General features: G+C 34.4%; 1 pseudogene; it reads right to left on the bottom strand.

Annotated features, from left to right (window-relative positions):
• Positions 1-31,216: 31,216 nt before the first annotated feature.
• Positions 31,217-109,297, bottom strand: LOC149577097 (UDP-galactose/UDP-glucose transporter 4-like; annotated as a pseudogene).
• Between the last annotated feature and the right edge of the window lie 24,036 nt (positions 109,298-133,333).

Here is a 133,333-nt window from a genome sequence, read left to right as displayed (position 1 = left end):
AGATACCCCTTGATGGAATATTTTCTAAATATTCCTTTGAATATGATGTGATGTTACATTGTAAGGTGTGCATCTATGTAGCCTCTAGAAGTAATTTGTATGAGTTCATTATTCTAGAGGCCCATAAAGTACCCTATGTGGCACATCTAGGAGTCAAGAAGTTAAATGTTGACTTGAGATAGTTATGTCATTGGCTAAGCATGAGGTTACATATTGCCAATGTGGTTGCCAAGGGCTTAGTGTTAGATGGTGAAGGTAGAACACAACCATCTAGGTCCAGACTCTTGCAACCACATGAGATACCTGAGTGGAAGTGGGATCTTATCTCCATGGACTTCATTATTAGTCTCCTAATGTTTCCTCACCCCCATGATGCTATCATGGTGATAGTTGACACATTGACCAAGGTTTTCTTATGAGACATTATCAAACTATAAGGCCTCTTCCCTAGTACACTATTATAAATCTTAATAAGACATATATGATTAGTTCTAGGAAGAGTAAGGAGATGATATGCCACATTTTGATCTCTTATAAATAGAATGTGAATTACATACTATTATGATACACCTTATTATAGAATGATGATAAGAAGGTTTTGGGATCTAAGTATGTAATAATTGGAATTTTATTTAGCAATTCTGAATCTAAGATCTTATTGAGAATGATATATGTATTAGTTATTTTTGTTCTAATTATCTTATTCAAAATAAGATTAGGTTGATAAGCTTAGACCCTATGGAATAAAGGCTCAAGATGTCATAACTTAGAAACTATGTTGATGGGTTCTTGATATTTCATGATCTATGAGGATAGTTGATTTAGTTGGTCACTATGCAAAGATGAATCAACACCCACTCTTGTGAGTACTACTAATAATTATAGACAAATTTTTTTTTATCAAAATTAGATTAGGCCCTACTGATGATAATTAAGATGGGGATATAATATATTGACTAACAAGATGCATTGGATTTATAATGACTAATTTTGAACCTATGTAGATATGATTATGCAAGCATTCTGATTACCTAAAGTAAGTGATTTTAAAGAAATATACCTCATGATTTGTTATCTTATAATGATAATAGGATACTGTTAGAAATTTCACTATTCTTAATTGAATAAAAGATACCAGTCTAGATGTTTACATTTTGGTGGATTTTACTTATGATATGTACTACAACCTAATTTATATGCCTAATGATTTAATAGTTATGGATGAAATATTTCATCGCCATGATAGAAAATGGAATATGATGTGACTCATGATATAAATTTGATCATGCTATGGAAAGATTAATGTTGGTATGAAAATTTTGATGTCTTAATATTTTGAATGCTTTTTATATGAAAATAATTAGAAAAAGGAATTTAATTATAAAAATTTAAATATGTTAATTTTTGTGAATCATGAAATATTAAAATTGTCATGCACCTATATACATGTATTTTTATATTATTTTCATTGGACTACTGATGCTCGAGTTTAGCATGCAAGGAATTGAACCATGGAAATTAATCAGGAAAACAATGTCCAAACTTATGTGGACATAGTATAGCAAAGGTGAATCTTTGGAAGATTCAAAGTCTCATTGTGATGTGTTTATTTCATAAATGTGAGTTTTCATGTGTGTAATAAATTTAAATTCATGAGTAAAATAGGGACATGTCATTGTGATGTGTAATCTATTTTATTTTGTCATTTGACACTTGTAATTTTTTGTGTTTATGACATGTCACATAGGGTTTTGGTCATGGTTACACTTAACCTTAAACTAATTTCCTTTCAAAAGATTAAGTAAACACACTTGGAGAAAGGATAGGATGGGTCATCATCAAGGGAAATTCGAATTAAATCTTGACAAGGATTTTTAAGGGTCAATAAGTGGTCCCAAATTGCCATTTTTGTAAAAATAAGCCACCTATATTTTAGCATAACATTTTAGGGGCCTAAATTTGACCATTTTAGTGCTTAGCTAGCCTAGGGGACCCCCTAGCCAATGCATTCTTCTACAATTTCGAAATTTAAGTTGCCCCATGAGTTTCTCCCCATCTTTCAACTTTGTTAAAAGTAGTAGATTTTGTAGGGACAAAGGTGTAAAAGATAGTGGCTTGATATTTTTTCCAAAATGAGTTAGTGGGAGATTCTTTTTAGTGAACTTGGACAAACTAGTGGGGTGTTCACCCACTCTCTAAGTTTAGAGATAATTAGGGTTTTGGAAATAGGAAGGACCAAGGAGAAGGGAGCTCTTCAAGAACTCTCATTTCCTTAACTTGGACCAAGGTTGGTCCCCATGCCATGACTTGCATTTCACTTGCTTCATGATATTGTTCTTTCTCATTGTGTGTTAAATTTTATGTATTGTGCTATAATGAGATTGTGTCATTGTTGTGATGGATTCTTTTGAAAATTTTCTTTGATTTTGTGTGTTTGAATGTTAATGGGTGTGAATGATTCACTCACCCTTGGGAGGGAATAGAAGCCTTGGGTGAAGGGGTTAGTTGGGATCAACAATAAAGTCAAAAAATTCTCCTCTTGGAGAGAGTTTAGTTTTTCATGGAGTACAGGCTCCATTGAAGCCATATGTCTTATTTTGTGATATGGGATGTATAAGTGTATTGGTATATTGAGGAGGATGAATTTGATAGCCTTGAAAGGAAATGATGCAATTGAAAATATGTATACTTATATGGATATGAAATTCTCCTCTTTAGAGAGCCCACCTTCACCCATGTTGCATGATTCCAATGGAGAATATATTGTATTAAGCCTTGGGAGGTAGTTTATATGATATGTTGTAGGCATTATTGGTGCTTGAGTGTAACCCAGTTTAGACTTGTTTCCCCTAGGAAAGTGGGTGGCTTCTTAGAAGCCTAGGATGGGAGGTTATCCTCCATGGTTCTTGTGTAAATTTTTGCAAGTTTCATTCTTTTGGATCCATGAAAGAAATTAGCAACTTTCCCTTGCATTGGTGAAACAAAAGATGTGACAATATGCAATGTATTTGGAAGGAGCTCTCTTCCTTCAAGCTATTATGTATTGAGTTGTGATAACAAGACCCTCATTGTTGTTTTGTATAATGTGTTGTAAAGGATGATCTTCATTTAAATGTATATTATTGTGAATATAGTCTTGTGCAAGGAGTGAAGAAATTGGAATATGGACCTTTGTAGTTACATTGTAAGAATCCATTTTTATGCATTTATTTTGTATTGGAATAGAAATTTTTTTCCATCATCATAGTCATATATGAAAGAAAATATAGAGTTTTATGTAAAGAAATAGTCATGATTATTATTGAACCATAGATAGAAAATATAATTAATCATGATTTCTCATGTAAAGAGTTCCATAGTGTAATTATTTTGATAAGCAATTTCACCTAAAGTTTCATTATAAAGATCTAACTAGTAGATATTATAATGGTTCTTGTCCAAATGTCAGCTAAAAAAATTATGTATTATATCAAGTAATTAGTACAAAAAAGTCCTCAAGTTTCAAGTTTATTTACCTTGTTGGAATTAACAATGAGAAAGTAAATTCTGAGGGGAGGGGAGGTGAATTTGTACTTCAAAAGTTTAACCATAAAACATTCGCCACACATCCAACTCACAATTTATCATGTAAACTAAAATAGCTAGCTACACATGTTCATCTATAGCATGAAACAAATAGCACACAACACAATAAATATGCTACCTAGAAAACCTCCAATGAGAAGGTAAAACTGGAGTGGGGATGACACCCACATTTCTTCACTACTGTCATTGTAAAGTGTATCCAATGAAGGTTACAATTGTTTTATCATAAACTATGATGTACCTTCTGAAAGGTATGCCCTATTAAAGGCTTACAAAGACTGTTAAATTTTACCATATTAATGGATTTCAACACCTTGCTAAAAGTGTGCCTTATTAGAGGACTTCAACTTACAATAAATTAAGTACCATGTTAAAGGATTTACAAAAGCTTGCTAGGACTACTTAGTCAAGAGATTTTCACCGATTCACCTATTAGAATATTTCATCCTTGATTCTTTAGTTAGCACCTCTCTATTAGATATTATATCTCCTCTTTCCTATTGTGTACTTTCTCCTCATAATTAGATGTATCTCTTCTATCTTTTAACTACACTACTTTGTTCTCTCTAATTGATTCTATAATTCATTCCTCTCTAACAACCTCCTTAGTCACCAGGAATTATCTCTTTGTACTTAGCATTCTCCCATATCTTCTCATACACACATGCATACTCTTTAGGTTTTTCCCTCCTTAATAAGACTTAGGTGAGCTAGGGTTAGGTAGGAATCAATGATTGTGATTCACTCATTTTGTTGCTTAGAACATCACTTAATCTGATTGGTTGCATGCACTGCATAGGGATTCTCAATATACCTTTCTATATATCTTCTAGAAACATAAAAAATCCTTAAGTCAGCCCAAAAATGGTTTACATAGGAGTTTGTGTCATTACAAAGAACTATGACCAAAACTATTTACTCGGCACTTGAAAGCTCTAATGCTCAGCGTTCACTATTTCTTTAATATTGTAGCCCAATTCCTACATAACTTGACATACACTATTTTACTTAGTGCATACAAAGTTTTGTTAAGTAAAGACTTAGATGTTTTGTCACTACCTTGTCAAAACCAAAATGAGATCAACAATCTCCCCCTTTGACATAAGTGAAAAAAACACTTTTTCATCCTTATACAACCTATGTGCATAATTCAGATAATATCTATCTCATACAAAATTTCAAAATTTCAAAAAATTTTACAATTGATGACTTAAATTGTTATATCTCTCCACAATTTTATAACTACCTTTGAGTTTAGTGTTCCTTATTGTTTTGTTACTGAATTCTATATAACTCAAGTTGAGTAAATGTGTTGCACTACTGTGGTCTCATGTTTCTATCTCAAAACTATGTTCCCCATTTATTCACTATCCTCCTCATAGCTACTATACTATGCCCCTTTTCTGACACTTATGTCATGGGTGGTACACTTATAGAATGTTTTTCCAAAAATGATTTGTGGACCTCCATAATTATTTTCAATCTTACATCCTAGTTATTGCATGCTACCTCTAGATATTGATATTGTATATCTAGCTTGATAGCAAGGTTAACTAAGCCATCATGAGCAAAAATATGAGAATATTTATTCATCAAGGCTCTATAAAAGGCTAGTTCCTTTTGTAAAAATTCTATGTGTAGGGTCAACATGGATTGGATGATAATCAAGGTAACATGAATCTTAGCATCTTGTGCTTTTAGCTGGGAAAGCCTAGCTTGAGTGGATAGCAGTCTCTAAAAATGTGACTAACTTTGACCAAAAGATAGTTTTAAGATATTACCTATAGACTTTAGATCTCCCTCCAGTTGGTCAACATATGTCTATACTTCATGTGTGAAAAGATTAACATTGCACAACTTGGTGTAAAGAGAGAAAATATTCTCCAACATCTTCTTCACATTCTTTATCTTGGTTGCAATATCAACCTATCATAGTGCAATGGCACTAGATATCTCTTCAAGAAATTTTCTCTAAAACTTCTTTTCCAACCACTCTAATAGTTTATTATTTGAGTCTAGGTCATCATCATTCATCTTTTCAACAATATTTACCAGTTTCTCAAGAATAGTTTTTTGTTCATTAGGGGTTGGGAGACTAAAAGCATCAACTAATATATCTTTGATGTCATGAAGCACTTGCTTCTTTTTATGCTCACTTCTCAAGAACTCTTGGTGATTCTTCCAATGCAAAGCTTCATTTAGAATACTCATATGCTCAATGATGAATTTGGTTAGATCAAACTTGGGTAGTTCAATCACCTCATCCAGGCTCACATCTCCATAAGCTATCTCTTCTAAGCTCCTTGACATTTCTACACTTGGCCTGGTTATCTACAATGTTGTGGCTTGAGTGCTCATCCTTTGAAGAACTTGACTACAAGTAGGAGTTACAGAAACTAGTAAGGTAATTAGAGTCTAGACAACAATTTCTTCCTCTAGAGTAGTAGTTGATAGGCCAACAGTAGGGTAAATAATAACAAAAGAATCAATGATTTATGATAGAATTCAGCTAGTCTATACATGTCAATCCAAGAGGCATAAGTTTGCGAAAGGTGTCTAAGCAATATGTTATCAAGGGATGATAGTTGTGATTTAAGTGATTATGGATGTAGGTAAAACACACAAAAATGAACCTATGAAAAAGTGAAATAAGACTACGATAGGAACTGTCACTTCCTATGATAGGAGTTTTATTAAAACCTACTAAAATGATTTGGACAATAAAAACATCAGAAATGAAAACGTCTTTCTATTAGCAATAATCGTATAATTATTTATATTCACAAAAACTATGATAAAATATTAGTAATTCAAATTATAAGGAAACAATAATCATATTATACCAATGCAAATCTTATTACAAATTGCTACATAAACAACAAGCATATTATATCAATGAACATCTAATTACAAACTGTTACAAGAATAACAAGCATATAATATCAATGCAAATAAGATTACCAACTGATATAGAAACACCAATGAAATCAATTACTAATTCAAACTAAGATTTATATTAATGAAATATAGACATACCACACTAAAATAAAAACCAAAAAATACACTAGATGTTCCAAGAAGTGGGCCCCCTCCTTAGTCTGTTAGGTGGTGAGATAGAAAACATTTCTTCCTTAAGAAATTTTGATCATGTCAGGTCTATATTATTGTTTAGAATGTTTTTCATATACAAATGTTGTTCTTGAGCTGATATATAAAGCTTCAATATAATTAAAAACTCCAACTAACGAGGCATAAATTAGCATGGTTGGGTTCTAACTAATGACTAATAAGCCCACATAATTATAGACCATTTATCATAAGGTAGATTTGCTTGCTGTTATAATAGTATTTAGATATGAGGAAAATCTTAACCCATGGATTTCTCATTTGGTGGATGAAAAAAAAATTTTTTATTGAGGAGACAATAATTCACACCCATGCTATAACATTCAACATTTTGTAGCAATAATATTGTTTTCAGCCAAAATGATTTGCAACAATATGGAAAAATAGTTTGGAGTTTAATGGTCTTGATTTTCACGTGAGACTATACTATCTCATCTCCTTGGCAGAAATAACCTTTTATGCTTGGTTGGATTCTTTTATGTCCATGTAAGAATTGAGTTGAGCTAAAGGAGTTCTATGTTGAGCTGCTAATATGGTCGTAATAGAAACAAAAGATAGAATAAACTTTTAAAATTGAAATCCAAACCCGTAATAGTAAACCAGAAAAATTATGTTTTGAAAATAGCCTCTAACTTTTCTATCATTCACATTCTAAATATTCTGTCATGTAGGATTGTAATTGGGCATGTTCTAGAAAATACCCACATCTCAAACTTTTGAGATTCATATGTATCCATTCATGAAAAGAAATGCAAAATTGCTTGTCCTTATTTTTAGTTGCTAATTATTCTAGTCAGGTTCTTTCTCAACATACTCCTTGGTCAATATTCTTGGAAGGAATAATGCTTTAAATTGTTGAGGAAATAATGAATTCCAATAAGATTATTACATAGAAGGTGATAGGAAGGATCGTAACATATTATCAACTTGTTAGATAAATACAATTTCATCTATTTATTCACATGTTCTATCTAATAACTATATTAAATATTACTCATAAATATTAGATCATATGCAACATAGAAGGAGAAAATGGAAATTGAAATGAATATGAAGGTTCATACAAAGGTTAAAATATGGCATAATCTGGGACATAAATTGCTCTCATGATTTCCCCCAACTTAGCTTATTGCATGTCCTAGTGCAATCATTATGATTAGGCAACCTTTAGTTTTAACTGGAAGAAATTTAGGTTTATGTATTTTGACTTTGATTCCACCTCGAACCATGATAGCACATAAATAAAAATCCCTTTTCTTTGCTTCATGTGACAAGCTTTTTTTTTTCTTCTTTAATAGGGATATCTCTTTGAAATTTTCATCAGTTATTTCTCTTCTCTTCTCTTTTCTTTTCTTTTATTTGCATTTGTGATAGCATAATGGTTCAAAAGGTTTCATATAGTAGAAATTTATCTTAATTTTCATAAGGGGAGTTTAAATGGGCGAGATGGATATAATGGATATAGTGGATAGTGTGAGGGAATTATAAAGGGTGATAGATGGAAGATAATAGGATGACATTCCTCCCCCCAACTTAAAGGTTGACCATCCATGGGAAAAAAGGAGAGGCTAGGAAGGGTGTTGCATAATGATCAAATATAATAAGAAATACAAAAAATTTAAGAGATTAAATAAGGAAAAACAAAAATCAATTGTTTTACCAACATACATGTGTAGAGAGACCAAGGCTAGAACATAGAGTAGCTAAGCAACCAGGACCACCAAAATGGAGTGAGCATCAATAATGAAGGAAGAGAGGCATCCAAAATTATAACACAAAAAAATACCACCATTTGACTAAAAGCATTGAAGAGAAGACTAATTGAAGGAACTAGAAAACTAGGAGAGTGAATGCAATTCGAGGGGCTTCATCATCAACTAAACTAGTATAGATAATATAGGAAGTAGCACATTCCATTCAAAACACCTCAACTGAGCAGGAAACTTAGATTGGGTGATCAAATATTTGAGGATTGCACTGAGGTAGAAGAGTGAGCAATAGGAGGTGCCAAGAATGAAAGAACCACTGAAGCCAATGAGTGTTCCTAAAAAGAATGATTAGTAGAGAAACCAAGAACACCAATTATTGCATTTTTCAACTTTGCTATTTTTTTTTCTTTTTTTTTTTTTTTCACATTTTGATAATGACCAGTGACCATTGGCAAGCCAATTTTGAATCACTCACTGCTTAATGGAGTTGTGTAGAAGGCACTATTAAGACTTGATTGCATAAGGAACTTGAAATTATCACCAAGAATAACCCCATCAGAACTAGAACCACAAACCTATACACTATAAACATTTTTTATCTATGTATCTCTCACCATTGAATTTAAAAACTGATTGTAGAGCTTTAGAACATACTAGGACACTTGGGTAAGAGTATTACTCACAAGGATGATGATTCTCATATTTCTCTATGCTGAAAGAATAAGAAGACATCTCCTAAAGATATGAAACACTATTTGTGTGAAGCTTGTGGAATATTCATTATATGAAAATTTCATGTTTCAAGTAACACATCTTCGTTACCAAATATATGATTATGGAGTGAAAACCAATAGTAGTCACCAATGTGCCCATAGAACTCTAGAGAGACACAACTCAAGGAAGGAGTGTAGTAGTTGGCACTGTATTCAAAGTATCATTAGATGTGTTCTTGAATAATCATGAATCTCATCGACCATGTTGCATATTTTCCTCCATGTGAAAAAGAAAATTTCATCTTAAGATGGTAAACACCTTATGCCACAATCTTCTTGTGATCTCCAATAGTAAAGCATAAGCAAAATTGATATGCACTAGATAGCTAGCAAGCCCACACAATGTGAACAAAACCAACATAGTATGTTATGCAATGCTTTTGTAGAAAAGAATCATTAACTGGTATTGGTTCTAAGATCATCACACCATAACAAGCGACCTTGAATTGTAGAGATGTCACATGTTGGGGTTCACTAAAAAAATTGATGAAGTTGTATTTGTTATCATCCAAGAACCACAAGATTGGAGGGATTTCCCCCAACTTAACTTTAGGCTATAAGGTCACAAAATCATTAGGATAACCAAAGAAATCAAGTAACCCAAAGAGAGTAACACATATTTTACAATTTTCTGAGCCTCCTTTTTTTAATAATAGGTAAATCAAATATTTCAATAATTTAATGAATGTACCCCCAAATTAATTGTTTGTTATAAAAGCATAGGGAATTTGAATCATCCAAGGAATCAAGAAATCAACATGTGTAATTAATGAATGATAATCTAGATATAAGAACCAAGAATGAAAAATATATGGATAGTAATACATCAGTCCTTTTTAAATAAATGAATCATCCAAAGTGTATTTGGTCATCTTAGGAAAATGAGAAATAAAGATCATCTAGTTGTAACATATTGGCCATGAATGCATATAATCCCTTATGATTGTGCTTAATCAATTATTGGTGCCAAATCAAAAAGTATGTGAGGGATGCACATTTTAACCAGAGTCCTCAAATATCAATATGTATAAGTACAAGAGTGATAAAATATAGATATTGAAGGATTTGGTAGCATGTTTGTGGAGTATGGAATGCATATGCCTTATAATTACTTAGTGCATAATTAATATTAACATACATACTTATGAGTGCAATAATTAAAATTGACACAATTTGAAGCATGGGCTCATTTGTAGGTATTTGGAATTCACTAAGTAGGAAAGAAGAAAACAATGGATTATAATTCAATAAGTAATATTGTTCTTCTAATTTAATGAAACCAAAATTACATTCCTTAAGTGCATCAACATATTACAATGTCAATTTACCAAATTCAAGCACATAAGTAGATGGTAAAGGGATTTGTGAAAGTTCATTAACCACCTTATTATGAAGTGTTGTATGAGGCAATATAGTTGCCTTTGGTGGATATGGCAGAGTGGGTAGAATATGATGTGAATGAGATAATGAATATGGTAAGAAGTGTGAAGGAGATAAAGTAGATGGGATTAAGGAGGATGAGTGGAATGAAGATGGTAAGGAGGAATATAGTGGTTGTTATGAGTATTCTTGATTCTATTTATCATGCATATTATATAAAGAAGTGTGTTTTTAAGAAACATGTTGGCTTTGTAATGAAATGGAGTGATAATACATGTTACCAACATAATTCATACCTTGATCTTCTTGGGTTGGTGCTTGAGATTGTTCATCTATTATAAGGAATACTTGGTCACTGCCACCCTTATCATGGTAAGGATTAGAAATAGCTTGCACCTCATTCACCATGTGCTTATGGTTGTTTGGGCATATAAATTGGTCATCTTCTCTATAGTAATTAGAGCAACAAGTGATTAGATTTTCATCATCAAAATCACATTGTTCTAAGAATTCATCAATGATATTTTCTTGGTCAAACATAAAGATACCATTTGTACATATGATGGGAACACAACCCAAGAACAAAATGGACACAACAGAAAAGGGAAATTATATTAACTGAGAAAATAAGCTAGTACAAATAGTATAGAAAAAATAAACTTCAGAACATGTCATAAGGGCTTACAATAGCATAAATCTGGAGAATATTTCTCCTTTTAGCACCTCCTCTCAAACTCCACTCCGAACTGCCTTTTACAATGCTAGAAATCTCCTTAAATAGACCCCGAAGGGTTAAGGACTAGGAGTACATTCTAGAAAGTTCTAGTAGGCATCCACCAACAAAATAGAAGGTTCTAGAAGCTACGTTAGAAGTCGGTGCAAATCTAGAAGAATCCAGAAATGGTAGCCGAACTTCCGGGAGGCATAACTTTTGAACCGTAGCTCCGATTGATGAACCGTTTACATTTTTGGAAAGATCTCAAAGCGCTCTATAGCTCTATGGAAAATCTTTGCTCGTCCCCCACTTTTTGACCCTTTTTGAGGTCATTTAATGCCCCAAACCTGACTTTGAAGCATTCTTAGGAGGTCTCCAAAACTCAAAAAATTGCAATAACTTTCAAACCGTGGGGCCTATTGACCTGATTCTTTTTTTGGAATGCTCTAAATCATGATTACATTCATCTGGCCAATTCACACCTTCTAGTTTACCGAAATGATGGCCAAATTGCATGCTCCTATTTTTTTGAGATTTTCAAACACACTGATAGTGGAACTGTGAGAGTTGGAACCTTTATTTGACCCAAATGGGTATCCAAAAATGTAAAGACATGAAACAGAAACTAAGTCTAAGTACATTTTTTTTTGGGTGACACAGGATTGCCCTTATACCTCTGGATGCTCCTGCATCAACATACCTGTGATGGTGGAAGATTAATCTCTTTTAAAATGCATTCATTAGGTTGAGAGGGTAAAAGAACATCACTTTTTGTTAGTGTGATCTCACCAACAATTTCTTCTTTTGTTTTTAAATATGAAGGCGAGGGCTTTGGGGCAACAACCTTTAGTGGGTTCAATGGGTAATGCCCCTTGTCAGTGCACATTTTGCCTCTTGTATTCCCTTCAAGTTTTGCATTTTTTAACAATATTCAACCAAAATTGATATACTTGAACAATATTGAAAAGGCATCATTTTTAACATTTTTCTTCAAAATTTGCTTGTCTTTATCAATAACTCACAAAAACTTATGATAAAGTAAAATTTAATTAACTTCTAAAGCAACTAATGAATCTAATTTCTAAGGCCTACTTGCAAACTCTAAAGAAATGCATCTATATAATTTAGCCAACACAAATAAAGATTAATTACTTAAGCAAGGCCAGTAGTTGTAAAAGATTTCATCCTAATACATTGTTCCTAACTCAAATCATCAAACTAACACGCCTTTGACACCTTTCCCTAGAAATGGTGCCAAAATGATAGGCCAACACTAGGTAAATAATAACAAAAGAAATAACAATTTATGATAGAATTTGACTAGTCTATACGTGTCAATCTAAGAGTGTAAGCTTACGAAAGGTGTCCGAGTAATATGCCATCAAGGGATGATAATTGTGATTTGAGTGATTATGGATGAAGGTAAAACACACAAAAATGAACCTATGGAAAAGTGAAATAAGACTGTGATAGGAACTGTCACTTCCTGTGACAGGAGCTTGACTGAAACCTACTAAAATAATTTGGACAATAAAAACATCAAAAATGAAAATGTCTTTCTACTAGCAATAACTATATAATTATTTACATTCACAAAAACTATGATAAAAAGTTAGTAATTCAAATTATAAGGAAATAATAATCATATTATACCAATGCAAATCTTATTACAAATTGCTACAGGAACAAGAAGCATATTATATCAATGCAAATATTATTACAAACTGCTACAGGAACAACAAGCATATTATATCAATGTAAATAAGATTACCAATTGATATAGAATCAACAATCAAATCAATTACTAATTCAAACTAAGATTTATATTAATGAAATAAAGACATACCACACTGAAATGAAAACCAAAAAATACACCAAATATTCCAAGCAGTGGGCCCCTCCTTAGTCCATCAGGTGGTGAGATAGAAAATGTTTCTTTCTTAAGAAATTTTGTTCATGCCAGGTCTATATTATTGTTTAGAATGTTTTTCATATAAAAATGCTCTTCTTGAGCTGATATATAAAGCTTCAATATAATAACAAACTCCAACTAATAGGGCATAAATTAGCATGGTTGGGTTCTAACTAATGACTAATAAGCCCATGTAATTATAGACCATACATCATAAGATGGATTCGTTTGCTATTATAATAGTATTTAGATATGAGGAAAATCTTAGCCCATGGGTTTCTTCTTTGTTGGATAAAAAAAATTTGTTATTGAGGAGATAGTAACTCATGCCCATGCCATAATATTCAATGTTTTGTAGCAAGAATATTATCTTCAGCCAAAACGATTTGCAACAATATGGAAAAATAGTTTGGAGTTTAGTGGTCTTGATTTTCATGTGAGACTATGATATCTCATCTCCTTGGTAGTAATAACCTTTTATCCTTGGTTGGATTCTTTTTTGTGCATGTAAGATTTCAGCTGAGCTAGAGGAGTTCTATGTTGAGTTGGTAATATGCTTATAACAGCAACAAAAGATAGAACAAACTTTGAAAATTGAAGTCCAAACCCATAATAATAAACCAAAAAAATCATGTTTTGAAAACAACCTATAACTTTTCCATCATTCACTTTTGAAAGATTCTACCAAGCGAGATTGTAATTGGATATGTTTTGGACAATACCCATGTCTTAGATTTTTGAGATTCATCTATATTTGTTCATGAAAGGAAATACAAAATTGCCTATCCTTATTTTTAGTTGCTAATTATTCTAGTCAAGTTCTTTGTCAACATACTCCATGGTCAATATTCTTGGAAGGAATAATGCTTTAAATTGTTGAGGAAATAATGAATCCCAATAAGATTCTTACATAGAAGGTGACAGGAAGAATCATAACATATTATCAACTTGTTAGATAAATATAATTTCATCTATTTATTCACATATTCTATCTAATAACTATATTAAATATTACTCATAAATATTAGATCATGTGCAAATAGAAGGAGAAAATGGAATAGAAAATGGAAATTGAAATGAATATGAAGGTTAAAATATGGCATAATCTAGGACATAAATTTCTCTCATCAATAGTCACCTTTAATTCTTCAAGCTTATCTATCTAATTATCCTCTTTCTTCTCTTCACCTTGTTTCTATGGTGTAGGTGAAGGACTTGCTTCTTGACCTAATCTAACTTCTATTACATCCTTCTCAACTGTAAGTAAGGCTTTCTTGTGAGAAATGAATGGCACTAAAGATAATGCAACTAGTGTTGTAATAACATTTTGTTGTCTAGTGATTGTACTCTATTTTTTTTACAATTTTTACCTCTAGGGGCACATTAGACGTATCAATTTGCTTCTCCCCTGCTTCCATATATACCTTTTCAAGTTCATCAGTTCTTACCAATACATGATTTGTGCATAACTATGTTGTCATGGTGGTACTCTTCAATATATTCTTTAAATAATCCTTAGTCAAAGGATTGATGTTCTAAGTAGAATTGTTAGTAATATCCTTTATTTGTATTAAATCCTACTTACTCACTTGGTCTACATGTGGAGGATTTTTTCATGGAACTTGTACCTCAAGTACACTTTGATCATCTTGTTGCTCTTCTTCAGTTGTAGCCTCTTCTTCTATTATTTCTTTCTCAGTGCCTCCCCCACTACCATCTTTGACTTAGTCATCTTTTGTAGTCTCTATCACTTGTTCTATTGTCTCTTACTCTAATTTCTTAGGGTCTTGCAATGTGTTCTCATCTTTCTCTATTACTATAGGAGTGGGTAACTTATAAATAGATCTCCAAATAGTTGTTCTTTTGGTTACCACATCCTTAATCTTCTTATTTAGTATATGGAAAGATCTATATTTGGGGAGAAACTTTGTTTTATGCTTTTTCATAGCCCTGGTAATCTATCATTTTGTCCAATTCTAGCATTACTTGGGCTAAAGTTGATTCCTTGCTTCATCTCTCTATTTTTAGGTTGTATTTCCATTTTTTCTCAACTCATTCATAAAGACTCTTATGTAATGAGTTAGAAATCTCTATATTTTTTGATTTGATTGTAGCCATTATTAAATATATGGCTTCCCCTATAGTATTATGTTCAACTTTTCCTATCTTATCAAAATATATGTGTGAAAAACTAGACAAATCTAGATTTAATTTTATAATTTCATAAAATTATCTAAATCAGAGGAGGAATTGTTTTTTACCACCTTGAATTGACTCATGTCATCAGATTTTGTCTTCTCCTCATTTGACTTAGGTGGAGCTATGTATTTTCTCCTTTCATATGTCTTCTTGACTAGTTGGCTTGGCTTTGTTGAAGCAATACTCCTCTTACCTTAAGGTATCTCAGAAACCTTGAATTTCTTAGTGGCTACCCTTGGGCTATCCCTAGTAATAAGAGCTTCTTGCTTCTATTGTGATAGTTTCACATTCTTCTTGGGTTTCTCCACTTTAGGTTCCTTAGCCTTTATTCTCTTTTTCATGGGCTTAGGTGCTTTCTCGACTTCTTCTCCCTTGGAACCTTCTTCATGAGATCACACATCTTCTCCTTGACCTTGAGTAATTTCCAAAGTATCGTAGACTTGTTCTTCCTCTTCTTCATCTTCATCTTCTATTTCATCTCCCCCTTCACCAAATATTTCTTTCAACTTCTTGACTATTTTTTTTCTTCTTCCTAAGAACAATAGTTGTTTTCAAATCCATGGTGATCCTAGACTTGGCTACCTCATTGTTTCCAAATGAGGTGGTACTTTTATATATTTCCTTTACTAGTAAATTTGTGATAGTTGCAAATGCCTTATTAATATTTATTGCATATGGTAAGGGCTTAAGCCATCTAACCCTAGGTAGGATTTCTTACACATATGTATAGTCAACATTAATTAGAAATAAAAATATCATCATAATGTTTCTCAACTAGTGACACTAGAATCCCTGGTCTCTACTTCAAAAACTTCTTAAATTATTCAAAATAAGTTGTCATCATTGACTCAAAGTCATCTCCAAGTTATTCTATGTATTCTACAATCTAAACTATGATAGACCTGTTGGTCTTCCATGAAATTTTACCAAATGAAGGAAATGTGTTGTATACATAAAAGAATGTAAAAACTAATAAATATCCAAATTTGTAAGATGCACTCTTTGTTTTCATTATGGCCTACAAGTTTTTAGATAGTTTCTGAAGTTGTAACTTGGCAAGGTCATAGGTGTGGTCTCTCTTTACTATTTTGTATCCTAAATCTACAGCCATGTAGGACCCACTATTCAATGTGCTAGATTGAAAGAACTTGTGAGCTATCACTCTCATAGAAAAAGAAATTAGGGGGTCTAAGATAGAATCTATAGACATTCCCTTATTATTCCATACTACATGTTGGGACTCAAAATTGAAGCCCTAATTTTGAGTACCATCCTAAAAATCAAGCCCTATAAGTGCTTTTTAATGCATGTGTACCCAACTGTCCTTTTAAGGTCTAAGAGGTGTTTAATATTTCTAATACCTTACATTCAACATATGCTTGCATCCCATAATTGTAAGTCTCTTCTAGCTATCCCCCCCATTCAACCCATTATTGATAACTAATCCAAGAAAAATTCAATGAGCTAAATTATTTGATGTGGGTTAACACTTTTAGTTGGGGTGAACATCTTGTGTTAACTTGATCTCTTCACCTGCTAAGTTGGCTTCATTCCTTCATGTGCTAAGTAAACTCAATTTTTCCTTTGCCTAAGTTGGCTGATTTTCCTTCATGTTCCAAGTTGTGGGTTAACACATGCATCTACAGGGGTTAACATTTCATGTTAACCATTTTTGCTATTTTGGGGAGTGACTTTTCTTGCTTTTGCAAAATGTTGAAATTGCATGCTGCCTACTCCACCATGCATTTGGGAATGTACTAACCAAAATATTCATGCCACATAGTATATCCTTCTTGTGTTGGGTTTTTTGAATCAAACGGTGTTCATATTTTCGCATCATTGCTTGGGCCTCTTCGAAGATATGATGGCTATTAGATTTTGGAGCATCTTTAGATATTTTAAATTGCATCTTAACTATATATTTGACATAAAGAGATATTGGATCTATGGTTTTTTTTTATTCTTCTACTAAGGAGATTTCTTGCAACATTTGGGCCGTCTATTTCAAAATAAAGATCTACATCAGTGGCTCATCTTATTGAGGGCAAATAAAATTTATTCCACATGAGTTAACTCTGCATTTTTGTGATGGGTTAACATTTTTTGCTATCCCATCCTACATTTTTTAGTAGGGACCTTTTTATCCCACATAGAAAACTGATAAGTGGCATCTAGCAATTGGTGAGAAATAAGGTAAAGTGATAAAATCAAATATTGATATATCTCCAGCTTACATGCATTCTGAAGATTTGAATTTTTTTAAAATAAGTTTGCGATATAATTAAGGTTTAGACTTTATTAAAAAGTTAAATACTTTCAACATTTAAATGGTTTCTTCATGGCCTAGAGAAAGAATTTTCAAATGCACACCAAAGGATCAATTTTTATCAGAAATGCATAGTGCAATATAATATTGGAATTAGGAGGATATGAGCTTTCCAAATCTATAGTTAGAGAACACACAAGTTTTTAGTGATAAGAGCTATAGATAGATTTGTAAAATGGGAATGTTCTTAGTAGAATGAGAAATTTTCATGATTGAGGATTAGATTTAGTTGGAAAGCAAACATAGAAGTGTGTTGACTTTAGATTTGGGGGAAATATTCTTGAGAGTGTTGTTTTTCTTTTAAAACCATTTGGCATGGGTTTTGGCATGAGTTTTATTGATAGTTTTGTGTCTTCTTGCAAATCATTTGTGTTCTCCATCATTTTGAAGATATTTTGATCACATTGAAGAAGAAGAATAAGATATGATTTTCAGTTATAAGAAGAAGGTAAAGTGACGTTTTTCATCTACAAGTGGAAGAGTTTCAAGTGGAAAAATGGTAGCATCTGATCTGATCTAGGATTTCTTAATTTCTATTTAGTCTCTTCTTCCTTCTTTCTCAAGGGCTCCAACCTTAAGATTTTTCTTAGATTTTTGAGACCAAGGTTCCAATTTGTTTGGATATTTTTGACAACTATGATACCACAAAGATGGTTCCAATTTGTGTTAAAAATTGTTTCAACTACTGTGATAACATTTTCTTCAATATTTCTCTTTTTTATGAGTAGCAATTGTAGTTTCTATTGAAGCATCTATATTATACAGTCATTTGTTGTGTATATTCTAAGTTTTGGCATATACCATGATGTCTTAGTTTCAAGTAGATTAATACAAAGCTTCATTTTCTTAGTTTCATTCTAATTCTCATCTCCTTCCTATGTTGTCTATAATGTTTTGTGTTTAAGAATAAAGAGCTTAAACTCATTTACAATCCCTTAAGGTTGTATGTCTGGATTGGTTTTCTATTGGAACAAAAAGCCAAATAAATTCTTATTTACCTTGATAGTGTTGCAGGTTTTACTAGGAGAATATTACAGTAAGTATGAGAGTTTTTATGAAGATAGATGTTTATTTACAAGGTTAATGGATAGATCAAATACCTAAATATATGAGTATATCTTAGGTATGCATGTGTATGTTTTGACTTACCTTATGCCCAATGGATAACTGACTAATCTACTAGGAGATTACATGTGTTTTTTGTTGTATACTAGGGTTGACAGTGTTAATGGATAGATCAAATACCTAAATATATGAGTATATCTTAGGTATGCATGTGTATGTTTTGACTTACCTTATGCCCAATGGATAAGGGACTAATCTACTAGGGGATTACATGTGTTTTTTTTTGCATACTTGGGTTACCTTGACAATGTTGCCAGTTTTACTAGGAGAATATTATAGTAAGTATGAGAGTTTTTATGAAGATAGATTTTTATTTACAAGGTTAATGGATAGATCAAATACCTAAATATATGAGTATATCTTAGGTATGCATGTGTATGTTTTGACTTACCTTATGCCCAATGGATAAGGGACTAATCTACTAGAAGATTACATGTGTTTTTTTTTGCATACTTGGGTTGTGCTAATTCTCAACATCATTAATCAAAATCTTTTCCCTTTCATGTTGAAGAGCTAAAAAGTGTTACCCTCACTTAGCTTGTGGATTTCATAGAGTTGCAATTTTCTACTGCATATCTTTGTCATTACATAAGTATAGGAGAAATAAGGGTTTTATCTACTTTATTTAGATTCAATGTATGCTTTTGAACAACTAGTACCATATAAAGAATCTATAGGTACACTTGCCTAGGTTTTGCGGAGCCTGAAGTAGAAGAAGGGTCTAGCCTTACAGTTGGCCCAGTGTCTAAAAGGATATGTTGTAGATGGGAAGTAGCTACCCCTAGACGTATCTCATTCTCATCGGGGTAATTTAAAACTGAGATGTTTCAAAACACAAACACTACACATGTGTTCTTTTAATTATCTCTTTTGAATCACTTCACATGCTCTTGGGTCGATCTAGTGTAGAATACCCTGACACTCGACTAATGATCCTTCTAGTGAACTTAATGGGTCCATTTTCTAGCCAAATAAAGTTTTCATGTATTCTACTAAGAACAATATTGATCCATTCAGTCTTGAATACATTAGGGAAATCTAGGGAATGGGTCAACCCTTTCCTTTCTACAATTTTATTCTTTTCCCTAAAGACTCCATCATCACAAAGTTGACTATACAATTTCCTGATCTCCATGTCACCTATACTTCCAACTTTTCATGTATAACAACACCTGACATCCTGGATCATTAAGACTTTTGATGGCATCATTGGTAGCACACTAGATAGGTCTCCTTTATATGCAATTTTAGGTATTTGTCTAACTACATTACTAATTAATTTCACATTCAACACTTCATTTCCCTCTTTCCCAAAACTTATAGAAGATCTTATTGTCATATTTAATACTTAGGGTTTATGAAAACTCAAATAGTGAAACTCAACACCAATAAAATACCTTTCTAATCTAATGAATATGTTAGGCTCTAGTTGAATCTGATTCACAAATGCAAGAATCTCATGTTTCAATTTTCCTTCATTCTCTTTGTTTTGTCTTTGATCTCAAATGAATGAAAATGAGTCAAGAAATGACTATGTATCCCCTAAAATTTACAATGAATTCTTAATGCTTACACAATTATAAGCTTGATTAATATAGGGTTTCCAAATCACTTAGCTTACACATGAATGTCACTTGACTTGGTTCACATAGCATGCTCGGCCAATACTACCATACCTTCATAGCTTGGCATCAACTAAAATTCCATTCATGCTCAGCAATAACTATAAAATCTTTCATGCTTAGTAACAACATGAAAAATAACAAAACTAAAGATTTCTTCCACATTCTAACTATTCCATTACATCTTAATTCATGCATATATAATCTTTTTATAACTCAGATTCTTGTAACAAATGTAAAATATATCATTGACATATTAGTTCCACTCATACCTTTTGATTTCCTAGTTAAGGGTGATGTGATCACTTGATCCATTGGATGAAATGATCTCACCTAAGCTTGACTTTCTCAACATTAACCTTTTCTTTTCCTTTATTAAATTCATTTCTTGGTACTTTTGACCTTGTTGTACAGTTTTTGCTAGTACAACTAAAGCATGTAGTTTGACTCAACCATCTACTATAATCACTTCTAAAGTGTGTTCTAATGCAATTCTTAAGAATATGTCCACACTCTTGATAATAGTGACAACTGTGCCTTGTATTGTAATCCTAATTTTAGGATTTTCGATTGTGTTGTACTTTTTTCTTCTTGTTTGATGTAAACTTAGTACTAGATCTGCATTCATATGATTTATGTCCATACTTATGATAATTGTGGAAATATCCTTCAAATATTTGCATGCTTAAGGTCTTGGTCCTACACTCATGTGGCTGATGTCCTTGCTTGTTGTACTTATGATAGTCCTAGAATTTTTTCTTAGGGTTCTTATTTGCATTGTTTCTTCTACAAACATTTGATGTATGACCTAACTTTCCATAATTATGACAAGTGGGTTTATAGTTCTTACCTTTTTTGTTTCTTTATTCACCATTTTTAGATTATTCTCCTTCCTTAATATTGGTGTATCCCATTCTAGTGGTATCATTGTTAGATCTAGGAGATCTAATCAATTTCTCAAAGTATTTGATGGTTTTATTAGGTTTATTAAAACTTTCATAAAATTCCTTTCCTCTTCTTAGTTTATTTCTCATGTTGTTCATTCTATAACTTCAGGGTTGTGATCTTAATGTCCTTTCCATTTAGTTCATGATTTGAAATCATTAATTGATTCATTGTATCTAGTTGCATCTTATAAATCCTTTGTACCTTTGTGGTCTTCTATTCTAGTTTTTTTGGTTAGTGTTCTTTTGCCATCTTCAATCATGATGTTGTCTTCCCTAGATTTTTTTTTCTACCTAGTCACCTCACACAAAAATACTAATTGGACTTGTTATTTTATCTTAAGATTTCTGACCACTTTAGTTAGTGCACCATTCTTTTTCATTAGATCTATAATTGCTACATCAAACTCACTTGAGTTTCCATCTGCAAACAATTCAATAGTGTCTTCCTCTTTGTAATGTGTGTCATTTTACTCAATAGCTATCTCATTTCTTCTCTTTAATGAGCACTTCAACTCATCTCTTACTTCAATCAACTAATGTAAGATAATTTTAATTTCAAACTTTTGGTTATCAATAACCTTTCCCAACTCGTAGACTTCCATCTTTAATATCTCTCCTCAAAGCTACAAAGCTTTCCTTTCTAGAGAACAAGGCTTTGATACTAGTTATTACAATTAACAATGGGAAAATAAACTCTAAGAGTGGGTGTGCGTGAATTGGTACTTCAAAACTTTAACCATAAAACATTTAGCACATAGCCATCTCATAATTTATCATGTTAGTTAAAATAGATAGCTACACATGTTCATCCATAGCATGAAACAAATAACACAATAAATTTATTACCTAGAAACCCTTCAATGAGAAGGTAAAACTAGAGTGGGGATGACACCCACAAATCTTCACTACTATAGTTATACTGTGTATCCAATGAAGGTTATAATTGTTTGATCATAAATTATGATGTACCCTCTAAAAGGTTAGGCCTATTAAAGGATTATAAAGACTATTAAATCTTATTGTGTTAATGGATTTCAACACCCTACTAAAAGTATGCATTTTCAAAGGACTTCAACTTATAGTAATGTAAACACCCTATTAAAGGATTTACAAAAGCCTGCTAGGACTACTTGATTAAGATATTTTCACTAATTCACCTATTAGAATGTTTCAACCTTGATCCTTTGATTAACACCTCTCTGCTAGATATCATATCTCCTCTTTCCTAATGTGTACTTGGTCCTCTTTATCAGATGTATCTCTTCTTTCCTTTAATGACTTTGCTCTGTTCTCTCTAAATGATTATGGAATTCATTCCTCACTCACAACCTCCTTAGTCACATGAAGGCTCTATTTTTACTTAGCATTTTCCCTTCTCTTCTCGTCTACCCATGCATACTCTTTAGGTTTCTCCCTCCTTAAGAAGACTTAGGTGAGCTAGGGTTTGTTAGGAATCAATGATTATGACTCATCGATTTTACCACTTAGAACATCTCTTAATCTGGTTGGTTGCATGCACTACATAGGGAATCTTAATATGCCTTCATATATATCTTCTAGAATTGTAAAACAATCCTTAAGTCATCCCAATAATAGTTTACATAAGAGTTTGTGTCATTACAAACAACTATGGCCAATACTATTTACTCGACACTTGAAAGCTCTGATGCTTGGCATTCACAATTTCCTTAATGTTGTAACTCAGCTCCTGAATGACTTAGCATTCACTATTTTACTCCACATATGTTTTGCTTGGCACTTGAGTGACTTGGCACATACTAGTGCTCGGTACTAACTACATATATTGTGTGACATACACTACTTACTCAACACATACAAAGTTCTATTAAGTAATAGCTTAAGTGTATTTTCACTACTTTTCAAAACCAAAATGAGATCAACATACCTATGATGTCAAGTGGCTTTAATAAAACTAAAAATTGAATATAATAGGGTGGCCAAATTAAGTCACCCATAAACCCATATCTTATCCTATCAAATGGAATATAGGAGAAACCACACTAAAACTCTTAGGGTATGTTTGGTTTGTGGAACTATAGAAATAAAGTTTCCTACAAATCTTGATTTAGCCAAATCAAGATTTTGCAAATCTTGATTCTTACTTTTGAGATTTTACTTGAATCATTAATTTCACATGGAAGATGAGTAGGAAGAGACATTTTAAGCATTTAATTATTCAAATTAGAATTGGAAGATGAGTAGGAAGATACATTTTATGACATTCCTCATAAGATCATCTTAGATAGAGACTCCCTATTTACATCATATTTTTGGAGAGAAATTCAAACAACATTAGATACTAGGCTCAATTTTTGTACAGTGTATCACCTGCAGATAGATGGATAAATAGAGAGGGTTAATCAAGTATTGGAGGATATGTTATAGATGTATGTGATGAATCATCAAGTTAAGTGGGAGGAGTACCTACATATTGTCAATTTTTCCTATAATAATGGGAATCATTCATCCAATAGCATGCTACCCTATTAGTACTTGTATGGTAGACCTTGTAGGACATCACTGAGTTGCAAAAGGATCGAGGATATGGTATAAATTGGACCTCAATTAGTTAGGGATATGGAGCAGTAAGGGGTACTAATTAGGCAGTGCCTTAGAGATGCTAAGGATAGATATAAGAAATATTCATATATAAAGAGGTTTAATAGAATATAAGGTTGGAGATAGAGTCTTCTTGAAGTGTGACCACTCAAGAGTTTAATCCATTACAGAAAAGGCTCTAAGTTAGGACTTCATTTTGTTAGAACTTTTGAGATTTTTGAGTGGATAGGACCAATTTATTTTCATCTAGCATTTCCACTAGCCTATTATGCATCCACTATGTATTTCATGTTTTTATATTGTGAAATTATATTTATGAGGAGTCTGGCATCATAGATTGGAATGCATTGCAAGTGGAGTCATATGGTTAGCTACCGTTGGAGACCATTCACATTTTGGCCAAATAGACCTTGGCACTTTGAGGCAGAGATGTAGACTAAGTTAGGGTCTAGTGGGATTTTGATGATAAGGCCACAACTTCATGAGAGGATGCATTGCAAATGTGATCACATTATCCATAACTTTTTGATGAATTCTAGGAGGAAGTTCATGCCTAGGGGGAAGGATGCGAGGCCTCACCCTGATCCATCACATCATAGTGATATATTCATGTGTTGATACCTTATAATTCAATATTTGATAAACTTTGGATTCAATTAGATAGTGATTCATGTTATTGATGATGTATGATGTTTTCATTTTGATGATCCTTACTTACATCGTAGAGTAGGACCTATCTTATATGTTATGATGATTTAATACATATGTTTCAATGGTTCAATTGTTATGATATAAATAAAACCATAGTGATATTCAAATTAATAAACTAGTTAGGTTTAGAGTAATAATTTATTTTGATGTATATATCATGATGTTTTAATATTACTATTTTGTACAACATTAATTACAAAAAAAAACGGGTGATTAAACTTAGGAATTTTACAAATGGATATTGTTAAGTTAGAAAAAGTAATTAGATCATAGGGTTTTAGAGTTTAGACATGTATGACTTGTTAGTTATATTAGATACTTATTTTAATACTTGTGAAATAAATTTAGAAAATGTGCAATTAAGGAGGCCTTAAGATAATGGGTATAGAATTACTAGGATGTCTCTTAAGGTAAATGTTGGAAAGGTCAGTAATGTTTAGATTTTCTTAACATTTATTTATGTCATTTTAGATTTGAACTATATAGGTAATTTGGGATTTGATAATTATGTTTAGTGTTAGTGAAAATTATTTACTTTAACATTTTAAATAACTATGGGATGAACTCAATGTACTATAACCTTGTAAGATTTTAATAGTTACAAATTCCCTAGGTAGTAAGCTTTCTTTGAATGTTAACAATGGAATGCATAAACTCAATCTTTTAAATAATAACCTAACTAGTTCAAACTCAATATATGGAATTGAAAACCAAAATTATCTCTTTGGCTCAATGATGTGCCTATATTTCATGACCTAATAGTTTAATCAATCAAACTTGATTAACCTGTACTAAGTGTTCTTGTATCACAATGACATTATGGTTTCGAACTAGTAAAGTATGTTTTCAAAACTGACTCTACCCCATAGTGAAATGTTAATAAAAAATAATTTTTATTTCTAAATCCTATAAGCTATAATGATATAATATCAGTATACCTAACTGTACCTTATTTCTGTTACCTTGAACAATTATTTAATCCTAAAACTAAAACCTTGGGACACTAGTAAACTAATCATGCTACCTCAAGATTGGAACTCAACTTTACCATGTCATTATTTTTGGAAGCATAAATGCTGATGATATCATTGACATTATAGTCATGTTTATTATTAGTGACACACATTTATTTAGATTATAAGTATCTACTAAGAATATTTTTTAATTAGTAGAGTTAACCAAGCATTTCAGTCTCTACCGAGTTCTACAACTGCTACCAAATCAAAAATATAGTATTCAATTTGTACCGAGTAGTTTCTAGCATAATGGTGATCACTAGTGTAAACCAAGCTTCATAAGGTTTACCAAGTTCCTTAGTGAAAACTAAGTTATGTAGAGCTTACCAAGTTCATAGTATTAATAATGAGAATCTAGTGTTGACTTAGCCACTTAGTGTTAACCAAATGATTCAGTTTCTATTGAACCATGTAGTATGAATCAAGTGATTTAGTTTATATGCCAAGTTTCATAGTATTCACCAAGTCACTAGTGTAGTTTGAGATCAAACTACTTTGAAAGTAATCAATATAGATCAAGCTTCTATGTCTACCAAATGCATGACGATGTTGAGCATTGACTATGGATGCCAAGTACCATAATCTCACAAAGCTAGTCTTTAGAACTAGAGTTCTTGTAGTTTGGCCGACTTTGTGTATTTTTTGTAAACTTATATTGTAGCTTCACTAGTATATTTGGGCTCATTTTTTACCTTTATTGGTAAAAATTTTGACCTAGGTTGGTAAAAAATTTCTTGTCAAAATCTTGACCAACTTACTGGTTCATCAACATTTTGACCAATACATTGGTTGAAAACTTTCAAAATTGTTGGCACAATTTCTACCAAGAATTGGTTGAAATTTTGACCAATGCTGGTAGAAAAGTAAACATCATTGGTCAAAATTTTGACCAATGTTTGGTGGAAAACACATAGCATTGGTCAAAATTTTGACCAATGCTTGGTAGAAAATTACCAAGTATTGGTCAAAATTTTGACCAATGCTTGGTCAAAATTTTTTTGAGGCTCACACTTGTTGTGGTCCACTTCAACAATGGCCCTTCTTGTGAAATTGCTATCTAAAAAATTTCTAATGAGATAATATGTTATGAGCTCTTCATCAGTGGGATGGAAAGTGAATCCAAGACGTAGTTGTGCATCACCCATATCATGATTGTAACTAAAGTTAAGAGTGTCTATTATTAAATTCTATTCCCTATCACCCATATTAATTTCCTTTACTATTCATAATTCACATGATGCATTTATTCTATTTATTTTGATTTTCTCAATATAGGTTATGACTATTATATAGAATTCACTCTTATTATAGTCATAAACTATATTGAGAAAATCAAAATAAATAGAATAAATACATCATGTGAATTATGAATAGAAAAGGAAATGAATATGTGTGATAGGGAAGAGAATTCAATAATAGAGGCTTTTAACTTTAGTTATAGTCATGATATGGGTGATGCACAACTGCCTCTTGGATTCAAATTCCATCCCATTGATGAAGAGCTCATAACACATTATCTCATTAGAAAGGTTTTAGAATTTCACAAGAAGGGCCATTGCTGAAGTGGACCTCAAGAAGTGTGAGCCTTAGGGAGCACTCAATTCCCTCCTTTATTATTCACTATGTGTATAATCCCACACACCCATTTGATCTCAAATGATGATATGTATTGAATTCTAAGTGTCTATGCTGAGTTCTCTAAAACCATCCATTTCATGCCTTCATCTGTACACAATGTCTTTCTAGTTTCTTTCTACTTGCATGCCCATTTCATTTCATATGATCATCTAACAATTGTGTCACTCTTAGCTTTCAATTATTTCCTCTTGATTGATCATCTCATAACTGTTGAATGAGAGCTTTGGGATAAGCTATAGGCATTCATCAAAGCATAAAGGATTTTTTCAAACGGTGTAGATGAAGTAGTGGCATTTGCCTTGGGAGACATGCTTGCAAAATGGAAGCATAGATAAGTCATGTGATCTATTTGACAAGATGCCTAAATGTAATGTGGTCATCAAAAGCCATAGTTGTTGGATATGCACAAAATAGATATATTGAGAGAATATATTTGTTTAAGTTGCAACTGCCTTGCTAGACATGCATACAAAATGTGGAATCATAGGTAAGGCATTTGAACTATTTTATTGACGACCTCCATGAAATGTCATCTAATGGCAAGCTAATATTGCGGGATATGCATATTGTCAAAGTAAGAACCAGTAGCAATATCACATTCAAAAATCCAAGGAAATCCATAATGCATACTAGTTCTATTTCACTTTTAGGAGTACACAACTAAAAATCCTTATATAAAAGGAAAACTATTTAGATATGATTATATACTCTATTGAAGCATTGAGAATTTGGCATATTGTATAACCCAAGGTGAGGACAAACAACAATCTAATTTTCATCTTCCATCAAAGCCCCACCTAAAAACTATGATGTTAGAAAATTTATTGTACACAACCTAAGTAGGTGAATTAAAACCCAGGTTATAGGTTAGAATTGTTCTTAAAGGAAGCAAAAGAATTTTCCAAAAAGCCTTTGGTATATATCCTTTACTTCTTGTTGGTAATGTCTACACCAATTAGCATGATTGATGACATTTGGAAAAGGCTTATGCTGCATTAAATGAATGAGCATCTAGGGGTAACACTAGTTGGAAAAAGAGCACCTTGTGAGTGATACAAGCTTCAATATCCCACAAAGCATTAAATTAGCATGACTAATGAAATTTGGAAATGGATTATGTTGTATTAAATGAACAAGCATCCATGGGTAATGCTAGTTGAAGCAAGAGTACCTTGTGAGTGGTACAAGCTTCAATATCCCACAAAGCATTAAATTAGTCCATTGGCAAAGGTATGTTCAATCAAAGTTCATGTTGAGCATTAATGGGCAAAGCATCATCATACAGAACAAAGAGTTAATCTAAATGAGAAAAGAGAAAAATGTAGAGTCAATCCAAAATGTGAATAGTCAAGAAACAAAATGTTGGAAAATCAATTTCAATTAATTTTTCATAATGAAAAAGATGAACTACTAAAGGGGCCAACTCTTGGTGAGGAAAATGGAGGCATTCTATTCTTTTTAGTAGACCATGACCATTGAACAAGAAGGAAATACTAAGCAGTTTGGAAAGAGAGATCAATTAATTGCATACAAGGTTAATAGGACCTGCAATATTTTTTTTAATCTATATCATTGCTACTCATTGTTTTTTCATATTTAAATTGGACATAGAACTATGGTATTTCACTATTTTTCATCTTTATAGTGCATCAGGGCTATGTGCATTAAATATGCATGTAGGTTGCAAGGACAAAGGGTACCATTAATTTGGTATAATATCCTTGATTGCATCATCTATTCATCAGTGTAGCTAATGACCTAAAGAGGTATATTATTTCACATTCAAAATATGTTCTCAATTTCCAAAAACATGATAAATGTCAAAGATAGTACTAGTTAGCATGTTTAACTAGAAATAAAGATACTCCAGAAATAACTAAATTTAAAAACTCCAATGCACATTATGGTTCAAGTCCAAAACTATACCATAAAGCTATGCAAATGAGACACAAGATTCATGATAGTATTTTGGTGTCACCGTGTGTTGTGTACTATAGTAAAGACCAATTTTCCAATTCCATCTCTTTAGATGGGCAAAGAATATCAAATTATCACAATATAGTTGTACTAGTTTCAATATTATAGAAAAGATTGGCACTACCCTGCAATCTAATTTCAAATTTATCTACTGCTAGAATAATCAAATGTCCATTTCATGGCTATTGTGAAAGAGAGTACATTAATATTCTATAAACTTAAATCTCCAGGAAAGGAAATTTTAATCCTACATCATCAAGATGTTGAACTAAACTTTAACAAGAATTGACCCCACAACTTAACCTACCAACATACATAAAGGTAAGTTTGTTGAAAAATTAGGTAGTTGAAACATCTCAAGATCTATTAGTGACATCATCTATAAGATATTATGTATTTGAATTGATGTTCTCAAATAGGCTATTAGTTATTATATATTGATCTTTTCTTCATAAGATAAAGCCATCTAGTAGTTATTAGTTCAAAATGCCCATCCATGACTTTCATAGTACTTAATGTTTAAGAAGTATCAGAAATCATGAAAATGACAACATTCTACATTTTTTATTTGGTGTAAAAGGACAATTCCCTCATAAAACTAATGGTAGAAATTGGATGTCAAGGATCACCCAACTTCATAAGACAAAAAATAAAACATCCCACCTTAGAAGTGGGCATACAAACCTATTTATTGATCTTTGATCTTTCCATAAGATATCAACAAAAGAGTGGTAGGCTATGGAAAGAAAAATGTAATCTACATGAAACAAGTTCAATCAACTAGTCTACATTTTATCTACCATGTAAGGGATGATTAAGATTTTATACATTCCAAGGATATTCAAAAATACATAAGTTAATAAACCATTATATGGTAACAACATATATATGCATTTGATATAAGAAAAAGGTAAGAAATCTTGGATGTCTCACCTCAATTGGTGTCAATAATTCTAAAGGCTTCTCCCAACTAGACTGCCTTGTCCTTTTATTGTAATAGTATCTACATGAAAAAATAAATCTTAAGTTCACTAGTATGATCTACAGATATCTAAAACATGCATGAACAAAATTTAACTTGATCCTATAAAGGAATACTACATATAGACTAAGCCAATAAGGATGGCTAAAAAAAAACATCCCCCATTGTTAAAAATGACTATCAAAACCTTAAAACAAATTTTTTTGCCTTTTTTGAAAGGTCAAATAAATAGATATGTAAATAACTGCCAAACACATATCTCAAAATAAGACCATGTCAAACCCAGCTTGACTCAGTAATGTTGTTTATTAAAATAATAAAATCTGATCCAATTCAAATGTATCAACTTAGTACCTCCTTCCATCTCTAGAAGTATGCTCTTGCCACTCTAAAGAACTTTGTGAATTAGAATTCAAAGGTCATACAAGAGGTCCCTAAGGAAATCCAAAAGAACTATTAATTTCATGGAAATTTTCAAGTTGAGGTGACATATTCATAGGCTATTATAATTGCTGAGATTCTTGGGATTGAGAAGGCCTAGTTACCATTGGCCTTGGTTGCTAAAGATATGACATAGATGGTTCCTATGATAATGGTGGTGCCTGATGCTACTACCATGGGTGTAGAGGCATGTGTTGCATCTATGGTGGGTATTGAATAGGTTGTGGTTGGACAGACATGTTTGGTGGTGGCATGTCTTGTGCTACAGGCCAAAACTGTTGTTAGCTAGATTCATAAATTGCTAATTTGTCTATGGAGCTACTCCTAGTCTAAACCATTGTCAATCATTAGACTTCTTTATTAAAAACTTTAGGGAGAATAAATCCAAATGCTAATGTTTTTGTGCAAACTTCCAAACTAGAACTAACAAAATAGTTATGATTAAAAAATTTTCATAGATGAGACAACATACTTGGACTAGCATTGGAGGTCCAAAGTTCTAAGGCCCTGAAGATATCATACCAGGGGGTTAAGGTGGCTAACAAGAGATAAAAGTAGAGATAATTGGGGGGGTAGAGAAGAAAAGAAAGAACAAATAAATTTTAGATCATTAGATCTCTATAAATGTTAAGGAATATTTATTTCAAATTTTTCACAAATACTTACCAGTGGTCTAGAAGATGGAGGGAGGACTAGAAGGATGCCCAAAGAGTTATTGAGTAGTTAATGAGCTTAGCCCTAAATTTTTGATTAGATAATAGATATAATTTATATTCTTCGAAATAGTTAAAACAACACCTCAAGACTACATAAAAGGAACTAAATGCTTAAAACATTTTTTTGTGAAATGTGTGATTATGTACATTGTCACAACTAACTACTCAAACCCCACTAAACATCACCAAAACATCAGCAACATAGCACTAATAATAATAGCATAACAAATCAAGACATGCCCCACACATCACTTCAAACTATTATGTTCCAAAGAAGAGGTGCCTATTGTCAAATATTCTGGGTAGCCATCGCAAATAGAAAACAAAGCACTAAGGAAATTAGAAACACTGCTATATATGGTAAGCATGATCTTCACAAATGGATTTTGGCACCTTCTACATTAATCATCAAGCTGGTTAGTGAACAAAATGACAATTGTGGGACTGAGAAACTAGGGTTGGATTAGACCAAATTTTAATCATATACATCTTCCTTCTATCAGATACAATATCATTTTACCCTTATTCATATACCAACAACCTAGAAATGGCATCCTACCCAACATAGAAAGTGACAGTTACCATGTATCAAAAAGAAAATATCAATCTTAAAATCCACCAATTTAACAAGTGGGTAGGATGGACCCAAATATCTCCCTAGTAGTCAACACTAGCCACTGCACAAAAAACTTTAGTTGAAAGACAATAATCTATCCCCATGCTCATGCCCATGTTTCCAATTAAACTTCATTACATGCAATAATGATAATAGTGTGCAAGCAATTGGCATCCAAATAAAGTGGGTGAAAGAAATAGTGTGCATTATTCAAGCACATGATTCTTTTCTTTGGAGTGTTATGATTTCAAGATATGTAGATGATGAACTGATTAGGCTTTTGACCCTTCCAAATAAAAGTGGTAGAAAAAATTAGTTATTGGGATAAGAAGATGAGAGGTAGATGGATTTGGGTTTTGCGATTCCTTGGAATGTTAGTTTGAACTTCACTTGGTTTCAAGAATACTACAATATTCTCTACTTCACAAGACCAACCACATGAAGGTGGAAACTCATCTAGCCTCACCCCCCTCCCCCTAACATCAATCTAAATTCCCCATTAACATCTAATTACATATTTAATTCATTTGATTCATCCATTTATGAACTATAACATTTAATCAATGCAATCACATAAAATTCATTGATATGATATAAAATTCATTAACACACAATAGTAATGAAGACTTTATATTATATTATTAGAAGATTTTACAAAATTTTACCCTTGTTCAACTATAGGCATCAGGGGAAAAAGAATAGGGCAAAGAAAACTCCCAATATACCTCATGACCAAAGTCCTATATACATTATAGATGCCCTTTATAAGGGTCTTTAAGAAGGGATACATCCTTTTATACAAGGGGGGGATTTTTTATAAAAGAACCTCTAAAAACAAATAAAAGGTTGGATCAAAATCTGTTGAGCCAGATTCCCTTCCCAACATATTAGGGATTAAAAATAAAAAAAACTAAGAGGGTTACAAACATTAATGTTGGAGGAAATTGGAGCAACAAAATTTTGATGAGATCTCTGGTCTGGTTAAAGAAATGGTGGACACTAGAGGTAAATGTTGCAATCCTTGAATAACCTGCAATAAAAAACAATATTCTATGGTAATGAAAAGAAGGGAGGTAAGGGGTTAATAGGTCTTATCCCCCTAAAACAAATATTTGACAAGTCACCTATTCTCAAAATAGGAATCTATAAAACTATTTAGCACCTTACACTTCTAGCTTTGGTCACAAATAGAAATATACATATACAGAGGAGAGCATATGAATGATTCAGATCTAGATATGTATACATATACATGTATATATAGTTATGGGAGATTGTTTGTATATATATAGACATACATACATATATATTTAAACACATATATCTACATAAATACAATTGTAAATATATATATATATATATATATATATATATATATATATATATATATATATATATATATATATATATATATGTATGTATATATATATGCATATATATATAAATATATATATATATATATGTATGTATATATATATGCATACATATATATATATATATATATATATATATATATATATATATATATATGTATGTATGTATGTATGTATGTATGTATGTATGTATATACATATATATGTATATATATACATTTATATATACATATATAAATCTCTATACATATATATATTATTCTAGAGGACAAACAAAAATTTATACTAAGGAGAATAATAAATTATTGTCTATCTCTATATTATATAAATTTAATCTAGCGCCCATAGAAGAGGACAAACAAATTGGCTTCAAGCAAAGCTATAAATTAGTGGTTGCTTGCCATGACACATATTCCAATGGCCAAATAAATGTAGAATATTTTGGTGCATTGGTTCACAAAAAAGTAAATAGGCCTAATCAATAATAACTAAAATTGAGAACTTCATTAAAAATAATCTATTTGATGTTAATTTCAAACAATGATAACAATGTGAATGACATTTCACTACATCCTTCTACTCTCGGCACAGATCCGACTCATGATTATGAAGGCTAATAGGTACATCATGACTATCTTTGACATAAAGGCTAATAGGCACATCATGACTATCTTATACATTCTCCTATGTCTCTTGTGGTTCTAATCTTATAACATGAGACTTCCTTTTCTTTTTTTGAGCATAAGGCTGATGTGCCCTTGTAATAAGAAATAAATGGGTTTAATTCTAAACATTTTTTTAATGTTATAAGTATTTCATTAATCTAAAGTACATAACAGGGATTTTTCTTCACTTGATAGTGCCACATCATCTACCACATTTTATTCAGCCCCAACCTCAACATGCTCAACACTAACATCATGCTCAACTCCATTACCATGATGTTCTCCATACTCAAAAATTATCACATAAAGGTTACACCAATTGCAATTTAAGATGCCAAATTTTATTAATAATTACATAATTGATTTTCAATAAAAATTGAATGTGTATCTCTATCACTATGATGCACATCAAGGCCTTCATTATGTGTAGGATATGTGCCTTCATAATCATGAGTAGGATCTATGCTAGGAGATTTGCATATTGGGCATGCCTTGAACAAGATACTAAAAGATTTTATCAATAGATATATGTTTCTTGAAGGGTATAAGGTGCACTATGTGACTAGTTGGGATTACTATGTGTTGCACATTGAGCTCAAAGTTCTGTAGTTCATAGACCAAGAGGCAAAGAAAGAGCTCACACAATTGAAACTAAGAAAGAAAGCTATTCAATTTGCCAAGAAAACTATATGTGTATGTATGTTTAAACACATATATAACATGTGTGTTTATATTCAAGAAAATGTAATTGGTAGGTATAAAGCTAAATCACACAACCTTTGCCAGCATTATTGATGTCTGTGACAAAACAAGAGCTTTAGAATAAGCTATGGACATGCATTAAAGCATAAAGAATGTTTGTCAGATGTTGTAGTCACAATTGCCATGGTAGACATGTTTGAAAAATGGAAGCATAGACAAGGCATGTGAATTTTTTGATAGAATTCATGAACAAGAAGAGCCTCAAAAAGAAGAGTGTCCATTAATATGTTAGTGATTTTGCATAATGAACATTTAGAAGACATTGAGCAAAGTTTAGTGTCTAAAATTGATTACTGGCAAGGAATTTTATAAATAAATTGGCATGCTTTCCTCAGTAGGACAATATGGCAAGTTCAATGAAACCTTGTTGAACCAACTCTCATATAATGTTTCCATATAGTGTTTTGGATGGGATATTAACCCTACAAGCTTGAGTAATTTAATAAGATCTATTAATCTTGACTACATTAACTTAATATATAGAATACTATTATTTCTAGATTATGATGCTTTTGATGCCTACTTAAAACCATATAAGGCTTTCTTCAACCTATAAATGAAATGTTCTTTGGAAGGTATCTAAAAGCCTTGAAGTTGAGTGGCATAAACCTCTTCATTACTATACTTATAAAACCACAAAAAAACACTTTAAAGCATCGATTTAATAAATAGTTCAACCATGACAAACACTTAAAGACAAAGTAGTATAAATGTATCTGTCTATGAAACTGGAGAAAATGTTTCATTATAATCAATGCCTCCTCTTGAGTTTATCCTTTCACTATCCTTTCATTAGCTTTATTCCAGAAGCCATGAGAGAAAGCATGAGACAATTGATGTCAGGCTCATTGCTTATGTATGTAAGATAGATTGCAAAGGAAAGTCTATTAGCTAATGATGTTTACAAATTTGTGACTATATGATAATAGAGAATGCAAATGGCTTTCACTATCAGATGAATATAAGCTTGCACTACATCCTTGTGTAAAACTAGGAAAGAGTTGGTAGAATCCTACCACAGGATATTAAAAGAGGTAATACATTGGGTGATAAGTACTATCATAGATGCATTAGTTATGAAAGTTGTACCATGTTTAAACATGTGTACAATAAGCACACATCCCTAGGGTTTGTGGTTCATTCATTAGAATTTGACTTTTGGGGTGTGGCAACATAGAACAAATTGGCTTAATGGTAAAATTCCATATTAAGATGATTAAAGCATTAAGATTTTGTCTACAATCCAAAATGTTGTACACCAATACAACATATAAATTTAAGCCTTTTTATTCAAAGTGTGGACACAAATAAATGATAGATTGTGGCTCTTTCATTAATTTTTGTAATGAATATTTTAAAAAATTGATGATTAATATTCATATTTTATTCTTACATCCATCTACAAATATATAAAATATTTTGATGTTTGAAATCAATCTACCTATCTTCAAAACTCATAGAAACACTATTAAAATTTGTGGTAGATTTAAAAAGACCTGACCTAATCCAGTAGCCAAAGTTTTGCTATCTTAATTTAGAAACCTACAAAGGCTTCTAAATGTTTGTCTCTTCTAGTTAAACTTGTCCGAAAGTCTATTAATCTTGGACTCACCTTGCTTCAGTAGCTCAAAACATTATTAATGTTTGTGTGAGATAAACCATGTATACCTATCCAAAAGATGTCCAAAAATTTGATATAGATGGAGAAAATAATATTGCCCATTGATCTCAATTGCCAAATCTAGTAGAATACTTGGTTTTTGTGCTTCAAATAAAATGCAAGGCAAAGTCAAATGTGTTCTCCTCAAAGTTTAACCATGTTATTTTTAAATGTGTCCATCGAGTTGAAATACAAGTCCAAAGGACATTTGCAATTCCAAGGATCAACAACAAGATTTAGATGCAACTAACTAGAGCATGGTTTTGAGGAAAAACAATGGGCCCTTACAACTACCTTCTTCCAAAATCAAGTCCTTGGTAGTACAGGGCCCCATATAAATGCAACCAAGGTCATGATTGGCAAATGTTCCATGCAAATATGGAACTCCTCAAAGATTTGCAGTAGTGTAGAAAGGTTAATTACCAAAAATGATAAGACAAGAATCACTGACACCAATTTAACAAGGGTCATTTGACGAGGTAAAATAACTCCAAAAAATAGATAGGTGGTTGAGCAATAATGCACAACATCTAAATAGCCTAGAGGAAAAATATACAAGCTAATGTAGAATTAATGGATATTTTCCTAATAGCTGCATGGGGATGGCCAACATAGGGAGCCCAATCATTGTTGAATAGAAGAGCATTTCCATCTATTCATTTCAAACTAGCAACACAAGTTGAATAAATAGAATCATACATGATTGTTTCTCCCTGAATTGTGACTAGGAAAAAATGTGTAACACCCTAAAAGAGGGTATTCACTTGTTGAATATGTGCAAAAGGTTAAAGAGCATCACACCTATGAAGTGGACAGATTGATAGTAAATATTGCCTCCTATAGATTTCGTACAAATAAATCCATTATTAGAGCTCCACAGATCATTATCACTCTTGCAATGCTGAAATTTGGTGAAGTATGAGCATCTATAAGGGTGAACATGATTAAGCCCACAACAAGTAGCAGCATAGATTTTTATTCATGGATGAGATATTTCCTCCTCAAGCTAGGTATAAAAGCTCCCATCACCATCACTGGAATAACCCGTTCACATATTTTTAAGAGAGATCAAATATCATTATTCAAATAAAATCAAAGAAACTGCCCTATTCTCAAGCCCTAACAATTAATTCTACTAACTTTTCACTAATAACAATAAAATTACTACCCAATAATTTCACTCTCATTGTACAACTAGAGAAAGGAGCAATGAGGAATTAAATTAAATTAAATAATTAGAAAAATAGACATTTTAGCACTCTAAAAAAAGGGTAAGGAACCAGTGCTTGAATTTCTATAATGTTTTTCAATTATTTACCCAAAACATTTACTACCATATGTGTGACCATAAATATAAGATCCAGACTACCTATGTAGCCTATTAGGAAGAGGAAGAACTATAAATGCAAAGTACATTGGTTGATTTGAACATGAGCTGAGAAAAATAGTTGAGAAAAGTGAGGGAACCCTTGGTTAGTCTATGGGATCCCATAAGAACACTCGAAAGCTTCACATATGTTTTCCATGGATTTACAACTTCATTTATTCTGAATCCCTTCAAATAAATGAGACCTAAGTAGATAAAGATTTGTACAAACATGAAGTACCATCCATAGCTGCAACACAACAACACACAATCTACTTATAGTCTACCCAGGTTATCTCATAAAATATGCACAACCAACACAAGATATGAGGAAAATACATTAAAAAGAGAGCAAGGAGATCAATCTAGAAATGCAAAATAGAACTCGCTAAAGATATTCTCAATTCAGAATGACAAATACCTAAACTGCAGCTTGTTATAAACATATTTCTCGATCAGAAATAACAAACACTCATAGAGGGTGGATGAATGAGTAGAGGGAAGGTTTTGATCAATGAATGCAAACAAAATCACACCGAGTGTCTCTAAAGAATTATCTTTGTTCCTCAATAAGCCACTACAAAAATTTAGTGTTCAAACATTTTACCTCTAAAAGCTCCCACAAAAACTTTCTCCTTTTTTTGTTATGAACTTGATTTGGTCAAAATTTTGACCAACTTAGGTATATAATATTAGTTTGGTCAAAATTTTGACCAACATAGGGATAAAAACTAAAAAAACATGAAATGATAGGCCAATATGGCCTTTGGTCAAAAACAACCCCCAAATTTACTAGTGCTTACTTCGTTGATTTGTAAATTGGATTGGTATATATGTAATCTATTGTATCACATCCAATGTACTATAAGCAAGTAATATAACAAGAAAATAAGAGTAGAAGAGTGAAGTACAAGGCTAAAAGAAGTATAAGGAGCAGGAAATATATATCTATCACTACAAGGTGATCATTACAATCAAAGGTATCTCATTTAGAAAACCAAGTTGCAGATGAAAGATTAGCCACTATTTTATCCTAATAGGTGGATCAGTCAAATCCTTTCACAAGGTAGACTCAATAGTCTTTTGTAAATCTCTTTACCATGTGCATAGTTTATTGTATGTTTTAAAATCCTTTTGCAAGGTGGACCTAGCAACCTTATAGCTCCTAACAAGGAAAATCATTACAAGTTATTATTGTAAGCCTTAACAGGCCAACTTTATACTATAGTACTAATGCTTGTGGGTATCATCCCCACCCTAGTTTTACTTTCTATTTGGAAGGTTTTTGGGTCATCAAAATTGTGTGTCAAAGTGTTTTGAATGCTTAATGTTTCCAGTTTCTCATGCATTCAATTAGATCAAAATAAATAAGAAGGATTAATTGGTAATTAATTAAAGAGTAAAGTTTTCTTAGTTATTGATTCGCCCCTCCCCTCTCAATAAATTAACCTATTATATATATTTCTAACAACTGTTATTTGAGCTTTTGTGGTTCTTAGAGAAAAGTTTAACTGCTTGAACAAAGATCAAAATCTATGAAGGTATTCATACTTGACAAGGCTATTGACAATGAGATGTTGTATTTGGAAATAGATATTGCAGAACTCAAGAAAGGAAAGGAGCAACTCTCTCAATCCTTGAAAAGAAGAAAAGGTCTTGAAATCTAGATGAATGACCATCTCTACATTGAAGAAAGAATTGAAGACATCTATTTAGTAAGCAATCTAGATGAGGCCAATGTCACAATCAAAGAACTATTAGAAAATAATGGTTTACTTCAAGAGGAAGTAAGAAACCTAAAAAGAGAGCAATAAATTCAATCAATAAGACTATGTGAAGTTATAGAAGAGAAAAACAACATAAAAGAAGAAATAGAAGGAAAGAATAATGAGATTCAACATTTATCCATTCAGCAAGTAGACTTCATTAATTAGCTCACCCCCTCTCCCATCCATTTTTGGCTGGAGGCTTTAGGGGAGCCACCCCTCTATGGTTCTATTCGGGTTGAGCCAAAGTGTTGGAAGGGTAAAGATGGAATAGCCTGGAAGGTGGGTGACTCTTCCTATTGACTGGCCCCTACCCTAGAATTTTATGGGCTACAAGAAGGTTGGACCTTGGTGATATTCACTCCCACTCACCACATTATTACTACATTGATCGGGGAAGTAGGAAAGGAAGTTTCAATCTGGGAAGCATTGATATAGAGAAATAATTGATAGTTGACCCTTACATATTGTGGGAGTAGGGATTAGGGACTAGAACTGCATCTAGATCTGCTAGTGCTATCTTTGGTTCTCCCATGATTGGTGTTGCTTCCCCTATCAATAGAGTTAGATATTCCATAGAGTCTATATAGATGGAAACTATGGCTCCATAGGATCCATTGTTAGATATGGGTCTGGATCACCACTTGGAACTGACCTACCCATAGAAACAATGGCCCTTATAATAATAGGGGTAGGGGCCTAAAAATTATAGGGCCCTCCCCCCTATTCTTGCATAGGTGCATGCATGCAGAGGGCTTCTATATTCTATTAAATCCCCTAGTAAATGCATGATGAGGGGTGGAGGTAGTTGATCTATCACCAACAATAGTAGGACCAATGAGGGATCGGGGGCAGGGGTGGAAGAAAATGACAAAGAACCTAATCGAGAGCTATGGAGCTTTCTTCCAGCCCATCCCTTAGATAGGAGAGGATGGGCTTGGGTCCTAGTTCTATGGCCTTCATAAACTATAGGCATGAACCCTGCAGCCCTTCACCCTACCATTCCTCTATAATTTTATGGGCCCCCTCCCTATAGATAGTAGGGCACCAGCTTAGTTGACTAGCTAGACTTCCACACTATTGGACCCAAATGCAAATGAAGAAATCATGAATCTAAGATTAGAAAATGAAAGGTTTTTAAATGATTTAAAAACTAAAAATAAAACCAATGAGAGGATGCTGAAATCTCAAGCAAAGATGAATTGATTGAATGAGAAAAGTCATTTTAGACAAAAGGGTAAACCATGAATTAGATATACAAAAGAAGGTGAATCATCCAAGCAAGGAGCTCAAAAGAATCCAAAATCTACTTGCAGCCACTATGGTAAGTTTGGACATACAATGAACAAATGTTGGAGCAATGGAAAGCTAAATTCAATGGAAAATGCTACAACTGCAATTAGCATGATCATAAAGCTAATTAATGCAAAGAAAAACCAAAATTTGAAGACAAATGCCACAAATGCAAGAAACATGGGCACAAATCCTTAGAATGAAAAACTAAGATACTGAACCCAGTAGAATAGACTGTCAAAGCTATATTTGGTTGGGACTATAACACTTGGTGAAAATGTCATTATTGTGGAGAATTTGGACACATTGAAATAAATTGTGTAAAACAACACATGAGGACAAGAGACACCACCAAAAGATATTTTATTCATACAAAACTTGGTCATCTTGCTAAGAACTATATGAATAATGGAAGAATTGAAGATGAAAAGACAAAAGTTGAGAACATCAGAAAGAAGATGAGACAACAATGGATTCCTAAATCTTCTAAAAATGTAAATCTAAGAAGTTATAATCATGTCAGTCAAGTATTTCCACTTGATCTCTCAAGGAGAACTAGAACTAGGATTCTAAAGAAGACATCTCACATTAGTTCTAGTTAGCAGAATGAATGATCCAAATCAGCATTCAAGATGCAAAAAGAACACCAAGCAAAAGATGACAGTCATTACCAAGCAAGGTCAGGTTGCAAGACCCTATCAAGCAAGGTTAGGAGTAAATATGTTTTGTGTGATTACTGAGTCATGAATGGCTTTTCTGAGCTTTCAATGCAAGTGAAGTGGATAATAGTTTTTCATTTAAGTGAACAATCATACCAAGAATTTATGGCGATCGAAAGGTGAAATTCGATAAAAGGATGAAATTGAAGTTATTTGTCACCACAAATTTTACAAAGATACTCATGCAAGAAAACTTTTGTGCATCTGAGAAACCTAAGAAAATCATTTTTGGAGACTTTAATATTTTCACAAAACCCTACCAAGTGAAATGGCATTCACCAGTAGCAAATTGAAGAAAGGATTTGATATGTTAGTTCAAGGCGTGGAATGGAAAGCACTAGATTTTAAGTTGAGTCCTGGCATTGTAGAAACCCTAGATCAAAGTGGAGCTCAATCACAAATTCTTTTAAAGGTACTATTAATCAATGACATTCGTTCACATTTTAAGTGTGCTAGTTGAGATATTACAACATTGGAAATGGATGAAACCCTAGAAAAGTTGTGTGTGAATGACATGTTAAAACTTGCACATCAACACCTTAAAGTGAAAGGTTTGATTCATATTCCACATATGCCACAAAATTTCCAAATTAAATGGATAAGATTCACTCTTAGTCATGTGCATAATGGTCAATTGTAGTTGGAACAACTTATTTTTATAACCAAGAAGATTATCCATAAGATCACTAGTCTTCCTATGTTGGCAAAAGCTAAAATGACCAAAACCCTAAGTTAGGTCGACTTTGAGAAGAAAATTCTTGCCTTGTGGGATGGAAGGGGAATGAAGATCAGCTATGTTATAGACATGGAATTGAAGTTTGGGATACATGTCATCACTCATCAAATTTATAGTTTGAGAAAACTCAACAAAATGGCATGCAAAGCAATAGATTTAGCATACAAAGTGGTCAAGAATAACCTGTCACTCGACCTTGCCAATTTGATGCTAAACTAGTTCAACAAGAATATGGAAAGTATAAAAACCTCAAAGAAAAATCCTTGTAAGTTTAGTTCACTTTTAACTTGTCTATTTTTCTACATACAAAAGTTCTTCCCATCTAAAGGTATGGTCATATAGAGGAAGGATGTACCTGTGCTTTATCTGATTAATGAATATATAGCTAAAATGGGAGAAAACAATGTTAGTATTATGGACAATTACTTTGTTGAAGTCAAAGATAAGATGAATAATAGATTTAGGATACCCAAGAAACTTGTTAATGGTTATAGAGGCGGTACTTGTTTCATGGTTGATATGAGTATATATTCAGGTAGTTAGACCAAAGAATGTATGGGTCAAACCTCTAGGTTATGAGATATACATAGTTGAAACCAAGGACATTATTGAGGAAGAAAAGGCTAGAATTGAATTGGGAATCAAACACCCTTTAGCAGTCACCAAAGGGAAGAAGAGAATTGCCAAACTAAAAACTAGTTCCACTGTTTTGTTGACTAAAGGAAAACAAAAAGACATAGAGAAAGGTGAAGAGAAATTGGAGGAAGAAGAGTCATTAAAGAAAAAAGGCAAGGTAATTATTATCAAGCTTGCCAAACCATATTGTTATGTTCACAAGGAGAACATCAAGAAAGAAATGTGATAAAGAAGGAGGAGATGACATAAAAAATTTCAAACCACTAAAGTATTAGACTAGGATTAAAAAGAAGCAAAAGAAAATGGAAGATGTGACAATGTCTAAAAAGGGAAAGCAAAAGTATTCCCCAAACTAGATTGCTCAATAGATTCTAAATGAACTATTGGAGAAAGTCAAGCCAAGATGGGAGAATTCAATGAAAAATGTAAGAGACCTATATGAGCAGACCCTAAGGCAACTTATTCTGAGATTAAGTGATAAGGAAGTGAAACAATCTCTAATGAAGAATGAAGAAAAACTGACCTTGAGATTCAACACTTGTCTTATACTAATGAATGACATTGAACATGTAGTGAACAATGCTACAAACAAATGGAAGAACATTTATCTTCTTCACAAGCTAAGTGATAAAGATGATGATGATGAGAAAGAAAAGGATGAAGAAGTAACTCATTATGACAATATAGAAGATGAGGAAGAGGAACAAGGACAAGAAGTTACTAAGGAAGACTTAGCAAAAATTCAAAACATTGAGGAGACCAATCTAGAGAAAATTGTTGTAGTAGTCATAGCCTCACTTTCTCATTCTCCAAGCCAAACATTGAAAACATCAAGCACAGAGAAATCTACTACAAGATTGATTGTGTCAAATACTGTAAGCACAAGCACTTAATCAATTTTTACAGCTATCCAACTTAGTACTTCATTAACAGAAGTGACAAGCACTTCATGTACTATGCAGACAACACCTCCCTATACATCAATTTTGGTTACATTAGGTATTTCAAAAATGAGTATAGTATCTACTTTTTCAGTGAGTCCTACCATTTCTACAATTGTGTCCATGCCTAGCATGCAAACAATAAGTACAAGTACATTTGAGATCTAGTCTTAACTAAGTACAAAATTTTTGAGTAAAGGAAAAGAGAAGGATGAGGAAATTGATCTTAATAAGGAGATTGTTATTCCTAATTGAGACATCTCAAATCTTAACCCTAATAAAATGCAAATATTTGAAGAACTTCTTTAGAAGAAACCTTAGAAACATAGGCTTAGAGAAGAAAGAAATAAGGAATTTAAAATAATTGAAGATGCTAAGAATATTTTAATTAAGGCATTAAATATAGAGATTGATGCTTCTTAATCAATTTTGATTCAATTAGTAGAGCAATCCATATATTCAACAAAGATTTGAATGGATAGGACAAATTGTTGTACGGAGTTGAGAAGAAGTTTGAGAATAAAGTTTTGGAACTTATTGCTCAAAAGATTGGTATTCATCAAGTAGAGCTATATACTATTCTAGGCTCATTGGAGACCTCCTACAACAATGTAACTACATTATTTAGTAAGCTTTGTGATACATCAAGTTTCACTAAGGAAATGAGAGAAAAATTGTCAAAGATTGATGAAGATTTGTAGGACATTGCTCATCAACTACAACTTGACCTGAGTTATAGTTCTAACCACTATTCAAAGATGAAATTCCTAGCTGATATGCAAGAATAATTGCTAAGAGAAGAAGCTAGAATAAGATCTACATTGTTAGACATTCAGGGCATGATTCTTCTAAACATGGATGCATTGTAGAAACATATTGTGACAACAACTTCTTAATTTCTGATCATATGATAGAACTTCTAGCAAAATTTCACTTTCCATTTCACACATGCAAGGTGTTGCAAAAAAATTGGGACAAGACAATGACACTAATTTTAAATGTACATTCAAATTTCTTGTCACATTTTAGAATTACAATATAGTATATAGCATAAATATTTGGCATTAATGTCAAAAGCGGGGAGAAGATGTATATTGTATATAAGATGTATATTATAAAGGGAGTATACATAAAAGGGAGAAAATGTATATATCAAATGTAAAAAGATGTAATGTATATTGTATATATGTATGGGGGAGCATTACATGTTCAGATACTCAGACATACATCTTCTAAAAAATAAATCTCAAAAAATCTCAAAACATAGTACTCTACTGAGTTGGAGACACAAGGTGATGAATAAACAGTGTTGTTGAAATTTAGTTTTGGCTGATAAGTGTTTTTGTCACTAAAGCCAAAGGGGGAGATTGTTGGCATTGCAATCATGTTTTTTTATCAGTGACATACTTATTTAGATTGTAAGTATCTACCAAGCATATTGTATAGTTAACAGAGTTAACCAAGCATTTTATCTCCACTAAGTTCTATAGTTTCCACTAAATCCAAAAGATAGTTTTCAGTTTGCCCTAAGAAATTTCTACCATAATGGTGATTAGCATTGTAAACTGAGCTTCATAAGGTTTACTAAGTTCCTCAATGTAAACTGAGTTGTGTAATACTTATGAGTTCATAGTATCAGTAATGAGAATCCAGTGTTGACTGAGCCACTCATTGTTAACCAAGTGATTCAATTTATACTAAGCTCATTGTAATAGTATTTATCGAGCCATATAGTATGAATCAAGTGATTCAATTTATATGTTCAGTTTCATAGTATTTATTGAATCACCATTGTAGACCAAGTTCAGACTACTCAGAAAGTGATTAGTATGGACTGAGCTTCTATGTCTTTCGAATGGATGACGATGTTGAGCATTAACTATTGATGCCAAGTACCAAAACCTCACTAAGCTGGTCCTTAGAACCTGAGTTCATGCAGTTTGGGCTAACTTTGTGTATTTTGTGTAAACTTGTATTGTAGCTGACTTTGTAAATTGGATTGGTATATATGTAATGTTTTGTATCACATCCAATGTAATGTAAGCAAGTAATGTAACAAGAAAAGAAGAGTAGAAGAGAAAAGTACAAGGATACAAGTAGTATAAGGAGCAACAAAGATTTATCTATGACCACAAGGTGATCATTAGACTCAAAGGTATCTCATTCAACAAAAAAAATTGTAGATCAAAGATCAATGACTATTTCATCCTAAGAAGTGGATCAATCAAAGCCTTTCACAAGGTAGACTTAATAGTCTTTTGTAAATCTCTTTACTGAGTGCATGGTTTATTATATGTTTGTAAATCCTTTTGAAAGGTGGATCTACCAATCCTTATAGTTCCTAACAGGGATTATCAGATGTGATTATTGTCAGCCTTAACAAGCCAAATTTATACTATAGTACTAATGCTTGTGGGTATCATCCCCACCCCAATTATACTTTCTATTTGGAAGGTTTATGGGTCACCAAAATTGTGTGTCAAAGTGTTTTGAATGCTTAATTTTTTTACTTTCTCATGCATGCAATTAGATCAGAATAAATATGAAGGATTAATTGGTAATTAATTAAAGAGTAAAGTTTTCTTTGTTACTAATTCATCCCTCCCCTCTTAGTAACTTAACCTGTCATATATATTTCCTAAACGTATTACTATGGGGGATTATTGTAGATATTTTATCATGGTGATATGTTACATTCATGACTATGTTTTTCATTGATGTCAATATAGATGTTTTATGTGGTATGTGATAGAAGAAAAATGAAAAGATCAAGTTGGTACGGATAAATAGTTGAGTACCTTTAGTCATAAGGTTAAATAGAGATACTACTGTGTGTCTAGTATATGCATCTAACCTTCAAAGAACAAGATATTATGCCTACTAGAAGTTATGTAAGTTTTGGTGAAGACTATTCTAAGATAGAGTTTACAAAGGCATGTTTTGGTAAAGTTGTTATATCTCTTAGTAGGTTTATTATTCTAAGAAGCCAAAGTTAAAAATGTGAAGAAGAACTATTGGGGATGATGTGGTTAAGTTGGCTCTGTTATGTGTACAGAAAGATATTCAAGTTGCAAGGCAAAAGATTAATGTTATCACTGTGTAACATGTTCTTAATGTGGTCCTATAATAATTAATTGAGAAGGTGTAACAACTAACTCAGGGAATTTTTTGATGCATTCAATATAAAGGAATGACTTTTTCCTTTATCACAGGTATGGAAGAGTAGTGTTGTATGAAACATGAAGAGTAGAATGTGAAGTTGAGTAGAGCAGAGTGAAAGTGAAGGAAACTTCATTACAAAGATTTTATTGTGTGATCTAAAATTGGATACTTGGATATGACATTTGTGATCTAGTCTACAAGGTCTGATAATGATTGGTCTAGTTGATAGGATAGAGGAAATAAGTTATAGTACAGTACATAAAATTATTCTACAAGGAATAGTTGAGAGATTAGTTGGACAATGAGTATGGTGATCTTTCTCCAAAAGCTATTTTGATAGTGGCTCCTTTTATCTTCTACAACTCCTAATTGGGTTGGTACAACTGCTAATAGGGTTGGAATCTCCTAATAGGAATTCAAAGTCCCATAACATTGACTTTTATATACTAAATATTGTAATAGACTCCTAATAGGGTCCATCCTCTAACAAGAAATATTTATATTAGTACATCATCTTTTGGGCATCATTCACACTAGGATTTTTCCTCTAATCAAGATTTTTCCTAGTTAACATATCTAGTGTAATTGTCTATGTGCATCTTGTTATGGTTGCTATTTACTTTGGTTGAATAGATAATATTGTTTAAGGTTGATAAATGTTTTAATTATTGGATAACTTATTCACCCCCCTGCCCCCCTCAGTTATCTTGGTGGACTATTGTTTCTAACAATTGGTATCAAAGCATCGGGTCTTTAAAGATAACTTTTGACAACTTTGAGAGATTATGACAAGTGAGTTTAGGAAATATAGTCCTACATCTGACAGAGTAAATTTTGACATCTAGATGGTGGAAATTCTTGGCGAGTTATAAAATTTGTGTAAAGAATAGAGCATTGAGTTTTTAGATCCAGAATCCTTCTGTTGTATACACAAGAATAGAAGCACAAGCAAAGATAAGTCCAAATTTGAAGAAGACATAAAGATAAAGGAAGGTATTGATCTACTTACAAAAGGAGAGCCAGAAAGTGTGAATTTTTTTTTTTTTTGGACATGCAAAGACTTTGGTCATTTTATGTCTAGATGTCCTATGAGATTAAGGAAAACTGGAAAGAGTTTACTTTCTGAGAAAGTTTAGGAATTTAAAGAAAGTATGGAAACATTCTTGGATGAATATGATAATGAGCCTAGATTAGTTAATGAAGTAATAAAGGCTACATCTTTGGTAACTATTATGGAAAGTGCAAATGTGAGAATTGATGAGAAATTTAAGATACAAGAATGAATATAGTTGATTACAATCTAGATGATGATGTTATTTCTAAACCAAGGAATGATGAAGTATTCCTTGAGACTAACAATGCATTTTAGAATGAAGGAGAACAAAGGTAGGAAAAAATATTAGAACCTTCAATGGAGCCAAGATTTGAGATAACAACTCCTACTATAGGTAAGAATATGACAAAGAATCATCCACCTAAGAAAATCATCAAAAGAATTATATGTATAGATACTCAGAAATACATCTTCTACAAAAACAATTTTGAAAAATCTTAGAAACAGAGTACTCTACTAACTTGGACACACAAGGTGATGAATAAACAATGTTGTTGAAATTTAGTTTTGTCTAATAAGTGTTTTTGTCACTAATGCCAAAGGGGGAGATTGTTGACATTACAGTCATGTTTTTTATTAGTAACACACATTTATTCAAATTGTAAGTATCTACAGAGAATATTGTATAGTTAACAAAGTTAACCAAACATTTTAGTCTTTACCGAGTTCTATAGTTGCTACCAAATTCAAAAGACACTATTCAATTTGCCCTGAGCAGTTTCTACCATAATGGTGATTAGCAGTGTAAACTAAGCTTCACAAGGTTTACCAAATTCCTTAGTGCAAACTGAGTTATGCAATTCTTACAAAGCTTATAGTATCAATAACAAGAATCTAGTGTTGATCAAGCTACTGAGTGTTAACCAAGTGATTTAGTTTATATTGAGCTCATTGTGATAGTATTTACTAAGCCATGCAGTATGAATCAAGTGATTCATTTTATATGCCCAGTTTCACAGTATTCACTAGGTCACTAGTGTAGACCAAGTTCAAACTACTTGGAAAGTGTTTAGTATGGATTGAGCTTCTACATGTGGAGAATACATGACAATGTTGAGCATTGATTGTGGATGCAAAGTACTAGAACCTCACTAAGCTAGTCTTTAGAACTCAAGTTCTTGTAGTATTGGCCAACTTTGTGTAGTTTATGTAAACTTGTATTGCATCTGACCTAGTTGATTTGTAAATTGGATTGGTATATATGTAATGTATTGTATCACATCCAATGTAATGTAGGCATGTAATTTAACAAGCAAAGAAGAGTAGAAGAAAAAAGTACAAGGCTACAAGTAGTATAAGGAGTAGCAAAGATTTATCTATCATTGCAAGGTGATCATTACACTCAAAGGTATCTCATTCAGAAAACCAAGTTACAGATCAAAGATCACCCACTATTTCATCCTAATAGGTGGATCAATAAAATCCTTTCACAAGGTAGACTTAACAAAAAAAAATTAAATCTCTTTATTGAGTGCATACTTTATTCTATGTTTTTAAATCCATTTTCAAGGTGGACCTAGCAGTCCTTATCACTCCTAAAAGGGAAAATCATCAAAAGTGATCATTGTAAGCCTTAACAAGCCAATTTTATACTATAGTACTAAAGCTTGTGGGTATCATCCTCACCCCAATTTTCCTTTCTATTTGGAAGGTTTCTGGGTCACTAAAATTGTGTGTGCAAAGTGTTTTGAATGATTAATGTTTTCAATTTCTCATGCATGCAATTATATCAAAATACATATGAAGGATTAATTCATAATTAATTAAAGAGTGAAGTTTTCTTAGTTACTGATTCACCCCTCCCCTCTTAGTAACTTAGCCTATCATATATGCTTCCAACAATTAGTATCAAATCTTTTGTGGTTCTTAGAGAAAAGTTTAATAGCTTTAGCAAAGATCAAAGGCTATGGAGGTATTCAGTCTTGACAAGGCTATTGACAATGACAAGATAGATTTAGAAATGGCTATTGTACAACTCAAGAAAGAAAAGGAGCAACTCTCTCAATCTCTTGAAAGAAGAAAAGATCTTGTAATCCAGGTGAATGACCATCTCTACATTGAAGAAAGAATTGAAGATATCCATTCAATCCAAATGAAGCCAATGAAGAAATCAAAGAACTATTAGAAAAGAATGATTCACTTCAAGAGGAAGTAATAAAATAAGAAGAGAGAAAGAAATTCAAGCAATAAGACTATGTGAAGTTATGGAAGAGAAAAACAAGATAAAAGAATAAATAGAAGGAAATAATAATGAGATTCAATATTTATACCTTCAGCAAGAAGACTTCATTAATCATCTCACCAATGCAAATGAAAAAAATCTTGAATCTAAGATGAGAAAATGAATGGTTGTTGAATGATTTAAACACTAAAAACTAAACCAATGAGAGGATGATGAAATCTCAAGAAGACATGAATCAATTGAATGAGCAAAGTCATTTTAGACAAAAGGGTAAAGAAGGAATTGGATATATAGAAGAAAGTGAATCATCCAAGTAAGGAGTTCAAAAGAATCAAAAACCTACTTGTAGCCACTATTGTAAGTTTAGACATACATCAAACAAATGTTGAAATAGTGGGAAAGCTAAATTCAATGGAAAATGCTACAGCTACGAGCAGCATGGTCATAAATCTAATTAATAAAAAGAAAACCTTAAATTTGGAGGCAAATTTAAAAAATGCAAGAAACATGGGCACAAATACTCAAAATGAAAAACTAAGATACTAAACCTAATAGAATAGATTGTAAAAGCTATATTTGGTTGGGACTATAACACTTGGCGTATATGTCATTATTGTGGATAATTTGGACACATTGGAATGAATTGTGTAAAACAAAACATGAGGACAAGAGACAACACCAAAAGATGTTTTATCTATACAAAACTTGATCATCTTGCTAAGAACTATATGAATCCTAGAAGAATTGGAGATGAAAAGAAGGAAAAATCTAATAATATTAGAAAGCATATGAAACAACAGTGGATTTCAAATTCTTTTGAAAATGTAAGTCCAAGAAGTGATAATCATGTCACTCAAGAATTTAGTGATTCAAGTATTTCTACTTGATCTCTTAAGGAGAACTAGAACTAGAATTCTAAAGAATACATCTCACATCAGTTCCAATTAGTAGAATGAATGATACAAATCAACATTCAAGATGCAAAGGGGTCACTAAGCAAGGTCAAGTTGCAAGACCCTACTGAGCAAGGTCAAGAATAACTAAGTTTTTTGTGGTTACCAAGTCATGAATGAATCTACTGAGCTTTCAATGAAAGTAAAGTGTATGATAGTTTGTCATTTGAGTGAATAATCATACCAAGCATTTATGGTAATTGAAAGGTGAAATTTGATAAAGGATAAAAAATTGAAGGCAAGGTAACTTTTGTGCCTCTGAGAAACTTAAGAAAATCACGGTTGGAGATTTTTGTGCTTTCACAAAACTATACCAAGAAAAATGACATCTACCAACATTAAATCAAAGAAAAGATCTAATATGCTAGTTTGAGGTGTGGAATATAAGGCACCAAAATTTAAGCTAAGTCTTTCCATTATGGAAACCCTAGATTTGAGCAAAGCTCAATCACAAATTCTATCAAAGGTTATATTAATCAATGACATTAGTTCAAATTTTAAATGTTCTATTCAAGATTTTGCAATATTGGAAATGAATGAAACCCTAGAATAGTTGTGTGTGAACAATGTGATAAAACCTAAGAATCAACACCTTGAAGTGAAAGGTTTGACTCATATTCTGCATATGCCACGAGATTTATAGATTAAATGGATAAGGTTAATTCTTAGTCATCTGCATAATGGTCAATTATGGTTGGAACAACCTAGTTTGATAACCAAGAAGATGATCCATAGGATCACTTGTCTTCCTATGTTGGAAAAAGCTAAAATGACTAAAACTTAAGTCAGGTTGAGCATGAGAAGAAAACCCTTGCTAAGTGGGATGGAAGGAGAATGAAGATCAGCTATGTTACAAACATGGAATTGAAGTTTGAGATACATGTCATCACTCACAAGATTTACAGTTTGAGAAAACTCAATAGCATGTCATGCAAAGTAGTGGATTTATCATACAAAGTGGTCAAGAATAACCTATCACTTGACCTTGCTGAGTTGATGGTAAACCCATTCAACAAGAATATGGAAAGTATAAGAACCTCAAAGAACAATCCTTACAAATTTGGTTCACTTTTAACTTGTCTATTTTTCTATGTACAAAAGTTCTTCCCTTCTAAAGATATAGTTGTATGGGGGAAGGATGTACTAGTGCTTTATGAAATTAATGAATATATAGCTAAAATGAGAGAAAAGTATGTGAGATTATGGACAATTACTTTGATGCATTCAAAGATAAGATGAATAATAGGTTCAGGATACGCAAGAAACTCATTGATGGTTACAAAGATGATGTTTGTTTCATGGTTGATAGTGACAAAGTATATATTCACATAGTTAGACCAAGGATTGTATGGGTAAGACCTCTAGGTTATGAGGTAAACATAGATGAAACCCAGGACAAAATTGAGGCAGTGATGAATGAGCTTGTTGACCCTAAAGCTTCTTACTTTGGCACTTATGATGAAGAAAAGGCTAGAATTGAATTGAAAATAAAACTCCCTTAGGTAGTCAACAAAGGGAAGAAGAGAATTTTCAAACTAAAAACTAGTTCCACTCTTCTATTGACTAAAGGAAAAGGAAAGACATACGAGAAGGTGAAGTAGGAGATGAAGAGAAATTAGAGGATGAAGAGCCATTAAAGAAGAAATGTAAGGTAATTATTACCAAGCCTACCAAAACATCTACTGCTGCATTCACAAGGAGAACATCAAGAAAGAAACATGAAAAAGAAGGAGGAGATATGATATTTAGAAAACCTCCACCCACCTTCTAGTAAAGGCTAAAATACATAGAGCCAGGTGCCAACATAACAAATTTCAAAGCACTAAAGCATGAGACTAGGACTGTAGAGGAGAAGAAGTAGATAAAAGATGTGATAATGTCTAAAATGGGAAAGTGGAAGTATTACCCATACTAGATTGCTTAGTATATTTTGAATGAACTATTACAAAAATTCAAGCCAAGATGGGAGAATTCCATCAAAACTATAAGAAACATAAATGATTAGACCTTGATGCAACTTATGCCAAGCTTAAGTGATAAGGAAGTGAAAGAGTCTCTGAAGAAGAATGAAGAAAAAACTTACCTTGAGATTCAATGCTTGTCTTATATTGATTAATTACATTGAACATGTAGTAAAGAATGCTACAAACACATGGAAGAATATTTATTTTCTTCACAAGCTAAGTGATTTTGTAGTTCATGTCAGTGACAAGGATGATGATGAGCAAGAAAAGGATGAAGAAATTGATGATGAAGAAGTAACTCATTATGAAAATATACATGATGAGGAAGAGGAATAGGGACAAGAAGCTACTGAGGAAGACTTACTAGAAATTTAGAACACTAAGGAGGTAGACCTAGAGAAAATTGTTGCAGCGATCATAGCCTCACTTCCTCATTCTCTAAACCAAACATTGAAAACATCAAGCCTAGAGAAAGCTACTATAGGATTGATTGTGTCAAACACTATCAGAACACTATAAGATCAGTGAGTCCTACCATTTTAACATTTTTTTTCATTCCTACAATGAATTAGTACAAGGATAGTTAAGATCAAGTCTCAAGTGAGTACAAATTTTTTTAGTAAAGTAAAAGAGAAGGAAGAGGAAATTGATCTTGATGAGGAGATTGTTATTCCTAATTGGGATATCACAAATCTTAATCCTAATCAAACAAAAATATTTGGAGAACTTCTTCATAAGAAAGCTAAGTAGCAGAGCCTTGGAGAAGAAAGAAATAAGGAATTTCAAATAATTGAAGATGATAAGAATATTTTAATTGAGGAATTAAATATAGAGGTTCACACTTCTCAACCAATTTTGATTTAGTTAGTAGAGGTAGTCCATAAATTCAATAAAGATTTGAGTGGACATGAAAAATTACAGTAGAGAGATGAGAAGAGGTTTGAGAATAAATTTTTGGAACTTATTGCTCAACAGATTGCTATTCATAAAGTAGAGCTATCTACTATTATAAGCTCATTGGAGACCTCCTACAAAAATGTAACTACATTATTTGGCAAACTTTGTGATACATCAAGTTTCACCAAGGAAATAAGAGACAAATTGTCAAAGATTGATGAAGATTTGTAGGCAAGTGCACATCAACTACAACTTGACCCGAGTTATAGCTCTGCCCACTATTCAAAGATCAGATTCCTAATTGATATGTGTATGCAAGAATATGTGGCCTCTGCTAACACACACACTTCAACACGGTCATTGTATGCAGATTCATCCTGAAATGAACATTGGATTGTTCATCTGAAAATCAACCTGCAAAGCGACCTGTTGCCTTCTATCTAAAGGAAATTTCTTGTCAGATATCCTCAGATTCGAGGTGTTTAAGCAACTAGACCTTGTAAGAATGAAGGATTTGAAAGAAAATGCGACTAATCTATATGAGAATGCAGATTAATCTAGAATAAGATATGCACATTTAATCTAAGAACATGTAAAAGAAAGCTATGCTAAAATGTATGCATATTAAATCTAGATGAGAATTAAACTAAGAATGTAAAATGTATGTAAAAAATATGAGCAAATGTGAGTATGAATTCCAGCAGCAATTCGATGCAAAAATCTCCAAATTCATCCTCCTAAATGAAGAGATGAGGGTCTCTTAAATAGAATTTCCTGGAATCCATCAACAATTGAGACCGATTTGGATCAAAGGTCAAGATTGAAGATGAGGTTCAGTCATAAAGGGAGATTCCCAAATTAAAGGGAGTTAACAAAATTAATTTGAGTAAAATAAGGAGTTAACTATTTTAATTTGAGTAGAAAAAGGAGTTAACTAATTTAACTCATTTTTTATCAATAGTGAACTGGAAATTTCCCTTTTTGAACTGAAGAGAGATTTTGGTGAAATATTTAATTTAATAAAATGAGATATGCTCTCATAATTACTTTTTCTATTTAATTAAATAATCTTTAATTAATTAGAGACAATTTTCTTATTTAATTTAATAACTTCATTTAATTAATTAGGAATGGCTTCCTATTAAATTAAATAACTTTGTTTAATTAATTAGAAGTAAGTACTCCATTTAATTAATTAATTTTGTTTAATTAATTAGAAATACCTTTCCCATTTAACTAAATAATTAAATTTAATTAATCAAGATAGGCGTATTTATTAAATTAAATAAATTTAATTCCATAATACATTAGCCTTCGGATAAAATTTAATTTAATTAAAGTATAAATACTTAATAATTAAAATATAATTAAATCGAGTAGGTTTAATGCGGCTAATTTAAGTACATATTATAGGAATTAAATAAGAAATATGATGAATGCAAATTAGGGGTTTTTGCATCTGAAAATTAAGTCAAGTAGCGAATAGCAGAATGAGAATTGCCTATTAGAATAGGACTTAAAAATTATCAGAAATAGACCAGAATTGGTATAATGGCAATGAGCCAATTTTGGGGTATTACATTTTGCCCCTCTTTGAATGAATGTGCGAGCAACACATTCAATTCAAAGATAATCAGAAAGCATGATGCGAACATGAGATTGGTTTCGAAGGTGATGACACATACCAATTGATAAGCTTTTTAAGGATCATCTCTAGAACAGAGCTTAATCCTAAGGAATCCAAGCAGAGCACTTAGATACCTAAGATCGATAGCATTTAAAAGACAACCTCCAGAACAAAGCATATTCTCTAAGGATTTAGACAGAATGTCTAGATACCTAAAATTGATAAGCATTTAAAAGGTTTCTTCAGAATGAAGTTTAACCTTTACGGATCCAGATTGAACACCTGGATACCCGAGAGTGATAAAGCATTTAGAAGACTATCTCTAGAATAGAGCTTAATCTTTAAGGATCCAGATAGAATGCCTAGATACCTAGAATTGAAAGCATTTAGAAGATTATCTCTAGCACGAAGCTTAACCTTCAAAGATCTAGATAGAACACCTAGATACCTGAGATTGATAAAAGATAACAAGGTCCAATCATAAGTCATAGAATCATCCCCAGAACAAGGCTTGATCCTCAGGAGTCAAGATTTACACTATCCGAATACCTGTCCATCGAACTCTGAGAAGAGTTGTTATAAGATTGATTAGTTGATGAAAAGATAGGATAGATAGCAAAGATGTGATGCAGAGCCCTCTGTATTTATCTTCAAGGAATCTTAGTTCAACTCAAGGGATTCACAATAGGCTGGTACACCCTCAAGGAACCAAGAACATCTCAAAGATTACAACAAAGAACCCTGACATTCTACACCAATAAAGACAAAATCTTCATTCACACAATTAGATTGCTATGTCTGATTCCATTGTTCATAACTTCTGTTCTAAACGTCTTCTTGAAAATTTTTTTGGAGGAATTGTTCCAAATTAGTAATGCTCAAAAATATCCAAATCTGAGACCAATACAATTAGTATATTATGAATTACATACTCTGAACCAAGACCCATTTTCTCTGTCATAAACCAGAAACAAAACTGGTAACCCATACGTAATTTATAATCTGATTATTGGATTGGTCTCGAGTGGGGCATCAATCCTACCAATGCCCTGAAAAGGTAAAGGAAAGGAAGAGATACATTTTGAAAAAAAATTTGGTAATATTCTGAGTTGTTATTTTGATTGGTTTTCTGTTTTAGTGTTGGTTCCAGGTCTTGTACGACCATGTACAGCCTAGAAACCATGTAAATTTTGTATATTTGGATAAGAGAAGTGAATAAAATTTCTTTTGGCTTTGGTTTGGATTTTTTTCATTTAGAAATGAAGAATTTATGCAGGTTTTTGCAAAGCTTGTAAATTGCAGATTTGAGAATGCCCAACTACAGTCAGATTGAAACGTTTGGTACAGGAATATTTTGGAAAATAAAGACCTCTAAAAATATTCATTGGAAAGATACATGAATTATATTTCATTTCCTTTTGGTTTGGGTTGTTTTTATATAGATTTGTGAAAGTTATGAAGATTTGAGTGAAAACTGATTTTTAAATGCCTTCAATGGTGTGGCAGGCAAAGATTTGTGCTTATACATTGATTTATGTATTGGATAAATTAATGGCTTACAGATTTGGAAACTAGACTCACAAATGGATGATGAAGAATTGGTTTGGGGTTATTTTAATGTTTTTTGTGAACGTTATGTGATGCCCTAGGAAGGGTTACCAATTTTGTTTCTGGTTTATGACAGAGAAAATGGGTCTTGGTTTAGAGTATGTAATTCATAATATACGAATTGTATTGGTCTCAGATTTGGATATTTTTGAGGATTACTAATTTGGAACAATTCCTCCAAAAAAATTTTCAAGAAGACGTTTAGAACAGAAGTTATGAACAATGGAATCAGACATAGCAATCTAATTGTGTGAATGAAGATTTTGTCTTTATTGGTGTATAATGTCAGGGTTCTTTGTTGTAATCTTTGAGATGTTCTTGGTTCCTTGAGGGTGTACCAGCCTATTGTGAATCTCTTGAGTTGAACTAAGATTCCTTGAAGATAAATACAGAGGGCTCTGCATCAAGATGCCAAATAGAAAGGAACAAGATGCCCCAAGTGATTAGATGCTCCAAGTGATAGATGGCAAAGATGCCAAATAAAAGGGAACAAGAAGCCCTGAGCATTATTCAATGATGTAATCATCCTACCCCCTCGGGACCGAAATCGAAAGATGACACACCAAAAATATGATTTGAAGCAGTATATCATGTCAGAAGAATCTAGAAGGGACCAGAAATGTATGCGTGAATATGTGGCCTCTGCTAACACACACTTCAACACCGTCATTGTATGCGGATTCATCCCAAAATGAACATTGTATTGTTCATCCAAAAATCAGCCTACAAAGTGACCTATTGCCTTCTATCTAAAGGAAATTGCTTGTGAGATATCCTCAGATTTGAGGTGTTTAAGCAACAAGACCCTGTAAGAATGAAGGATTTGAAAGAAAATATGACTAATCTATATGAGAATGCAAATTAATCTAGAATGAGATATGCACGTTTAATCTAAGAACATGTAAAAGAAAGCTATGCTAAAATGTATGCATATTAAATCTAGATGAGAATTAAACTAAGAATGCAAAATGTATGTAAAAAATATGAGCAAATGTGAGTATGAATTCTAGTAGCAATTCGATGCAAAAATCTCCAAATTCATCCTCCTAAATGAAGAGATGAGGGTCTCTTAAATAGACTTTCCTGGAATCCATCAATGGTTGAGATCGATTCGGATCAATGGTCAGGATTGAAGATGAGGTTCAGTCATAAAGGGAGATTCCCAAATTAAAGGGAGTTAACAGATTTAATTTGAGTAAAATAAGGAGTTAACTGTTTTAATTTGAGTAGAAAAAGGAGTTAACTGATTTAACTCATTTTTCATCAATAGTGAACTAGAAATTTCCTTTTTGAACTGAAGAGAGATTTTGGTGAAATATTTAATTTAATAAAATGAGATATGCTCTCATAATTACTTTTTCTATTTAATTAAATAATCTTTAATTAATTAGAGACAATTTTCTTATTTATTTAAATAACTTCATTTAATTAATTAGGAATGGTTTCCTATTAAATTAAATAACTTTGTTTAATTAATTAGAAGTAAGTACTTCATTTAATTAATTAATTTTGTTTAATTATTTAGAAATACCTTTCCCATTTAATTAAATAATTAAATTTAATTAATCAAGATAGGCTTATTTATTAAATTAAATAAATTTAATTCCATAATACATTAGCCTTCGGATAAAATTTAATTTAATTAAAGTATAAATACTTAATAATTAAATTATAATTAAATCGAGTAGGTTTAATGTGACTAATATAAGTACGTATTATAGGAATTAAATAAGAAATATGATGAATGCAAATTAGGGTTTTTTGCATCTGACAATTAAGTCAAGTAGCAAATAGAAGAATGAGAATTGCCTATTAGAATACAACTTAAAAATTATCAAAAATAGGCCAAAATTGGTACAATGGCAATGAGCCAATTTTGGGGTATTACATTTTTCCGCTCTTTGAATGAATGTGCGAACAGCACATTCAATTCAAAGATAATTAGAAAGCATGATGTGAACATGAGATTGGTTCCGAAGGTGATGACATGAAGATCAATTGATAAGCTTTTTAAGGACCATCTCTAGAATAGAGCTTAATCCTAAGGAATCCAAGCAGAGCACTTAGATACCTAAGATCGATAGCATTTAAAAGACAACCTGCAGAACAAAGCATAATCTCTAAGGATTTAGACAGAATGTCTAGATACCTAAAATTGATAAGCATTTAAAAGGTTTCTTCAGAATGAAGTTTAACCTTTAAGGGTCCAGATTGAACACCTGGATACCCGAGAGTGATAAAGCATTTAGAAGACTATCTCTAGAACAGAGCTTAATGTTCAAGGATCCAGATAGAACACCTAGATACCTAAAATTGAAAGCATTTATAAGATTATCTCCAGCACGAAGCTTAACCTTCAAGGATCTAGATAGAACACCTAGATACCTGAGATTGATAAAAGATAACAAGGTCCAATCATAAGTCATAGAATCATCCCCAGAACAAGGCTTGATCCTCAGGAGTCAACGTTTAGACTGTCCGAATATCTGTCCATCGAACTCTAAGAAGAGTTGTTATAAGATTAATCAGTTGATGAAAAGATAGGATAGATAGCAAAGATGCCAAATAGAAAGGAACAAGATGCCCCAAGTGATTAGATGCTCCAAGTGATAGATGGCAAAGATGCCAAATAAAAGGGAACAAGAAGCCCTGAGCATTATTCAATGATGTAATCATCCTACCCCCTCGAGAATGAAATCGAAAGATGACAAACCAGAAATATGATTTGAAGCACTATATCATGTCAGCAGAATCTAGAAGGGACCAGAAATGTATGCATGAATATGTGGCCTCTGCTAACACACACTTCAACAATGTCATTGTATGCGGATTCATCTCAAAATGAACATTGGATTGGTCATCCAAAAATCAGCCTGCAAAGTGACCTGTTGCCTTCTATCTAAAGGAAATTGCTTGTCAGATATCCTCAGATTCGAGGTGTTTAAGCAACCAAACCCTATAAGAAAAAAGGATTTGAAAGAAAATATGACTAATCTATATGAGAATGAAAATTAATCTAGAATGAGATATGCACGTTTAATCTAAGACCATGTAAAAGAAAGTTATGCTAAAATGTATGCATATTAAATCTAGATGAGAATTAAACTAAGAATGTAAAATGTATGTAAAAAATATGAGCAAATGTGAGTATGAATTCCAGTAGCAATTCCATGCAAAAATCTCCAAATTCATCCTCCTAAATGAAGAGATGAGGGTTTCTTAAATAGACTTTCCCAGAATCCATCAACGGTTGAGATCGATTTAGATCAACAGTCAGGATTGAAGATGAGGTTCAGTCATAAAGGGAGATTCTCAAACTAAAGGGAGTTAACAGATTTAATTTGAGTAAAATAAGGAGCTAACTTTTTTAATTTGAGTAGAAAAAGGAGTTAACTTATTTAACTCATTTTTTATCAATAGTGAACTTGAAATTTCCCTTTTTGAATTGAAGAGAGATTTTGGTGAAATATTTAATTTAATAAAATGAGATATGCTCTCATAATTACTTTTTCTATTTAATTAAATAATCTTTAATTAATTAGAGACACTTTTCTTATTTAATTAAACAACTTCATTTAATTAATTGGGAATGGCTTCCTATTAAATTAAATAACTTTGTTTAATTAATTAGAAGTAAGTACTCCATTTAATTAATTAATTTCATTTATTAATTAGAAATGCCTTTCCCATTTAATTAAATTATTAAATTTAATTAATCAAGATAGACATATTTATTAAATTAAATAAATTTAATTCCATGATACATTAGCCTTAGGATAAAATTTAATTTAATTAAAGTATAAATACTTAATAATTAAATTATAATTAAATTTAGTAGGTTTAACGCGACTAATATAAGTATGTATTATAGGAATTAAATAAGAAATATGATGAATGCAGATTAGGGTTTTCTGCATCTGACAATTAAGTCAAGTAGCGAATAGCAGAATGAGAATTGCCTATTAGAATAGGACTTAGAAATTATCAGAAATAGGCCAGAATTGGTATAATGGGAATGAGCCAATTTTGGAGTATTACATTTTGCCCCTCTTTGAATGAATGTGTGAGAAGCACGTTCAATTCAAAGATAATCAGAAAGCATGATGCAAACATGAGATTGGTTCTGAAGGTGATCACATGGCGACCAATTGATAAGCTTTTTAAGGACCATCTCTAAAATAGAGCGTAATCCTAAGCAATCCAAGCAGAGCACTTAGATACCTAAGATCGATAGCATTTAAAAGACTACCTCCAGAATGAAGCATAATCTTTAAGGATCTAGATAGAAGGTCTAAATATCTAAAATTGATAAGCATTTAAAAGGTTTCTTTAGAACAAATTTTAACCTTTAAGGATCCAGATTGAATGCCTGGATACCTGAGAGTGATAAAGCATTTAGAAGGCTATCTCTAGAACAGAGCTTAATCTTCAAGGATCCAGATAGAACACCTAGATACCTAAAATTGAAAGCATTTTGAAGATTATCTCCAGCACGAAGCTTAACCTTCAAGGATCTAGATAGAACACCTAGATACCTGAGATTGATAAAAGGTAACAAGGTCCAATCATAAGTCATAGAATCATCCCCAGAACAAGGCTTGATCCTTAGGAGTCGAGGTTTAGACTGTCCCAATACTTGTCCATCGAACTCTGAGAAGAGTTGTCATAAGATTGATCAGTTGATGAAAAGATAGGATAGATAGCAAAGATGCCAAATAGAAAGGAACAAGATGCCTCGAGTGATTGGATGCCCCAAGCGATAGATGGCAAAGATGCCAGTTAAAAGGGAACAAGATGCCCCAAGCATTAAGTATTCAATGATTTAATCATCCTTCCCCCTCGGGAGCGAAATCGAAAGATGACACACCAAAAATATGATTTGAAGTAGTATATCATGTTAACAGAATCTAGAAGAGACCAGAAATGTATGCATGAATATGTCACCTCTGCTAACACACACACTTCAACATGGTCATTGTATGCGGATTCATCCCGAAATGAACATTGCATTGTTCATCCAAAAATCAGCCTGCAAAGCGACCTATTGCCTTCTACCTAAAGGAAATTGCTTGTCAGATATCCTCAGATTCGAGGTGTTTAAGCAACCAGACCCTATAAGAATGAATGATTTGAAAGAAAATGTGACTAATCTATATGAGAATGCAGATTAATCTAGAATGAGATATGCATGTTTAATCTAAGAACATGTAAAAGAAAGCTATGCTAAAATGTATGCATATTAAATCTAGATGAGAATTAAACTAAGAATGTAAAATGTATGTAAAAAATATGAGCAAATGTGAGTATGAATTCCAGCAGCAATTCGATGCAAAAATCTCCAAATTCATCCTCCTAAATGAAGAGATGAGGGTCTCTTAAATAGACTTTCCTGGAATCCATCAACGGTTTAGATCGATTCAGATCAACGATCAAGAATGAAGATGAGGTTCAGTCATAAAGGAAGATTTCCAAATTAAAGGGAGTTAATAGTTTTAATTTGAGTAGAAAAAGGATTTAACTCATTTTTTATCAATAGTGACCTGGAAATTTCCCTTTTTGAACTGAAGAGAGATTTTGGTAAAATATTTAAGTTAATAAAATGAGATATGCTCTCATAATTACGTTTTCTATTTAATTAAATAACTTCATTTAATTAATTAGGAATGGCTTCTTATTAAATTAAATAACTTTTTTTAATTAATTAGAAGTAAGTACTCCATTTAATTAATTAATTTTGTTTAATTAATTAGAAATACCTTTCCCATTTAATTAAATAATTAAATTTAATTAATCAAGATAGGCGTATTTATTAAATTAAATAAATTTAATTCCATAATACATTAGCCTTAGGATAAAATTTAATTTAATTAAAGTATAAATACTTAATAATTAAATTATAATTAAATCGAGTAGGTTTAATGTGACTAATATAAGTATGTATTATAGGAATTAAATAAGAAATATGATGAATGCAGATTAGGGTTTTCTGCATCTAAGTATTAAGTCAAGTAGCAAATAGCAGAATGAGAATTGCCTATTAGAAAAGGACTTAGAAATTATTAGAAATAGACCAGAATTGGTATAATGGCAATGAGCCAATTTTGGGGTATTACATTTTTCCCCTCTTTGAATGAATGTGTGAGAAGCACGTTCAATTCAAAGATAATCAGAAAGCATGATGCGAACATGAGATTGGTTCTGAAGGTGATGACATGGAGACCAATTGATAAGCTTTTTAAGGACCATCTCTAAAATAGAGCGTAATCCTAAGGAATCCAAGCAAAGCACTTAGATACCTAAGATCGATAGCATTTAAAAGACTACCTCTAGAATGAAGCATAATCTTTAAGGATCTAGACAGAACGTCTAGACACCTAAAATTGATAAGCATTTAAAAAGTTTCTTCAGAATGAAGTTTAACCTTTAAGGATCCAGATTGAACACCTGGATACCCAAGAGTGATAAAGCATTTAGAAGACTATCTCCAGAACAGAGCTTAATCTTCAAGGATCCAAATAGGACACCTAGATACCTAGAATTGAAAGCATTTAGAAGATTATCTCCAACACGAAGCTTAACCTTCAAGGATCTAGATAGAACACCTAGATACCTAAGATTGATAAAAGATAACAAGGTCCAATTATAAGTCATAGAATCATCCCCAGAACAAGGCTTGATCCTTAGGAGTTGAGGTTTAGACTGTCCCAATACCTGTCCATCAAACTCTAAGAAGAGTTGTTATAAGATTGATCAGTTGATGAAAAGATAGGATAGATAGCAAAGATGCCAAATAGAAAGGAACAAGATGCCCCAAGTGATTAGATACCCCAAGTGATAGATGGCAAAGATGCCAGATAAAAGGGAACAAGATGCCCCGAGCATTAAGTATTCAATGATGTAATCATCCTACCCCCTCGGGTGTGAAATCGAAAGATGACACACCAAAAATATGATTTGAAGCAGTATATCATGTCAACAAAATCTAGAAGAGATCAGAATGATCTAAAGATTGTTTGAAATGATTGCGAAGTCGCAAAAACCAAGTTTGACCAAAAGTTGACCAAATTCAGCACAATTGACTTAAGTTGACTATTTTAAAAATGAATTTTCAAAATATGGAGAATGTAAAGTTGAAAGGATTCCAAGAATCATAAAGTATCAGAAAGATTTGGGCTGCACAAGTGTTTGATCATGTCAGTCCTCAAAATTTTAAAATGCATTTTTAAGGCTCTTAGGTGTGTCAGATTTTGAATTTGATCTCAAAAATGAATCCAAAATGGTCCAATCAGTCAGGGGTGTGATTTTTGTGCAAATCTGAGCAGTTAAAAAAATTTGGTCAACACCTATATAACGGCTCGAAGGGTCATTTTCAATTCATTTGTGCTTTTATCTTGTAGTGATTTTGAGCTCTGATAGAGACATTGCAATGAATGTGAGATATCATCATTTTGAGTGCTCTAGATGACACAGCCATCTAGCAGACCACGGACCGCCGGTGAGTCGTTGATTTCTCATCTTCGTACTTTTATTTTCATGCATTTCTAGGTCATTTATTTCATGTTTTTAGCATGTTTTAGGCTTGTCAATTCTTTCTTCGTGCGAGACCGATTTCTTCTTTCACAAAGATCTTGTTTCTTCATGTGAATAAACAAGATGCGCTATTGTTTTGCGTGTGGCCTAAGGATCTTCGCGTGGGACAATTTTGTCTTCGTGCGAAGATGGGGATTCTTCGTGCGAGGCAATTTGTGTTTTACGTAGAAATCTCATTTCTCACGCGGGAAGCTCTATTTTCATGCAAGAATCTCTTTTTTCACGTGAAGAAAGAACTATTTAGCATAAGATTTTACGAATCTCTCATGAAATTCTGTGACAGTTTTTGTGATTTCGCATTTAGAAATTGCATTTTATTCTTTTTGATGCTTCATTTAGACTTGATACTGATCATTTGTTTGTCATTTTTTTGTTGTGCATGCAGGAGTGTTAGATTGTGGTGACTGATCAGGAAAGTACTGTACATACTTCATAAATAGTGGGGTTCGGGGCATCACCCCGAAAATTTTTTTTTTTTGGAAGTAGCCGACATGGTAGCCGACATATTATGGCTGACATATGGCCGACATGTTATAACCCTAAAGCGGTTTAATACTTGTATAAAAAGGGCTTAGGGTTGGGTATTTTTTTTATGTGTGGTGATACGAAATTGGTTCTTGCGGCAGTATTGAGCTGTAAGGGATTACGGATTGTAATCAGGTTGTAATCATAGGATTGTAATAAGATTGGACTTGCTATTTGGTGGACGTAGCCTAGGGATTGGGTGAACCATGTTAAATCTTGGTGCCTTGTGTTCATTTCTATGTGTTCTATTATTTTTGTTATTGGTTATATTTGCATGTAGTTTTTTATTTCTGTCTGTGGTTTATCCTAACAAGTGGTATCAGAGCCTAGTTGTTTCTCAGTTATCCTCTGCAGGAAAGTCTCACGGTTAAGTGGGAGTCTCACGGTTGAGTGGGAGCAATGGCAGATGATGGTAAACTGAGGGTTGATAGGTTTAATGGGCAGAACTTCCAGTTATGGAAGATGCAAATGGAAGACTATTTATATCAGAAGGATTTATGGAAGCCGTTGGAAGGAAAAGCCAAGAATCAAGGAACTATGTCAGAGGCTGAATGGGATCTTTTGGACAGAAAGGCACTCAGAAGCATTCGGTTATTCTTGGCACCATCGGTGGCATTTAATATTACAAAAGCAAAGATGACAGAAGATTTGATGAAAACCCTAGCGACACTGTATGAAAAGCCCTCCACTTCAAATAAGGTATTTCTCATGAAGCGTTTATTTAATATGAAAATGGTAGAAGGTGGATCTGTTGCAAATCATTTAAATGAGTTTAATACTATTACTACTCAATTATCTTTTGTGGGTATCAATTTTAATGAAGAAATTAGGGCTCTCTTGATTTTGTGTTCTTTGCCTGAAAGCTGGAATGGCTTGGTAATGGCGGTGAGTAATTATGTTCCTGGATCAAATACCCTAAAATATGATGATGTGATCGGTGTTATTTTAAGTGAGGAAACTCGTAGAAAATCCTCAGGTGGATCTACATCAGGAAGTACTTTAAATGCACAAAGCAGGGGCAGAACGACTGAAAGAGGAAGTAACTCTGGAAATCATGGGAAATCAAGAGGAAAGTCAAAGGGGAGGAGGTCTCAATCGAGAGGACCAAATGATTGCTGGTACTGTGGGAAACCAGGGCACAAAAACAAAGATTGCTGGACTCGAAAGAAAAATGAAGGAGATAAATCAGATGGATACAAAGAAGCAAATGTGGTAAGTAATAAATCTGAAGAGGATGCTTTGCTTCTATCTTCAGAGAGTGTTGATGATTCATGGGTTTTAGATTCTGGTGCTTCTTTTCATGCTACACCTCATAGAGGTTATTTCATTGATTATGTCCAAGGGGATTTTGGGCTTGTTTATTTGGGGGATAATGAACCCTGTCAGATTGTTGGAAAGGGAAAAATTAAGATTAAGTTGCAGAATGGGAATCATTGGCTACTACATGAGGTAAGACATGTTCCAAAGCTGAGTAGGAATTTAATTTCAGCAGGGCAACTCGGTGATGAGGGTTGTGTAATTACTTTTAATGATAAAAATTGGAAAGTTTCAAAAGGTTCCCTTGTAGTAGCAAAAGGTGTGAAAGTAGGCACCTTATATCTTTGTACAGGTCATATTGTTCCTTCTACTTTGATTGTTTCAGAGAAAAATGAATATTCAGGAACAATTACTGCAGTTGAGCAGGGAGAACAAATAGCTGCTGTAGATTCTGATACAGTGCTATGGCACAATAGACTTGGGCACATGAGTGAGAAAGGTATGAAAGTACTTCATTCAAGGAAAGTTTTACCAGGTCTAAAATGTGTGAATATGGATTTCTGTGAAAGTTGTGTGTATGGAAAACAAAAGAGAGTGAGTTTTGTAAAGACAGGGAAGGAAAACAAAAAGGAGAAATTAGAGCTTGTGCATACAAATGTATGGGGACCGGCTCAAGTATCTTCCCTTGGTGGCTCTCATTATTATGTTACATTTATTGATGATGCAACTAGAAAAGTATGGGTTTATTTCCTTAGACAGAAATCTGATGTATTTCAAACTTTTAAGAAATGGAAATGCTTGGTTGAAAATGAGACTGGTAAGAAATTAAAATGTCTCAGATCTGATAATGGTGGTGAGTATTGCAGTCATGAATTTGAATATTATTGCTCCACTAATGGTATTCATAGACAAAAAACTGCTCCAAGGACTCCACAGGAAAATGGAGTGGCTGAACGCATGAACAAGACTATAATGGAGCGCGCAAGGAGCATGAGGTTGCATGTTGGGTTGCCCTTACACATGTGGGTGGAGGCTGTCAATACTGCAGTATATTTGATTAATAGAGGTCCCTCTACTCCTTTGGGCTGTGGTATTCCAGAAGAAGCATGGACTGGTAAGAAGGTGAGTTATTCTTTTCTCAAGACCTTCGGTTGTGAAGCTTTTGCTCATATAGACTCTGAAAATAGAACCAAGCTAGAAGCGAAATCAAAGAAATGTGTCTTTGTTGGATATGGCATTAATGAATTTGGCTATAGGCTTTGGGATTTTGAAAATCATAAAATTATAAGAAGCCGGGATGTCATATTCAATGAAAAAGTGTTGTACAAAGATCTGTTGCAGCAACATGAGAAGAAAGAAGATGATTATGTAGTGCTGGATGATACTCCAAAAGCTGATATTCCAGCCATTCCTCATGATGTGCAACAACTGCAACAACAAATACCACACACACTAGTGAATGTTAGACGGTCAACAAGGCCAATTAGACCTCCACAAAAGTTTTCTCCCTCTTTGTATTCTATTTTACTTACTGATGCTGGTGAACCTGAAAGTTATGATGAAGTTGTGCAGGTGGATACTAAGATTCAGTGGGAGTCTGCAATGAAAGATGAAATGGACTCTTTGCTGAAAAATAAGACATGGGATTTGTGCAAGTTGCCTGCAGGTAAAAAGGCTTTACAGAATCAATGGGTTTACAAGTTGAAAGAAGAGGAAGGAGGTAAGAAAAGATTTAAGGCTAGTTTAGTTGTAAAAAGATTTGCACAAAAAAAGGGAATTGATTTTGATGAGATATTTTCTCCTGTTGTTAAAATGACTTCTATTCGTACTGTTTTAAGCCTTGTAGCTACTGAAGATTTATATTTAGAGCAGATGGATGTTAAAACAACATTTCTACATGGTGATTTGGATGAAGAAATATATATGGCTCAGCCACAGGGTTTTGAGGTCAAAGATAAGGAGAACTTAGTGTGCAAATTGAAGAAAAGTTTATATGGCCTGAAGCAAGCACCTCGGCAATGGTATCTGAAATTTGATAGTTTTATGCATGAGCATGGATATAACAGGTGTCATTCAGATTACTGTGTTTAGTTTAAGAGGTTGGATGATGATAGCTACATTATTTTATGTCTAAATGTTGATGATATGCTTATAGCTGGGTCTAACATGCATCATATTAAGGGGCTAAAATGCCAGTTAGCACATGCATTTGCTATGAAGGATTTGGGGGCAGCAAAACAAATCCTTGGTATGAAGATTTGCAGAGATAGGAAGAATAGAACATTGACGCTATCTCAAGCTGATTATGTTGAGAAGGTGTTGCAACGTTTCTCTATGGAGAATGCTAAAGCTGTCAGCACACCTTTACCTGGTCATTTGAAATTGACTAAGGAGATGTGTCCCAAGACACAAGAAGAGGAGGATAAGATGTCCAAGGTACCCTATGCTTCAGCTATAGGAAGTTTGATGTATGCTATGGTATGCACTAGGCCAGTTATTGCACATGCAGTGGGAGTCGTTAGTAGGTATATGAGTCATCCAGGTTTTGAGCATTAGAATGCTGTTAAGTGGATTCTCAGATATTTGAGAGGAACATCCAATAAGTGTTTACACTTTGGGGGCTCTACTACGTATTTACAGGGCTATGTTGACTCAAATTTGGCTGGGGATATTGATACCAGGCAAAGTACTACAGGTTATGTCTTTACTGTTGGTGGGGCAGGCGTGAGCTGGGTTTCTAGGCTACAGAAGATTAATGCTCTCTCCACTATAGAGGCAGAGTATGTTGCTGCTACAGAGGCAGCCAAAGAGATGATATGGCTTCAGTTCTTCTTGGAAGAATTGGGACATCCTCAAAAGGATAATTATTTATTCACAGATAGTCAGAGTGCCATTCATCTTGCTAAGAATTCAGCTCTGCATTCTAAGACCAAACACATACAGTTGCGGTACCATTTCATTCGGTCAATTTTGGAGGATGGACAGTTAAAGCTGGAGAAGATACATACCAATGAAAATCTAGCAGATATGTTGACAAAGGTTGTCACAAGGGAGAAGCTGAACTCCTCTTCAGCTTCAGTTGGTCTTTTAGACAAAATGTGAATAAAAGAACAGCAGAGTCCAGGGTGGTTTGATCCAGTGGGAGCCCCATGCAGTAGTTGTATTGCTACAGGATTAGTCTCCAAGTGGGAGATTGTTGTTTAGTGTGGAGCCTGATCAGTCCCCAAGTGGGAGATTGTTAGATTGTGGTGACTGATTAGGAAAGTACTGTACATACTTCATAAATAGTGGGGTTTGGGGCATCGCCCCGAAAATTTTTTTTTTTGGAAGTAGCCGACATGGTAGCCGACATATTATGGCCGACATATGGCCGACATGTTATAACCCTAAAGCGGTTTAATACTTGTATAAAAAGGGCTTAGGGTTGGGTATTTTTTTTATGTGTGGTGATACAAAATTGGTTCTTGTGGCAGTATTGAGCTGTAAGGGATTACGGATTGTAATCAGGTTGTAATCACAGGATTGTAATAAGATTGGACTTGCTGTTTGGTGGACGTAGCCCAGGGATTGGGTGAACCACCTTAAATCTTGGTGCCTTGTGTTCATTTCTATGTGTTCTATTATTTTTTTTATTGGTTATATTTGCATGTAATTTTTTATTTCTGTCTGTGGTTTATCCTAACAAGGAGGTCTTTGGAGACATTTCATTTAGATCTCATTATCTGCCATATGGAGAGTTATTGCGGAGTCTAGATGATGTAGATCAGGCACACATTGCCCGATTGGGTTTGTCTTCTCTTTGCCAAATTCTAGCTATGATGGTGAATCACAACCTTCTCACTGCATTGGTAGAGTGTTTCCATTCGGAGATGAACACCTTTCATTTGCCGATGGGTGAGATGACCATCACACCAGAGGACATATGGAGGATCTTGTAGATTCCTTTTCACAATGCTTGGGTGGTGTATGATACAGTGCCTCGATTAGGGACAGAGGCACTGTCCATTGTTTTTGAGAGAGAGCTATCAAGAGGCAGGGCCATCAGCTGGGATGAGATGATGCATACCTATGGACCCACACACAGGTTGGCATCCATGCTAGGTATTTTCTTGAGCTGCTTCCTATGTCCTGACAGGGGACAACATGGGTTGGAGTGTGGATGGGGTGTCATGCTCTGTAGGATGGTTGAGGCACCAGAGATCTTTGGATGGGGTTAGTGCATGTTGGCTCACCTTTTCCATGAGATGCATGAGGTTATCTTACATGAGAAGAAGACCATGGTAGTGGGTGTTTATGTTCTACAAATCTGGGCCTGGGAGCATCTCCCTATATGTAGGCCAATTTTTGAGGATGCTTGAGAGCCTATGGAGCCCTACATATGCAGATATCGAGGGCATATTACCCAGCCCACCTGGGTAAGACTGAGCACTAGCAAACACATCTTGATGACTTGGTGTCTATTATATGGTGACCCTGGAGAGAGATAGAGGACTGGGATTATACCCCTAGAGAGCTTCCCTAGATGTTTAGTTCTCGACCGCTGGCAGAAAGGATGACATCAGTCATAGAGAGATTCATGATCTCATGAGTGTGGCGGTAGTATGGCTGACCATAGGACATTTCAGCTGAGTATTGTGCCTATGCTAGGGTGCAGAGGGATATTGAGTGGGGATGGCCTCCATAGATGGATCTAGGATGATCCATGATAAACATCTATAGCCTAGCTGCAGTTCAGTAGGACTACCTATCGACGATAGAAGATGTCGAGATGACACCTGCATATCAAGCATTTTTTATCAGTCATCCATACCCACATTTTACAGATCTAGTGGGGATGGTAGGGTAGGTACAGGGACAGGGACAAGTGCCCTAGCAAAAGCAAGCATATCCATAGTTGCCACCACAAGTCTAGCAGTGGGTACAATAGATGCCTATTCCCCCATGTCAGATAGGATTAGACCCAGGTGCTAGGGGTAGTGGGGCAGGACACAGTCGGTAGAGGAGGTAGAGGACAGAGGAGAAGGCCCCTCAGCAAGAGGTCCCACAACACTAGGTGCCTCAGCCACAGGTACCTCCACCATAGTAGGAACCTGAGATGGTTGATGAGGATATGCCAGATCAGCCGGTAGGTGGGGTGCAGGATATGGTATGACAGTACCGAGAGTGGGTCCATGTGGCCTCCCGACAGTTGGGAGAGTTGCAGATTGCATTGGCAATCAGGGATGCGCAGCTGATAGAGTGACAATGAGAGACAAATTTTTAGAGAGAGTGAACGGAGACTGCAGAGTGGAGATTGGAGCTAGCATAGGATGAGATCCGGTTCCAGTCAGCTCAGGAAGCATATTATTATGCGACATATACTAGTGCAATACCTAATGAGACATTGCAGGTTCAATGATTTTCTCAGTATGCGTGAGAGCTTGGAGGCACATGACCTTGTGTCAGGCTAGACATGCCACCGCCACCTGCTGCCCCTGCTCCTCTTGGAGGCAAGGGTTTGGGATAGAGTTAGATGCTCTGTGTCTGATTTTTGATTTTGATCCTTGGCTATGTATCGATTGGTGTGCCAACACCACATGTATCATTTTTGATTGATTGCGCTTGAGTAGCACCCACATTTGTACTGACCCATTCTTTGATATATATATATATATATACGAGATTTTGAGCTGAGTATTCCTATGTACATGTCATTGTCTATTTTTTTTTGCTTTGATGTACATGAGATGTATGATAAAACACATATGTATGAACTAACATCTTATGTAGTGTTGCGTGTTTTTGTTTGATAGTCACAGGTATTCCATTGAGGAGCATGAATCGACAAACCAAACGCTTGTGCATTCATGGAGGAATCTGATGCATGTGGAGTATGAACAAAATTACCATTGAATTGCGTGCTAATGCAAATGGAGTATGTAATGCAAGACTATGTTAAATGCAACCCTAGGTCTAGTTACCAAGCCTCTATAATTTATCATCATTGGATATAAAATAAAGCTCATATGTTATACAACTCCCACTGACATTGCAATCATGAAAATATGAATATAACATACGTTATTGGGATGTTGGGATTAAATGTAAGCATTCAAGGCACAAGAAGCTAGAATGACTAGAACATTTGTCCCTTTTAATGTAGCAAGTTAACATAAGCATCAAAGCATGAATGCTAGGATGACCTGAATATTTATTGCATGATAGGCACACCAAACACATGGGAGATTCCTCTTATGCTAAGTATTTAGTATTCATTCTATCCGCAATGACCCTTGCATTCATAACCTGAGACAAAAGTGTGCTAGATATACTCACAGTGACCCATACGTTCACTTAATAGGACGAGTATCAGTATGTACTATAGCATGAAGAGTTCACACCAAAAAATAAGGAGAAGAACTAATGTCATTGACGTATTTGTATAAAAGGAGTCGAGGTACACATGGCCATCCAATACAAGATGGAGGCTCTTATAGTGGACACCCCTCTTATAGGAATAGATCAACTTATTGGAACTAAACTGCAAACAGAAAGCAAAGAAAAAGATCATGCCCCCAGTCATTACTTCTCTATTTGAAGATGACATCATCGAGTTGCTTGAGGAGATATGATAAAGAAAAACAAAGAAAACAAAGAAAATTCTTAGCATATCCAAACAAGTATATCATTTTTTTGAGTTCAATGTTTTCAGGATTGATGTCAAGTGCTAATGTTTAGAACATGTAAGAAAGAAAATCTCTTCAGTAGGGTGACAACAGTAGGCAGACACAGTTAGAACGACTGGTGACTAAGGTCAAAGAGGAATCTTCATGATGAAGAACCTAAAGAGGACTAAGTGACAGTAGACAGACATAGCCAGGATGACTGGTAACTGACGCAAGAGATTTTCCATAAAGGAATCTGGAGACATGACTTAGTAACAGTAGATAGACATAGCTGAAACAACTGGTGACCATTGTGAAAGAGATTCTATGAGGAGAATCTCAAAAAGAGTGACACTAGTGACAGTAGGCAGATGTAGGCAAAACAACTAGTGACTGTCGCGAAAGAGATTCTATGAGGAGAATCTTGAAAAGAGTGACACTTGTGATAGTAGGCAGATGCAGTGAGGACCACTGGTGACTGTCACGAAGGAGATTCTATGAGGAGAATCTCAAAAAAGTTACATTAAGGGGGAATTCCCTCGAGCTATGAAAAGACTCAATCCATGGATACATGAGCAGGAAAAGCAAGAAAGTGATCACAGGCCACTTGTCATTGTTCATCCAGCAACACAAGCTCTTGAAGCCGAGCTATCCTATAGTCATCATCAGTGATAAGACCTTTCATAGAAATTCTCAAGGTAGGAATCTCGACCTCTATCAGAAGCATAGCATCCGCCCCATATACCAATGCAAAAGGAGTCATGCCTGTTGGAGTTCTAATGCTTGTTCTATATGCCCACAGGGCTGAATTGATCCAGAGATGCCCGTCTCTCCTTGACTTACTGACTGTGCAATGAAGAATTTTGAGGATCGCCTTATTGGATGCCTCAGCTTGGCCATTACCCTAAGGGTAATAAATGGAAGACAAATGTTGTGTAATGTTGAATTTCTTTCACAGTTCCTTGAGGTCTTTATTTTTGAACTATCCTCCATTGTTAGTAATGATTGAAGACGGTATACCATATTTAAAGATGATGTAGTTTGTGATAAAAAGTGCTACAATTTTTCCATCAGCAATTGTGAGAGGGACTACCTCTACCAATTTCATGAAATAATCTATAGCGATGATAATGAACTTATTTCCATTAGAAGAGGTTGGGTGAATTTGTCCCATCAAGTCAAAGGCCTATTGTTGAAATGGCCATGTTGTAGTAGAGGGAATCAACTCTCTAGCTGGAGCGTGAATAAGATTCTCGTGTAGCTGACACTGCTTGTAGGACCTAGCATATTTAATAGCTTCTTGCTCCATTTTAGGCCAGTAGTGACTAGCACGAAGGAGTTTGTGAGCTAGTGTTAGGCTATTGGAATGATATTTGCAAATGCCTTTGTGAACATCAATTAGTGCGCATTTGGACTCGTCGGGTTCTAAACACCTAAGGAGTGTTCCGTCGAGACCTCTCCTATATAGATCGTCAGCAATAATGACATAATGTGAAGCGTTATGGATTAGGTAACATTTCTCATTCTGGGTTAGACCTTTCAGAATGGTTTGATTATGAAGGTAGGAATAGATGTGATGGTAGTGGGATGATTCTTGTCCTATAATAGAATAGATCATCCTGGAATCAGGTGTGTCATAGGCTGGGTAGTGTAATGCTTCCACCAAGAGCTCATGTCATAGATCATTTTTTGGCCTTTGTAGAAGGGAGGCTAGAGTGGCCATGGCGTCAGCTACTTTATTATTTGCGTGTGGAACTTGTTGGAAGGTGATGTGTGCAAAATATTTTGTCAAGTCATCAACCATGCATTTGTAAGGAATTATTTTTTCATCTTTTGTTAGATAAACATCATTTACTTGGTTGATGACAAGCTGAGAGTCACCAAAGATATCCAACTGATCTACTCTCCATTCAGCTGCAATTTTCATACCATTGATCAAAGCTTCATATTCAGCAATGTTATTTGTACAAGGAAATAGAATCTTGTATGCTTTGGGCAATGAGTATCTCTGTGGTGTGATGAAAAGTAATCCAGCACCTGATCCTTGTTGTGTGAAGGATCCATCGAAGAACATAACCCATGTATGGTGAGTGAGTGTTAGAATTGACTCATCTAGAAAATCAATGTTTATTGGTAGAAGACTCTGTATGGGTGCCTTGGCCAGCTGGTCTGCAATTGCCTATCCCTTTATAGCTCTATGTTCAACATATTGGATGTCAAACTCACTTAGTATCATGACCCATTTAGCCAATCTTCCTGTGAGAGCTGCCTTACTGAGCAAGTACTTTAATGGATCTATTTTAGCCACAAGCTGTGTAGTGTGGGCAAGCATGTAGTGTCTCAACTTTTGGGAAGCAAAGAATCCTCCCAAGCAAGCTTTCTCAATAATCCTGTAGTTTTTCTCATAAGAGACCAATGTTCGGCTCAAGTAATAAATAGCTCTTTCTTTTTTATCATTGTCTTCCTGAGCCAATAGGATTCCCAAAGATGTTTCAGTGGCTAAAATGTATAAAAGCAAAGGCTTCCCATGCATAGGAGGCATCAGGATTGGTGGATTGCCAAGATATTGTTTAATCTATGTTAAGCTTTACTCACAATCTTGGCTCCAATTGAATTTCACACCCTTATGTAAGGTCTTTGTGAAGGGTTGTGATTTATCCGCCAATTGTGAAATAAACATGCGAATAGATTGAAGCCTTCCCTGTAGTCCTCTCATCTGATTGATGTTTTGAGGTGGTGGCATGCCCATTATTGCTTGTACTTTTTCTAGATCTACTTCAATTCCCTTTGCAGAAATAATATATCCCAACAATTTTCTTGATGTGACACCAAATGCGCATTTCTTAGGATTGAGCCGAAGACTAAATTTTTCCATACAGTCTAGGATGGGTCCCAAATTGTGCAAATGAGTATTGCATTTAGCACTTTTGACCAAGGTATCATCAACATAGTCCTCCATGGTTCTATGCATCATGTCATGGAAAATTGTAGTAACAACCCACTGATATGTAGCTCCAACATCCTTTAAACCAAATGGCATCACATTCCAACAAAAGGTTCCCCATGCACATGTGAAAGCTATTTTCTCTTGATTTTCTGGCACAATTTTTATCTAATTGTATCCAAAAAAACCATCCATAAGTGAGTACATCTCATAGCCAGCCATCATGTCCATGATCATATCAATATTAGGGAGTTGAAAGTCATCTTTAGGACATGCCAAGTTAAGATCATGAAAGTCTATACAAACTCTAATAGACTTATCATGCTTGGACACAGGGACAATATTGGATATCTATTCAAAATAATCAATTGCACAAATGAAACCAGCCTTCAAAAGTTTCTCCAATTAAGCTTTGACTAGTAATGCAACATGAGGATGCATTTTTTGAAGCTTCTGTTTAATTGGTTTGATGCCTAGTGCTATGGACAAGTGATGCATGATAAGATCAGGATCCAATCCTAGCATATCAGAATATGTCTAGGAAAAAATTATTTTCTTCTCCTTGAAAAAGGCAATGAATTGTTCCTTTTCTTTAGTTGACAATGATTGAGCCAAATGTATCACATGAGGATGTTCTTCTGTGCCTAGGTTAATTGGCTATGTCGGCTCTATTAACACTGATGACCTCTCCTGAAAGTGACTAGGAAGGACATCAAATATCTCATCTGTGGGCACCTCAAAGAGGTTTTCACCCTTGGATACGTCTTTTGTTTTTACTTTTTTGGGATCTGACACTACCACAATGTGGTTTTCACCATCAGAACTCTTGCATTTTTTCCTTTTAATTATGTGACTAAGATATTGGATGTCGGCCTCAGTCATGTTGATGCTCTGCTCATTGGTGGAAGACATTATAGGTTTGATAGCGTTTAGGTAACAGGTAAGAGCATAGTCATTCTGGAATGTGGGGACTTTATTAGATGCATTGGGGTTCTAGTCTATGAGCTCGAGATGTGTGAGTGAGAGAGTAGTGGCTAGTTCAATTGCGTTCACAATATAGTCATTAAATGCATGGACCAGCAATTCAAGACCTATGGTGACCTCACCCACAGGTGTATTCAAATGCCTTAGAGTATGAACATTAGTAATTGATGACTCTAGGACACTAGTTGGATTAGACCCCCGTGACCTATCCCTAGACATTTCACTCACTTTGATTTGATTTTCATAGACATGCACTTGGTCAATGTCTTTATCAGTAGTCACTTCTAAAAGATTTTCAAATTCATATTCATGAGAACCGGTGCTACATGGTGAGAGACTATAGAACTCCCCAACAATGATAGGGACATACTCTCCTTCAGCCTCTTGATTCTTAAATAAATACTCAATATGGCATGACTGACTAGATTCTCCCTTTTCTGAATGATATTTGAGTTTCTCAGCATTTTCCTTAGAAGAATCACTAGTATCATCCATAGAGCTAACACATGGCACAAAGTCATCTGGCTCAGCAAAGAATTTAGCAAGATCATAAGGAATAGGATGAGGGTAAGAATCCTCATCATCAGATTCTTCCTCTCAAGTACCTGACTCAAATTGTGACTCATTTTCAAAGGAACTCTCAATTATGGGTATGAATTTATTGGATCCCAAATGGAAAGGGACCTTCTTAAACCCTAGGCTAGTTGTGTCACTGTTGCTTTGAGTTGTTTCTTTGATAGGATCTATTAAACAATTGTTATTGCACCCAATAGGGTCGGTTCCCTTGTAACCAAAATGCTTCATAAGCTTAAGACCAAGCCCATACTTCTTAGGAGTGATTTCTTGAGCTTGTTCTGTTAGGTCTACTAAAGCCTCTTCTTTGTAAAGCCATGCAACAATGGCTCTATTTTCTCTTTGATCTTCTAAGGGAAGTGTAGCTTTGACAAAAGAGCCATTAAACTTGGTCTGAGGTGTCAACACAACTGGCTTCTTTGCTTCTTAGGGTCTCCCAAAATGTTGAGGGGACTCTGGAATAGATGTTAATGACAGCATTGGTTCCATGTGGTACTCTCCTATACTAGTTTCTTTCAATTTAAATGACTGCTCAATTTGTTTCAGCTTATTATTGTGACAATCAATAGACTCACGATTAGCAGGGACAAAAGAATCAACAGCTTTGAGCATATTGCAGGTGTAGCTAGTAGAGGCAGGAATAGTAACTTTGGAGCCATGAAATGGGAATTGAATGCATTGGTGGTATGTGGATGGCACAGCGTGCATCTCATGTATCCATGGCCATCCCAACAGAATGTTGTAGGCTAAGGGAATGTCAAGCACCTGATAGGTGACATCCCTTTCGACAGGACTGACACGAATTGGTAAAGTCACAAGACCTAGTGACTTTCATTCTACTTCATCGTACACTTTAATAGTGATCTTTCATCAAGGATCAACAGAGTCCTCAGAATAATCCAATTTTCAAAGCAAAGTAGCAAAAACAATATTTAGGCCAGTGCCATTATCAACGAGTACCCGACGAACACGTTTCTGGTGGATCATAACCTGAATGTGTAGAGTTTGATTATGTGGGTGATTCAGTGAGTCATCATCCTCCTCGGAGAATGTCATAAGCTGAGGTGAGGTTAGGTGACCTACCATGGATTGAAATTGCTCAAGATCAAGATCTTGAGGAAAATTTACCTTAGTGAGGGCTTTGTCCAGAATTTGCCTGTGAGTAGGCGAGATTTTAAGCAGCTCAAATATGGAAATGTGAGCATTGGTTCATTTCAACTGATCTAGAACACTATAACTGGTTGTAGTCAAATTTGTCATGTGTTTTTCACCTCTATCAGATGGACCAGCAAGGGCTTTGTCCTTGTGTTGTTGGGTATTTGAAATAGGAGGTGTAGGGCCTTTGAGCACCAACTTCGCATGAGAGTGAGCAATAGCGTTAGCACAATGTTGTGAAGATGCATCATCCATGTTATTGGAAGTAGGGCCTTTTAAGACAAATGGTGTCTTGGATTTGTCATTATCTTGCTTGCCCTTTATGGTAATAACATCGCAGTATTCAAAATCTATAAGTTCAACCATGTGAATGACATTGTCATTGTTGGAATACGTATAGTTGACTTTATTGTAGGGTTCTGGTTTCAAAGTCTCTCCTTTTTCATAAGCTGGGAAAGGCTCTTTGAATGCCTTGTGGTCTGAGTTTTTGTTATGTCCATCTACCACAAGTTCACCAACATCAATCATGTCTTCGACTTTATGACATAAGTTTATACAGTTGCTGGTTTTGTGTCCCTTTTTTTGGTGATACTCACAAAATGAGGTCTCATTCCACCATGGTGGATGTGATTGTGGATCATAGGGATGAGGGTTATCCATTGGTAAGATAAGCTTGTGTTGTAGCAATGTTTTGTTAACCACATCCAAAGGTTCTCTAAAAGGCATGTACTCTCGCTTGGGTCATGCTGCCCATGAGTTTCTCGATTTGTTCCCAGACGCCTTATTGTCAGGAGGACGCTTCTCAGCATTTTTGGCCACTTTGAGGCAATCTATGAGATTAAATGCTGCTTTAGCAACTTTTGGTGTGACATTATCAACAACCCCATCATGTACAATTTCTTGGTTCTTGTTGACATGTTTGGTTTTATCCCTATTGGAAGTGGAACCTTGTTTTGAGTCTCTCTGAAGAGTGAGCTCACCTTTCTTGACCATAAATTCTTCGATATGGATAGCCTATGTAATCATGTCTTCAAAAGTACGTGGACCTTGTAGTTGGACTCTATACCCAAAATCAGGTAAGAGGTTATCAGTGAAAATGTCAAGCTTCTTCATTTCTAGGATTTTACAAGAATACTTAGTGTAAAGTTGTCTCCACTGTTGGAGGAAAGTGAGAAAAGGCTCACCAACCTTCTGTTTAAGGTTGCATAGATCTCGAATATTTACACGATGTTGAATGTTATGAGAATATTTCTGAAAAAATGAATTAGCAATTTCGTGAAACATCTTAATACCAGGAGGTAAATGTGAGAACCACTCCAAAGCCTGACCACCTAGGCTTCTAGGGAATAAATACATGAGGTATGTTTGATTGTGTATAAACTCCATAGACAAAGCACCAAATTGACGCAAGTGATCTTGGGGATCAGTAGTACCAAAGTACTTGTCATATCTGGGTGGTTCTATGCCTCGTGGGAAATGCAACATGTTTATACTTTTGTCAAATGGGAATGAACAAAGAGCATCCAATGTGTATGTCTTTTTGAGTTTCTCTTTCTCATGCATTATCTGAGCCAATCGGTCTTGCATAATTTTCAGTTTTTTTTGGAGTTTAGTGGTCTCAGTTTCTTCTTCACGTGTGATAATAGTCTCCACATTGAAATGTGTGGGCAGTTTAGCTCCCTCTTGAGTGAGTTTGAAAAAGTATTTTTCTTTCTCTTCATTGAGTAGGATTCCCATGACCTTCTAAAAGTTCTTGTCTCTTTGACATTTTGCTATGTGTTTAGGAAGGATTTCCACCTCTTCCTGTTCCTCATCAGTGTCATATTCTTTCTCTTTCTCCTTGTCATCCTTAGGTTGTTCTTGATATTGACTATGACTACCCCATTCAGGTTCACGATTAGTCATTATAGGAACTTGTTCAGTTTCCATATGTTGTGTTTGAAAAGGGTCCATGGAGAAAGGATCATACATTGTGTTTGGGAATGTAGGACTTCTACCTGTCTCAGTACCCTCTTGGTAAAAAGGATTCCTAATTTGTTGCAAATTGGAAAATGTTCGTTAACTTGAGATGACCTTGCAGGTGAGGAAGATTGTGAAGACACCTCACTAGCCAAACTAGATACAGATTGTGTAGCAAAAGATAAGCTACCTTTGTTGCAATTACGACCCCTAGCACGACCATGTCTAATGTTATCAGGATAAAACACATTGTCACTTCTGGTTGTGACAGTCATAGGCAAGGACAAGTAGCTAGAACCTGGACAAGAACTACACTAAGACTGAGTCTCAAAAAGGAAAAGATAATAGCAAGAATGTTGTTCACTAAGGCACAAATGGTCTAATTTAAAGGCTAGAACAGCCAGAGATTATGACCACTACGACACAAAGTATGACAAGCATTAAGACAAGGACCAAAATTACTTATGAGATGAGACTAGTCCAGGTATAAGACACAAGTCTTCAGCTAAGTGAAGTGTCACTATTTTAGGATTGTTTGCAAATAGAGAGCGATAAATGGATGCAGAAAAGGATAGCGTGCAGGCCATAGAGAGCTAGAACAGACCCAGATTGTTAATGCTGATACAAAGTCTCACGCAAAAAACCCTTACGGGTCGCGTGAAGAAGTTTTATGGGCCACACGAAGATGTTTTTGTCTCATGTGAAGACCAATAACAGTGCTTTAATTTCACGTGAAAATGTTCATAGGATCATGTGAAGATGCACAACAAAATTTTAATTTTACGCCACGACAAAATGATTTCGTGCAAGAGTCAGATGATTTCGCACGAGACCCAAATGATTTCATGTGAAAGGGCAGAATAGTTTCACAATAGTGGCTAATTTTGACATATTTTTTGATCATTCCAAGAACGAGGCAAATAAACAGGCACGTAGAATAGCAAGTGTAGACACCTAAAAACCTTTAGAAAATAAAGTATTTTTATTTTCTGAAAAAGTCCTGATGACATCATCATTTATTAATTAATTAATTATTTAATTAATTAATTAATTTTTATGCCATTAAATCCCTTTATCTTAATTAAAAATATTTAATTAAGGAATCCCTCCCAAAAATGTTTAAATCTTATTTAAACATTATTTTCTTATTTATTAATTATTTAATTAATAAATTGACCAAAAATCCTAAAATAAATAAAAAATTTATTTTTTGCCCAAAAATTGGCCAATTTCCTTATGACCAATAACCTCTTCCAAAATCTTCTAATCCTTCTTTAATTTCGATTAAAGGCTAATCTCATCATTTCCTACCCCTAACCCCAACTCAAAATATTTAATTAAAATTAAATATTAATCCTCATGTTTATTAAAAAAGTTTTAATAAATATCTCCTCAACCCAAACCCTTGAAATAAATAAAACTTTATTTATTTCCTAAAAATCTAATTTATCCTCACTCTAAGAAGTTCTAGACTCTTCTAGAAAGTCTTCATCCTCATCCTAGGAAATTCTAGACTATTCTAGAAAGTCTTTATCCTCATCCAAAATCTAGACTCTTCTAGAAGATGTCTTTAAACCTAATCCTAATCCCCTCCTAACCTTGTCACATTCCCTAAACATGGGTTAAAACTTACTAACCCAAGCCAAAGTTAACAAATATCTCTTCCTTCATCCACCCTCATTAAATGCCATCCACTTGCCTATCCTTAAGCTAATCCTAAACCATCCTAATCCATCCTCTAATCATTTGCACAAGCCTAAACAAGCTTAAAACATTTCTAATCAAGTCCAAGTCGAATTTGCTCTCATCACCCTCAAAATATCTCAACCATAAAACTTTATGAAGTCCACTAGGTCATAAATGACTCTTACAAGCCCTTTTATTGCTCTTACAAGTCATTATGAGGGTCTTTATGAAGATTTTATCTCTTGAGCCTCCTTTGTTGACTCATCCTTGCCCTTTCCTCCATCCTCTCACCATGTGACATGTGTCACTCCTTGATTGGCTATAAGGAAGCACAATCCATGTGCTCTCCTCTCATGCAATCTGAGCCTTCCATAAGCTTTTTCCCATCCTTGCATCTTAGCCCTCAATCCCTCAAGCCTCTTGCCTATAAATTGGATCCTTCCCCTTTGCAAAATAACACAATCCATGAAGTAAAGTTATAATGCTATTTTGAGAGCCAAATCCATACTAAAGCCATCTATCCACACCAAAAATCCACAATCATCCATTGAAGCCCTTTTTGAAGCATAAAGCTTGAGCATACATCCTATCTATTTAGACAAAGCTACTCAACAAGAGAGCTTCTTATTGAGAGAGCCCATTAATGGCTCATATTCTCAATTAAGATCTCATCTTAGTCTATCTTGAAGTTTATGAATTTTGTTTAGTTTGTAGAAGCTTTATTTAAATTTGGTTTCTATTAGCATACTAACATTTTCTCATATACATTTTGGCACGCCCGGTGGGACTTTCTAAGAATCAAAAACTTCTATCTGGTTGTTTCTATCTATTGCTTGATCTTTTATTTGTTGAATAAATATTTGCCAAACTTGGTCAATCCTAGCTTAGGGCATACTTAGCGTAGTCACTGCCTATTCCAGAAGTTGAATGAGTTGAGGCAAAACAACCAAGATCTCTCAAAGCCAAGCAGATTCAGAAATTGATGTCAGAGCAACCCAAACCCAAACAGAAGTTCCACAAAGTTAAACTCAAACCATCTCTAGCATACCAAGAACTTTCAGCCAAGAGAAAAGAAATAACACCAAGCCCACGAATTGCCAAACTCCACAAAGCAGAGGCAAAAGCTACCGACGAAGCACTTCAAGAGGCCTGGTTAGAGCGCACCATCAAATTTAGCCAACATCCAGGAGTTAATCCTGCTTATGCCTTACCAACTAGGCATGATTTCTATGATTAGACACCCTTTTTTCTCCACATCTTCTTGGATAAGCTTCACTTTAGAGTCATTTTTGTAGAAAAGCCAGCCATCTTAGGTTATCCCCTTAAGCATTATTAGCTCATCCATATCATTTAGAATCAAACCATCTAGCCAGCAATCAAAACCTCACATCCAAGCCTTAAAAATTGTTGTCACTTTTGCCAAAAGTTTGCCACTCCTAAAAATCTTCCAAATCCATCAATCTCACCAAGGTTATCCCTTTGACAGAGCTTTGTCTAGGGTAATCCAGCTTTGTCACTTGTTATCCCTCATCACCTTGAGCTGAAGGTTGGGATCCACAAGTGGTCAATCTTGTGTCCTTCCTAAAGGATCATCAGTCTATCCTTAAGTTGACACAATCACCACCGAGCTTGCACATAGGAAAGCAGACCTTTCGTGCTTTGGCAACATATCTTTGAAGTTTGAATCTCCAACCCAATCCTCCTTAGGTTTTTTCATATAGCTTTGCCTTAACCTAGGAAATCATTTGCATAGAGAAGCCTTCCCGCTTTTGCATCCATCAGCATTATTGCATCTCATCCCTAGGAGCATTTTTCATGCCACCCGTCACTCGCTTAGCCAAGAAGAAAGAAACAATGGAGCCCTATCATTTGGATCGAACAACCTCACCCCCCTTGAGCACTCAGCCATCCTTCAGCCCAGAGAAAGCTATGCCATCATGTACTGACATTGAAGCTTTCATGAACCAACCAGGAAATGCAGTATTGGTAAATGCCATTATAGACAAGAACAAAGAGACAATCATGGCTAATTTTCGAAGGGAAAATGTAGGAACCTTTGACTTTGGAAGACCCCCTCCATTATCAGATCCATCTCACCCATTGTTTGGGCAGCTACCACCACCCATAGGCTCTTATGATCCAAATTATCCTCAATATATGCCAAAAGAAGAGCCTCCAGCCAATCCATATGATCCAACAGACCCAAACATACCATCATCCACCCAAGTTGAAATCTCCATGCCGCAAGCCAACCCAGCCACCACCACTCCATCCTTAGTTCATACCTCTCCGCTCCAAACCCCCTTTACCCAAAACAGCTCACCGTTCACCCCCTTCACTATTGCTGCTGCTGCTCCCCAACCCAGCCTTCCAAATCCACCCATCTCCCAAATCAGTGCTAGCATCTTTGGCCAACCTCAGCAATATACAACAGGGATGCCACCCATGGGGCCAAGTAATCAACCTTTCATCACCCCCAGCTTGTTCACTGCAGCCCAAAGCACAATCCCATCATTTCCATTAAGTCTTGGGAGCTCAATACCATTAGCCACAAATCTACAAGCTACTACCCTCACTCCACAAAGCTATCAAATCCCACAAGCTACTACCAATTTTCTACCAAGCTCCCAAGTGACCCCAGCCCCTGCCACCACTCTACCAAGCTTCCAAATCCAACCACAAAGCTATCAAACCCCATCAGTTCCATTCCCAAGCTTTCAATTCCCACCACCTCCACCACCAACTAATCCATTACCTCCAATTACCAACTACTTTTCAATGCCACTTCTAGGAGGTAATCCACCACCCCAGCCAACCCCCAATTATTTGCATATACCATCCCAAATGGGGGCACAACCCACATATATTGGTCAAACCCCACAAGCCCCCCGATCCTTTCCCCAAGCCTCTCAACCATCTTATACCTTACCTCCACAAAGCAATCCATTTATCCCACAGCCAGCTTATGTTCCTCAATCCCAACCTCAAATCCCATATCAACAACAAGCCTCGCAGCACATGCAGCAATATGCACCACCTCCCCCTCAGCAACCTGTCATCCATCATGCAACTGCCCAAACAATGTACAATCCCTATCAGCAAATCCCTCATAGCCATCCATATTCAGTGGCCCCATCCAGCACATACCTACCTCAAGGCACTCCTACATTGGGGGCACCCCAGCCATCACCTATCAATTCAGAATGGGAGCAAATGAAGATAGCTTTGAAAGCCATCCAAGAAGGGAATGATCCGAAGACATTCAAGTTTGAGAATGTGTGTCCTTACCCATTTGACAGAGCCATTACCATGACACCATTTCCCAAACACTTTGAGGTACCCAAATTTGACAAATTCAGAGGAAAAGGAGACCCTGTCACACATATCAAAGAATTTTACATGCATTGCCAGGACGTAGCATACAATGATGTCTTCCTCTTGCGCCTTTTTCCCAAAAGCTTAGCTGGACCAGCTCTTGAATGGTTTTATAGAATCCCCTATGGCACAATTAAAAACTTTGCTGAATTATCTGAGGCATTTGTAGCCCAATATGCCCATCTTGTTGAAACAGAGCTATCAATAGTTGATCTTGTCCACACCAAGTAAAAAGGTGGAGAAAGCCTTGCCGAATACCTGCAAAGATGGCAAACCCTTACCACCCACATATCCTGCACCTTGCCAGAACGCCATGTTGTGAAAATGTTTATTGATAATGCCCATCCTAGCTTGGCTCACCACATGACCATGAACTGTTTGCAAACCTACAAAGATATCAAAGAGAAAGGAATGATCCTTGAGCAAGGACTCATTAAAGATGGTGTGGTCAAGCTTTACAAGGAAGCCAACCAAAATCAATCACATTCCAATGACAAGTCTAGGTATTGGAACAAAAATAAGCACGTTGCAATAGATGGCGTCACTGACACCAGACATGTGAATATTGTTGGTCCTTCTCACAACCAGTCCAACCCACCATATCAACCAAAAAATCAACAAGCTATCAACTACCAACAACAGAATAACCAAAGCTATCAAAACCACAATCCAAGACCCAACTTCCAAGGGTCTAGCAATCAAGCTAATGCCATCAATGTAGCTGCAGGACAAAAGCCTAGATTCCAACCTACACCTAGAAACTATACACCCCTTGGTGAACCATTGGATGTCATTTTTGAGAAATTAGTCAAAGAAAACCTCATCAAATTTCCTCCTACCCAGCAAATTGACCCAAGCCAATCCAAAGCTGCATGGTACAAAGATAATGAGTACTGCAAATTTCATAGGGTAAAAGGTCACACTACCCTCAGATGCATGAAACTAAAAGACTATGTGCAGGACCTCATTGATCGGAAGGAAATCACTGTTGGTGCCCAAACCTCTCCCAATGCAGGCTTACAGATCTATCAAAATGCTTTTCCTCCACACCACAACCAAAATCCTGGAAAAGCACCTATCCAAACCAACAACAACAACAACAACAACCGTCAGCCAAACCAACAGCATGGGAAGAACAATGACCACACTTCATCCTATATAGACTATGGTAGCCTTATAGGTTGTATATCCGAGAAAGAGCCTTCTGTCAATGTTATCAATATCCAAGGACCAAACAATGAGTGTGCAGTCACCACTCAAAGAGCGCGATTTAACATCGCAGGCCCACCTGTTACACCAACACCATCAGCTCCATCAAAAAGCCAGTACAATATCTTGGAACACCTTGGGAACATGCCAGCCCAAATCTCCATTTTAGACCTTCTTCGCACTAGTCCTGTGTACAAGAACATCCTTGATAGTGCTCTCATAGAATCTCGTGTCCCTTTTGATATCAATGCTACTGATTTTCGTAATCTTGTTGGACACCTCTCATCCTCATGTGCCCTATTGTTCAAACCCACCGACATACCCGTGGTTGAGCCAGATCACACCCTTCCGCTTCGCATAGCCATCATGGTATCCAACTTTGCTGTAAAAAGAGTAATGATAGATAATGGATCAGCCTTGAATATTTGCACCCTAAAATTCATAAAACAAGCTGGGTATACTGAGGCAGATATCATCAGTGAGGTTATCACCATCAAAGCCTATGACAACTTGGAAAGAACCACAGAAGGAACTATTTTGCTGCCAATCAAGGTTGGGCCAGTCATCCAAGAGACACTCTGCCATGTTATTGATCTAAACCTACCATTTAACATCCTCCTTGGTCGCCCATGGATTCATGCCATGAAAGCCGTTCCATCCACTTACCATCAGTGCATCAAATTTCTGCATCAAGGCACTGAGGTAACCATCCATGCCGATCCAGAACCCTTTTCTTACTGCAATGCGGTTGAAGCTTCATATACAAACCATTGCCCTGGAATTGATATTGGCACATCCATCGCCAGCTCATCCCACACTTATAATGACCCAGAAACCATCCTCGCCTCTACCCTGTCTACCGTGAAGATCAATAACAAAGGTTGTGGAGAGTATAGTCTGTCAGATGCATTTATTGTCGGGGCACTCCCACTTGATCCACATGCCCATGGACGACCGACATATCACAAAGCTAAGGAGGTTCCACCTCCTCGATACAAACAGTTTGGCCCAACAACCTTTGTATCCTCAAACATCCCTCTTCATGAGGAGCTCACTCCAGATATCAACAAATGGTTACATAAGGATGCACCTCAAAGAAATCAAGCACGCCTTGATCACTTCAGCCAAAAGTATCCCCAAGAACATAAGCTCATCACTGACAAATGGAACTATCAAGGTGGTGGTCTAGGACCAGAAGAAAGAGGCATACAGTGCCCCATCGATGCACATAAGTGGGAATCGAAGTCAGGTCTTGGCTTCGACATATCCACAACTGGGGGCACCAATGAGAACGGTCACGCTTTTTCGAACATTCACCGCAACCTTGTCGAAATCGAAGACATTCCTGAGGAAGTTGAAAAGAGAGCCTACGACGATATCCTAGACCAAATCTCCCTCGGAGACTCTGTTCTCCAAGAACTATCCATCCACCTCATTGACCTACCACTCGCCCATCCACAACTCATAGATTGGGACCAACCAAGTGTCATACACATCGATGAGTTCACATCAGAGGAGGCACTTCTAAGATTCATGGGAGCTGAAACTCCTCACAAGAAAACAAAGCCAGATTCTGCCTATATCTACAAGCTAGATCCCAAGGGGTATTTTGGAGAAAATCCCCAACCTAGTTCTGATACACCCAAAATTGGAACTAAGGTGAATCTGAGACTAGCTAAGGCAACGAAGAGAACCCCTCAGCAAGAAAATCCAGAGCCACAAGAAGAACATGAGGATTTAGCATTGCCTCCTCAAGATAATCGACCAGAGGTGTCTTCTATTCTAATTGAGGATACTCGAGAAGTCAACATTGGTTCTTCAGAGATCCCCAGACTTGTTCACATTGCTGCGTCCCTATCACAAGACCAAGCTGACCTCCTCTTTGAGGTCTTAAGAGAGAATATTGGCCGATTTGCATGGTCATATCAAGACATGCCAGGACTTGATCCAAAGCTTGTAGTTCATCATCTTGCAGTTGATCCAAAGATCAAGCCCGTCAGACAAAAGCTTAGAAAAATGCACCCCAAGGTGGCATTATTGGTCAAAGCTGAATTAGAAAGAATGCTAGCTGCTAAGGTTATCCGAACTATCGACTACTCAGAGTGGATCTCCAACATGGTCCCTGTCACTAAACCTTCCGGTGACATCAGAATCTGCACTGATTTTAGAGATCTTAACAAAGCTTGTCCAAAAGATGATTTTCCCTTGCCCAACATAGATATGATTGTAGATCTTACAGCTGGACATGAAATTTTGTCCCTCATGGATGGATTTTCTGGGTATAATCAAATCAAGATTGCAGAAGAGGATCAGCATAAGACAGCATTCACTACCCCTTGGGGAACCTTTTGCTACAACATGATGCCTTTTGGCCTAAAGAATGCTGGGGCTACCTATCAAAGAGCTATGACAGCCATTTTTCATGATCTCATCCATAGCATTTTGGAGGATTATGTGGATGATATCTTGGTCAAGTCTCATACCTTCATGGATCATCTTGCTGACCTGGAGAAAGTCTTTGATAGGTTAGCCAAATATCATCTCATGCTGAATCCCAAGAAATGTGTCTTTGGGGTCACATCTGGCAAGCTTCTAGGTTTCATAGTTTCTAAACGAGGTATAGAGATTGACCCCAAGAAGGTCAAGGCTATCTTAGACATGCCTCCTCCCCAGACACTGCGACAGCTTCGCTCTCTTCAAGGAAAGCTCCAATCTGTTCGGCGCTTCATCTCCCAGCTTGCAGATAAGTGTACACCATTTTCACATTTACTGAAGAAGGATGAGAACTTCAAGTGGGATCCTTTATGTCAGCGCAGCTTCGACCATCTCAAGCAATATCTCATCAATCCCCCTATCTTGGTTCCACCAGTTCCTGGTCGTCCCCTGATTTTGTACATATCAGCAACACCTACTGCTCTAGGGGCACTTCTAGCACAGCTTGATGACTACAACAGAGAAAGAGCCATCTACTACATCAGTAGAACCCTAGTTGGTTATGAACTCAATTACACTCCTATGGAAAAAGCTTGTTTGGCAGTTGTTTTCTCAACTCAAAAACTTCGCCATTACATGCTAAGTCATACCATCCAACTAGTCTCCAAGATTGACCCTCTCAAGTATATGCTCTCTAGAACAGCACTTACAGGCCGTTTGGCCAAATGGGTTATGCTCCTTAGTGAATTTGACATCCAGTATGTGGATAGAAAGGCAATCAAAGGGCAAGCTATAGCAGATCACCTAGCTGATGCACCTCTAATAGATGTTTATCCGTTGATCACAGAATTTCCAGATGAGCATATCTGTCTAATTGAAGAACAACCCCCATGGAAACTTTATTTTGATGGCTCATACACATCTCATGGATCAGGGGCAGGAATATTGTTGGTCACACCTCAAGGAGATTACATTCCAAAAGCCTTCAAGCTACAATTCCCTAGCACCAACAATATAGCTGAATATGAGGCCCTCATAGCAGGATTAAAGATAGCTGTAGAATGGAACATTGTTGAGCTACAAATCTTTGGCGATTCTCAGCTCATCATCAAGCAAGCCCTAAATGAATATCAAACCAAAGATGAAAAGCTATTACCCTACAAAGAGCTAGTTGATCAGCTAAACCAACATTTTACAAAGCTTCAGTTTACACAAGTGCCTCGAATACAGAACAAAGCAGCAGATGCTATGGCTACTATAGGCTCGCTCTTGGAAATTCCCCAAGCAGCTACACAATATGAGTTTTTAGTGGAGCAGCTCCTCACACCCGCCTATGCGAATGAGGATTCAAACCGTGTTTGTATCTTGGTTGGTCCCCAATCCCCTTGGTACCATGAGATTCATGCTTACCTTAACGATGGTATCATATCCCCTCACCTCACACGTACCCAACGCCAGAACCTCATTCGAAAATCATCCCGCTATGTTATCATAGCCAATACCCTATATCGTCGGGGTTATCACGATACTCTCTCTCGATGTTTAGACCAAAATGAGGCCGCGATGGTGTTAAAGGAAGTACACTCTGGACTTTGCGGTGCCCACACGAGTGGTATTGTCCTAGCACGACAAATCCTTAGAGCAGGCTACTATTGGCCTACCATTGAAGAAGACTCCTGTGACTTTGTCAGAAAGTGTCTCCCATGTCAGCAGCATGCAAATCTTGTGAACGCTCCGGCACAGGATCTACAGCCTATTGCACCACCTTGGCCTTTCGCTTGTTGGGGCCTTGACCTAGTTGGAACTATCACACCCCTCTCATCTGATGGACATAAATGGATAATAACAGCTACAGACTATTTCACTAAATGGGTGGAAGCAGTCCCCCTAGTCTCAGCTACAGGAGTTCAGGTCTCCAAGTTCATCTTGTACCACATTGTTTGCCGCTTCGGCATCCCATCCACCATCTTCACCGACCACGGAGGTAACTTTGAAAATCTCAACATGGAAGAATTATGCACTTCCCTCCGCATCCATCACCACTTTTCTAGCCCATATTTCCCACAAGGTAACGGCCAGGCAGAGGCAACTAACAAAACCCTCCTCAAAATTCTAAAGAAAGTTGTCAATGATTCCGGCCGTGATTGGCACCTACAAATAAATCCAGCCTTATGGGCCTATCGAACTTCCTTCCGTACATCCACAGGCACAACTCCATACTCCCTAGTCTATGGTGCCGAAGCGGTACTACCTATAGAGGTTGAACTTCCCTCCTTGCGCATATCTTTGCAAGGGCAAATATCAGATGAAGAATATAGAGTAGCTCGAATCACCCAGCTAGATCTCTTAGACGAGAAGCGGCAACAAGCCTATGATCATCTCACAGTCTATCAAACTCGTCTCAAAAGAAATTTCAACAAGAAGGTGCTTCCACGACACTTTCAGCCAGGTGACATGGTCCTCAAAGAAAACATGAAAGTCCAAGTAGATCGAGAAAAGAAAGGTAAGTTTGAACCTACATGGCTTGGTCCTTATGTTGTCACTGCTTCCTTTGGCTCTGGAGCTTATCAGCTATCTACTTCAGAAGGAGAACTCTTGAATGATCCTACTAACATCATTCATCTCAAGAAGTTCTATGCTTGAAGATCCTTGGTATACCTAGCTTTTGAAAAATACAAAAGAAAAAAATAGTAAAGAGAAATAAGCGTCCAATGGTGAAAACTTGGCAATTCAAGCACCTTGGATAGGTACCTTGGTGAAAACCTGGTAATTCAGGTGCCTTGTGTACTAAAGACTAATCCATTATCTATCACTATCCTATCCCTCATCCATTTACCCACCATCCCATAAGACACACTTGCTTGTTCCCTTGGTGTTCCAACCAAATATCCAAAATCTGATGAAGCTTGTAAATACCTCCTGTATAGCTTGTAAATCTTGTACCAAAGCTTGTATTATACCTTGTAAATCTTGTACCATACCTTGTCTATCCAAATCTTGTCCAAGGTTTGTACCATATTCCAGCCTATAAATAATCCTGTATCCTAGCTTGTATACTATCACGTGCACACACAAAATTCCATTTTCCTTAAAGCTTTTCGCAAACCATCTACCTATCCACCTATCACCTATTATAGACATCCCATCCTTCACAAACATTTCCATCTCACAAAAACCAAAACATGAACAAACTTGTACATTTGTAACATATCTTGTTCCATCAGCTTGTACATGCTCTTTAACTTAGTACCATTGTATCTATCCAGCGTTCATGTCAGTTTGTCCTTGATCAACATCTTGCACCCATCACACATCTTGGTTAGCTATTCCAACGCATCCTTTAGCTAGATTTCCTGTCACCAAAGTGTTATCTTTCTTAGTTCAGCTTGCCAGATGCATCACTCATCCAAATCCACTAGCTTTGGTGCTCTCCAATAGGTCCTTGCAGGATATAGCTTTCCTCGTGTCTGATCTTGGTCCGTTAGTGCCTTGTCCTACCCATCTCGTTGGCAAATGGCTCTCTTTTGGATTTTCACTTTCTTTTGATTTGGGATCTTCCCTTTTGGGTCTTGAAGTATCTTTTCCAAGCAATCTCCTTGTTCCCTCCTCAAGGTTGCCACGATCTTCCATATCATGGTATGTTGCGAATGGGGCAATTAGAGTGTAAGGTCTTGATCAGGTCTTTTGTTTGTTTTTCTTTTCTGCTTGTGGGTTCTCCAGTGTCGTTTCCACGCTGCTTCCTCTAGGATTCATGTGTGATGCTGGGGCAATCCTTGTGTGTTTGTTTTGAGTTAGTTTGTTAGTCCTTTGGACGGTTGGTGAAAAGGCCTTGATGTTCTTGGTAACCTTGGCAATTAACCAATAGTCCTATAGCAAATCTAGTGCTCAACTACATGGTGGTACTTCTCTTTGAAGTATCCCCCCGCTCAAAAAGCTTCAATGGTTTTCCTTCATCTCCATTATCCCCCATCCATATCCAGCATCCATCTCTCCTACCCCAGCTTATGCATCAGTATCTCTTTGAATCACTCATCACTCTTAGCTTTAGGGATCCACAATCCTAGTCTTAGGGATCCACCAATCCAAATCAATCCACCAAGCCTCATCTTTCGAGATCCACAATCCTAGTCCTAGGGATCTCCGAAACCCATCTTCCACCAATCTAACTCTTTGAAATCCTGTTCCATCAGCTTTATAATCCCCTCATCCATCTCCCTATCCTGGATTCCTTTTTATAGCGCTCTGCTCCTTCATCCTCCACCTTCCCTAAGGTCTTAAGCTTGCTTCCTCTTGTGCATCTGATTCTCCTTTATCATTCTCCCATAGTGAGAGTTTGAGCTAATTCAGCCCCTTCTCTTTGCCAATCTGAGTCTCCTTGCTCATCCCAGATTCTTGTGTTTTTCAAGAAGCCACCGAGCCTCGCTTTCTCTCCCTGCTGCCTTCTTGAGGGGGGCATCTCACAGTCCATTCTCTCCTCTTCTGCTCTAGCCTTGGGCATCTTATTTTCTTATCTTTGATGCCATGCCACTTGCGGCATCACATCAAAGAGGGGCAAAATGTAGACACCTAAAAACCTTTAGAAAATAAAGTATTTTTATTTTCTGAAAAAGTCCTGATGACATCATCATTTATTAATTAATTAATTATTTAATTAATTAATTAATTTTTATGCCATTAAATCCCTTTATCTTAATTAAAAATATTTAATTAAGGAATCCCTCCCAAAAATGTTTAAATCTTATTTAAACATTATTTTCTTATTTATTAATTATTTAATTAATAAATTGACCAAAAATCCTAAAATAAATAAAAAATTTATTTTTTGCCCAAAAATTGGCCAATTTCCTTATGACCAATAACCTCTTCCAAAATCTTCTAATCCTTCTTTAATTTCGATTAAAGGCTAATCTCATCATTTCCTACCCCTAACCCCAACTCAAAATATTTAATTAAAATTAAATATTAATCCTCATGTTTATTAAAAAAGTTTTAATAAATATCTCCTCAACCCAAACCCTTGAAATAAATAAAACTTTATTTATTTCCTAAAAATCTAATTTATCCTCACCCTAAGAAGTTCTAGACTCTTCTAGAAAGTCTTCATCCTCATCCTAGGAAATTCTAGACTATTCTAGAAAGTCTTTATCCTCATCCAAAATCTAGACTCTTCTAGAAGATGTCTTTAAACCTAATCCTAATCCCCTCCTAACCTTGTCACATTCCCTAAACATGGGTTAAAACTTACTAACCCAAGCCAAAGTTAACAAATATCTCTTCCTTCATCCACCCTCATTAAATGCCATCCACTTGCCTATCCTTAAGCTAATCCTAAACCATCCTAATCCATCCTCTAATCATTTGCACAAGCCTAAACAAGCTTAAAACATTTCTAATCAAGTCCAAGTCGAATTTTCTCTCATCACCCTCAAAATATCTCAACCATAAAACTTTATGAAGTCCACTAGGTCATAAATGACTCTTACAAGCCCTTTTATTGCTCTTACAAGTCATTATGAGGGTCTTTATGAAGATTTTATCTCTTGAGCCTCCTTTGTTGACTCATCCTTGCCCTTTCCTCCATCCTCTCACCATGTGACATGTGTCACTCCTTGATTGGCTATAAGGAAGCACAATCCATGTGCTCTCCTCTCATGCAATCTGAGCCTTCCATAAGCTTTTTCCCATCCTTGCATCTTAGCCCTCAATCCCTCAAGCCTCTTGCCTATAAATTGGATCCTTCCCCTTTGCAAAATAACACAATCCATGAAGTAAAGTTATAATGCTATTTTGAGAGCCAAATCCATACTAAAGCCATCTATCCACACCAAAAATCCACAATCATCCATTGAAGCCCTTTTTGAAGCATAAAGCTTGAGCATACATCCTATCTATTTAGACAAAGCTACTCAACAAGAGAGCTTCTTATTGAGAGAGCCCATTAATGGCTCATATTCTCAATTAAGATCTCATCTTAGTCTATCTTGAAGTTTATGAATTTTGTTTAGTTTGTAGAAGCTTTATTTAAATTTGGTTTCTATTAGCATACTAACATTTTCTCATATACAGCAAGCAAGTGATTTCAAGCATGTCTAAAAACAATGAGCAAGGGCAAAAGCAACCTTGTGCATGAACAATCAAGTGACTTAGTTTGTGCTAATCCCTAAGAGAGTTATTTGTGTACATTTTCAAAGAGTTTTGCAATCATGCATACATCCCTACAAAATAAAAGTTGGCCTCTCTAAGTTATTTAGTAATGGTTTGACTCTGCAACTTTTATGACTCATAGGGGTGACCTCCAATCCTGACGCATCGAGGTTTTGACACAGTCTGAGAACTTAATCTTCAAGAGCTACTAGGGAGATCTGACAACCCACAATGAACCACACCCATGGAGATTTCTTCCACAAGGACATTTATATAGCGGTTGTCACTACCATGGCAAAAATGGCTATTACCGCTTGAGGTTTCGTCAACACAGTTTTCCCTGTAGAGGGATTGTCTGCTATGGTTAACCCTCTCTAAAGGTGACAGACTCATAGTATTATACCACGAGGGGACTTAGCTTCCAGATTCAAGGTTTTGACACCTTTTCACCTTTAGCCCAATCAAAATAGACAGATTAATTCGACATGCTAAACTAAGATTATCTCTTAAAGATCTATGATATCATCTCCTCGTGATCTAGAAAAGAGCACAAGGTGGTACACTTAATGCTTTAACTAATGTAAGGTGAGTCCAAATATGTGGAACATTTATCCCCTCACACAAGCTAACACGAGTCCACAACTCAAAAACCAGTGAGTTCTAGAAAGCACAAAAGGGTTGCCTTGTGGAGCATTTAACACTTATGTCTTGTAGACCCCTCCCCTTTAACGTGGTGCTGATCTTGCAACCACTGGGTGGAACAAGGGGCCGATAGATTAGCGAGTCCAATAACCCAAAATAGCTATCTAAATCTATCACTAGTACCTAAGCCTGCTAAATGAATACTAACAAAGATCACACCCTAGCATCAAATTATGCATGTGTTGTAAAATGAAAATATAGAAGGAAACACATAGAAGCTCAGCACGAGAGATATTTGTTTTAGATCCAAATGAAGTGCTATCAGTTGAGGAAGGTTACCTGGTGATCCTCACAATGTACTTAGTAGATTTTACCTATTTTTAGTGACTTTATCATGATTTTCCCATTGTCTCGCAAATCGCTGTTATGCTATTCCAAAAAAAAATAAAAAAACACAAAAACATGAGAAACTATGAATAGTCAACAGAAAAACTAGAAAACACGATAATCAATGCAAAAAATTTTCTCTATCAGCAATATTTCATGCAAAATTCCTGACAGTCCTCGCGAAGAAGTTTTACAGCCCCCGTAAAATTATATTTGCCTCGTGCAAAGAAACAGGTTTTGCGTGAAGTTTCGTGTGCCAAAGAACTTTCTCATGCAATGCAACAAGAATCTTCACGTGAAGATTTTGGATCCTCAGGCGAAAATGTACAGTCTCGCACAAAGATTCTCGAATCTGTACAGAACAATACAGACAGAGAACAAAAAAATGATTAAAAAAATATAGAAAGAGGCCAGAAAAATTGATTTTTTGGCCCCACGGTGGGTGCCAAAAATGTATGCGTGAATATGTGGCCTCTACTAATACACACACTTCAACACAGTCATTGTATGCGGATTCATCCTGAAATGAACATTGGATTGTTCATCCAAAAATCAGCCTGCAAAGTGACCTGTTGCCTTCTATCTAAAGGAAATTGCTTGTTAGATATCCTCAGATTCGAGGTGTTTAAGCAACCAGATGTTGTAAGAATGAAGGATTTGAAAGAAAATGCGACTAATCTATATGAGAATGCAGATTAATCTAGAATGATATATGCACGTTTAATCTAAGAACATGTAAAAGAAAGCTATGCTAAAATGTATGCATATTAAATCTAGATGAGAATTAAACTAAGAATGTAAAATGTATGTAAAAAATATGAGCAAATGTGAGTATGAATTCCAGCAACAATTTGATGCAAAAATCTCTAAATTCATCCTGCTAAATGAAGAGATGAGGGTGACTTAAATAGACTTTCCTGAAATCCATCAACGGTTGAGATCAATTTGGATCAATGGTCAGGATTGAAGATGAGGTTCAGTCATAAAGGGAGATTCCCAAATTAAAGGGAGTTAACAGATTTAATTTGAGTAAAATAAGGAGTTAACTATTTTAATTTGAGTAGAAAAAGGAGTTAACTGATTTAACTCATTTTTCATCAATAGTGAATTGGAAATTTTCCTTTTTGAACTGAAGAGAGATTTTGGTGAAATATTTAATTTAATAAAATGAGATATGCTCTCATAATTACTTTTTCTATTTAATTAAATAATCTTTAATTAATTAGAGACACTTTTCTTATTTAGTTAAATGACTTCATTTAATTAATTAAGAATGGCTTCCTATTAAATTAAATAACTTTTTTTAATTAATTAGAAGTTAGTACTCCATTTAATTAATTAATTAGAAATACCTTTCCCATTTAATTAAATAATTAAATTAAATTAATCAAGATAGGTGTATTTATTAAATTAAATAAATTTAATTCCATAAGACATTAGCCTTAGGATAAAAATTAATTTAATTAAAGTATAAATACTTAATAATTAAATTATAATTAAATCGAGTAGGTTTAATGCGACTAATATAAGTACATATTATAGTAATTAAATAAGAAATATGATGAATGCAGATTAGGGTTTCCTGCATCTGACAATTAAGTCAAGTAGCAAATAGCAGAATGAGAATTGCCTATTAGAATAGGACTTAGAAATTATTAGAGATAGACCAGAATTGGTATAATGGCAATGAGCCAATTTTGGGGTATTACAATATGTAGGAAGAATTACTAAAGAGAAGAAGCTAGAATAAGAGCTACATTGGTACACATTTAGGGCATGATTCCTCTAAATATGGATGCATTACAAAAACATAATACACATGCCAAAATGCTTATCCATGATAACAACTTCTCAATTGTTAATCATATGATAGCACTTTTAGTAGAAGTTCAGGTTGCTTTACACACATGCAAGGTGTTGCAAGAAAATTGGAACAAGACAATGGTGATAATTTTAAGGGTACATTCAAATTTCTTGTCACATTTTGGCATTACTATATAGTATATAGCAGACATCTTTGACATTAATGTTAAAAAGGGGGAGAAGATGTATATTATAAAGGAAGTATACATAAAAGGGAGAAAATGTATATATCAAATGTGAAAAGATGTAATATATATTGTATATAAGTATGGGGGAGCATAACATGTACAAATACTTAGAAATACATCTAAAAAATAAATTTTGAAAAATCTCAAAATAAAGTACTCTACCCAGTTGGAGACACAACATTATGAATAAATAGTTTTGTTGAAATTCAATTTTGGCTAATAAGTGTTTTTGTCACTAAAGCTAAAGGGGGAGTTTGTTGGCATTAAAATCATGTTTATTATTAGTGACACACACTTATTTAGATGGTAAGTATCTACCAAGCATATTTTATAGTCAACAAAGTTAACGAAGCATTTCATCTCTACCGAGTTCTATAGTTGCTACTGAATCCAAAAGATAGTATTTTGTTTGCACCAAGCAGTTTCTACCATAAGGGTGATTAGTAGTGTAAACTGAGCTTCATAAGGTCTACCAAGTTCCTCCATCCAAACTAAGTTATGTAATGCTTACTAAGTTCATAGTATCAGTAATGAGAATCTAGTGTTGACTAAGCCACTCAGTGTTAACCAAGTGATTCAATTTATACTGAGCTCATTATGATAGCATTTACCAAGCCATGCAGTATGAATCAAATGATTTAGTTTATATGTTGAGTTTCACAATATTGACTAAGTCACTATTGCAGACCAAGTTCAGACTACTTGGAAACTGATCAGTATGGACTGAGCTTCTATGTCTAATGAATGGATGATGATGTTGAGCATTAATTGTGGATGCCAAGTACTAGAACCTCACTAAGCTAGTATTTAGAACCTGAGTTCATGTAGCTTGGGCTGACTTTATGTATTTTGTGTAAACTTGTATTGCAGCTGACTTTGTTATTTTGTAAATTGGATTGCTATAAATGTAATATTTTGTATCACATCCTATGTAATGTAAGCAAGTAATGTAACAAGCAAAGAAGAGTAGAAGATCAAAGTACAAGGCTACAAGTACTATAAGGAGAAACAAACATTTATCTATCACTACAAGGTGATCATTAGATTCAAAGGTATCTCATTCAACAAAGCAAGTTATAGATCAGAGATCAATGACTATTTCATCTTAATAGGTGGATCAGTCAAAGCCTTTCACAAGGTAGAATTAATAGTCTTTTATAAATCTCTTTACTGAGTGCATGGTTTATTATATGTTTGTATATCCTTTTTCAAGGTGGACCTAGTAATCCTTATAGATCCTAACACGGTAGATCATTAGAAGTGATCAGTGTAAGCCTTAATAGGCCAACTTTATACAGTAGTACTAATGCTTGTGGGTATCATCCCCACCCTAGTTATACTTTCTATTTGGAAGGTTTTTGGGTCACCTAAATTGTGTGTCAATGTGTTTGAATTCTTAATGTTTTCAATTTCTCATGCATGTAATTAGATCAAAATAAATATGAAGGATTAATTATAATTAATTAAAGAGTAAATTTTTCTTAGTTACTAATTCACCCCTCCCCTCTTAGTAACTTAACCTATCATATATATTTCCTAAAGATATTATTATGGGGGAGTATTGTAGATATGTTATCATGGTGATATGTTACATTCAGGACTATGTTTGTCATTGATGTCAACATAGATATTTTATGTGGTATCTGATAGAAGAACAATGAAAAAATCAAGTTGGTACGGATAAATCATTGAGTACTTTTAGTAACAAGGTTAAAGAGAGATACTACTATGTGTCTCTTATATGAAGCTAACCTTTGAAGAACAAGATATTATGTCTAGAAGAAGTTGTGTAAGTTTTGGTGAAGACTATTTTGAGATAGAGCTTATAGAGGCATGTTCTCATAAAGTTTTTATATCTCTTAGTAGATTTGTTATTCTAAGAAGCCAAATTTAAAGATTTGAATAAGAAATGTTGGAGATGATGTGGTTAAGTTGGATCATCATAATGTTATGTGTACAAAAAGATATTCAAGTTGGAAGGCAAAAGATCAATGTTATCACTAAGTGTAACATGTTCTTAATGTGGTCCTATGATAATTAATTGAGAAGGTGTAACAATTGACCCAGGGAATTTTTTATGGATTCAATATAAAGGAATGACATTTTCCTTTATCATGGGCATGGAAGAGTAGTGTTATATCCAACAGGAAGAGTTGAATGTGAAGTTGAGTAGAGAAGAGAGAAAGTGAACAAAACTTCATTACCAAGGTTTTATTGTGTGGTCTAAAAATGGATACTTGGATATGAGTTTGTGACCTAGTCTACAAGGTCTAACAATGATTGGTCTAGTTGATAGGATAGAGGAAAGAAGTTATAGCAAAGTACATACAATTATTCTATAAGGAATAGTTGAGAGATCAATTGGACAATGAGTTTGGTTATCTTTCCCCAGAAGCTATTTGGACAGTGGGTCCTTCTGTCTTCTAAAAATCCTAATAGGGTCAGCACAACTGCTAATAGGTTTGGAATCTCGTAATAGGGATTCAAAGTCTCCTAATAGTAACTTGTATATACTAGATATTTTAGTAGACTCCCTATAGGGTCCATCCTCTAACAAGAAATATTTATATTAGTAAATCATCTTGTGGGCATCATTCCCACTATGGTTTTCCCTCTAATCAAGGGTTTTCCTAGTTAACATATCTAGTGTAATTGTCTATGTGAATCTTGTTATGTTTGTTATTTACTTTGGTTGAATGGATAATATTGTTTAAGGTTGATAAATGTTTTAATTAATAGATAATTGATTCACCCCCCCCCCCCCCGCCCCCCCCCCCCCCCTTAGTTATATTGGTGGACTATTGTTTCTAAAAATTGATATCAAAGCATTAGGTCCTTAAAGATAAATTTTGACAACTTTGAGAGATTAATGACAAGCATGCTTAGGAAATATAGTCATAGATTTGAAAGAGTAAATTTTGACATCCAGATGGTGGAAATTCTTGGTAAGTTATCAAATTTTTGTAAAGAATAGATCATTGAGTTGTTAGATCCAGAATCCTTCTGTTGTATACAAAAGAATAGAAGCACAAGCAAAGATAAGTCCAGATTTGAAGAAGACATAAAGATTAAGGAAGGTGTTGATCTACTTACAAAAAGGGAGCCAGAAGGTGTGAAAATATTTCTTTCTTGGACATGCAAAGAGTTTAGTCATTTTATTTCTAGATGTCCTAAGAAGTTAAGGAAAACTAGAAAGAGTTTACTTTTTTATCAAGTTGAGGAGTTTAAAGAAAGTATGGAAAGATTCTTGAATGACTATGATAATGAGCCTAGATTGGTTAATGAAGTAATAAATGATACATCTTTGGTAACTATTATGGAAAGTGAAAATGTGAGAATTGATTAGAAATTAGGATACAAGAACGAATAGTTGATTACAATCCAGATGATGATGTTGTTTCTAAACCAAGGAATGGTGAAGTATTCCTTGAGACTAACAATGAATTTTAGAATGAAGGAGAGTCAAGGTAGGAAAAAATATTAGAACCTTTAGTAGAGCCAAAATTTGAGATAACAACTCCTACTATGGGTAATAATATGACAAAGAATCATCCACTTGAGAAAATCATCAGAAGCAGAGATAAAGGTGTGATGAAAATAAGCAGAGTCAATGAAGAACTATGGTTGATATCTCAAGTTGAACCTAAGAATGCAAATGAAGCATGTAAAGATGACTATTGGATATAAGATATGAAAGAGGAATTGGTTCAGATAGTAAAGAATGGGACATGGGAATTGGTCTTCAAACCAGTAGACAAGAATGCGATAGGAACTAAAAGGGTATTCAAAAACAAGATGAATGAATAGGGTGAAGTTGTAAGGAAAAAAGAAAGATTGATATGTAAAGTTTACACAGAGCATGAAGGAATAGACTATGATGAGACCTATGCTCCTATGGCTATAATTGAAGTAGTAAGGTTATTCCTAGCATATGCAACATATAAGAAATTCAAAGTGTATCAGATGGATGTCAAGTTAGCATATTTGAATAGAGAACATGAAGAAGAGGTATAAATAGAATAGCCTAAAGGTTGTCCTTTGCTAGATGATAAGGACATAGTATGCAGACTAAAGAAAGCATTTTATGGCTTGAAGTAAGCACCCAAAATCTAGTATGCAAGATTGGACAAGCATTTGACAAAGCACGGATATAGAAAAGGTATGATAGATATCAATCTTTATTGGAAAGAAATTGATAATGGATTGATGATCTTGGCAATATTTTTTGATGATATCATTTTTGGAGGAAATGATGATGAAAGAGACAAGTTTGCAAAAGAAATGAAGAAGGAATTTTAAATGAGTATGATAGGAGAAATGAAGGATTTACCGAAAAGATTTGGTTTGGAAATATGTAAAGTCATTGGAACACCTATTGTAATTGGACACAAGTTATCTACAAAGGATGAGATATCTACTATTAAACAAAAGAAGTAAAAATCTATGATTAAAGGATTGCAATATCTAATTCCAACAAGGCTAGATATAGTAAATGCAGTTAGAATTGTTGCAAGATTCCAAGCTAATCCTCGAGAAGCACATTATGCAATAGTCAAAAAGATATTTAGATACTTGAAAGGAACACCAGAGTTTGGATTATAGTATGATAAGTCTAATGATTTTACTTTATGTAGTTATATTAATGTTGATTGGGAAACCGATATGGATGATAAAAAGGGCACTAGTGGTGGAGCCTTCTTTCTTAGAGGGATATTATGTGATGTCCCCTTCTAGCTAGAGACATCACTTTAGCTGGTGATTAGCCTATCAGAGACCCTCGTAGGCTAATAAGATTGGATAGAGGGTCACCTTGGTGTGGAGATCCTCCAAGGACCAGAGCAGAGTACTCTTCTCGGTTGCCAGAGTTTGTTTATGATGAGTTTTTCTTTGAGTTTGGCTTGGTCAGGCTATTTTTAGCAGTTTTGGAGTTATAAAGATAGATCCCTGCTATTTTTAGAAAAGGGGTATGGTCATATGCAGTTCTATCATGTTAGCTCCCAATCCAAACGACATTCAAAAATGTTGAGTAATAATGGAGATATTAATGTTTATTTAGTTAAAATAAACATTATTGGTTTTGAGCCTACATTGTTAAGTTATAATATATAACTTAAGTGAGGGTCATGATATCATAAAAGGGGCCATTGTTTCAATTAATTGTGGGTCCAAGCTTATGGAAAAATTAAAAGGGATTTTCTAAGTTTTAATGTAATAACATTTTCTATGTTATTATTATATCTTTTATCCCACATTGAGTGTGGAGACTCATTCTAGAGTTGAGGAGTCCTTATAAACAAACCTTGTCTTCCTTCAAGAGTAGGTTATGAGAATTGCTTAAAAAATTTGCCTTGTGAAATTTCTTGAAGTTGTGGCAACAAGGGTTTCTACAAGTTTGAGAAGAATTCAGACTGTGGAGAACATACTATCTTCAGAGTTGATGCAATTTGAGGGTTTGAAATATTACTTGAATTTTTCTTGTGAGTTGACTTCATTCTGGAGTCAATATTGTGTTTTAGTAGGAAAAAAGTGGATGAATCTGTTTATAGGTTGGAAGGGGTTATAAAAGCAGCTACAGTACGCTACAATACTGCAAACAGTAACATGCTACAGTGCCGCCGTGAATAGTATGCTACAGTGCTGTGAAGAGTACAGCTCTATAGTGAATTAAAAATCAAAGATTTAATATTGCAGTTTTTGATAGGCGCTGCCCAAGGAAGAAGCAACCAGCAGCATGGTTGCGTATTGGAGACAAAAATTAGGTTTTTTTCAACTATTAATGATGATGTTTTTAATGTATTCTTCCAACAATAAGTATTGTACATACATTAGGAGCCATCTAAATAAATGAATTTAATTAGCATTATAACCAGATTTGAGTTATAATTTTAGGTAAGATTAGTTTTCAATATTTGTATTTTCTTTTCATCAACTCAAAAACCCAAAAATAGCTTAAAACATTCAAAAAAAAACCAAAAACAATCATTACACCCAGGGAAACAAACACTGATCAGCATAGAGCCTATTTGGGGTTCTTACATATTAGTTTCATGGCTAAGAAAGAAGTAGGATTGTACCCTATAAAGTATAGAAGAAGCAAATATGTTAAAACAATAAACAATTGTAGTCAAGTTGTTTAAATGAAGCAGATACTAAAGGATATAAAGATAGAATTTAGTGAACCTTTTGTCATACACTGTGACAACACAAGCACAATAAATATGTCTAAGAATCTAGTGTTGCATTCTAAGACCAAACAAATTTCTATCAAGTATCACGTGTTGAGAGAGAAAGTTGTAGAAAAGGAGTGTTTGAACACTAAAGAACATATTGCAGATATTTTCACTAAGCCTCTTCCCAAAGAGACCTTTGTGTATTTGCAATGTATGCTAGGATTTATGCCTAATCCTACATAAGAGTAGATGATGGAAGAATGCAACAATGTAGTGTAGTAGAACACCATTGTTTGTATAGACTAAATCTTGATACTCCCTATATGGGGGAGTATCTTTGATGGATAGGATCATCTAGGATTCTTGTTTGATGTTGTTTTTGAATAGTGTATTTGGACACTTGAGCTATGTAAGAATCAATTGTTACAAAGTTTGATGGTTGCTAAAACATTTGACATTGATGTCAATGGGGGAGAAGTTGCCTGAAAAATAAGCACAATTAGGAAAGCAAGGAAAAATAATTTAATGTAAAGCACATTGAGGAATATCAATGGGGGAGAATGATTGATGAAGAGGATTTGAAAAGAAAGATTAATAGTCTTTTGTAGTTGGTATTCTTGGAATTAGATGTTTTTCATCTATGTTGCAATCAATGCCAAAGGGGGAGATTGTTGGAAGCATTAATGTTGATGATATTAATATGGGGGAGTATCGTAGATATGTTATCATGATGATATGTTGCATTCATGAATGTGTTTGTAATTCATTTCAATGAAGCAATTTTATGTAGTATTTGATAGAAGAACAACAGAAAGACCAAGTTGGTATGGACAAATCATTGAGTACTTTTAGTAGTGGGGTTAAAGAGAAATATTACTAAGTGTATAGTATATGCAACTAATCTTGAAAGCACAAGATATTAAGTCTGGAAGAAGTTATGTAAGTTTTAGTGAAGACTGTTCTAAGATAGAGCTTACAAAAGCATGTTTTGGTAAATTTGTTATATCTCTTAGCAAAGTTGTTAGTCTAAGAAGTGGAAGTTAAAGATGTGAAGAATGCATGTTGGAGAAGATGTGGTTAAGTTCACTCAAAATAATGTTTAGTTGCAAGGAAAAAGACTAATGTTATCACTAAGTGTAACATGTTCTTAATGTGGTCCTATAATAATTAATTCAAAAGGTGTAATAGCCAACTCAGGGAATTTTTTGATGGATTCAATATAAATAAAGGACAATTTCCTTTATCATTTTTATACAAGAGAAGTGATTATAAGTAGCATAAAAAGAAAAATGTGAAGCTAGGAAAAGTAGAGCGGAAGTGAAGAAAACTTCATTGCCAAGGTTTTATTGTGTGATCTAAAGTTGGATAGTCAGATTTGAGGTTCATGACCTAGTCTACAAGGTATGATAGTGATTGGTTGTTTGGACAGTGGGTCCTCCTATCTTCTACAACTCCTAATAGGGTTGGAATCTCCTAATAGGGATTCAAAGTCTCCTAACAGGGACTCATATGCACTAAATATTGCAATAAAATCCTAATATTGTCCATCCTCTAACAAGGAATATTTATATATTAGTACATCATCTTGTGGGCATCATTCCCACAGGGGTTTCCCTTGCTAACATATCTAGTGTAATTGTCTATGTGCATCTTGTTATGGTTGATGCTTACTTTGGTTGAATAGATAAGATTGTTTAAGGTTGATAAATGTTTTAATTATTGGATAACTGATTCACCCCCTCCCCCCCACCCCCCCCCCCCCAAACCCCCCCCACACAGTTATCTTGGTGAACTATTTTTTCTAATAGCTATTTTTCTGCACCACGTTCAATGTTAGTACTTAATAAACTTAGTTATTATCATTAAAAAAATGGTGTTTTTTCCCTAATGTTTGGGCATGATAAACTACCTCCTAAGAATGTTGATCATGTATATGAAAGTATAATAGCTTCAATAGAAATTTTAGGTTTTAAAGATATTGATGATGATTCTTTAAATAAATAAAATAAAGAAAAGATTGAACAAGAAATGTTGGATATGATGGAAAAAGTCAAATATACACTTATAGAGCTCAGAAAAGGTATACCAAAAGAATTGTAGGATAGATTAGATGGAAAATGGAAATGGGAAATGCCTCTAGAAAGACAAATAAGGGAGACAACTCTAGAACAAACAATGTCATATTTAGGGAAGAATCGCATGTCTATTGCTTTAAAATATTTTGAAAATAAATTTGTGCACAAGACAAGGTCTTATAAGATTTTAAAAAGTTTGACAGAAGAGGTTGTGCAAGAAAGTACATTAGTGTGGAAAAAGGCATTTGGGTCGTTGGGTCTTCTAACAAAAGGATAACAGGAAGAAGAAGACACTGAAATAGTTAAGCCAACCAAGCTGAAATAGAAGACAAGAAGAAAGGAAGAGGAGAGTGCAAAACAATATTTTGTCACCATTGAAGACATTCATGATGAAAAGTAGCAAAATCTAAATGTCTAGATTGAGGAAGAAATTAAAATTACAACATTGATGAGTACAATCCTAGATACTCCTATTCCATGCACTAATCCTGTGTTGATATAAATCAAGGATTACCCAAGGATTTAGATTGCACTAAATGTGACCTCTACAACTGATAGTTTCCAAATAACTTCAATCAAAGTTGAGAAGAAGGGTCAAAAAAATGTAAGTGCCAAAGAACAAGAAAAATCTCTCATTGTAAATCAATATCTAACCACTATAGCCACTCTTTTTATTAACAAGGAAGAAGAAGAAGAGAAAGAGAAGGAAGATAAATTTGCAAATAATGCCTCAGGACCTTACATTGAAAGAAAAAAGGAGGTCGAGCAACAATAGACTTCTTGGTGTAAATAAGTATTTACTTATTACACTTTACTTAAGTTTACTTAGGTCAATGTAATTATTTATTATTTTTTAGGTGAGACACTTAGGAGTTTGCATACTCTTATGCGTTGTTATCTTGACAACACTAGAGTAAACAACTCTAATTCAGCACATGGTGTCTACAACACTGGAATTTGCATAATTAACTGAGTTGTCATGTAGACAACACAATTATTCTCACTCCCAATTTAGCACATGGTGTCTACAACATAACTTTGCCTACAACACCTTTGTAGGCTTATTCTTTCATCATCACACTTACTCCTATGCTTAATGGAGGATAACCCATATCTGGTGGACATGTGCCTAGTTGTATGACTTATCATGTTGTTGATTCCTATGCATTCTAGAAGCATTCTAGAAGCATTCTAGAGGCTTTTATATATAGGCACTCCTAGTGTACTTACACATTGAATGAATATCATATTATCATTCTAATCATACACTTTTGGTCTACTATTGTGCTTGTGCTTGAGTTCCTTGGTCTTGGGTGACTTATCCCTAAGGAAAATTCTTACATGGTATTAGAGCTAAGGGAGATTCTCTTCATATAGTCGTTTGAGACCATTCTTTCTTCAGCACCTCAACCTAGGTCCAGAGAATTTTTAGAAATTGGGAGAATCTAGAGCCAAAACAAACCTCACCATTGCATCCAAAATGTCGATTCAGTGAAAATTGGCTATAAATTTGCCTATGTTGGGCCAAAGTCAATTTGGAGGCAAAATTTGGTTGCAAACTAGAACTCAAACACCCAATTTCCAAATTTGGTATGGTCATTTTTAGATCTACTTAATTATTTTTCGGATCTATAATTTTATTTCTCTCTACATTTTTAGAGTATTTTTTTAGAAATTTTTTTTTCCTAGTAGGGCCTCCAAAGAAATATTTTTGGTAGGAATTGGGTAGTGACATCTTGGCCCTACACTGAATATTCCATTGGCATATTCAATTGGTAGGTGAATAGTCTACAAATTTTAGAATCGATTTCTATTACAAATTCAATAGTGTTCATATACTAGCCATAACATTACCCAGTTGAACTGAACAACTCTGGCTTCTGTAAGTCGCTCATGATGAGCTTCATCAAAGTCTTGGCAGCCTTTGTTATTCAACCTTGTGGCAACATCTTTATAAAGAACCCACTTCACCATTTTTGGGTGAATGTGGGATTATACTTAACTATATTCTAGCATTGATAGTTTTGATTCTGGCATTAATAGTTTTAAATATGCCACTCTATCACCAGACTGCTCCATTAGCCTAGTACCCATGTGGACTACCAACATCCATTTCCATTAGAGTTATACCATACCAACCCTACCACATTTCATTTAGACTAGGCCACATAGTGCCCACTTAGTTGTAGTGACTCAGTAAACCTTGCCCAATCAGCACTTGAGTATACATCATTCTAAAAAGTATGCCTAGTTAGCAGAACATGCAAGTGGACATGACTTTTTTCCATATAGTTCCATATGTTGACATAATCATCTATATAGGACACATCAATAGTGACATCATCCAAGGGGCTGACTACACTAAGATCATTATTTTACTAATTTAAAATTGATAGCCATATGACCATCATTCCTAGCCAATTTTGAACTATTGCAATGGTCATTTGACCATCAAATTTAACCTCATCTTTTGCTGATCAAACCCCTACCAAATTCATTTTTGATTTGATAGTCCAACTTTGCAAGACCATAACTCAGTCATCTAGGCTCCAAATCAAGTGTGATTTTTAAAAAATTTTGGGTAGAATTAATTTTTCAGTGGTGTAGTTCTTTTCTTGTTTTGGTGCATGAATTTGTTGTAAATTTCATCTTTTGGCAATTGTACCTATCCAATCCTACATTTTGTAACTTCAATTGCTTTGTATGAGCTCATTTGGACTCAAAAATAGGTTCTTTTTTTTTGAAAGTGCATTATTTTTTGTTTACTTTCTAGATCTGAAATCAAATTATACGGTTGTCTTGACAAAAGTATCACTTTCAGAATTAAGTCATTTTCTTCATTGTAATGCTTTGATATATCTTCAAAATTGTTGTATATCTGAGATACATTGTAATGTTCCAATTTTGAACTCTATAAGGAGGTTGTAAAAGGAAAAATCAGAAGTCCACTAGGGCCAAAATTGGCAAGTGGCTATTGTAAATGCACTACATATAAAGTGCAAAAAGCATCTTTTTTGGGGGGTTTCTTGATTGAGTGAAAAGGAGGGGGGTTGTTTCCAGTGTTGTGTTCCTCTTTCCCTATTGTTTTCTTTCATTTCTCACATCATGGGAAATTTCAAGTCTCCAAAATTGACACCACATAACTATGCTACATGGTCAATTAAAATGTGGTGTCGTTTAATGCATAATAGAGTTTCTCAATATGTAGATGGTTCCCTTCCTTAACCAACAGGTGATCAACTATCAACAAGTGAAATAACTACTTGGGAAATAGTAAATAAGAAAGCCCTAGGTGATATTTGTTTAGGGGTTGAAGACAAGATCATCTATTAGATCTAGAAGTATCATACATCCAAGGAAGCTTGGGATACCCTCAAAAAACTATATGGTAAAGTGTCTGAGGAGGATATTTACAAAATTGAAGATGAGATTGTATCCCTAGATCCTAAGACATTTGATTCTATATAGAATTTCATCATAAAGGTGAATGAATTAAGAACAAAACTTGATGATTGTGAGAGTCCTATTAAAGATAATAGGTTAATCTATCTCATTCATAATAAGCTACCATCTGAGTACTCCACATTTGTTTCTTCTTACAAAACCACAAATACTACATTGGGGTTGCCTATCAGAAACTCACTCTTGATCATTATGCTCAACTATTGGATGAAGAAGAATAGAAGTTGAAACCAATGGGGATTCTCAATTTTTCAAACTCAAAGGCATTGGTGGAAAATAATGAAGGTTCTCAAAATTCAGCTAGTCAATCTTCAAATAAAGTACAACGCAAGGATAAGAAGTAGAAGAATAAAAGACAAGAGGATGCAAAAAAGACAAAACCATCATCAAATCAACAAGGCAAGTCTTCCTCGAATTCAAATAAGAAGGGGGACACTAATAAGGAGAAGAAAAATTATGCTTATTGCAAGAAGTTGGGTCATGATGAACATGAGTTTTATCATAAAAACATTGATGAGTTAATGAACATCATAAAGAAACACAATTTCCTATTGCCTAATGCTTATAAGGAGAAAGGATCCTCATCTTCAAATTCCAAGGGCAAAGGGAAAGCACTTATGGAAAATTCAAGTTCTTCAATGGAATGGATTCTTGACTCAAGTGCCTCATATCATATAGGTTCTTCAAAAGGATATTTTTCTTCATTGAAGCAATCCAAGGTATTGCACATCTTTGTAGGAGATAATACAAAAATGGAAGTTGAAGGGAAAAGACAAGTGGAGATAGAAAATGGGGAATTCAAAGATGTTCTCTATATTCCTGACCTAAGCTCTAATCTCCTCAAAATTTACCAAATCACTCACCTTAGAGATGCAAATAAAGTTGAGTTCCTTCAAGATTCAGTAATGGTGCACACTCTCAAAGATGATTCATTGGTTGTAGTGGGGAAAGTTAATCATGACACAAGGTTGTATTCTTTCTCCCACTTTGTGCCTAAGTCTCCTTTACATGCCTTTTTGACTCAATCACATCCACAAATGAAATTATGGCATGAGCCATATGGCCATCTAGCTTTTTGTTATCTTTAGCAACTTTCCTCAAACAACATGGTCAAAGGTCTACCTACAATAAACTTTTCTAAGGGTGAATGTTCAACATGTTCAATGGATATCCATCTAGAGGAGAAGTTTAATAAAAGGAAGTCTTCAAGAGCACTAGTTGTTCTTTAGTTGGTTTAGATGGTACTAATAGGTCCTTTTGTAGTGACATCAGTCAGCCAGGGTCACTACATACTCACTTTCATTGATGAATTTTTATGCTATATGTGGGTTTATTTCTTCATCACAAGAATGAAGTGTTGGATAGGTTTCTAGCCTTCAAGGCTCATGTCGAAAAATAATCAAGGAAATCCATCAAGGTTCTTAGGATGGACAATGAAAATAGATATGTGAAAAAAATATTTAAAAATTTTTGCTAACTTGAGGGTATTGATCTTCAAAATCCACCAGCATTTAGTTTGCATAAGACAGATGTTGTAGCACTAAGGTTACAAACTCTTCAGTCTATGGCAAGTTACATGATACAAGTCAAGTCTCTTGATCTTACACTTGAAGTCAAAGCTATAATTAGTGCCAATCACATACTTAATAGGTCTCCTCATAATGCCTTAGATGGAAATACTCATTTTAAGGCATGGTGCGATAGAAAACTAGTTGTGAAACACTTCAGAGTGTCCAGTTGTCCAGCATGGGCAAACATATCTTCCAGTGGATTCAAGGCACCACCATCTAGGCCTTGTATTTTCATAGGATATGAAGATGGTGTTAAGGCATACAGACTTATGGATCTTGAGACACATGTGATTTTCATAGAGAGGAATGTACACTTTGAGAAAAGTTCACCCATTTTATCCTCTAATCCTCTTTGTACTTCATATATTGTGGAAACTAATAGTGACACCATTGATAGTGGTTCAATATATTTAGATATGTGGGATCCTATTGATAGATGTAGTGAGAGGTCATGACATCAACACATTCCACATGCATATATAGCCACAATGATAGCTCCAGAATAGTAGGGTACACCTAATCTTCTAGTTCTAGCATGAAAGGATGACTACATAGTAGATATTTTAGGTTTGTTTGTGGAGTCATACATAGAAAATTTGGGGGACATCATTAATGATATTCATATTCTCTTTGATGAAGAAAATCCTTCTTCAATTGTTGCAAGGGCTCACTTTAACCCTCGTGTCCATTCTCTACATGATTGATCTTCACAGGTTGATATGATTGTGGATCCTTGTGTAAAAGTTTCAAGAGATCCCTTTATCATTTGAGGAGATAGTATATTCTTTGGGATAGGTTCTACATCCATCCTTGCTAGATTTGACATTGTTCTTTTTAGTAGCATTAGAAGGGGTGATAGTCAATATTGACATAGGGATAGTTAAGTAGGTTTCAAAGGCATCATTGATCATCGGGATTCTTTCTACACATAGGGGAAGCATCTCATTGGTACCTATGATATTTTTTCTTCCAAAGGGGAGGAACATTATGCAATAGTCATGGATCAGCTTCTACATTGGAGCAGCTATCATTGATCAACATTCTTCATTTGCGAGGGGGGAGGGACTATCTTGTCTCTCTTCTTCTTTTCTTTTATGAGAGGGACCTTTTTCTTCTTTGGGATTTTTTTCTTCTCATACGTATCTTTTGTATATACTTGATGTATTTCATAATGGGGGGTCTTTATTACTCCATCCATCCATGCATCTCATTTTTTCATTTGTCTTTTCGGGGGAGGGTTTTTTCAATGAGGTTTTCACTCTTTCTCCACTCTATTAGAGATTGCATTGCATTATGTATATGGGTACCTAACATGTCTTAGTAGCTAGGACCCATCTTGCATTTCATCCTAGTTTTTTTATGCTTAAGAGAATTCCCCTAAGTTGCACTTAAGGGGGGGTGTTGGTGTAAATAAGTATTTACTTATTACACTTTACTGAAGTTTACTTAGGTTAATGCATTATTTTATTATTTCTTAGGTGAGACAATTAGGAGTTTGCATACTCTTATGAGTTTTCATGTTGACAATACTGGAGTAAGCAACTCTGATTCAGCACATGGTCTTTACAACATAATTTTGTGTGCTACACCTTTGTAGGCTTATCCTCTCATCATCACACTTACTCCTATGCTTAATGGAGGATAACCCGTATCTAGTAGATATGTACCTAGTTGTATGACTTATCATGTTGTTGATTCTTATGCATTCTAGTATCATTCCAGAGGCCCTTATATATAGGCACTCCTATTGTACTTACACATTTAATGAATATCATATTGTCATTCTGATCATACTCTTTTGGTCTACTATTGTGCTTGTGCTAGAGTTCCTTAGTCTTGGGTGATTTTTCCCTAAGGAAAATTCCTACAAGATTGAAGAGTCTCAGAAGAAAAAAGAAGAAATCCAAGATCTACTACAATTGCCAAGTGTTATGTTTGTATCTACTAAAACATTGATTTCTACTTCTATATAATAGGTCATATCTACTCCAAAGAAGAGTGTTACTGCAAGACAATAGATACAAGGACTAAGTGTTGAAGCTATACTATTGCAGATTACATTGCCAAGTGTCAATACACCAAGGTCTAAGAAGTTGAAGAAAAAGGACAAGTCACTTGGGAAGCCAGTGACATTGGAGGAGGTCATTATTATTCCGAAGTATGACCCAAACATAATTACTCTTGCAGAGAAAGAATGACCCAAACATAATCACTCTTGTAGAGAAAGACCAAACAAGAGGAACTATCAAGGGAGAAACAACTAAAATAGGTATTGCATGAAATAAAAGACATTTTTGTAAGTGTATTTGATATTCATATGTTTAATGAAAAAAACGAATAATTGATCAATTAATTCATATTGTTGAGAGTTTTAATAATGAGGACATTGATGACAATGGAAAAATGGTGAGATTCACTAAAAAGAAATTTATGTACAAAATTTTGGAGAAAGTTTCAATAGAAATAATGATAAAATAGGTTGAAGTTTAAAATCTTATAAATACTATAGGAGTTTTGTAAAATATTTATTCTTTGTATAACAATATTTTTGATGTTGAGTTCTTCATATTCGAGAATCAATAATCTATTGATAAACTTCAAGAAGACTTGAAGTCATCAACACATTCTTTGAGCATGTACACAAGTTCAAGTTTTATTCATTTTAGTAGACTCACTTTTTCTCAAAAAGGTTAGTCAAGTTATAGGCTAAAGATTATAACATGAGAGATGAATTTATCTCCATTCATTCCATGCTTCTACTTTATGTGGAGGTGATGAAAAAGGAACTTTCAAGTTCACAAGTATTGGTTAAGATAAATCTTCATCTCTCCACAAAAGATATTAATTTGGTTGATCTAGCTACTGAACTAGAAATAAAGATACAAGTTTTGGAATAAGTTAGATCTAGTTGGGATCACACATTTGCAATGATTTTGCAAATTCATAAGGCATTTTTGGACAAATATAATCTAACCCTAGCACCCCAATATCCATAAGTGTCAAAAACAAGGGGGAAATAAATAGATTATCTAAAGTGGGAAATTGAAAGGGAGAAATAAATATAGATCATAGATCAAAACAAGGGGGAAATAAATTGTAGACATGATATTCACTCATTTTTGGAGATACATTTTTGGGAGATATGTATATATACCAAGTCACAATTATAGGGGGAGTAGTTATTTTGTAATTTTGGATATAATGATAAGTCATGACAAAAAAAACATTGTCACTAATTTCAAAGGGGGAGATTGTAGATCTCTAAGCCATGTTGCCTATTTGTATTAAACACTTAGTAATTTCCTAGATAGAGCTATTCATTCATCACTACAATCAATCCATCCAATAAAGGTTGAGAAATGTATGATAGACTTATTCACATCTCAATTTGAGCCAAGAAAGTCTTTAGTTGATGAGCACTCCAATTTGGATTGAATGACATTGTATGTTTAGCATGTTAGAAGTTAGTAAACACCAAGAGAAGAAGAGATAGTTTATGTTGAGTAAGATACTTACTATCAAGCATTCAAAACCAAAGCAATAGAATGTATATTAGTATGGACCTAGCATCAAGATATTTAAGTGTTGAGTAAACTATTTTTGCAAAATAAAAAAAATGATGGGACAAACACTTATGTAGACCTTTCTTGTCCTACTTCTACACTTAACTTACAGATTATGGAAACAGCTAAGGAGGTAATTACATGTCTTTTCAAAGGACATAAATCCCTATAAAGGAAATATAACCAATCAGAAAAATGGAAGGAATAAATGAAAAAGGATATGAATCTAGATCGTTGATCCTAATTTAGAAGGTTTGGCAATTATTTGTTTAACGATGGAGCCAACCCCTAAAATCATAAGGATGTGAGTAGATATGAAGTGATAGAAAAGGAGGCTATGTTTGTTATAAGAAAAGAGATTAGATAGAGAAGTCAAATAGAGTAGAAAAGGGAAGAAAATAATATATCTAATAAGGAGATCAAATCAATATTGGAAAGAGAAGATCCATAACCTAGTAAAGGAGTCCTAACCAAAGGACTAGGTACTAAGACATTCTAACTAGTCTATTAGAGTAAAACTCTTAATAGAGTGGTCCTAACATGCCTATTCAAATCTCCTAATAGAATTATTACTTAGTTGTAAGTTTAAATCCTTTAATCAAGGTAGATTGAATAAGTCTTGTAAGCTCCTAATAGGGAAGACCCCTCATAGGGTAGATTTACCAGAAGTGATCAAATATTGTAGCCTTATCAAACACACTTTATTGTAGCTATAGTGAAGATTTGTGAGTGTCATTCCCACCCAAGTTTTACCTTCACCTTTGAGGTTTTTTGGGTAACCAAAATTTCTTGTGCTATGTGTGTACATTTACTTTCATATTTATGGATGTGATGCATACTTAGATCTATTATAGCACAACAATTATATTATTACTAGTCAAGATATGAGACAGGTAAATGGTGAATGCATTTGATTTAGTTGAAGACGTTTAAAATTTTATAGATCCTAATTCACTCCCTGCCTCTTAGTATCTCACTTCCCAATAAGACTTCCAACACAAGTGCTATCAATAAAAACATAAAAAATTATTGAAGAATTGCATAAAATATTAAGAAAGTCACAAGGACAATTTTCAACACCAAAATTACTATTGTAGAAGTAATTGGGACATAATAAATTAAAGTCTAACTAGAACCCTTAATTATTTTAATCACTTACTAAGCTTAGGTTACTTTTTCTTTTATTAAGTTATTCTAATAAAAACTTAATATTTTTCACTCATCATGATTGTGATGCTTATTATTAGTTATTTAAACCTTTTTATAGGGTTTATGTTAGGGTTTTATTTATCCTTTTCATAAGGATTCATTTTTTCATTTTGTAACATATTTCATAGTACATCAAAACATAATTCTTAGGATGTTGAATATATTATTATTGATTGATATCTATTATTTTAAAATGTGCTCTTATAGAAGTTTCTTGGATCTCACAATGTTGGATCATTAATTTCTACAAATATTTCTAAAAATATAAACCAAAAAGAGTGTTTTGCGATCTTAACAAACATAAAAAAAAGACCATATGCACTCTCCAATTTCTCCCAAAAAGGTTGCATCCCCTTCAAAATTAAAATATTAAAAAAATAAAGATGGATAGAAGAGGAATAAAGATTTAATATTTTCTTAGAAAATTATTAGGTGACCATAACTCCAATCAAATCATATATTTCTATCAATGACCCTACATTTTACATGCAAGAGAGGGAAACTATTCTTTTAGTTAAAAAATGTATAACCTCATAAAAGGTAAGTTGGTAAACAATTTGATGTAAGAGAATCCTTGGGTATATTGTAATCTTGTGTCAACCAAAAATGTTTCCTTTATGTTCTCATTCTTGTTTATCAATTTGAGTATTTTAGGTAGTGATCTTTCTAGTTGGCTGGTTAACTTATGCAATTGTTATGGTGTATTCTAGACATCATGATGATCCTATTTATAGCTTCACAACTTGATCTATTACTTCCTTATGAAGTTATCTTAATATTGGTATGGTACTATATTATTCTTCTTGTTCTAAGAGATAGGGTAAAATTATTCATCTTGTGATGATATCTCATGATTCACAATGATCAATGACACATTTTTTGAGGATAATGTATTTGTGTTAAACCTCCTTGTACATGTAATGCCCCCACCAAAGATCCTTGGTATGAGATCAATCTAAAAATAAATGTCACACCATGGTGGCATGCCTAGTATCTCATTAGGAATCACATTTGCATACTCATGATGGTGTGGGTGATCATCAAGTGTCACCATACAACTCTTAGCTTCCTCAAGATCACTGACAAAAACTATGAATATTTGGAAATGCTTCCACACACTTTTCTTTAGCTAATTAGCTAAGATCATCTGAAGTAAGACTAGTCTTTGGACCCCTAAAATCTCCACCTATTCACCTATGTCATCAACACACTATACCAACTTACGATGGAAATATATATTCACCTAAATGGTGGCTAACCAATCATGCCCAACACAATTTCATATGATCCTAATGGTAGGATACGAAGATCGACTATGGTGTGAAGATACCAAAGTTCAATCTACAACCACTAACCAAGGAGTCTACAGTCATTTTGGATCCTATGGCTAACTCAACCTACCACCTATTGACCTGACATGTTGCCACTAGCCAACATCACTAAACAAGAGATGGTGAAATAAAAGAATCTAAATCACTTGAGTAAAATAATACTAAAGATGAAATACCATGTAATGTATAGGTCACCTTGACTATAGTATCTTGGTGCTCAGCCTGATGGTTATCAACTATCACAAAGACTCGGTGATTTCTACCAACATCTCCCATAGTAGGCTCTAATTTGGCTATGCCTCTACTATGCCCTATAGATGGTTTGATAGGAAATTTCCATGCTTTATAGCTAGGCTAACTACAATAGAATCATTCTCCTAGAAAGTTGGAATTCTTCTCATGACCGCCCTAGGTAGTACTAGAATAAGGTGCATTACCCTTGCTAGAGTTTTAATGGCCACTTTAAGAAGGGAGATTATGTTGAGGCTTCTAACCATGGCTCTATTCATTTCCTTTCTTCCCTAAGGCACTAGGATTTTTTCCACCCTTAGCCCACTGATCATGGCCCTGTCACTTCTAGTTTCCTTGGCCCCCCTATAAGGGTATCAACTAGATTTGGCCCTTACCTAAGCACTGAGTAAACTGGGCATCTTGTCCTGAATTCCATCCACCATGGTTCTAAGAACCTAATTTTCCACTGAACCCTCTAGCCAAATTACTCTCTACAATCTTTTCCTTCTCTAAAACAACAATAAGATTCCTAGGTTGATGCATACAAACCTCTCCAATAAGGGCATCCTTAAGGCCTTAGATAAAATGTTGAGTACGGAGTATCTAATCATGATTATAGCATGAGCACTACCTAAGCTCAAAGAATTTAATCTCTTACTAGTCCACTGATATGTTTCCTTGTTTGATCTTGTGGAACTTATTATAATGAGCCTCTCTAAACTTAGGAGGTAGGAATCTCTCTCAGAAACTCTCCTTAAAGATTTCCTAGGTGAGATCTATGATGTTGATCTGGAGCTTCTAGCCCTCTATATTCCACCAAATGGATGTGTGGTCCATTAATAGGCCTTCAAATTGGTTGCATATGGATACATGGTAAATCAATGCTCCATGTCTAATAACAAAGTCTCCACCTTGAGGCCACCTCCCTTGCCATCATAGTATGGTGGTTTAGACTATTGAAGGGTTTTCATAATGTCCAAATGGATGGAATCCTCATCATTGTAGTTTCTACCACCCTAATTGTACCTTTGGCCACTCTGTGGTGTACAAGAAAATTCACATTCACGATCCTCCTCTCTATGCTCAAACATGTGGGAATCTCCATGATGAGATCTGTCTTCCTAATCATGGTCACATTGGTTCTCCTCTGCATGAGGCCTTAGTCAAGTAAGAATATTTTGTAGTAGTGGTGTCACTACCATAATACCACCCTGATTATTGTTATCATGTTCTCGCCCACCATCTTGATGCTCTTCTTCTTGGTACTTTTCTTCATTAACAACTCATTGGTTACCACCCCAACCAACAGGTCTATGTGCAAGAGGTATCACTATGGAAGCAAAAAGATAAGATTAGAATCACATGTAAAAACATAAGAGACACAAGGATGAACCACTACAAGAAATCAAAATAACAAACATAAGATAGTAGCATACACATTGAAAACAATAACATAGAGGAAGCATAACACAAAGATCCCAATATTGCAACTTGGGCTTTGATACCAAACGTAATGCCCTACCTAAAGATCCTTGGAACAAAGATAAAAATAATCCAAGATGTTTTTTCCTTTTTTACAAGTATGAATGCATATGACAACATAATACATGGAACACAAAGATTGCAATGAAAGAATTAACTAACAATTATGACATCCAATAGATCTCCAAATGCCACTACCAAACTAATATGTACAAACTAAAGAACAAAAAACAAAATAAGAATAGAACAAAAAATATATGATCTATCAAAACATGGAAACACTAGCATTCCTAAAGGGTACTCAAAAGTCCAAATTGTATTCTCCAAAAAATAGTGAAGTTCCCCCTACTTTTCATGTGATGGAATTTACAACTGACAATATCATGTATAGAAGTACCTCTTCACACAATAAATTACACCAAACCACATGAGGAAACACCATCTTACATGAGGAAGTATTGGATTCAGCAACCAAAATGCACTGCCTTAGTGCTAAGGTTCATGTGAGGAAGTACAACAAGCCCTACAAGGAAATGCAAAGAACCACACAAAACTTCCACACTCTCACACAAGGAAGTAAAATATTGCATGAGGAACCATGAAAACATACCATGAAAACAAAGAATGGAAAGCAAGAAATATATCTCCTCCACACTACAGAGTACCAAATCTACTAATCAAGGCATTGACACTTAAACATAATAGCTGAAAGATGAAAACTACATCTAACCTTCTAAACATAGTAGTAAAGGAAATGTACTGAAAGCAACATGGAAATGAACAAAAAAATCAAACTAAATGCATGGTTCCTCCCCAAATATAATAGCATCATGAGACCTCAAAGATCCTAGTCATCCCCTACATGTAACATCCTAAACTGCCAACTAGATAGTTGGAGCTATCTTATGAGGATGTCACTACTAAAGGATAACAATCATCATAAGAACAAGAAATCTAACATGATAATCCAATAATCAATAGTTAATCCAATTAAGAAAATCACATCATCTAATCATATTCTAAACATCATGATAAGGGAATGGAAGAAATCAACTAACATCATCTAAACATGATATCAAAGCATTTTAATGAAAGCATAATTCACAAAAAAGAATATTCTAAATCATCAAGTATCAAGTGAAAACATCAAGCAATAGTCATGTTGGAACAACAGACTATTTCTATACACTGGTAGTAGTGGTAAGGGTAGCTATACCTCACAACCATGTGAAACTCATAGGTCCACTTTTACCATGTTGATGGAGATAATGATCTAATCATAAACACACATGAAGAAAATCCATGGCTAACAATCATGCTAGACAGTAAGATGACTACAACCAAGATCATGAGCCAATGAAATTATAATAGGTCTTGGTTAGACAATCAACGGGCTACTATGCAAGGACTCATCTAGAGGGGAAATAGCTTGGCATCAAGTAGCCCAAGATAGTGTGGTGCAGAATCAACTTCCCAAAGGAAGGGTCATGCACTATATCATCAAACCTAATTAGGTGCTCACACATTTTATTATCTTAATTGTATTACCATTCAATATTTTTATTTAGTTATCACTTAATTAATCCTTCTATTTGTCAACCTAGGCATGGTCACCAGAGATGTTATAGAAGCCCCTTGATAAATCTACCCTACCCTACCCATACTCATTCGATGATAAGTGACCATAAGCATGCATATTCCCAACCCAACCCCAAAGATATGACTCAACCACATTAGCACTGGGAGTTTGGGCCTCATAAGTCACCCGATAAACACACACACATGTGTGCTCATAAGTGGGTGGACCACCATCTAGAAGATCAAAAGACAAGGGTTGGATGAGAACACAAGCAATAAAAAACTCAACTGAATAACATCTTAGGAGGATGGATGCAACATGATCCCAATGCAATATAAAAGTGCAACAATGATCTATCTGGCATCTGAATGGATGATCTAGGTCCATGAACAACATTATGTCAAGAAAACTTTAGAAAATAGGGTGGCACACAAAACAAGATAAAATCCCAAAACTTGAAAAATCTGAAATAAAAACTCATTTGGTATTTGGGCATAAAAGACATGAAAATCCAATAAAATTTAGGTTCAAACACTGTACGCAAAAATGACTAGCATAATAGTGCAAAACCCCAAACCCTCATCCCCAAAATAGGGAAAATATACATACCTATCCAACTGGGCATAACTAGCAATGAAAAACTAAGAGGAACACTATTTCTTAGCCTCCTAACAAACATCTGCCAAAAATATAACAAGAAACAAAGCTAAAACATGAAAATGGGAGAGCCCTACCTGATAGCCAAAAGAGTAGAAATAGGAAACAACACAATAAAGAACAATAAAATAAATAACTCATAGAAGCTACCAAAAATCATGGAAAGCAAGATCTCCCTAAGATGGATCCAAGGAGACTAACCTTGCAAAGATCCCACACTTGGAGCTCTCACAAAAGACATAAGTGTAATCTTCAAGAAGAGGATTTTGGAAAAAATCTCTCCAATTCTTAATTTTCAAAAGTGAGAAGTAAGGAAATAACTTCCTCTTTCAATACTTATTCACTTTTCCAGTGAATAATCAACTAGGGTAAATAACTAGTTAAACTAGTTAGACCTCAAATCAACCCAAATGAAAATAGGTTATTCCAAGTAATTAGAATTAATATATGATAAAGCTACTAGAAATTAAAAATAAATTAAATAAATCCCAAAAACCCTTAAACCAAAATCATAAAAACCCTTAACAACTTAATGACAATGTGAAATTCTAAATGCACAAACATGTTCATTGGTCTAATCACATAATGCAAATGAGTCTAGATTTAATCAAATCACTAGAAGGTTTAATTTAACATTTAAATAAAATACATTGACCATATAGGGATTACATTACTAAAATATAAATATTTGAATCACTAACTCCATATTCCACTACTAGTGATATAAATCCTTCACACTAAAACACATGATCAAGTACAATTGCCTATAATAACATAGCTGAAGCAATAAATACATTAAATAACCTAATTTAACCATTTATTCAATTATACTAAAATAATCCATTTCCATCACTCACATTCGCATAAAACATAACAAAACAAGAATGAAGTAAATCACCATAGCATTAAATCCACATATAATATAATTAGAGATATGTCCAAATACTAGATAACCAGATATCATCATAAACATATTGTCATCTCAAAATGGCATCCTCATGAAAATATGATAAATTGAACAACATAGTAGTCTAACATCTATGATATGAAAATCAAGGTATACCATCGAACCCTCAGGTCATCTCCATGTAAACTTAACATGAGTATTAAGTATCTCTTAGATCATAATATAACAAGCTATAGAATGCAAACATAAGAGGCACTACAGTACAAACATAAAACATATTAGTCTTATCTATAGGAGTTCTTACGGATTTAAGTCTTAACCTATATGTTGTAATATTTTTTCTTCATTGTAAGGATTTATGATCCAACAATATAACTTCTAATTGGAGATGTTATATGTAAGTCTAGGGTTGTAGCTCTTTTTACAGGGATTCAAGGGGGAGGGGGGAGTAGTGATAATAAAAAAAAGGGCTTTCCTTTAGTAATACAGAGTATGTATTGTAAATATCTAAACTAAAAGATGCAAGCCAATTGAATGAAATCTATAATTTTCCTTTTCTTATGGTGTTGACAAACTATTATGGAATTATGATTTCCATTCTATGGTATCTAGCTACATGGTTGGAAAATATCCTTTAGATAATATCCTACCTTGATTAAATGAAGTGGTATTATAGAAAAATTTGTGATTACTATGATTGGAGATCTAAGTTCATAAGCTTGTAAATTTGCAAAAAAATTGTTTATGGGATGGAAGAACCAGGGAGCTTACTTGCATCAACATAGGACTTGTGAAAGGTAGTTAAGAAGAGGATTTGTTTCTAATTATGTACAAAAAGAGGAAGTATTGGAAATATGATCGATCAATTTGTATTTTTTAGATTGTGAACCCTCTTGGTTTTGGCTTAGAAAATTTTAGATCTTACCTATAATTGCAAAGGATTGCACCATGGAAGTACAAGAAGAAGTTATTAGATCAATTGGTGGTCCAATTAGTGACTACAAAAGGATTTTTAGACCTTTGATTGGAGACATATTTCATGAGTATTGGTAAAATTAAAAGGTTGACTTAGGAAGTCAATCCTTGGTAGTCAAATTGTCAAAGTTGAGTAAGTTTACTTGATATTTGTAAGGATATTTCCTTGAAGTATGAACCCTAGAAGGTTGGAGAAGATGATGAAGAAATTTATAAGTGATAAAATGTCATAGATTCATAATAGTTTGACTAGAATTATGAGTAATCCCATAGTTGAAGATAAATATGAAGCTATTGAAGATCTTGAAAATGTTGAAGTTGAGGTCCTTGTAAAAGAAGAAAAATTGTCTAGAGCTATGGCACATGTAGGTAGGTTTCATAGAAGAGATTTAATAGATTGAGTTGATGAACTAGAAGATTTATTTGAGCTTAAATATTTTAAGGATCCAAAAATTTCTAGGTTAGTATGATTTATTATGGTGAAAAGGGTTACAAAAAGATTGAGAGGATAATGATGAACCTAAGATCACCAGGTGGAGAGTTGTGGTTTCTAGACATAAGGAAAAGTGCATAGTGGAGGTCTATGAATTAAAATTATTTAAGAAGCTATAGAATCTGAAGAAAATGGATTTAAATGTAAAAAGTATACTAAGGAGCTCTATAATATGACAATCAAATTTGGACACCAAGAGTCATATAAGGAGAAGGTGACTAGGTATATTAGTGGCTTGACACTTAATATTCAATATGAGTTAAGAAAATGTTGAGGATAACTGCAACTGAATATGTTTAATGTACTTAGAAGGGAAAAAATAAATTGAAAATAAAAAAAGAAACCCTAGGGGAGGGGATAAGAAATTTATTTAGTAATTAAAAAGAGAAAGTAGTAATGAAAGAAGAACCTAATTAGAAGATTCTTAGGAGAGGTGTTGAAAGTAAAGGGTTCCAATTTACTTTTTGTTAGAAGTATAAATTAGAAACCAAGATACTAAGAGGAGGGGTGAATCAGGATCTATAACACTTTTAACCTTTTCATAATAATATAGTCCATTCACCACATTTACCATATAATATCCAATTTCATGCACAACTTGCAAAATCAAACTATAATAACATATAGATCTAGTCTATCAATCACATGCATGAAAATTAATCACATGAAACAAAGATTTGGTTACCTAGAAACACCTCAATTTGAAAGTAAAATTGGGGTGGGGATGACACCCACAAATATTCACTACAACAATAACAAAATAAACTTTTTACAATTACAATGTTTGACCATGTCCAATGATCTACCCTATGAGGGGTCTACCTTATTAATAGCTTTTGAGACTATTAGATCTCACCCTATTAGAGGATTTTACAATTACAACAAAGTAAGGGCTTTATTAGAAGATTTACAAAGATCTATTTAGACCACTTTATTAAGGTATTTACCTTGACTCAATCTATTAAAATTGATTTAGTACTTTATCCTTGTTCTACTCTAATAAAATGGTTTTAGATCTCCTCCCTTTCATCTGATTTGATCTTTGATCTTATATAGTTTTTTTTTCCTTCACTACTTAGATAAGGTTGCTTGCTCTTTTTTAAAATAAAACAGCTCTTTTTCCTTCTTCTACAAATGTTCACACATGCATACTTGAATCGTATCAACAACTTGTTCTATACTCTTCATCTATCTCTATTATGTTATATTGAAATAGGTCTTGATCTACTCTATTTAAAGATTTTGTAAAGAGTTTTCTAGATGCTTCCTTATTTCACCTCTCCATCTAATTCATTCATCATAGAACATAGGGATCTTTGATCCATATCATAAAAACATGTAATAATATTTGTAACAACCTCTATAAATATTAAATACCTTATCTATGTTAGCCTAAAATAGTGTACCTCAATATTTTCATTATTCCTGACTTGAACGTCAATTATGAAATGCTCAACACTTACTATCTATGATACTTGGAACCCATTGTATATGTTGTTGATGCTTAGTATTTACTATGGTCAACACATTCTATGAAACTCAGCATCAATATGCTTGAACTACTTGGTAAAAAATAGACTCGGCTTACATTGAAAGTATTGGGTGACCAAAGACATTTTTTTCTCCTATGGATCTTAGTATATACATGTTTATATACAATTCTATCTCATGAATCAGCCTGTATAGAGTAGGTCGGTCATAGTGATTATCGTCTAACTCTACCTAGTAGATGGCTAAGTGTTTGACACTAATAGAAAATAGAAGTTAGCAATACCAAAAATCTCCCCCTTTGACATTAGTAGAAAAAATACTTTTCCATGATTACATTATTTTAATGATAATAGGAGTACTCCCCCTATGTCTATGACTTAGTTCAAATAGAATTACAAAACTTTAACTTATGTTGAATAAACAATGTTTCAATACATATATGTATATGAATCTAAGTAGTCTGATTATTTTAGTGACATACTCTATTTGCCTTATGAACTTTGAATCTAACTCATCTAATCTTCAATTCTAAACATTGATCTTTGAATGTTAATTAATTCTGACTCTTATGATCTTGTAATAATATCTACATTCCCCTTTATTTACTTCTATCATTTCCTTCATTCAAAATATGCAATCATCATTACAATCCCCATTTCTTTTGTCATGTATGTCTTCTAGTGGGGTTGAATGGTGGAATCAAACCATATGTTTCAATAAAAAAATTATGAAATTGGTTGATCATATTGAGTGCATGATGCCAAGTGGTTCTTGTTGATTCCAAAATGTGATTTTGCAACTATAACCTAGCTTTCAAATCAATCAAACTTTTAGCAATTGAAAGATTATGATATTCATTAATAAGATCTTGTGCTACTTGCATTTCTCTCTGCATAACCTCCAAATGAGATATCAACATGCATTGAATGGAGATCAACTTTGATCTCATGCTACTACTAGCTCCCTAAAGTTTGGCCTAGTTTCCTTAGGAATCCAATAACTTATTATAGTGATTTGAACTAGATTCAGTTGATAGTGAAATAATGTTTCTTTTTTTTTTGCATATCAACTCATGAATCTGGTTGATGTTCTCCTAGTGATTACTATAGAATCTTGGCACATCACACAAAATTCTATAAAAAAAATTATAATTTCTATATTAGTTTCACAATGTTCTGTACATTTTCTTTCAATAAAACTTTCTTCTCGGCAACGGTTGTTGAGATTTTGTCCTCAACCTTATTCTCAAATTTCCTTGTTGACCAATCCATCAATTTATCATTTATTTCTAAATCACCAGCATTTATTTTTTCAATAATGGTTATAAGCTTGAAAATGATTAGGCCTTTCCCATAAAATTTTTTTCTATCAAATGCCTCAACAGAAAAATTCTTTAACATCATGCAATACCTACTTCCATTGATGTTCCCTTCTTAGTTCTTCTTGCTTCTTCTTTTTAGCCAAAATTTCTTAGAACAAACTCTTTTATTCAAAAGTGAGATTTTCCAAATCCAATTATGAAATCTCAATAACTTCATCTAGACTAATGTCAACATATGGAGAGTAGTTTATTTTCCATTTTTGAAGTGGAGTGTTGTTTCTCGACGCTACTTTAGGAGATGGTGAGGAGGTATTACAGCTCAGTCTTACATATACATCAGTGCTAGAGACAATAATGATAACCCTTAGGATTGTTTCATTTCCCTCCTTATTTTCCTCAATGTGAGGTTAGAGAAGAGTCTAAAATTATATTTAAAAATGTGTTACTTAGGAGTGTACAAAGACACTCTCCACCAATACAACCTAGGGCTCCACAATGGTTCCCAAAACCCACACTACCTAGACTAGATCTAATTCAAAGTCTAGAACACCTCTTCAAGGCATAACATGACACAAACTCAAGAAAAAAAATTTTAGGGATGGAATATGGTCTTCTCCAACATTAAAATGCAAATCTCAAATGTTTGAAACACAAACTCCCCAATATTTTCTTTAGGAAATCAATCTACACACATAAACCTCCACATTGGGCTACAAGGAGAAATCTTGGATTTATGAAGGAAATCTTCCTGGAAATCTAGAACAGAAAACCTTAATCACCTTTAGTCACTTCAATATATTAGTCAACAACTCTTACCAGGTTAGGACCCTTGAACAATCCCCTAACTCAAGTTTCTTACAATTCTCCCCTAGGCCTAATAGGGCTAATTAGGTCACATTTACAAAAAAAGTATTATGAATTCAATTAATCTTCCAACCAAAACTATTGGAAAACTCTAGGAACATTCCAAAACATCTAAATCCAAGAAATTATATTTCTATTCCACTCCAAGGCCAAGTTGTGCCTCAAAAACCCAAAAATTGGATAGTCACATGTAGATGCCCATCAAGAGTGTTTAGTATTTACTCTCCACATCTTCTGCCTCCTAGTATCAGACCCAAAAATTATTATATTATATCCTCCCCCTTTCTTTCCACCAAGCCTTAGATTTTTCCCATGGTGAAATCTTTGGGAAAGAGAGATTTTCTCTCGAAACCCTAGTTAGGGCCTTCCTACAACTAGCAAGCACACAAAAAAGGATTTCTCTTAACCATTCTAATTTGAAGACATAAAAAAACTTGAAAATAATTCATAATAAATTAATTCAAATTTTTCAATCCTTTAAATGCTCACATGAATCCATACAAATCCATACAAATGAAGTTTCAGACATTTTTTGTAGGAAAACAACAAATTTTATTAATTTCAATGCAAAAGATACATTAGATTCTTCTCTTCTATGTTGAGAAAGATTTCTCAAAATTATCTATCACATTCCCAATCCTTTCTAGTCAAAAAAAGTGGTTGTGAACATTGGGATTCATATCTTTCATTTTTTCACAAAAGTTGCATTATGCAACATTGACAACTTTGACAACTTTTTGAAAAAGTTGTCAAATGTCATCAAACTCTTCTAAAATTTAATCCTAGACTCTATCTAAGAACTTAGAAAGGTTATGATCATAATATAATCATTATTCAACCTTCTAAACTACTTTTTTCTATTTCCACCTAGAAATTTCACCTAAAATGACTAAGGTAGACAATTAGGTTTATAACACACCTAATGTCTCCTTGCCTTACAACTTGGACATTATTTCTAACTTTGGATTTTAGATCCAACTAGTACCCTAACCATTTTCCTTTGATCATATATATGTGCTTTCAATGGATGGAATTGAAGTTGCTTCTACACCATACTCCTAAGGTGAATTGATCTCAAGTCCTATTGAGATAATCTCTTCCAATCTTAGGCCATGTTTCTAGATCTCTTGTTCATCCATCCATATAGACTCTTCTTTAGGCCATCCTTTCCATTGAACCAAATACTTCTTGTATAAATTCTTCCTAGTTTATTTGATGACCTTTATATCCAAGATTATGTCAAACCTCCTTGGTTCATGAGCAGGTATCCTTGTAACATCTTCTTCAAGCTCTTCAAGTTGTACTTCTGAACCTGCATTCATGTCACCTTTATATGAGGATAGATGAAAAATATTAAATATGTGAGAGATACCAAGATGTGATGGAAAATATATCTCATAAGCATTCATTCTATGCTTCTTCAATATCCAACAAGGTCCTACTTTCTTCATGAGTAGTTTGGGATGCTTGCCCTTTGGTAACCTCTCCTTTTTCAAGTATGCTTAGACCAGGTCTCCAACTTACAATTAGACATCTCTTCTATGTTTTTCTTTTTCCTTCTTATACTTTTGTGCACTCTTCTGAAGATCCAACCTCATCGAGTCATGAATTTCATTCATATTTGCTGTTAACTCCTCTCTATGAGCATTGATTGAAGTTTTGGAAGGTAGTTCCCTAAGTTCTAAGATGCCTCTTGGATTCTTTGCATATACTATTTGAAAAGGAATCCTCCCTATACTCCTATTGGATGAACCATTAAAAGAAAAAAATTCTTAGGGCAGGACTAATTCCCACTTGTCTCCATATTTCTTTTTCAAGCATCTAAGTATATTTCCAAGAGACTTTTTGACCACCTCTATCTAACCATCTATATGTGGATGGTGGGTAGAGATAAAACTTAGATTAGTTAATTATTTCTTCCATAAGCTAGGTTTGACAATATGGTTAGAGGTAAACCATGTATCTTGACAATCTCCTTGAAGAATAAACTTGCAATTTTTGATGCACCATTAGTACCCTTACAAAGGATGAAGTGGGCCAATTTACCAAATCTATCCATTAAAACATAAATGTTATTGTTTTCCTTCTGTGATATTGGTAATCCCATCACAAAGTCCATGCTGTGACTTTCCCAAGGCCTTGTAGGAATAGGAAAAGTTTGGTATAGTCCTACATTAGTGGATGTACACTTGGCCCTTTGACAGATTGTACATGTCTCCATAATCTTCCTCACTTTATTCTTAAGTCATGGCCAATAATAGAACCTTCTCACCTACTCGAAGGTCTTGTCCAAGCCAAAATGACCTCTAATGTTGCCTTCATGCTTCTCTCTAACAATTTTCTCCCTTATTGAACATTGTGGAATGCATAGTTGGCGCCCCTCAAATAGTAGCCCATTTTGAATCAAGTAGTCTCCATATTCAGTGTGATCAATTTCAAAAAAATTAGAACACACCTTATAGATTTCCTTGAAGTCACTATAATCTTTATACATGTCTTTCAATGCATTGATTCCTATACTTTGGAGTTGGATTTCTTGTACAACTAGATTCCTCCTACTTAGTGCATCTGCCACTTTATTAGCAACTCCCTTCTTGAATTTTATTGAAAAGGTGTAGGCTTGAATTGATTCTACCCATTGCATATTTTTATTGCTTAGCTTCTCTTGGCTATTTAAGAAACTGAGAGCTTAGTAGTCTATGAAAACCACAAATTTCTTCTAAAGGAGGTAGTGCCTCCATTTCTTCAATGGTTGTACTAAGACATATAGTTCCAAGTCATAAGAGGAGTAGTATTTCCTCTTGGCTTCATTTAGTTTCTCACTAAAAAAGGCTATTGGATTCCCCTACTAACTCAAGATAGCCCCTATAGCCAAGTTACAAACATCAAATTCAATAGTAAAAATATTTTGAAAATTAGGGAACACTTGGATAGGTTTTTCCATTACCTTCTTCTTTAGCATTTTTAAAGTCTTATTTGAATCATTATTCCACAAAAATTTACATTTTTCCCACCCTTGATTGTCTCAAGGATAGGAGCACACAACTAACTGAAGCCTCTAATGAACTTTCTATAGAAAGAAGCAAGTCCATGAAAGATTCTAACTTCAATTATGGTCCTAGGAGAAGGCCAACTCAAAATGGCTTCCACCTTCTTAGGATCCATTTTTATATTTCCTTCTAAGATTAAAAATCCCAAATAAACAAGTTCTCCATGCATAAAAACACACTTTTCCAAGTTTATGAAAAGCTTTTCTTCATGCAACCTTTTTAAAAAAAAGTTAAGACGTTCTAAATGTTCCTCCTTACTCTTACTGAAGATAAGGATGTCATCAAGTTATACTATGACAAATTTCCCAATAAATGATTTAGAACTTCATTCATGAGTCTCATGAATGTTCTTGGAGCATTTGACAAGTCAAAAGACATCATACTCCATTCATACAAGCCTTCATTGGTTTAAAATGTAGTCTTCCACTCATCACCATCCCTAATCCTTATTTGGTGATGGCCACTTTTCAAGTCTATCATGGAATAATACATTGTTCCCCCTATTTGATCGAATAGGTCTTCTATTCTAGGAATAGGAACTTATACTAAATATTGATTCTATATAATGCTCTTACATCAATTCAAAATCTCCATGTGCCTTCCTTTTTGGGAGTTAAAAGGGTAAGTACTACAAAAGGATTGAGGCTTTTTGAAATTAAACCTTTATCTAGGAGTTCTTTTATTTGTCTTTCCATTTCTTGATTCTAATTTGGAGTCAGTTTATATGCTTCCTTATTAGGCAATGTTGCTCCTAGGATCAGATCTATGTTATGGCTTGTCTTTGATTGGGGGCAACTCACTTGGAAATTCTTTAGTGACAATGTCTTTATACTAGTCCAATAAGTCTACAACCTCTTTAGGACCTACATGTCTCAAGGGATTCACTTCCTTCAAAAATTTCTTAGGTTTGTCAAACTTAGGTAAAATTACTAGGGCATAGCATGGAGCCGTTTCCAACTTCACAATTTTTATAAATTATTTTCCATCTAAAACCAAAAACTTAGGATCCTTTTGTTCTTCTCCAAAATTTGGTAAGGGTAAGAGAGTTACCTTTTCACCTTTATGTTTGATGGTATGTGTATTCAACTTTCCATCATGGTCTACCTCCACATCATATTGCCAAGGTCTCCCTAGTAGCAAATGACATGCATCCATTAGTACAATATCACAGAGGACTTTGTCTTTGTACTTTCCAATCTATAATTCCACCAAAGCTTGCTCCTCTATGATAGTTTGTTGCTTCTTTGTGACCCAAGACACCTTCTAAGGGTTTGGATGTGACACCCTTCTTAGCTTCAACTTATTTACTACTTCTTTGAACTCTAAGTTGTTAATAGATCCATTGCCAATTAGCATCTTGCAAGCTTTATCTCAACACTTGTAGGTGGTTCTAAAAAAATTCCTCCTCTAAGGTGGTTCATGAGTGCTTGATGAATTAAATAGTTTCCTCTTCATCATAAGGAATTATCCCTTCTCAAATGATGCATAAGATCCTTGTATTTATTCTTCTTGACTATCTTCTTCCCTGACTAGGTTTTCTCTCCTATTTGTTTAATTCTTTTCTTTTTCAGGACACTTAGATGTTAAATACCCTAGTTGGTTATATCTATAACACCTTGGAGATCATGTTGATCTCCCTCCAAATCTTCCCCTTGAATCTCCTCTTCTTCCCTTATGAGATCCTCTAGGATTGTTCTCACTAAAGGAATTCTCCTAACTAGTCTCCTCATAGTCTCTAGGAGTTTGACCTCTACCACCACTTGGTCCTCTTCCTCTATTGCCAAAATATCTCTAGCTTCTTCCTTTTCCACCTTGATCTTGCTT

The sequence above is a fragment of the Cupressus sempervirens genome, chromosome 1 (assembly GCF_028749045.1).
Source record: "Cupressus sempervirens isolate cs-2001-9-10 chromosome 1, ASM2874904v1, whole genome shotgun sequence".
Classification (NCBI taxonomy): Eukaryota; Viridiplantae; Streptophyta; class Pinopsida; order Cupressales; family Cupressaceae; genus Cupressus; species Cupressus sempervirens.
The sequence above is the reverse complement of the archived record's forward strand: the minus strand, read 5'-3'. Positions and strand labels throughout refer to the sequence as shown.